We start from the raw sequence: 144,179 nt of genomic DNA, 5'->3' as shown, positions 1-144,179 counted from the left end.
CCACATGACACACTGAAGACAGTCATCAACAAGTGAAGTGGAAAAAGAATGGCAAAACAATGACATTATCAAGAACTGGACGTTCTTCCAAACCCCCCCCCCCCCCCCCCCCCAAAATAAATAAATAAAAAACAAGAAGAAAACTGATCCGGGAGGCTGCCAAGAGTCCTACAGCAACATTAAAGGAGCTTCAAGAACTTTTGGAAAGTCCTGGTACTAGATTAGACAAAAATCTCCTGTATTTTTCAAATGGGATGTAGAGTAGGGTGGCAGGAGAGAAGCCCTTTCCTCCTAAGAAAAAGATCCAAGCCCGAGGTACATTTTACAAAATTCTACATCAAGTCTGCCAAAAGCATGTGGGAAAATATGTTATTGCCTGAAGAGTCCAAGATTAAACTTTTGCAATCAATTCTAAAAAGTATGGTTAGCACAAAACCAACACCGAACATCACCAACAAAATCACTATACCCACAGTAAAGCATGTTAAGGCTTTTTTATTTTTATTTTTTCCCCCTTCAAATATTTCAGCCTGTTTTTAATTGTATTGCATTGTATTCTGCAAATCAGAAGTGATTTATCTTGCTCTAATTTTTTTACTTCTCAAAAACCTAACATTTTAATGTGGTGTGTAGACTTTTTCTTGGAAAAGATTATAGAGGTTTATATTAGAAGAGCAAAGAGAAACAGCCCTAAATCTACTTCCTTTAATGGAGAAGTACAGCCAAAGCTTATTTGGTTGTGCTTCTATGGATCACAGGAGTGCAGCTCACGCCCTTTCTACAGTCCAGCGTGGGGGGGGGGGGGGCGGGGGTGTCAGACTAGAGAGCCATTGACATTCACTAGCTTTCTGCTCAGGGAGCTCTGAGAACCGAATGATCAGCAGTGTTTGATTGCTCGGTTCTCAGCCTTACAGCTGTCAGGGGACAGCTGCAGCATCGAACTGATGCTGCATCCACCTAGGTAAGTATATTTTAAAAAAAAATAAAAATCCCATACTTGTCTTTAAAGTGGCTTATCCCCATCCAAAAAACGAACTGGGATTTTTATTTTAAAGAGAGTGTACCTTATTTCTCTCTTTCGTGGTGCAAAAAAAAAAAAAAATCCCGTTGTCCAAACTGTAAATGAGAGTCAGAAGATCTCATTCATATGGGATGGCACTGTTTTTTGTTTATTTTACAAGATTGGAGGGAGATAATTAACAGTACCTTTACAGTATCGCAGGTAGATATTCCCTTTGATCCCAAAATCTGATCACTAGGCTCACCCTGGATGAAGAGCAATATCCACCTGAAATGCTAATACCTGCAGTTAGATTGCTGCTTTTAGCATGTAAGGGATCCAGCATTAATTTTCCCTATACCCACTAAGTGCCCATTCACACTACCGCGACTTTTCAGGTGACTGGTCAGCCTGACAAGTCGCGGTCCATTGTGTGCTACGGGAACCGTTCTAATAGGAGCGACTCAAGTTGCTCAGACTTAGAAAGTTGTTCCTGTACTACTTCGGGGCGACATTGGAGCGACTTGCATTGACATTCATTATATAAAGTCCGTGCAAGTCGCTCCGAAGTCGCGGTGCACGCGACTTCACAGGTCGCCCCCGAAGTCGTGCCTCGGTAGTGTGAACCGGCACTAACACTTCTCATAGAAAAAGCATGGTAACATTATATTACACAAGACATCCAGCGCTCCTCTGTAATGGATAAACACACTGATAATCTGTGGTAAAACAGCAATTATAGCTGGGGGGGGGGGGATTAAGAAGGGATAGAAGGATGATGGATGAATGAAGGGTGGATAGATGAACAGTTGGATGGATGGAATGTGGTTCACCTCTGCAACTTCCATAAGATCTGGGCAGGATCACCTCATAAAACAGGAAATAGCAAAAAGCAGGGCACTGAGGTTAATACCAAGAAAAAAACACCTTAATTCAAGGCAGCACACTTACATGTCAACAATCACCAATCCACCAGTGGATAGTAACACAGCAGGTTGAAACATCAGAGCCAATCAGCTGAAGGCAATGGGTGACCGCCAGGCATGAAGCTGCAGGGGCTCCAAAGCACAAACAGGTATTATGGAGAGAAAGGGGCAGCTGTGTCTCCAGCCACACTGAAAAGATGACAGCTATCAGAATCTTTTGGTGATTTCGGGAGGTGCGAGCATAATGCGTTTCAAGGGACTTTGCCCTCTTTTTCAAATGCATAGAGAAAGTCTGAAGCTAATGGTTTAAATAGCAAGTGAGGCGGGCAAGGAGGAGGGGAAGGTACAAAAACCGAGCTGCAGCATGGCTGGCGGCCATCCAGCTGATTGGCTCTGGTGTCTTAACCTGCTGTGTTACTATCCACTGGCAGATTGGTGATTTTTTAAATATAAGTGTGCTGCTTTTATTAAAGGTGTTTTTTGCTTGGTATTAACCTCAGTGCCCTGCTTTTTGCTATTTCCTGTAAACTTTACATTGCCTAGAGAGAAGCTTGTTTATTAACATAGAGGATGTCCTTTTTGAAGTCATGGAGAAACTAGCAGAACCTACTCTAGCCCCACCGCCATTGTTATTAACCACTTCTGGACCGGAAGATTTTCCCCCTTAATGACCAGGCCATATTTTGCAATTTGGCACTGCGTTACTCTAACGGACAATTGTGCGGCCGTGCGACCCTGTATCCAAATAAAATTGATGTCCTTTTTTTTTCCACAAATTGAGCTTTCTTTTGGTGGTATTTGATCACCTGTGCGATTTTTATTTTTTGCACTATAAACACAAAAACTGAAAAAAGTATACACCAGAGTATTAAAAAGAATCAATTTTTATATTTACACAAAAGGAAAAATTAGTTATACAATAAATGCATATTCCAAACAGGAAATGACTGGATATACATCAAAATTTTAAAATTGCATGCAAAAACAGACCATCCTCAGCGCAGAAGACTCCTAGGTACAGCTGGTGGAGAGAACCGGACAGGACCCTACGCGTTTCGGGTATAATACCCTTCTTCAGTGTAAAACCAGAGTTCAAAATACTTAGTGTACCAGGGGGAGTGTTCGTATGGAGAGAAATGGACTATTAATTAAAACGGTAAATATACCGAAAAGAGGAATACAGAGTCTCCCATAAGCATAGTTCACTGGGTAAGAGGGTGAAAAGAGAGAAGCTGGCATGCGCCTAGAGTTCTCATGGGCACCACAGTGATCCACTTGGTCCAAAGAGATCCCTACATATATGTATGGGTACCTGTTATAGATAAATGTTTGGCGTGGCTAGAGGTCAACAGAGTAAGGTAGGGGTGTCCATCCACTATATAGGAGTATTTCAAAGATGGAGGTATGTAGCCTCCTATGGGAGCTGGCAGCCTCTGCTAAGGTGGCACGCACTCGCCCCCTAGCTCCCTGCTTGCAACTGACGTAGTCCTATGTCGGTTTGCGCAGGAGAGCCACCCTGCCAAAGTAAATAGTCGGCGGCCAGTCGGGAACCAGTTAAACTGCGTGGTATGACAAACTCTCACTGTATGACCAAACATTCTGCAAGCTCCATAGACATTTAAGACATCTGTTTATTTCTGACTCAGAAGTACAATCATGGAAATGTTAATGGCATAACTATAACTTCTGGAGCATGTATCAGTACTTACCTTGCTTCATGATAACAGTATAATACTGTCATTTTGTGCTATGTTCCTTTTATGTATCTTTGTATGTGATACACACATTTAGCCAGCTGCACACACAGATGATGATGACACCTCACCACATGACACATCTTCTCCAGAGTTACAGTAACAGTCTCTGTCCATGCCAGGTGGTACCTTTAGTCCAGTCCAGTCCAAACAGCACTCACTGTCCCGCTCCCGGTATGCCTTGCCCCCATCCTACAGACCGACACACGAGGCTCCTTGCACCATAACATCACACGACATGTTCAGGCACCGCCTCTGCCAGACCCACCCACATTGCACCAGGCACTTGGATGGTCTCTGCCAGATCCAGACCAGAACTGCGCATTTGAAGTTCTGAACCAATGGGCACAGCCATATTTTTTACTAGTAACATTTTCCTGTCACTGGCATTTACTGGCAGGAGATTAGTGCTAATTTTGTACTGGCTGCCAGAAAAAATACTGATGGTTGGCATCACAATGATGCCAACCATGTTTAACTGTAGCCTAAATTTTTTTATTGGGTATAGGGGGAGGGTGTTTTTGCAGGGGTTATGTTAGTATTGTAAAGCTTTGTAAAATTTTCAATATTACTCGATGAAAAAAAATTGGGTGACTCGCAGCAATCAAAAACATGATAGAATGATTGTTAGAATTCTACAGACAGAAAATGAATAATACCAAGTAAAGTAAAGAGTTTATTATACAATGAGGGCTTGGAAGGAGATGTAATTTAAGACTCTACAATTATCGAGGAACATTACTGAAGATAATGAAGTACAGCCAGAAGTACCAGTTAGAAAAGCAGCAGCGTATCATGATTATTTTGTGCTAGGTAACACATTACAATCAAATACAGAACCTACTATGCAGAAACACAGAGCCTATAAAAAAAAATTAGGAAAATGAAAAAATGAAAATTGTATGGAGTGTCTATACTCCCAAACCGGAAAATGGAGAGTTCATATCTTATATTCATTAGTTTTAAACTCATTCACTGATGGAGGTTAGATATCACATGTTACTTGGAGCAATCTGTATGCAAATGCAGCCCGTCTAAGAATGCCCACTACTCCAGACATCCTACCATAAAGACATTTTTGATACGTGCATAACTCCTCCCAAAAGCCAGTCTAATGTTTGCATCAAAGAAGTACTGTTGCCCCCCCCCCCCCCCGTTTTGCATGCATGGCATGTCATTATGATAGAATAGCTTAAAATAAGCTGTTGTAAAGCTTCTTTTTTACTGAAAGTATTAAACATATTGTACTTACCTGCTCTGTGCAAGGCTTTTGCACAGAGCAGCCCCAAACCTGCTCTTCAAGCAACTTTGGCTTGTTTCCTTCTCCAAGTGCCTCCTTAGCAAACCATTCATGCGGGCTCAATCCCAAGCCGGGCTGCATATGTTTATCAGAGTTGTATAAAGTACTCGAAACCCATACTTGAGTAAAAGTACAAGTGCTTGATCAAAAAGTGACTTGAGTAGAAGTACTAAAGTATTCAACATTTTTTGTACTTAAGTATTGCAAGTAGTTTTTTTTTAATTTTGCTACTCAAGTACTGAAAGTAAAAGTACCAATAGTTTTGAAAAAAAAATTGCTACTCAAGTACTGAAAGTAAAAGTACAAGTACTGTATTATGTAGTTATTAAAGAAAGAAGTCAAAAGTTTGAACATCATATTGTTTTTTATTATTTCAAATGCAGCTTTTATTTATACATACAGTAGCATTTATTTTCGTATGCGCTGATAATACACATGTTTTGAGCTTCATGAAACCTGCCATCTACTGTTCTGGCAGTGGTAATTTTTATAATTGTAACGAGTAACTATGCAGCACAAAAAAAAATATCGGAGTAGAAGTATTGAAATCATTGAAAAAATGTAGTGAAGTAAAAGTGGAAGAAGGAGAAAAAAATTCTACTTTAGGAAAGTACAGATACCGCCTTTCGGTACTTAAGTACAGTAGTGAAGTAGTTCTACTTAGTACTATACATCTCTGATGTTTATAGACAAATACATTGTGGGTAAAAGTTTCCAGTATTAAAAAGATTAAGGTGAAGAGCTCAAGGTGGAAGTAAACCATCCTATTCATTTTCAGCCAAGGAAGTTGCCATCTTGGCCTCTGTTTAATCTTCAACTGCCATGATACTGCACATGTGGTCAGTATGACAATAGCCATTGGATGGTTTGACAGTTTGGTTGAGTACATATAGTATGCTAATGTGAGATCACTCCAAAGTGTGCCACATCCCGTAATCAGAAACTTTAGGAAAAGAGTTCCCCTTGGGGTGGGACTTTTAAGGCACAGGTAATAATTTATAACTTCAAAAAAGCATTATACAAAATTTTTTACATTTATTGAAAGAATACAAATACAAAAAATTATTAAAAACATATGGCAAGCTGTGTACAATTCATGAGGTCATGTGGCAAAAGAGATACCGCTGTAATGAAGGTAAGTGCCCGACGCGTTTCAGAGACACAAGTCAGAATTCCTTCTTCAGGGGTAACCTTTAGGTAGCGGTCTGCAAGTGATCAATCACATGGTAATTAATCATTGATGTATGTAAAAGAGTGAATACACATATAGAAAATATAAAGTACTCTTTGTAACAATTATATTACAAAAACAATTTAAACAAAGTGTATATCTATCATAATGTAATGAAACACTTACAGAATCTGCCGAATGACACTTTAAAGTGTATGCTTGCCAGTAATATTAAAAGCAAGTGGCTGGATTGCTCTCATCACTGCATTGGGGTGCCTTGTTGGGGAAAGCGAATGACTTAGAAATAAAGACGCATCATATAAGCACGTTCCAATTTGTGTGTGCCCGTCAGCCGATAGCTGAATGGGGACAGCTGAAACCCAAAGAAGCTGGGAGATCTGCCAGGTAGGAGAGAGAAATGATTACCAAAAGAGTTGTGTTTGTAATTGTTCTAATAGCAATGGAGAGGGGGTAATGAACATTGTGCTGCTTTGGTGTAGTCCATGTCTGCCAAGAGTGCTGCATAGGTTGATGGGAGTTTGTATACAGAGTTTAGCCATTTATTAAATCAAGGATGTATAGAATGTAAATGAAAATAAATAAAATGAATAGTTTCAATCCCAGTTGCCTCATTTAGGCAATTTAGGATAGAGGAATTGGCAAGTGTATTGTCAATGAGACATTGGTTTTACCATCTGGATTCAATAGACAATCACAAGGCTAGTTGAGAGTTCAAACAGTGTGTGAAAGTTAGAAATGGTCAAACAAGTGCGGCACTGGTAGCAGACAGACAACATCAAATGCAGTCACAATGTGGTGATAAATTGTAAAATAAGTTACCTTAGCAGTAGCATAGGCTATTTTGGAACCGTGCATAAAACATCCACCTTCAGGCAAGTAAGCAATACAAATCACTGCTCGAAGGGGAGCTGTTTATAATGGGTGGTTGATTGGCCCAATTGGAGTTAGCTGGGTATACTTACTCTCAATTTACCTAATCGGTAGTCTCCCTGTGGGTTCCCTGGTGCGCAGCCGCCGGACACGCTCCCGACCGTGCATGCGCAAGGCATAGCGAGGCGGAAGCCCGTGCGGCCGATGCGCTCCACCGGCACGGTCACATCCGCCGGCGTGGCACGCAAGCGGAATTGAGTGAGCGAAGCCAGAGGATCTCGGAAAGAGCCAGTGGTACTCGCTCAAAAGGCGGACATCCCGTAGAGTGTCCGCCTACCGTGCCGGGCATGTCACCAAAGGCACAATACACATTTGGGAAGTAGATGGTTGCTTCGATAATAATGTGAAAGACATCATAACAATTTTACCCAAAAAAAATGAAAATTGTCATTTGAAGTTAATTTAATAAAGGCTGTTAGATTGTAGTCAAAATTCCGTTATAAAGGCAATAATCCCCAATTAACACGAACACTTTACTGTATATTCGGGTAAAAATCCGTGTTCGGTCGTTTTATTTCCGGGTTTTGCATGCTTTGGCGCGCTTTTCATGGCGGGCTTTCAACAGCCAATCAACAAGCGTTTAACTGGTGTGCCTAAGCCATCCCAGCCATGCCTGCAAATGTATCAGTAGCTGTGATTGGCCGTCTGAAGCATGTGACCAAGTCTTTATAAGTTCGAGGCGGCGCCGCTGCGGCGTCATTCTGCTGTTTAGATCAGGGAGAGAGCACACATCAACGTGCTGGCTGCTGATTAGGGACAGACAGGAAAAAAAAAACATTTGTGTCCGGATAGAATTGAGGGACAGGTCGGAGTGTGTTAGGCAGGGCGAGTTGTAGGCATTTTAGGGAGAGAGTCTGGCGATTTTAGGGACAGTGCGTTCTACAAACTACAATCGACATTGCTGTGTGGGGTGGGGTTTGCAGTCACCCGATCTACGATTTTATCAATCCTGTTAGGGATAGAGTCTGCTGATTTTTAGGGAAAGTGTGTTCTACAAACTACAATCGATATTGCTGTGTGGGGTGTGTTTTGCAGTCCCGATCTACGATCTTATCAATCCTGTTAGGGATAGAGTCTGCTGATTTTTAGGGAAAGTGTGTTCTACAAACTACAATCGATATTGCTGTCTGGTGTGGGATAGGAGATAGGCAGGTGTCAGTGATCCACATCCATTTTGCTGTGTGTGGGCTGCAGTGAACACAATCTTTTTGGGGTGCAGTGAACACAATCTTTTTGGGGTGCAGTGAACGCAATCTTTTTGGGGTACAGTGAACACAATCTTTTTGGGGTGCAGTGAACACAATATTTTTGGGGTGCAGTGAACACAATCTTTTTGGGGTACAGTGAACACAATCTTTTTGGGGTGCAGTGCACACAATCTTTTTTGCCCACTGAGGAGGAGGGAGAAAAGTATTTTTCTATCAGGCACTGTGTGCAGCCTTTTTCCTTCAGCTGTGCTGTGCTGAGTGACTGATCATACAGTGCTGTGTTCAGTTCACATGTGCTAATATTGAGTAGTTTCAAAAATCATACACTTTTTTTCTATTCCACTATTCAATATACAGCCTTGGGTTAAAAAAAAATAAGTTGTGGCCTGCAGCAGAGCTGAATGATATTTGGGGTTTTTGGGGTTCATCTCATACTTCTGAAGATTTGAGGGTGCTGCCTGTTCCATACTCCCCCTAATCCTCATCCAGCCTTTTAGGGGTACAAACAATAGTAATTGGGGCCTAGTGTGGTTGTGTACGTGTGATATACATACACTTTTTTGGATCATATTTTCTATTCCGCTATTTAATCAAAAACCTTTGGGGATCAGTTAAATTGGGGGATAGTCTGTGTTGGTACGTGTGAGATCCACCTTTCCAAGTTTTTGGGGTTCATCTCATACTTCTGAACATTTGAGGGTGCTGCCTGTTCCATACTCCTCCTACTCCTCATCCATCCTTTTAGGGGTACAAACAATAGTAATTGGGGCCTAGTGTGCTTCTGTACTTGTGAGATACATACACTTTTTTTTGATCATATTTCCTATTCCGCTATTCAATAAAAACCTTTGGGGATCAATTAAATTGCGGCATAGTCTGTGTTGGTACGTGTGAGATCCACCTTTCCAAGTTTTTGGGGTTCATCTCATACTTCTGAAGATTTGAGGGTGCTGCCTGTTCCATACTCCTCCTACTCCTCATCCATCCTTTTAGGGGTACAAACAATAGTAATTGGGGCCTAGTGTGGTTGTGTACGTGTGAGATACATACACTCTTTTTGATCATATTTTCTATTCCGCTATTTAATCAAAAACCTTTGGGGATCAGTTAAATTGGGGGATAGTCTGTGTTGGTACGTGTGAGATCCGCCTTTCCAAGTTTTTGGGGTTCATCTCATACTTCTGAAGATTTGAGGGTGCTGCCTGTTCCATACTCCTCCTACTCCTCATCCATCCTTTTAGGGGTACAAACAATAGTAATTGGGGCCTAGTGTGGTTGTGTACGTGTGAGATACATACACTCTTTTTGATCATATTTTCTATTCCGCTATTTAATCAAAAACCTTTGGGGATCAGTTAAATTGGGGGATAGTCTGTGTTGGTACGTGTGAGATCCACCTTTCCAAGTTTTTGGGGTTCATCTCATACTTCTGAACATTTGAGGGTGCTGCCTGTTCCATACTCCTCATCCATCCTTTTAGGGGTACAAACAATAGTAATTGGGGCCTAGTGTGCTTCTGTACGTGTGAGATACATACACTTTTTTTGATCATATTTCCTATTCCGCTTTTCAATAAAAACCTTTGGGGATCAATTAAATTGCGGGATAGTCTGTGTTGGTACGTGTGAGATCCATCTTTCCAAGTTTTTGGGGTTCATCTCATACTTCTGAAGATTTGAGGGTGCTGCCTGTTCCATACTCCTCCTACTCCTCATCCATCCTTTTAGGGGTACAAACAATAGTAATTGGGGCCTAGTGTGGTTGTGTACGTGTGAGATACATACACTCTTTTTGATCATATTTTCTATTCCGCTATTTAATCAAAAACCTTTGGGGATCAGTTAAATTGGGGGATAGTCTGTGTTGGTACGTGTGAGATCCGCCTTTCCAAGTTTTTGGGGTTCATCTCATACTTCTGAAGATTTGAGGGCGCTGCCTGTTCCATACTCCTCCTACTCCTCATCCATCCTTTTAGGGGTACAAACTATAGTAATTGGGGCCTAGTGTGGTTGTGTACGTGTGAGATACATACACTCTTTTTGATCATATTTTCTATTCCGCTATTTAATCAAAAACCTTTGGGGATCAGTTAAATTGGGGGATAGTCTGTGTTGGTACGTGTGAGATCCACCTTTCCAAGTTTTTAGGGTTCATCTCATACTTCTGAACATTTGAGGGTGCTGCCTGTTCCATACTCCTCATCCATCCTTTTAGGGGTACAAACAATAGTAATTGGGGCCTAGTGTGCTTCTGTACGTGTGAGATACATACACTTTTTTTGATCATATTTCCTATTCCGCTTTTCAATAAAAACCTTTGGGGATCAATTAAATTGCGGGATAGTCTGTGTTGGTACGTGTGAGATCCACCTTTCCAAGTTTTTGGGGTTCATCTCATACTTCTGAAGATTTGAGGGTGCTGCCTGTTCCATACTCCTCCTACTCCTCATCCATCCTTTTAGGGGTACAAACAATAGTAATTGGGGCCTAGTGTGGTTGTGTACGTGTGAGATACATACACTTTTTTTGATCATATTTTCTATTCCGCTATTTAATAAAAACCTTTGGGAATCAGTTAAATTGGGGGATAGTCTGTGTTGGTACGTGTGAGATCCACCTTTCCAAGTTTTTGGGGTTCATCTCATACTTCTGAAGATTTGAGGGTGCTGCCTGTTCCATACTCCTCCTACTCCTCATCCATCCTTTTAGGGGTACAAACAATAGTAATTGGGGCCTAGTGTGGTTGTGTACGTGTGAGATACATACACTTTTTTTGATCATATTTCCTATTCCGCTATTCAATAAAAACCTTTGGGGATCAATTAAATTGCGGCATAGTCTGTGTTGGTACGTGTGAGATCCACCTTTCCAAGTTTTTGGGGTTCATCTCATACTTCTGAAGATTTGAGGGTGCTGCCTGTTCCATACTCCTCCTACTCCTCATCCATCCTTTTAGGGGTACAAACAATAGTAATTGGGGCCTAGTGTGGTTGTGTACGTGTGAGATACATACACTCTTTTTGATCATATTTTCTATTCCGCTATTTAATCAAAAACCTTTGGGGATCAGTTAAATTGGGGGATAGTCTGTGTTGGTACGTGTGAGATCCGCCTTTCCAAGTTTTTGGGGTTCATCTCATACTTCTGAAGATTTGAGGGTGCTGCCTGTTCCATACTCCTCCTACTCCTCATCCATCCTTTTAGGGGTACAAACAATAGTAATTGGGGCCTAGTGTGGTTGTGTACGTGTGATATACATACACTTTTTTTTGATCATATTTTCTATTCCGCTATTTAATCAAATCCTTTGGGTATAAACAATTAAATTGCGTGATAGTCTGTGTCAGTACGTGTGAGATACACCTTTCCAATTTTTGGGGCGCATCTCATACTGCCGAGGATTTGAGGGTGCTTCAGTCTGCCTCCTGCCTGCTCCTCCTACTCCTCTTCCTCATCCTGCCTTTAGGGTACAAAAAACTGTAATCGGGGCCTAGTTTGTGTTTGTACGTGTGAGATACACCGTTTTGTAAAATTTGTCCTATTCCGCTATTCAATATACACCCTCTTTGAGTGTAAAAAATTAAATTGCGGGATAGTCTGTATCGGTACATGTGAGATACACCTTTTTAAATGTGTTTGGCGCATTTCCTTCCCCCGCCAAGGATTGCAGGGCGCTTCAGTTTGCCTCCTGTTCCCAACTCCTCCTACTCCTCTTCCTCATCCTGCCTTTAGGATACAAAAAATTGTAATCGGGGCCTAGTCTGTGTTTGTACGTGTGAGATACACCGTATTATAACATTTTTCCTATTCCGCTATTCAATATACACCCTTTTGGAGTGTAAAAAATTAAATTACGGCATAGTCTGTATCGGTAGGTGTGAGATACACCTTTTAAATTTGCTTGGCGCATCTCCTTCCCCCGCCAAGGATTGCAGGGCGCTTCAGTTTGCCTCCTGTTCCCAACTCCTCCTACTCCTCTTCCTCATCATCCCTTTAGGGTACAAAAAAATTTAATCGGGCCTAGTCTGTGTTTGTACGTGTGAGATACACCGTTTTTTATCCTATTCCGCTATTCAATATACACCCTTTTGGGGTAAAAAACATTAAATTGCGACATAGTTTGCATATTTGACTGTGAGATACACCCGTGCGATACTGTGGTTGTTTTGTTCCACTATTCAATAAACACCTTTCTAGGGCAAGATCTTAAATTACAGAAATATGAGGAGACCGTCAAATAGAGGCCGTGGCCTGGGTCGTGGTGCTGCTGGTAGAGCTCCTGTTGCAAGGAGAGGACGTGGTCGATCTGTGCCAGCTACACGCACAAGTGAAACACCTTCCTCAAGTGTGAGTAGGCGACAGAACCTGCATCAGTATTTGGTAGGGCATCATACGCCTCTAGAAGTGATGAGGCCAGAACACGTAGAGGCGATAGTAGATTGGTTTGCTGCTGACAGTGCCTCCAGTTCCTTCACATTGTCTCCCACCCAGTCTACTGCAGAAAGGTCAGAGTTGGCACCTGCAGCCGATGTCCAACCGTCTTTCACCTCACCCCCTTGCAAATCAGGCAAGCAGTCTGAGCCCCAAGCCATACAGCAGTCTCTTGTTCTTTTTGAGGACTCTGTCATAGGGTTTCCCAGGGCCATCCACCTAGCCCTGCCCCAGAAGTGGAAGAGATTGAGTGCAGCGATGCCCAACCACTCATTTCTCAAGATGAGTACATGCAAGGACCATCGCAGCACGTCTCCGATGATGACGAAACGCAGGTGCCAACTGCTGCGGCGTTCAGCATTGTGGAGACCGACAAGGAGGGCAGGGGTGAAGACTGGGTGGAAGATGATGTGGAGGACGATGAGGTCCTCGACCCCACATGGAATGAACGTCATGCAGGTGACCTGAGTAGTTTGGAGGAAGAGGAGGTGGTCGCACAGAGCCACCAGCACAGCAGAAGAGGGAGCAGGGTGCAGAAGCGGAGCGCCCGTGCCCTAGACACTACGCCTGCTACTGCCCAACGCAGCAAGGGAACGAGCGCACCAAAGTCAGCTCAAAGGAGTTCTCTAGCGTGGAAGTTCTTTAGAAAATGTGCTGATGACAGGACACGAGTGGTTTGCACCCTGTGCAATCAGAGCCTGAAGCGAGGCATAAACCTTCTCAACCTGAGCACAACCTGCATGATCAGGCATCTAAGTGCAAAGCACGAGCTGCAGTGGAGTAGACACCTTCAAAACCAAGAAACGTCTCTGGCTCATCCTGCTTCCTCTTCTGCTGCAGTCCAGCCACATCTGTAGTGATACCGGCACCTGCCACCCCGCAAACAGAGGATCTGTCAGAAACACCACCACCTGGGTCACCAACCATCTCCACAATGTCCCGTGGAAGCGTTCAGCTTTCCATCTCCCAAACACTTGAGAGGAAGAGGAAGTACCCCCCTACCCACCCGCGATCCCTGGCCCTGAATGCCAGCATTTCAAAATTATTGGCCTTTGAAATGCTGTCATTCCGTCTGGTGGAGACGCACAGTTTTAAAAACCTTATGTCGGTGGCTGTCCCACAGTACATCGTGCTCAGCCGCCACTACTTTTCCAGGCAAGCCATCCCTTCCCTGCACAACCAAGTGGGGGAAAAAATCAGGTGTGCACTGCGCAACGCCATCTGTGCCAAGGTCCACCTAACTACCGATACGTGGACCAGTAAGCACGGTCAGGGGCGTTATATCTCCCTAACGGCACACTGGGTAAATGCAGTGGCGGATGGGCCTGAGGCGGATAGCAATTTGGCGCATGTCCTTCCACCACCGAGGATTGCAGGGCGCTTCAGTTTGCCTCCTGTTCCTAACTCCTCCTACTCCGCTTCCTCATCCTCTACCGCCTCCTCATCCGGACAGCGTAACACCTTCACCACCAACTTCAGCACGGCCAGGGGTAAACGACAGCAGGCAGTTTTAAAACTTGCCTGTTTGGGGGACAAACCACACACCGCGCAGGAGTTGTGGACGAGCATGGAACAGCAGACAAATGAGTGGTTGCTGCCAGCGAGCCTCAAGCCTGGCCTGGTGGTGTGCGATAACGGGCGAAATCTCATAGCAGCTCTGGGCCTAGCCGGTTTGACGCACATCCCTTGCCTGGCGCATGTGCTGAATTTGGTGGTTCAGAGGTTCCTTAAAAACTACCCCGATATGTCAGAGCTGCTGCAGAAAGTGCGGCCGTCTGTGCGCACTTTCGGCGTTCTCACCCTGCTGCTGCTCGCCTGTCAGCGCTGCAGCGTAACTTCGGCCTTCCCGCTCACCGCCTCATATGTGACGTGCCCACAAGGTGGAACTCCACCTTGCACATGCTGCAAAGGACGTGCGAGCAGCAGCAGGCCATAGTGGAGTTTTAGCTGCAGCACGCACGCGTGAGTCGCTCTGCGGAACAGCACCACTTCACCACCAATAACTGGGCCTCCATGCAAGACCTGTGTGCCTTGCTGCGCTGTTTTGAGTACTCCACCAACATGGCCAGTGGCGATGATGCCGTTCTCAGCTTAACTATCCCACTTCTATGCCTCCTTGAAAAAACAATTCGGGCGATGATGGAAGAGGATGTGGCACAGGATGAGGAGGAGGAGGAGGATGAAGAATTAACATTTCCAAGGCTTTCAGGGCAGTCATTCGCAAGGGGCTCCGAGGGTGGGTTCCTGCACACACAAACGCCAGGGACACAATTGTCCAGCAGGGGCACAGTTCTGGAGGATGAGGAGGATGAGGAGGAGGAGGAGCTGGAGGAGGAGATGAAACCATGTTCACAGCAGGGTGGCACCCAGGCCATCTCATGGCCATCACTGGTGCGTGGCTGGGGGGATACAGAGGACACGGACGATACACCTCCCACAGAGGACAGCCTTTCGTTGCCTCTGGGCAGCCTGGCACACATGAGCGATTACATGCTGCAGTGTCTCCACAACGACCGCCGAGTTGCCCACATTCTAACTTGTGCTGATTACTGGGTGGCCACGCTGCTGGATCCCCGTTACAAGGACAACGTACCGTTCTTAATTCACTCACTGGAGCGCGATCGCAAGATGCGCGAGTACAAACGCACGCTGGTAGACGCGATGCTGCTGGCATTCCCATCTGACAGCGGGGGCCACAGTGGAAGCACAAGGCAGAGGAGGAGGAGGAGGAGGAGGAAGAGGTCGCCAATGCAACCAGGGCACCGCCAGCACCTCAGAAGGCAGGGTTAGCATGGCCGAAATGTGGAAAAGCTTTGTCAGTACGCCACAACAAACAGCAGCACTAGCAGCTCAGATGGAACGTCTTAGCAGGAGGCAGCATTTTACCAACATGGTGGAGCAGTATGTGTGCACACGCCTACATGTAGTGAATGACGGGTCTGCCCCCTTCAACTTCTGGGTCTCCAAATTGGGCACATGGCCTGAGCTTGCCCTTTACGCCTTGGAGGTGCTGGCGTGCCCTGCTGCCAGTGTATTATCTGAACGGGTATTTAGCACGGCTGGGGGCGTTATAACAGACAAGCGCAGCCGCCTGTCCAGAGACAATGTGGACAAGCTCACGTTCATTAAAATGAACCAGGCATGGATCCCACGGGACTTTTCCGTACCTTGTGCAGAATAGCGATGGATACCGACCTTACCCACCCATTGTTCCATTTTTGCTCTTTCTCACTCTTTTGGGGTGTACCCTCATTTAAAATTTGTGAAAAGAAGCAGTGTTGGCTACCTCGTCCTCCTCCTCAGGACCAGATTAACGTAGGGGCTATTGGAGCTGCAGCTCCAGGCCCCTACCTTTTATATAGGCCCCGGGTTGGCCATATTCACTGTTACCGCTCTTCTGTCACTTGTAAACACAGAAGTCTGGCTTCTATGCTCGCTTCCCCAGGCAGCTCCCTCATAACCTCCCCACACAGCACGAAGGACGGACAAGGAGGGACAGTTGCCGATGCATGGATGTGTTTATGGGCTTCAGAGACAGCATCCCATGTTGAATTAGGCATGCATGGCTGCACCCTTCCTCCTCTGGGTGCATGCCAAGGCACGGCCCTTAAGGCCCTTCAAAATCCTCAGCACCAAGCCCATGATGCTCTTAATCCAGCCCTGGTCCTCCTCCACCGCCACTTCCACCTACACCGCCCATAGGTGTGCGCAGCCTATTGCATTAGGGTGTGCACCCCAAAGTTTAAATACACATGCATGTGTTTGCCTGCATGTACATGGCCCCGATACATTACTCTCCCTGCTGGCAAAGTGAAATAGAGCAGAGCAGGTCCGAGGGAGATCTTTCCCATCTCCTCACTGGCAAACAGAGCGATAATGCTATGTGCCCTAGGTGATTAGGGTGTGCCCAGGCACATCCGGCACACCCTGTGCGCACGCCTATGAGACCGCCACATCCACCACCACCTCAACCTCCCTCCTACTCCATATGGGCCTCGTCCTTCAGAGATGAAGAACATTGTTTTATTTTTCTGTTTTTTTTTGTTGTTTTAAGTTATTTCCCTATCCACATTTGTTTGCAGAGCACTTGCCATGCTCTTAAATACGGTTTGCTGCCATTTGCAGCACTCTAGCCCTTTCCTTTGGTGTTTTACAGCCATTTTAGTGCCTGAAAGTTCGGGTCCCCATTGACTTCAATGGGGTTCGGTGTCCGGGAAAAGTTCGGCAAAAGTCCGGGACACGGACCCGGACTTTTTTTTAAAGTTCGGCCGAACCCGCCGAACACGGACATCCAGGTGTCCGCTCAACTCTAATTGCTATCCATAATGACAACATTGCCGCCTTTGTCAGCCTGCTTAATTGTAATTGAGTAATTGTCTGCTAGTTTTTTAATAGCTTGTCTTTGTTGAAATGTAATATTCGGTTTGGAAGATGATCGTGTGTGAAATTTGTCCACTTCTTTAGAAACAAGCTTGACAAAGGCGTTAGGATAAATGTGTTAGGATATTTGTCTGACTTTTTCTTCAATAATGATGTCTGAACATTAGGTGTGGGCCCATTAGAATCTGCCTCTGCTAGTAATGCTGGTAAATCTACTCTATCTATCAGGTCCTCGTTTTCCTTAAAAGTCCCAGCCCAAGGGGAACTCTTTTCCTAAAGTGACAGTTTGGTTGAGAGCATAACCAATGTAACTGTTTTTCGAGACACTTTAAGCTGGATGGGGCTTATGGTAAGGAGAGATGAATGTAGAACACCAAAAAAAAGTATTTCTGCAAGAGCCCAGTGGCAAAGAAGACAAGGAATGTTTAAATGGATACATGATATGAAAAGCAGCAAAATAAAAAAGATGGAGGAAAAAAGAAAACAATAGATACAAGTAAAGCAGTGCTGGGGGGGGGGGGGGGGGGGCAAAGCCTTATTTTGCAAGGTACACTATATTTACAGCCTATACGGCATGAAGGTATTTTCCAAAAAATGAAAAAAGAAGTGTGCTCAAACAATTCACTGACCTCTATCCTATCATTGTTACTAAACCTGACCCTTAGGTGTTGATTTGCCAAAGGCAAATAGACTGTGCACTTTGCAAATAGTACCCAATCATATACAAGGAAAATAAAAAAAAACAGCATTTTTGCTTGCACATGATTGGATGATGGTAGTCAGCAGAGCTTCTGCTCATTTATTAAGCTCTGGAGCAACTGCTCTTGCAGAGTGCATCTGCCTATTTAGCCTAACCCTGACCCTTAGAGTGGAGTTAGTAAAAAAAAGTCCTACTAGATGAATTCAGGCTGGCCCCTTTTGCAGATATAGCTATGTTAAACATTAAAAATAACTGTCTATACAGTTTAAAATCCAGTAATACACTGCCTCACCCTTCTCTGCACATAATCAGTTGCTTTAAGATTTACTGCTGCTCAGGGGCTCTGGGCTTCAGCAAAATGGCAGGCTTCAGCAAGAAGAAACAGGAACATTGCTGGAGGCAATTAACAGTACACACTTTTCACAGTTTCAGTTTCAAATGCTACCAATAGCTTTACCTCAGACATATCTTAAAACATTAAAGTGGAGTTCCACCCTATTTTTATACTTACCTCCATCTTCTCGCTCCGGGTCACCTGAAAAAGAAATGGATAATCGCATATTTTTTTTTTTTTTACTTACCTCGTAGCGAAGAAAAAATACTTACCTTACTTCCTTCTTCCTCCTTCCTCGGCCGCGGCCCGTCGTCACTTCCTGGCTCTGTAAAGATTCCTGGGAGCTGAACATCATAGCTCCCAGGAATCATTGCGCCTGCACCGGCCCCGTCGTCAGTTCCGGGTCGCGCGCGTCATCCCCTTCTAAACAGCTTCTGGGCATGCCCAGAAGCTGTAGAGGGATGACGCGCGCGACCCGGAAGTGACGTCGGGGCCGGCGCAGAGCATCGTGGGACCAAAGAAGGCGGAAGAAGATGCCGAAGGGGATCTCGCTGGCTTCAAGCTGCCCACATCTGAGCAAGGTAAGTATTTGTCCTAACAGGTAAGTGCAACCCGGGACAGATCAGAGGCTAGCCATTGTGGAATGTACTAGCCCTGACTGTCCCGGGGGTATTAAAAAAAAAAAAAATCCAGGGTGGAACTCCGCTTTAAAGACAATGATTATAATGTTTATATGATGGAACAAGAGGCCAACAATACAGTTCTTTAGTACTGAGCAAAGATAAAGCACAGGGGGGTCTAGCTGCACCAGATATCAAAAGGTATTACAATGTGGTAGAATTAGCAGGAAGGATAGAATGGACTAGCATAAAAAGTGATAAAAGATGGGTGAAAATTGAAAACGCATTGAGTAGAGTACAATTAAATAAGAATATTTGGACTCCACAAAAATACAGAAAGTTTTATGAAAACACACACTGATTGATTAGAAATGTTTTTAAGGTATGGGATATAATTAACAGGCAAGCAAAATGGGAATACAACTCACCACTAATTTCACTCGGGGGGATATTTTTTTTTACCTGGTAATGGAGCTCATTTCAGAGAATGAATTAAGAACACACATATGGGGTTGTGGCTGGGATGTGAGCCTGAGAGGACACACGGCAGCTGAGCTCCGATCCTGACTGGTATCCTACATTCATCCTGGGACCCTTCTCCCTTCTTAGCAGCATCGATCCTCACTCTGGGCTCCAAGAAGTACTCAAATACGCCGCCGGCTCCACTCCTCTCGTAAAGTGAGTACTGCTCCAGAGCCCGGGGACATGGCCGGACCCACTTCAGCTGATATCCTAGAGGCTTTTAAAGCCTACAAAGATACTTTGGCCACCAAGATTAATTACCTGGCGACTGACATTAGTCTGATTCGCCATGACATGGACAAGTTTAGATCAAGGGTCTCAGAGGCTGAAGAGAGTATATCCCAGCTAGTGGATTCAACTAGATCAGATTCTCAGAAGCTTCATGCCTTGAAACTACAAGTGAGGGCGATGCAAGAAAAGTGGTGGATACAGAAAACCGAATTAGATGCAATAACATTTGGATTCTGGGCCTGCCAGAAAAGGCAGAAAGGCCCAGATCTGTGGAGTTTGCAGAGATGTTCCTCGCCAAGCTGTTAGATCTTCCCGCCCTGCTGCCCACTTTTGGTGTGGAAAGGTCCCATAGGATACCCCTGGCACCTCATACCTGGGACACCAGCAAAATCCTTCCTGCTTAGGCTGCTTAGGCTACCTAATTATTGAGACAGGGATCGAATCCTGGCGGCATCCTGTGCAAAACAAGATCTGCACTTTGAGAACCTGAAGATCCTTCTCTTCCCTGACTACTCATCTGAAATTCAACAGAGACGCTGCTCCTTTACTGAGGTTTGCAAGCAATTCCGGGAACAAGGCCTCAAATACAGTCTCCTGTATCCCAGCAGGCTCCGTGTGATCGACGGAGATATAGCCAGATTCTTTGAATCCCCTACTGTTGCGGTATCCTGATTGGATGGACGTTGAATCATGGGTCCTGCATGGTTTTCTACTAGTTTGATTTCTATGCCATGAGCCACAGCAAGTATTATGGCCCTAGGGCCTTTCTGGTTCTTCCCATGTGCTTTATTGTTTTGTTTGTTGATCTACTCCTGTTTCTTTGGGCCCTATTCTCCTGATCTAGTCTGCATGGTCTGTTGGCCCTTATCCCTACTAAGACCTGTAGAGAGCCCTCTACACTCTATATTGCACCTACATGTGACCTGGCTCTCCTCCTAGCTTTAAAATGGAGTCCACTATCCAGAGTAAAGCTACCACACAGATTTGTTTTCCCCCTTGTCTGTACTCATACTTTCCCTCTGGTGATATTATGTGGATCAGTGTTGGCTGCCTTTGGTGGCTCCACATGCTGATCCCCTCCCTCACCCCCCTCCCACTGTTGACCCCCTATCAGTGGTTATGTAAACTGACCTATTACAATTTCAACCTTTGTAATCCCTCTAAATCTTTTGCTGCCGATCTGGCAAAGGCTTGGAGCAGGAAACACCCCCATACTAGGTCATACTCATGTTTCTCTACCTCTTACAAGACCTCCCCCAGAATTGATCTAGCAATTGCTAATCCTACCATGTTAGATGATATTGTGTCAGCAGATTATCTACCCAGCGGGCTGTCGGACCATAGTCATAGTCCTTTAGCCCTGATACTTAGATCCCATTCAGTGCATAGTGGTTCCATGTGGCTACTGGGTGTTTACTGGATTTCTCATCCTGACATTTCTGACCAAACCCCACCTGCCCTGAAATAATATTGGGGCCTAAATCATTCTCTCCAGAGTTAGTCTGGGATTCCTTTAAGGCTTTCACTAGAGGTCATTATATCTCAGCTATCAAGGCGGTTAAGCTGAGCAATCAGTCCTCTACAACTAATTTACAATCTGAGGTCTAGAATATGTCTGACCAATATGCCTCAGACCCCTCCACCGTTAATTTCGATCTATTGCAAGCTACTGTGAGGACATTACATCTACAGAGGTAAGACGCTTAGACTTATATAATTCAAAACAACGGTTCTTTGAACAAGGAGACAAAAGTGGTAAACTTTTGGCTATTAAACAGTATATCCTATGAGCAACCAGATGATGATATAATTGCTGCAAGCAATCCACTTTCTCACACAGAGTAAATAATATAAATAAATAAAAATTGCTGCACAAAAATATCATATAACCGTCATGTGATCAATATCCAATGAGTCTATAAATAGATCTAGATAAAAAATGATAAGCAATAAATAGTGATGATAAATAGTGTAAATAAATGTATATATATATATATATATATATATATATATATATAGTGCCTAAAGAATAAAAATCACATATACATAAATGAAATATTAACCAAATGGTGGCAAAAATAAACTGAATAAGTGCCAGTATACAGTAACCTCTTATGAAGTGCCAATAGTGCTGAATAAACCACTACTGATAAATAAATGCAAAGTTCATAATGTGCAGACAAACAGTTCTTGTTGGATCAGTGCAAATAGATAGATCCGAATCCTCCAAAAGTGACAATAATGCGAAACCGTGCAAATAACAAGGTCACATAAAGTGACCTGTGCTTCCAAAGTGCCAAGATAGTGAAGTGTCATAGCAAACCGTGCACCCACTTGTGAGTGGGCGCTCACCTTAAGACATGCGACTATGCGATTAAGCAATAGTCAAGTAACGCTTAATGGATCTTCTTATTGCTCCCAGATAAGGATCCTTTACACACACGGGCTCCTTCCACAAGCTTTTGGATGTAGGTCATATGCAAGGAAAATAGTCTCCTTCCTTAGTGCTTCTGGGTGAGGATCCTCCACAAACCTCAGTTCTCCCTCAAGCCATCAGGTATGTGATTAAGGTTCCGTACATAGAGTTGGTGGTATTGATAGAGCACCATTAGTTTTATGCAGTGTCTTACATACTGTACATTCACATCAGTCGGTGTCTGCAAGGAGCTTACAGTCTAAGGTCCCTTTTTCATTACGAATTAAAATTCAGACAAAGATTTCATTATTCTGACACTCGAGTTTATCCGAGTGTGAAAATTACAATAGTAACGGATTTCAACGAATCTGCATTGACATAAAGCATGACCTTCACCAAGATAGACAGGATAGCCAATCATGTATCATGTATTGCCCCTTATTAAGGGCCTGAGGTTTGCGTGGTTGTTTGAGAGGGTAGCCCTGTATGTGGACAACCTCCTATTATTTCTTAATGATGCTAACCCCTCACTTCAGGGCATGCTGCAGGTTTTAGACTCAGTCAGCGGTGACGGGTCTCAAAGTCCCTACTATTTGCTATTGATCATGGGGCTAGAGGCAGCATGGTTTCTGACCTGTGATTGCAATGGGTGGATGTCTTCACATACCAGGGGGTGTAGATCTCCAGAGATGTCAATAATTACATATCATTGAACCTGTCTCTGGTTTTTAAGCAGGTTAGGGCTAAACTTAAAGCATGGGAGAACCTCCCTCTGTCCCTCCTAGGGTGAGTTAATCTCATAAAAATTTTAATTTTCCCCAAATCAACTACTTGTTTCGTAATTCTCCACAGTGGATTCCTAAGCCCTTCTTTTCACAACTAATAGTGTTTTCTCCTCTTTACTATGGGGACCCCATCCTCCTCGTTTTAAGTTATCCACATTGATGCGTCCCATCTCTCAAGGTGTATTGGCGCTTTCGGATTGCCACAAATATTACATAACGGCCTAATTAGTTACTGCTTCCTGGTCGCTAAAACATGATTTGTTCAACCACTTCAGGCTGCAGTGGTAGGTTCAATGGAAGCCCTTAAATGCCTGCCATTATGATTTAACACCCTCCATGTTGACTACCCTTATGGCCTGGAACGCAGGTCTTATCTGTGAACGCTACATAAAAACCACAGTCTCTCCGAAGGCCCCATTATGGAAGAACCCTACACTTCCTCATCTTTTTAGACTTGCCAAAACCATAGTCTGTACCAAATTGAATAATAAACTAGTACAGGATGTCACATCTCTCTATTCGCCCCTTTGACTACTTTGTTTCTAACCACAACATCCCTCCCTCATACCTTTTTCATTGCTTACAATTGTCTCATGCTTTCAGGAGCCATTTACCCCCTTGGCTGAGATGGTGTCTTCAGACTTAGAAAGAATCTTAGATAACGAAAATCTGGAGAAGCCTACTTCCCCCTTATATGCACAACTACTCAGGGTATCATTACCAGAGTTATCTGTGTTATGCCAACGCCGGTACATTGACGCTCCTGATTTGGATCCCGAGAACTGGGAAGATATATGGGATTTGCCTTCAAAATGTTAGTTTCCCCTAAGGGACCGTCTTATACAGTTTAAGGTGGTTCATAGAGCCTATTATACCTCTTATCCTTTACATAAAATGGGGCCTATCCACTTCCCAGCATGCTTGCGATGTAACCACCCCCAGGACATCTTACATATATTTTGGTCCTGGCCAGCAATTAGCTTATATTGGTCGCAAGTGCTATCTGTGATTCACTTAGTGACCAACATTTCCATCTCTACCTCCCCGAAAGTGTGCCTATTGGGTTTAGTGGAAGATTCGGCCCCTAGAGTGGCGGAGAGGACCCCTATTGGTCTCCTATTGTTTTATGCCAGGAAAGCAATTATGATCTACTGGAAAAACAGACCCCTCCTTGCTTACCCTTTTGGAAGCAGTTGGTGAATAGTGCTCTCCCCTTCTATAAAGATACATATCTCCATCTGGGTTGCCCTAAGAAGTACGATAGAGTCTGGGCCAAACGGCTGGCAGAGCCTTCCACGGCTATGGATAACTAACGCCAGCTTATACCAGATAAGATACATTTATTCTACTCTATGTAATAGATTACCCTGACCTCTCCTTCTGACATGGATGCAGCCTGGGCGGCTAAATGTACACAGGTCTGTTCATTTGTCTATGCTATAATTACTAAAGTTCCCAGGAACTACCTTGCCTCATTTTGGTTATAATGGTATACCCCTGCATGGGCTTAATAATTGTACCTGATACTCTTGTTTAAGGTGTATGTATGCTGTTTTTTGTTGGAAAATCAATAGAAAGATTTCTAAAAAAAGAACACACAGTTAAAAGATATAACAAAAAAAGGAACGATATGTTCATATCAGAAATTAAAACACAAAGGAGAATTGAGGTTATTGAATGAATGGAGGTATCTGTAGCTAAAGCACTTTGTGACAACACTACCGCAACCACTTAGATCTGAAGAGAATTGTAATCCATTTAAACAATTATGTAACTCACAGATGAACTTGAAACACTGTATATCCTAGATCTATAAAATACTCACAAAGTCAGCAAGGCTGAGAATACCTTAATTCATTGAAAAATAGGAAAAGGAACTAGGATTACGTTTAAAAGAGCAGCAAGTAAGCAAAGTACTCAGAGCTTTACATGATTTTGTGGTCGATATAAACACGATAGAAATTAATTATAAATGTCTGGCAAAATGGAACATAACATCCGTTAAAGCACAAAATGACAACCAGAGAAATCTCCTGTCAGGGTGCCAGGAAACCAGACCACACAAAGATGCAAGTAAAATTAAGCAGTTTATTAGAGCAAACAACAATAAACACACCTCAAGAGTGAGGAGTGAAATCAGGAATAGCCGGAGTAAAGTCCAGAAACGAGTAGTCATCCAAGCCAGGATCGAGTCCAGAAGCGGGTAGTCCTCCAAGCCGGGATCGAGTCCAGAAGCGGGTAGTCTGCCCGATGTGGGTTTTTTGCCGATGCGGGGTCAAGAGCCAGGAAAGTCGTCAGCCAAGCCAGGTCATGCACGGTGGAAAACAGAGAACAGAAGACTGCTAGCAGTGATGCACCTTATAGCACAAACACAAGGGCAAGGACTGAAACCCAACAGGTGATATATATAGTCAGGTGCAACATTATCACTGAGTGAAGCCCAGGCAGCAGGCAATTGATGATGCAAACAAACTTTATAAGAGACAGCAGTCTGCACATGTCCAATATGGCTGCCAACAGAAAGGCAAGGTAAGACCTTGACATCCCCATTGTGTCGGAGAGGTTGTAATCAAAAGGGCACTATGGCCCATCTATGCTGGGAATGGCCGAAGATTGGGGAATATTGTCGGAATGTGCAGCAATACATAAGGGACATTATGGGCATGGATATTCCTGAGGTGGGTCTTTCTATTCCATAATACAAACAATACAAAAAACAACACAAGAGTACAGTACTGCCATACTTAATAAACGCAGCCAAGGGAGCAATACCAAAAAAATAGTTAGATCAAAAAGACCCACAATACGAGAATGGTTCAAAAGAGTTAAATATATACAAAATGGAGCACCTGAGTAGTAGAAAAGATGATTATATAGAAAGATTCTCTAGTATTTAGGAAAGATAAATAGAATTTAGGACAACTAGGAAATGCGTGGAGATATGGGCAAAGGGTAAAGGGGGATGGGAGAGGGTGGAGGAGGGGAAAGGGGAGGGGAAAGGGGAACAAGGGTTGAATATATGTTTGATATAGGTGATTTTTTACTTATTAATTTTGTATATGGAAAACCAAATAAAGTTTATATCAATTCTTAACCTTAAAGCTTAACCCCCTATCCCCTGACCCTATTTTTAACATTATTCCAACCTTAACGCCTAAGTAGGCAAACATTTGTAATAGTTTTATACTCAGTGAGGAAAGATTTGAAGTAATCTGTTTGTCTGGTGTCTGGAGCATCATTAGAGAAATTTACCCTCACTTACTGTAACAGTGACAACAGTGTCACCAGGCAGGAGGTGAGCCAACATCTACAGCTACAACAGATTAAAATAAAAATGTGTTTTTTTTTTTTGGGTAGGGAAAGGTTATAACTCCTTTTAGTTTATTTTCTGTCTGTTTCCTTTTGTGGATTTTCCTTTATTCTTATCCAGTGAATTTGTTGTTAGGGTTGCAGTAAGTGAAGAGTGATCTATTTATGGAGCCCCAGATAACAACTAAAAACCCAATATTACTTTTACACTCTAGCCAAACCTACACAAACTACTCTTCAATTTTGGGTGCTAAAAGTATCCATGCTAAATGTCCAGCTCCATGTGTGAAAACCAACAGATCTAAGGTGAAAAACACTTTTTTATTTTCCTGATATCCTTCCCAGTAATGCAGTTGAATTACACTGTCGGTAGTCATTGTTTGTAGCCTTAGTCGAGCATACAGTAGTGCAAAGTAGGGGTTTCCAAACTTTCTAAACAAAGGGCCAGTTTACTGTGCTTCAGACTCTAGGTGGGCCAGTCTGTGGGCAGTGGGGGTAGAAAATGTCCCAGATTCAGTGGGAATAAACGATTCTTCAGGCTTGGTGGCCTGTGCGAGTAAATAAAATACATATCATCTTGGGTCAGTAGAAGGAGGACTAGTGCTCCATCACTGGTATCAGTTAGAGAAATAGTGCCCCATCATAGGAATCAGGTTAAGGAATAGTGTCCCATTATTTCTAACAGTGAGAGGAATAGTGCCTCACCATTGACGTCAGTGGAAGGAATAGTACCTAAGCAATGGTATCAATGGGAGAAATTGTGCCCCATCATTGGTATCGGTGGGAGAAATAGTGCCCCATTGTTGTTGTACGTGGGAGGAATACTACCCAATAAATTGTGTCAGTGGCAGGAATTATGTCCCACTATTGGTGCCTGTTGGAGACACAGTGCCTTGTATCAGTAAGAGGAAAAGTGCCCAAAGAGCCAGATAAAGGCAAGTGAAGGGCCACATATGGACTGCATGCCACAGTTAGGAGACCACTGGTATAGAGCATAAGACTGCATATACTCATACAGAGCTCAGCTATCAACCAAGTTGCTTCATAATACATTACAGTAGAAGTATGTTGTCGCCAGCTGGATGCAATGGGATTTATTCACTAAAGGCCAACAGGCTGTTTACTGTACAAGGGAATTTTCCCTTGGCTAGTTAAGGAGTTGAAGTTCTGCTTACTTTCATAATCATGTGCAAGCAAAAAATACTGTTGTTTTTTTTGTTAGTTTTTATTTTATTTACCTTGCTCATGATTGCGAATTCTTTGAAAAGTGAATTTTCACCACATTCACTAACTAAAGGAAATTTTCTTGCAAGTGAACAGCCTATTTGCCGTTAGTAAATTAACCCCAATACTTTTACATACACATTGGTAACTATACTAGTGCTTATTTTACCATGTACAGTAACTTTACATTTACAGTTCATTTAAGTTCTTTTGCAGTTTAACTTTCTGTTATTTCATATCCCTTGTCTGCCTTTTATTGCCTGCGGGCATAATATAATATGTTTCTAAGCACTGGCTTAATCCAATGGTATTTCCATGCTGTGCACTTTATTCGATAAAATCACGTGCAAGTGATGCTAAGTGATGCTAAGCTATGACTGTAAATGTGGATTTTACAAAGCCACTCTCTCCATCTACACCTGCTCTGCAATTAAACTGACGACACACAGAATAAAGTGCACACCAGTACATTTTTTAACAGCAGCTTGCATCAGTTTTATGGTTATATACAAGCTGGCAGTAAAATCAGAGCAAACTGCTCATTCACTGTCACTATGGTAAATCAGCCTCACACAACAAACACTATTCATAAAACAAATTATTTACTGGCATTATCTCAAAGAAATGATCAGTTCACTGTTACTGCCTTAAAGGAAAAGATAGCAGAAAAAAAACAAAGCGGTAGTAAACAGCAAATTAAAAAATAAATAAATAAAAAAGAAATCACCCTGCAAATAAATGTCATAATGTGCTAGTATGCATCGCTTACTAGCACATTATGAAAGTCTTCCTTCTGGGTTCGGGGGCAGCCACCGTTTGACTGGGTGAGGCGCGATGGCATCACAGCAGCGGCCCGGCTCTCTCTATGGACGGGACATCATCCAATGACAGCATAGTGTGAATGCACTGGTGACATCACCGGCGCTGCTAAAGTAACTATCCCCCAAACTGTGCACGTGTAGGAGATATTTAATGTACCTACAGGTTAGCCTTATTATAGGCTTACCTCTAGGTATAAAAAAAACAAATAAAAAAGCAGACTTTACTATCACTTTGAGAAGAACCATAAGCAACATCAATTTAATCACAGAGATGGGCAGATGTAAAAGAGATATTTTTAGTACCATGGCTTTCAATCCGAACTACATGCTTTTCCAGCAGGTATGAGTGCATGTTTTTTGAACCTGTCCTATCTGATGAATAAGTGCTTTTCAAACCCATGTAAAAAAGCTACAGTGGTCTACTGAGATGCAGTACAAAACAAATTACAAATGCTCCAAGATGCAACATTTGGAGTTTTTTTTTCTTTAACTTTTATACTGCACATGCTGTTGCCCTTTAAATAATAACTTTAGATATCTTCCTGAATTCCCCAGATGCCAAAAATCCCAAAGAATTTTTAACATGCACTTTTTTCTTATTCACGCTTCCTTAAAGTGTCCATCTGGTCTACCTCCTTCTGCAGCTTCCTATTGGCTCACCACTATTATGGGTAGCGACTTCAATGGAAAGTTGCAGGAGATGCACGATGAGGGCTAATTTTGAACACTATCAGGAAGTGTTAAAGTTTGAAAGTAGAAAATGTGAAGGATCTTCCATGATTAAGCCCCATGGGTGGGGTGAAATGCATTGGGGCGTGGCTTTGGATGAAGCTGGCTGAGGCTGCTTTCAGCTGATTACTAATGGCTTTGCTATTTGTGCAGTGTTTGGGACTTTCTCTATGCATATCCACAGTATGTGGACAGATTGCTGCCCAGCCAGCACCCATTGCAAGAAACACTGGATGAATTTACAAGAGCTTGAGCGGAGACCTTAAGTTTTATGTGATTATTGAAAGTGTGAAGTTCAGAACCCCAGGGGTGCTAAAGAAGAAACCAGAAGTTTCTGGCAATACTGTTAGCTGCTTGTAATGTAGAGCTGCAGCCTGATGAGTACCTTTGCTTTATTTTTAGGTTCACTTTAAAATAAAGATTTAAAATTATTTAAAATTGTGATTAAAATTTTGAATTTAAAATGAAAGATCCTTGCAAAAAAAAAAAAAAAAAAAAACAAGTTATACAAAAAGTGAGGTGCTAATCCCTTCTAACAATTTATTAAGATCTCAGATTTGAGATTAGAGTTTGGTGGACTATGTCTTGCACCTTGTGGAAGGATGTACCCAAGCTAATCATTCATTTTACCTTTGCTGACCATATGATGCTGGCAACAAATGGCAACTCAACCTATTATCAGGATGCTGAACACTGGACCAAGAAAGGTCAGGTCCATGATCAGAGCATTCCTTCACCTGTCCCAGTTTCGCTAGTAATAAGAAAAGCATGCCTAGACTTTAGAATGTGTCAAGTGCATGCATGTCACCTGTTTTCTTTCTTTTTTTTTTTTTTTTTAGCAGGACCTCCCAAGCAAAGTATTATCAGATGTACAAAAAGACTTGCTTACTTTACTCCCAAGTAAAGCACTGCATGATCTGTGTTTTAGTCAAAGTGTCCTATTGAACAATGATTTAGTATTTACAGAGCTGTTGTTAAACTACTTACACTTTGCACAAATTTACAAACTAAGTAAGCATACAATTTGCATGTCTAACTGTATACAGTTTGCCTAGTTGCTCTATGCACATAATTACAATTTTGAAATTTGCTGCATGGGAAAATGAAGTTCAACAGTTTGTGCTCCCAATTCCCATAAGTAATTTAATGTGGCAGTTGGCGAGGCACTGGCACCATTTCAAACATATGTGCAAATTGCTGTGAATCAAAGGTAAGTTGAAAGATCTTCCTACTAGAAAGGGAAACCTAGAGTGTATATTCACAGCTTATCCAAGATCCTTTACAACCACAAATGTCTGTGGATCTGGGCAATGTTCCAGGTGACAGTGGTAGAAAGGCAGTAGCTAAAATTGGGCTATAAAGATGAAAAGCAACCCAGCAAAATCAGATATGGGAAAAGTTACATTTTGGTGGCACGTGCTGTCTTCTGTGTCTTCACATGGAATAGCATTAAATTACAGATCAGTAAAGTCTGCTCTACATCGTGACATACATTTCTGAAACTCTAATAATTGATCATGATCCCTTATGATACTGTTGTTTAATAAAGGAGAACTGCACACACAATTCTATAACAGGAGGTGGCTTTCTTGCAATGCTTTACATTTTTTTAACACACTACTTGATGGAAAAAAATGCTGTAGGGTTGATTTACTAAACTGAAATAGACTGTTTACTTTTCAAAGGAGGATGCTCTTTGTGTGGGTTTTTTCCTAAGAGCTTAGTGAATGAAGTGAAGCACAGCTGACTTCTACCATCCAACCATATTCAAGCAAAAATGCATTTTTTTAAATTTCCCTTGCAGATGATTAGGTATGCTTTGCATAATGAACTTTTACCACATTTACTAAGCTCTGGGGATGATTTCCATGCACAGGGCAGTTTCCCTTGCAAAGTGAACAGCCTATTTGTTTTTAGTAACTCAAGCCCAATGTTTGGGTCCTATACAGAGAAACAAAGCCTACCTGTGTCCTATGTGGTGGTCATGATCCCACCTGTAAGTAGTAAAGTAAATCAAAAACAAGATATACTGTATAATAAATGACAAACCAAAAATTCAAACTTTTGTTTTGTTTTGGATAGAGTAGGGAACTGTCAAGGTTGAACTACAAAGGCTATGGAACAAAATAGAAAAAGGAAAGCGCTTTCTAAGTGTAGTAATATGAAATTTCATTTATTGCAAATAAAGTGGCGCCGGAGTGCTGTCACAACTTCCTACTGCATACACAGGGTTGGAGAAACTGAAGGGAATCCTGGAGCCGTGGCACTTGCAAGATGGGTTCATCTGGGGGTCTTTTAATTATTTGACAAGTGAGCCTTATTCTTTATCATGTGAGTTGCCACTTTTTGTGCAATACATGGAATGTCCTATTACTACACTTAGATGACGCTTCCCCTTTTCTCTTTTGTTTATCACTACAGAGCTGGCTTCTAATTCTTGGGATTAAGCATCGACAAGTGTGCTTTGGGCTTTTTTATCCATCTTGGACTTTTTATTTATGGAACTTTACTACAGTTCTAAGCCCACTTTCATGCACCAATCCTACCTTTGTTTTCTATATCTTCAATAGACTTAGTTCCTTGGTGCACCACAAAAAATGCTATGGAACCCCGTTGTGCATCAAATGCCTTTTACAAACACAGATATGACCTTTTGAAAGAGTAGCAGTGACATTGTTACTGTGCTGTATATAGCCTGTGCAGAGACAAGGACCCAGCAGAACCTACCACTATACGCTGCCCCTCAAAAAACTACAGGGGGGAGTGGACACAAGATCCATCACTTTACAAATAGGAAAGTAAGGACCAGCAACTGGTCTTTATTACAGAAAGCTTCTGCACGGGATCGAAGTGCAGGGGTTGATTTATACTGCTTTACAGATCTAGAAGGGTTGCACAAAGAACAAAAAGATTCAAGTGAGAATATGCTTTTGCATTTAGATAATGTTTGCTATGGCAGGAAATTGTCTTTCAAGGCTTTAAAAACCTCCCTACCTGCACCGTGTGTAACCTGCATGAGATATGCATTGGTTATGTATTTTCATGGTGTCATTTGTTACTCTGTGCTGGGCCCTGTGCCCAGCCTATTATAGAGTAAATCCTCACATTCCTGTGTCAGAAGTTTCTCTTTGTGTTCAAATATGAGGCATGCGGTATGGCACTGCACAGGTTGAGGCATGACCTCTGTCTGTAGTCTGAGAACTAACATTTCTCATGAAGAAACTACATATACCACAACATAGGTGTGCCCAGCCTATTGCATAAGGGTGTGCACCCCAAAGCTCAAATACACTTGTGTGTGTGTGTGTGTAAATATATTGTCAGGATCTGTGTCATTACTTGGGTCACATGCTGGTGGCACTGTTGATCCTGGATTCGAAGGATGTAATTCCAGCGGCCAACAGCAGGTGTCTTCCAGCAGCTGAACTGTAGACTTAGGCCCCTTTCACACGGGCGCTCCGTATGTCCGTATATCACCCTATCCGTTTGCGGGTGATATACGGATATAATGCATGTCAATGGGATTGCGGATGTCAGCGGATGACCATCCGCTGACATCCGATTTGCGTCCTTTCAGTTCTGCTCCGTTTTTTGGAACGGAACAGAATACTATTTTTCTTCCATTTAAAGAACGGAAAGGATGCAAAATCGGATGTCAGCGGTGTCATCCGGTCATCCGCTGATATCCGCAATCCCCATAGACATACATTATGTCTGTATATCATCCGCAAACGGATGGGATGATATGCGGACATACGGAGCGGATGACACAAGTGTCATCCGTGTCCGTGAAAAAAAAAAAAAGTGCCTGAGCGGATCGCAATACGGTCCGCTCCGTGTGAAAGAAGCCTAAATTAGGCTGCACCTGATGTGGACTGCTGGTGGAATATAAGCCCAACCTTCACTGAGGTTCAGGGCTTCAGTATTTTACCTGCAAGCCGTGTCCCTGTTTGAGCCTGAACCTGATCCTGTAACCTGTATCATGATCCTGATCCTGAGTCTTGTTCCCTGTACCCTGCTTCCTGTACCTGACTTCCTGTTCCCATTGTCTCCTGTCCCTGTTCTGTCTTGCTTACGTGTGCTCCCTCCATTTTGCATATAGTAAGTTAAGTTATTATTTGGGTTTTGCTCTGTCACATTTATTTTCACTTACTTTGCTTACGGTTTACTGGTGTTGGTTTTGTGTGGAGTGTTTTATTTGGCTTATTAAACTTATTTTAACCTTACTCAGTCTGGGTCCTAATTCCTTAGTGCAGCCAACTGATCTGATCACCCTTGCTGGATGTCTGCCTGTGGAATCCCTAACATAATACTGAAGCCACTAACGATCAGATCGGCTGCACCTGGGAATTAGGAATTTCTGGTCTCAGCATTAAGCTATTGCTTTTAGTGTGTCTCAGTTGGAATCTCTTGTGTGGCTATTGGAAGATGATAAACTCTATTTCCTTGAACATTATTCAGTATATTCATCAGAGGCTCTGCTGGATTGCAGTACACTATCTAGTCAGACAAGGGAATTGTAAATTGAGTTCTGTTCAGCCCTTACTCCAAACCTGGTCAGATATTTCTTATTCTGCATCAGCTAACATTCACCAATCCCCTTCTGCCTCTAGACAACAGTTTGATCTCCGTTACCCATAGCAATCACAGCTGCAGTTCAGTATACTTTGCTTCCAACTGTATGCCAGTATCATTCCTCCACTAACTGCACTTTTCCTGCATTTAATCAAGTGAAAATCTCCTCTACTATTCTGTTGCCCCTAGCAACCCCTCAGAAATCCTCCTCTGTAACTGTCTCTCCTTTTCTACTATCTCTCAGTACTGCCATTACGCCTCCATATACTTTGCATTTTTTTCATAGCCCTGCAATCACTTGCAAGATTCCAGTGTCTAAACCTAAAAAGAAAAGGAGATTCTTCCCAACACACACAATTATGCCTGCTGAGCAGCCTGATGTGCCTCTGCCTGCTGTCCAGCCTGATGTGCCTCTGCCCACTGCCCAACATCTGTCTTCTGCCCAGCCTGATGTGCCTTTGCCTGCTGCCCACCCTGATGTGCCTCTGCCCACTGCCCAGCCTGTCTATCCAGTGCCTGCTGCCCAGCCTGATGATCTGGTGCCTGCTGCCCAACCTGCTGATCCGGTGCCTGAAGCCCAGCCTGCTTATCTGGTGTCTGCTGCCGAGTCTGGTGATCCAGTGCCTGCTGCCCAGTTTGATGATCTGGTGCCTGCTGCCTGGTCTGCTGATCTGGTGCCTGCTGCCCAGAATAATCCAGTGCCTGTTGATCTGGTGCCTGCTGCCCAGCCTGATAATCTGATACCTGCTGATCCAGTGCCTGCTGCCCAGCCTGCTGATCCAGTCCCTTCTGCCAAGTCTGACAATACGGTGCCTGCTGATTCAGTGCCTTCTGCCCAGGCTGATGATCCAGTGCCTGCTGCCCAGCCTGATGGTCCAGTGCCTTCTGCCCAGCCTGATGGTCCAGTGCCTGCTGCTTAGACTAACGGTCCAGTGCCTGCTGCCCAACCTGATGGTCCTATGCCTAATGAGTCCCTGCCTAATGCCCAGTTTGTCGCTGATGCTTCCCTGCCTGATGCCCAGCTTGCCGCTGATGCTTCCCTGCCTGATGCCCAGCTTGCCACTGACGCTTCCCTGCCTGATGCCTGGCTTGCCAATGATGCTTCCCTGCCTAATGCCCGGCTTGCCATTGGTGCTTCCCTGCCTGATGCCCAGCTAGTCTTCGGTCCCAGCGTTGTGACATGTGCTGAATTAAGGACATGTATATTTCCAAAGCTACGCCTCTTCAGGTTTCCAGCCTGTGGGGTACCAAGAAAGCTTCCAGACCCTGGTGGTGCGGCGCATGATTAATTACCGGAGCCTGGTGGCATGCCTTCCAGCAGTTCAAAAGATGCTGGCCTGAAGAGTGCAAGAAATTCCACAGACACAGAGGAGAAACATTTTTAGACTTTCTGGTTAAAGGCAGAATGGAGCATCCAGAGATCACTCTTCAAGGGGGAAGGGAGAACTGTTAGGATCGTTGTCATTATTTGGGTCACCTGCTGGTAGAACTGTTGTTGCTGGAATCGAAGGATGTACTTCTGGTGGCCACCAGTGGGTGTCTCCCAGCAGCTGGTTTGTACACTTAGTTAGGCTGCACCTGATGTGGACTGCTGGGGGAATATAAGCCCACCTTTGTCTGAGGTTCAGGGCTTCAGTGTTTTACCTGCAAGCCATGTCCCTGTTTGAGCCTAAACCTGATCCTGTAACCTGTATCCTGGTCCTGAGTCTTGTTCCCTGTACCCTGCTTTCTGTACCTGGTTTCCTGTTCCCCCTTATCTCTTGTCCCTGTCCTATCTTGCTTATGTGTGCTCGCTCCATTTTGTATATGGTAAGTTAGGTTATTATTTGGGTTTTGCTCTGGTACATTTATTTTCACTTACTTTGTTTATGGTTTAGAACTTTAGACCCCATTCACACTGTCGCTACCAGAAAGTCGCCTCATAAGGGGCGACTTGTTAGCGCGACTTTCAGCGCGACTTCAGCGTGACTTTGCGCAAATTCAGCTCAACTTGTATGATAGACGACTTTGTATTTGGCCAATCAGAATATAATGGTTCTGGGTCATGCTCAATCACACAAAAAAAGTTCTTAAAAATTGTCATTTTTAAAAGAGAGCCAATTATTGAAAAAATTATTGAAAAAAAAAGAGATTTCTTTGGATTTAGTGTCTGGGGGTTCTAAAATGCCCGATAAATGCCTGCAACAAAAACGCCCAGGTGGAGCGGAGCCCCATCCCTGTGCTATTAAGAATTTTAAGACAAATGATTCTTTTTTCTGGTTCTGGACATGCTACAGAGCTGAAACTTCACAGGTACACTTTTTAGACCCCCCAGACACTAAATCCAAAAAAAGTCATGCCTGCCTCCAAAGACACCCAAAAAATAGCCGATAAACGCCTGCAACAAAAACTCCCAGGTTGAGCGGAGCCCCATCCCTGTGCTACTAAAAATTCTAAGAAAAATTATCTTTTTTTCTGGTTCTGGACATGCTACAGAGCTGAAACTTTACAGGTACACTTTTTTGACCCCCCAGACACTAAATCCAAAAAAAGTCATGCCTGCCTCGAAATACGCACAAAAAATGCCCGATAAACGCCTGCAACAAAAACGCCCAGGTGGAGCGGAGCCCCATCCCTGCGCTACTAAAAATTCTAAGAAAAATTATCTTTTTTTCTGGTTCAGGACCATTTTAATGGAAAGTCGGATCACAAGTCGCTTCAAATAAGATAAGGAGGCGACTCCCATTGAAGTCTATGGGACAAGTCGGATACAAGTCGCCTCAAAGTAGTACAAGACCCTTTTCTGAAGTCGGAGCGACTTCAGTAGTGCCAATTAAGACGGCACTCATTGATTAACTTTGCTTTTGTTATGTCAAGCGACTTGGGGCGACTTGAGGGCACACAAGTCCCCTCACAAGTCGCGGCAGAGTGAATGGACTCTCACTGGTGTTGGTATTGGAGTGTGTTCGGCTTATTAAACGTATTTCAACCTTGTTCAGTCTGAGTCCTGATTACGTAAGGCCCTGTTCACACCTGAGCATGTGGCTTCAACAGCTTTGACTCCAAAAAGTGCCATATACAGAGCTCAAAATAAGGGGATACAGAAGCCCTAAATTTGTGCACAAACTTCATAAAAAAGTAACAAAAATTTTATCCAGTGTACACATTACCAAGCATTAGACGAAACTGAAAAACTTCGCACTCAGTGCATTTGAGAAGGAATTTTCGGCTATGATTAAAAATCAACAACCATTCAAAATAGTAATTACAAACTTGTTTTATTGCAGCCCTTTATCTTTCAAATGACAAAACCAAATTCTTATTTAGCCGTATGGAAGCACACCTCTGTGTATTGCACGGTAACCTTTTTTACAATTTATTAATCAATGCTGTTTATGACTGTTTTTACATTTTTATGAAGTCAGGTGATTTTACCATAAATTATACTGTAAGGAATATATTGGCCTCCTTTGCTTTCCAAATATGCAGGTAATTTTCAACCTCTGACAGTTATAGAATGGGATTGTGTTTTAGGAGCAGCTGCAAACGTATCTTTGCAATAGTAAAAAGAAAGGCGACATTAGATTTTTATGGCCAGTAGATCAGATAGTTACTTTAAATGCTTGTTACTGCCTTCCCTGCAACATCTCAGCTAAGTGCAAGCGATAGAAATGTTGCATGAAGCCATAAACAGTAACACAGAGGTGACTTTCCCATGCACAACACAAAATTATTTTGTAGAAATAGGATAAAATTAAACATATAGTTCTTTTAGTAAAGAGAGCATTGGAAGCAACTATGTCTTACTATTCCAAAGCTGTAATCTTCAGGGAGTGCTGTATTTTGGTTCCTGGATTTTTTCTTCGTCTGTCTTACTATAGCCTTGTAAGCCTCAGCTCTGATCATAGATAACATGAGAAAGAGCCAAGCACAATCCCCAGGTTTCCCTGATTCCGACGAGGTACCTTATTAACCACCTGCCGGGCGTAATACGTACATTATATTACCAAAGGTATTGGGATGCCTGCCTTCACACACATGAACTTTAATGGTATCCCAGTCCTAGTCTGGTGTTCTATCGCGTTAAAGTCAGGATTCTCTGCAGGCCAGTTAAGTTCCTCCACCCCAAACTCACTTATTCATGTCTTTATGGACCTTGCTTTGTGCACTGGTGGGGTTGTTTTTCAGGGGTTAGGCATTTCCTCTTAGTTTCAGTGAAGGGAATTCTTAAGGCGTCAGCATACCAAGATATTTTGGACAATTTCATGCTCCCCACTTTGTGGGAACAGTTTGGGGTGGCCCCTTCCTGTTCCAACATGGCTGCGCCCCAGTGCACAAAGCAAGGTCCATATAAACATGGATGAGCGAGTTTGGACTGGCCTGCACAGAGTCCTGACCTCAACCTGATAGAACATCTTTGGGATGAATTAGAGCGGAGACTGCGAGCCAGGCCTTCTCATCCAACATCAATGCCTGACCTCACAAATGCGCTTCTAGTAGAATGGTCAAACATTCCCATAGACACACTCCTAAACATTGCGGACAGCTTTCTCAGAAGAGTTGAAACTGTTATAGCTGCAAAGAGTGGGCCAACTCAATACTGAACCCTACGGACTGGGATGCCATTAAAGTCCATGTGTGTGTGTAAAGGCAGGTGTTCCAATACTTTTGGAATATATAATGTAGGTGAACTCACCAAACACTTGGCATTCACATCCACAATAAAAAAAATATATATATAGTAAGTAATAAATAAAAAAATATATAAAAAAACAGGTAATTTAATGGTTTCCTCTCTGTGTGTCGACACTGCAAATTATTATTCAAATTGACCACATCCGGTAATGAATTTTGCATTATATATTATATTTATGTGTTATTTTGCAATAATAATTGGGACACTGATAGAATTAACAAAAACATCTTACTTTACCTAATTATTTGACTGCTATATTACCACTTTTTTTGTGAATGGCAGTCCTTTAATTAAAATGTTAACTAAATCATTGAATGTAAATGTAATTAATAAAGTAAAAATTGGAATGTGTGAATCGCCACACTAATATATATATATATATATATATATACTGTATATATATATATATATATATATATATTTTTTTTTTTCAAAACATAATTACTACAAGGAAAAAAATCACACTTAATGACAGGCTCTGCTTATCAAGAGCAGTCATTTTTTCCATAATGGGATCTTGGGTAAAATAGCAGGCTGTGCAAAATGGAGCAGAAATTAAGCTGTGTCTTAAATATTCAGTTTATTTAATGAGATGTGTTAAAGGCAAATGGTGTCACACAGTCATTCTTTACACCATATAATTGATAGCTGCATGAAGTAACTTCATTGTTGACAAACATTTGCAGCAAAGAGTGACAAAATTTTAGAGGTAAATGTATTGGCTGACTTTGCAGGAACCCAATGAATTGTCACTAAGAAACTGTGATCGTTCAAGAAAAGATTGCCGTGGAAACGTATTGTAATGTTCTCCTTAGAAATGCAAAGTAGCACTGATGATAATATTTTCAATAGAGGACAGTCATTTAGTTGCATTTTGCTGTTTAAGCAGCAACTAACTCATTTTAAAACAATCTGAGCAATATAGAATGCAAATTAAAAATAGCCATAAAAAGAAAAGATAAAAAAGGCAATTATTAAATTAAACTCAACATCCAATACAACTGTACCCATTAAAGTATAAATATTTTTATTTTAATTAACTACAGTTGCATTTTATTTTTCAATTTTTATTAATTGTATTTGCTGAAAAAATAAATATGTTATATAATATTTTTAAAGTCTAACTCTCTTAAGGGGGAACTTCTTTTTTTGGTCAATTTTGTTTTTGTTATATTTAAAAATGTATAAACTGATTTTACCTTTTAAGATCTTTATCTACTGCTACTAAGTGGAAAAGTATTTTTAAAACTTTTAGTTTTCCTCATAAGCAGAATTGTTCGGGAGAAAACTAAACATGGTCAATAAAGCTGGGTATCCACCTCACCCTGCTTGTAAGGATTTTCAGCGAAGCCAACTTAGTGTAGATTTCCCTACCTTACCAGACAGACTTGCTAACTTCACCTAACCATGAAGCCACATACTGTCCATCAAACACATTTCTAGACAGCATAAACAATTGTAATCTACCATTTTACATATCTCCCCCCTCTGTTCAAAGTTGTGTGGTCAAGCACTTTGGCAACCAGACTGCAAACCCTGTACAGAGCATCAGTAGTATCATGCCAACTTCCTAGTTTATGTTCCCCATGAACTTAAAATTCTGTAATGTCAGCAATCACTGTATGACCCTAGCATGTCTCTCGTTATATTGGGCCATTCACATGAGAAGGAAAAGGTCTGTAATGAGCCTGAACCAGTGGCATACCATCCATGGGTGCAGGATGTTCACAGCACACGGGGCCCCAAGGAGGGGGGGGCACTGTGCTCTGACACACTATACAATTTGATGCTTTAGGGTGTCAAGATAGGGTAGCGGTGCAGTAACCTATGTGGAGGGATCCCCTACATACCCGACCAAGGGCACAGTGAGCAGGGGGATGCCAGTCCCAGAGAGAAGATAGGAGCGGAGTGCTCCATCACTAAAGTGCTTCTCATTTGAGCAGCCGGGAGCCCAGCCCTCAGGTGGATAGCTGGATGATCAATGCAGACTGCCCTCCCTGCTGCCTGGATGGGGCAAGGGTCAGACAGGTGGCAGTGGGGAGGGGGGAGCTGGGCATCGAAGGTAAGAAGAGGGCACAGAGTGCATTCTTTGAAGTGGCAGGATGTGGTTTAGCTCTCTCGCTGAGAGAAATTCCGGCTCGAAAAAGATCGGCAGAAGGAGCCCTGAAGTTGTCAGAACTGGACACCTGCCTGAACCCTCCACCTCCTGACCACCACCATCCCCGTGGTGACCTTGCACCCCCAGCTTTTGAGCACCACTTTGCCCTCCATGCTCACTCTTCTAACTGGGACTGCATGAGCCCCACCACCCACCACTTCCTGATGACCTGATGCTGGAGATGTTCTCTTCACCCCTGTCCTGCCCCCCTCCTGTCTCTCTGCCCCCTCCTGTCTCATTGTTCCCCTTATGCCCCCCTGCCTCAATTTTGTGACACTGCCCCCCCCCCCCCGTGACACTGCCCCCTCCTGTCCTGCTGCCCTCCCTTGTCCTATCCCCCCTCCTGTCCTATTGCCACCCCTCCTGTGACACTGCCCACCTTCCTGTGATGCTGCCTCTCCTTTCCTATTGCCCATCTACTATGATGCTGCCCCCCTCCTGTAACGCTGCCTACACCCATCCCTCTGCCCGCTTCCTGTTACACCTCCCCTTTCCTTTCCCACTGTCCCCTCCTGTTCTGCTTCTCCCCTTCTGTCCTGCTGCCCCCCTCCTGTCCCACTGCTCCCCCCTGTCTTGCTGCCCCCCTTCTGTTCCTCTGCCCACCTCCTGTAACTGATGCCCCCCCTGATTTCCCCTCTGCCTCCGCCTGTCTCTCTGCTCACCTACTGTGATGCTGCCCACCTCCTATGATGCTGTCCCACTCTTGTCCCTCTGCCCACCTCGTGTGATTTTGCCCCCCACCTGTCCTTCTGCCTCCTGGTTGGTCCAGAGCCCAATGAGCCGTGGGCTGCTGGGTTGACTGGCAGGGGCAGCCCCACCCACCACGTGTCTTGTGTTTTTACCCCAGCAGTATAGATGCTGCTCAAGGTGCTGGTGGTGACATCTGTACAAGGAGCTTAGAGATGGGGGTGGATCCGTCTGCATGGGAAGTCCAGGGGTCCGGTGAGTCCGATGATGGGACGATCTGTCTGTCTGCACACATTACAATCTGCACAGGATCACATGACCGCTCTGTCTATCACTCAGCCACATACAACTCATTTTCCATGTGCCAGGACTGGCTCCTTGAGCCCGCACACACCTGGACACATCACACCTTTATGGGGGATCACAAAAACATACACACACTCATACACACACATTCACACAAACATGTACACATGCATATATACATACATACATACACATGCACACACATGCCCATACATACATACACACATACATATGTGCACATATGTACAGGGTCAGTGGCAGCATAAGGCCGCATAGGCAGGATTAGGACAATGCTCTCCCTGCACACACCACCCACTGCCATATACTCCATACTCCTAACCTGCACATACCACCCACCGCCATACACTCCACACTCCTCTCCTGCAAATACTACCTACCGCCATACACTCCGTACTCCTATCCTGCACATACCACCCACCACTATACACTCCACACTCCTCTCCTGCAAATACTACCCACCGCCATACACTCCATAACCCTCTCCTGCACATACTATTCACCATCATACACTTTGCAATCCTCTTCTGCACATACTACCCACCACCATACACTCCACACTCCTGTCCCTACACGTACTACCTACCTCTAAACACTCTGAACCTATCTCCTGCACATACCACCCACTGCCATGCACTCTGTACCCCTCCCCTGCACATACTAACCACAGTCAAACACTCCTTACTTCTCTCCCTACACATACAGTACTACCCACCACTATACAAGCCACACTCCTCTCCCTGCACATACTACCCACTGCCGTATACTCCGCACTATACATACCCTATTTACCATGATAACATTCTGCACTATGTAAGTCACCTCAGACTCTATCTTGATTTGAAAAGAGGATTAGGAGCACCCCTCATGTGCCCCCAACCAAGGGATAAATGGCCTATCTTGGTACCCAAGTATTACAGTAGCATTTATAAAATATAAAGTTTTATTTATTCATGGTTAAAAACAAGGACATATGTTCAAAGAAGTAAAATGCATCAATTACAAAGACATTTCAAGGATGCCAGCATTTCAAGCTGGTATTCACTGATGAAATGTAGTTGCTCTTTGGATGTATGCTAAAGCCTTTACATGTTTTGCGATGAAAACTGCTTCTTCAGGAGGAGTTAAACATAATTCATCTACAACTATACAATTTTCAATCACCACAATGCAAATAATGTATACCAAAGCATGATAAGTGAGGAAAGGGGGTATCATGGTTGCTTACCAGAAAGAACAGGCACATAGGGACAGCGAAGATAAGGGGTACCCAAGTGCACTCCCCCACAGCGAATACAGGGGGCAGCAAGTGAACACATGTAATCAGGTTCTAAAAATAAATATAATAAAGTAAGAAGTGTAAGTGTATTATTTATTACCAGAACAAATTAGGATATTAACCCCACTACACCAGGGAAAAAGAAGGAAGGGAGGGAAAACGGGGGAGGGGGGAGGGAAAGAGGGGAGGGGGGAAATAAAGAGAGAAGAGAGGAGAGGGGGGAGGGAAAAGAGTGAGGGGAGAGGAAAATGGGGAGGGGGAATACTGAGGGAGGGAAGGGAAAGGGCTGAAGTGGGTGGGGGAAAAGAAGGAGAAATGGTAAGGGGTGGGAGGGGATGGGGGGAGTCTGGGGTTTAAAGGGAGTAGGAGTAGGGTGTGATGTAGCACCGTCCTAGATAGGTGCTAGGTAGGTAAAGCCTAGTAGCTTCTTCTGCTTATCAGGGGAGCCTGATCGTTAAGGCCTGCTCATGTGTTCCATGTGTGGGCTGAGGGAGTGTCCCCACTGTATCCAATGGAGAGGTACATTGGAAAGTGGAGGAAACCTGGTCAATGACGCACAGGCTTTTGTACCTGTCCCAGTGGGTTGGCACAGTGAGAGGTGCATCATGGGATAGGGTATAAAAGCCAAGAGCACATGAGGCAGGGGGTCTTTGGGTGGGAAGCCAGGTCCCAGAAAGAGAATGACAGTTGTCTCTCCTTCTGCTGCTGTGGATGGTGGTCACAGGCTGTCGGCCTTGTGAGCCAGGAGTGTGGGGCAGAAACCGGAGGTCCATGAAAGCTGACTGGTGGAGTTGGAGGCATAGTGACTCTGGGAAAAACAATGTCCGTGAGTACCGGGAAGCTTGCCGGGGTTCTGCCTAGGAAGGGGACCACTCCAGTGGAGAGTCAGTGGACGGGAGTCAGCACACACAGTAGGAGAGAAAGAGGGTGCCAAGTTAGAACCCTGAAGAAAAATTCAAGCAGGAACACTTAATCTAGCTTCACTTCAGTGGCAGGGTGAAGCAGCGGCCTTGCCGCATTCTAAAGTCAGTTGTCCTCACTATTCTGAATAGTTGTTAGTTTAAGTATCCCACTCATCCCTTCTCTTATCCAAGTTCTACAAAAAAATACAAAACAACATCCCCTGGACTGTTCATTGTCTGAGCCAAGTATTTAAAGTGATAAGTTTCCATAGACTGTTGCTATGGGTAACCCAGAGGAATCCAGAAGATACTATATGCAGCAGCCCTCTAGGGGGCAGTGCTACATAAAAAAACATAATCTTAAACAATTATTAAACTGACCTTAAACAAATCTTGATAGAGAAAAACTTCACCCTGGGAGGAATAAGGGAGGGGGGAGGGGGGTTGTTGTATTCAGCCCACCTCACTTGACAGCCACTCAATGATAAACAGTGAGGGGAAATAACTTGTTAAGATAATGGTGCAGACATTAGCACAGTATAGTTGAAACAAACTATCAAGGCAGTAGTGGCTGAAGAGATTTCCTAAAGAAGTATAAAAAAGGAAAAATACATTGTCAAATTCAATCACAATGCCGGCTGCCACCGCTGTACCCAAAAAAGTAAAAAAAAAGTAAAAAAAGAGATTGACGATATTTTCGTGATGTCATTCTGCCTTCTTAGGCTGCCTCCCTCGCCTTGGACAGCCTCCTCTAGAGTCGGGACTAGTCTCGCAGGAGTGTATCACAGCCATACACCCACCCCCAGCAGCCCGGTGCCAGCCAGCCACCCACACCCACAGGCCCTGTACCAGCCAGCCAACCAGCCACAGGCACTGTACCAGCCAGCCAGCCACTCACAGGCCCTGTACCAGCCAACCACCCACAGCCCCTGTGCCAGCCACCCACCCACCACAGGGTGCCAGCCAGCCAGCCACCCACCACAGCATGCCAGCCAGCCAGCCACCCACCACAGAGTGCCAGCAAGCCAGTCACCCACCACAGGGTGCCAGACAGCCAGCCACCCACCACAGGGTGCCAGCAAGCCTGCCATCCACCACAGGGTGCCAGCAAGCTAGCTACCCACCACAGGGTGTCAGCCAGCCACCCACCCACCACAGGGTGCCAGCCAGCCACCCACCCATCACAGGGTGCCAGCAAGCCAGCCATTAAACAAAAATTAACATGTTCAGTACCAGATTTGTTTAAAAAACTGTCTTTATTTTTTAAAACTTTAAATGTACAAAATATCGGCCCATATCGGCCGATACCGATATGTGATGGCCAAAATATCGGTATTGGCAAGGAAAAACCGTTATCGGTCGATCCCTAGTACTATGTACCTCATACTCATTCACACAGGGGGGTCTGGTTAAAGGGGCCTTCCAGATTCTGATAAGCCCTCTGCCAACCGGCCCCCACAACCACAGCCAAGGGTCATCATGAAGAGGCCCTTGTCCCCTTCAACATGGGGACAAGGTGCTTTGGGGGGAACCCCCCCATGTTGAGGGCATGTGGCTTGGTAATGTTGGGGGGGGCACTCGTTCATCCACACCCTTTACTGATCTGCCAGGGGGAATCCTTAAAATCCATACCAGACCCAAAGGGCCTGGTATTGATTTTTTTTTTTTTGGGGGGGGGGGCATCCATGCTGTTTTTTTAAACATTTTTGTATTTTCATCAATGGTATTGTATTGCCAGTAATGTAAATGTCATTTTTTTGCTTTATATATTTCAGGTTTGCTGCAGGTTCTATACATGGTACAGCATTGCCACTTTACAGGCAGACTAAGGGGACCCCCCAGACACTACATGTAAAGTACTTTTTCATTTTTGTTGTTTCACTTTAAGCATCATTAAAATCACTGCTCCTGTAAAAAAATGATCTTTTTTTTAAAAAAATGTTTGTAAAATGTAAAATGTTTGCATTGATGTCCTTCAAGGCAGTACCTGGGCTTCCATACCCTTTTTATGGCCAATAACTTGCACATCAACCTTCAAAATGGGGACTTGATTTTTCAAGTTCGAGTCCCATAGACTTTGATAGAGTTTGCGGCACTGGTCCAAATTTTTTTACATGTTTGGGACTCAGAAGTTCTGGTGCAAACTGAACCTGGGGGCGTTTGACCCAACTCTAATCTCTGGTATAGAAAAACAATAGTAGTCTGTCCTCACTAAATATATACGGTGGTGACAAGCTGCTGCTCAACCTCCCTGTGGTAAATGCATATATAAAAATATCCAGAATAAATTATCTATATCTATCTATAAATATACAGTATAACCCATATTATAAACACATGAAAATCTTCAAGCTGTTAGCTGTGCAAAGCTTCACCTAAAGGGAAATTAATAAATAAAAAATGTATACAAACAAAAATGTGCAACCTATTTCCCTCACTCAGGTATTAGAACTAGTGTACTAATTATGCTAATAATATATAATTGAATAAACAGACAAATAAATCTACCCTCACTATTGTGTTAACCACTTCAGCCCCGGAAGATTTTACCCCCTTCCTGACTAGGGCCTATTTTGCGATTCGGCACTGAGTGACTTTAACGAACAATTGCACGGTCGTGTGACGCTGTACCCAAATTAAATTGATGTGCTTTTTTCCCCACAAACAGAGCTTTCTTTTGGTGGTATTTGATCACCTGTGCGATTTTTACTTTTTGCGCTAAAAACAAAAAAAGAGCGACAATTTTGAAAAAATAACAATATTTTTCACATTTTTTTATATGAAATTCCCCAAAAAAATCTAAAAATCTAAATTTTTTAACATTTTAGGCCAATTTGTTTTCTGCTACATATGTTTGGTAAAAAAAAACGCAATAAGCGTATTTTGATTGGTTTGTGCAAAAGTTATTGCGTTTACTAACTAAGGGAAAGATTTTTGCAATTTTTATTGTTTTTTTTTTTTAACGAGTAATGGCGGCGATCTGCGATTGTTTTTGTGGGACTGCGACATTGCGGCAGGCAGATCGGACCTTTGACTGAAATTTTTGACACTTTTGGGGGTACCAGTGACATTAATACAGTAATCAGTGCTATGCACATGCACTGTTACTGTAAAAATGACACTGGCAGGGAAGGGGTTAACTTTATTAGTGATCAAGGGGTTAAGTGTGTCCCTAGGGGCGTGCTTCTTACTGTAAAGGGGTGTGGCTAGTGATGTAACCACAGAGACATACGATCCTACATAGCAGGATTGTATGATCTCTGCAGTTAGATCAGGGAGAATGACAGGCGGCTTTGTTTATCATCTGCCTTTCTCCCTCTCCACCGGGAGATCGTGAGTGACCGGCGGACATCGGGTCCGCCGGTCACACGCGCGGACATGTTAGGGAACGAGCGGGGGCGGGAGCGCGCCTCCGGCGACGCGTGCTCACCCCCTAGAGGCTCAGAGGCGAGCGACGTAGTACTACGTCACTTTGCCTGTACATGGCTGACTGCCGCAGTAAATGTACTTGCGACGGTCGGCAAGTGGTTAACATATGTCTATTAACCACTTGCTGACTGCCTAATGATGATTTACTTCGGCAGTCAGCCCCTCACAGGCAAAGTGACGTAGGTCTACGTCGCTAGCCTGTGAGGCTCTAGGAAGCGAGCGCGCGCCGCTGGAGGCGTGCTCCCGCTCGCTCACAGACCCCCCCCCCCCCCGCGCGCGAGTGACCGGCGGACCCGATGTCACTCGCAATCGTCGGTTACACCGGGAGAAAGGCAGGCGGCTAATGTAAACAAAGCCACCTGTCATTCTCCCCTGTGTAACAGCACAGATTATACGGTTCTGCTATGTAGGACTGTTGATCTCTGCTGTTACATCACAAGCCACATCCAATCACAGTTAGAAGCACGCCCCTAGAGACACACTTAACCCATCCTTCTCAAATAAAGTTAACCCCTTCCTTGCCGGTGTCATTTTTACAGTAACAGTGCATATGTATAGCACTGATTACTGTAGTAATGTCACTGTTAACCCCAAAAGTGTCAAAAATGTCAGTCAAGGGTCCAATATGTCCGCCGCAATGTCGCAGTCCCGAAAAAAAATCGCAGATCGCCACCATTACTCGTTAAAGAAAAAAACAATAAAAATGACAAAAATCTTTCCCTTAGTTAGTAAACGCAATAACTTTTGCGCAAACCAATCAAAATACGCTTTTTGCGATTTTTTTTACCAAACATATGTAGCAGAAAACAAATTGGCCTAAAATGTTAAAAAATGTAGATTTTTAAATTTTTTGGGGGGGGGGGGGGGATTTCATATAAAAAATGTGAAAAATATTGTTATTTTTGCAAAATTGTCGCTCTTTTTTTGTTTATAGCACATGATCAAAATATCGCACAGGTGATCAAATACCACCAAAAGAAAGCTCTGTTTGTGGGAAAAAAAGAACGTCAATTTCATTTGGGTACAGCGTCGCACGACCGCGCAATTGTCCGTTAAAGTCATGCAGTGCCGAATCGCAAAATAGGCCCTGGTAAGGAAGGGGGTAAAATCTTCCGGGGCTTAAGTGGTTAAAACATCCCATCACCACCCCCCAAAAAAGTACTTGTGAACTAAAGACTAAAGCAATCCAAAAACACAGTTTTACAGATGCAGACAAAATCAGCAATGATTCAAAGTACACTGTCTATAGTGTGATCATTTTTTTCCACATTTTTAAAGTACAGATAAGGGCAGCAATGATTCACAGCTTGAAATTCGTTAATTAGTTTGTGAAGTGTTTGTTCTTTGAAAACCAGAAAGCGTCTTCTCTTCGACTTCCACACTCTTTTCTCCAGTAGAAATAGATTCACCGATCTAAAATGAACACTTAAACTAATAAGTAGGTCAAAGAGCATTGTAGACCATATAACCATTATTCATTCTTGTCATCAATCTCATCCCAGGGTTAACAGGAGAGGCTCCAATATATTAGATAAAGCAAACAAAAAAGAAACCATCAATGCACAAAACTATTTTATTCAAATTTTCGAAATCCAGCATAAATGCTTTGAGGATAAGAGCTTAAAGGTTAAGTTCCCCTTTTTCTTTTTTTTTTAATCCAGCTCCCCTATATACCAATATACCATTGATATACCTTGGTTGCAGAAAAATAAAAGCTTTCTTTGATTTTGCCCTTTCTGTATTTCTTAGAAAGCTTCATCTCTTGCTGGTTTGTAGATTTGGGATTGAGAAACCAGTAAGACACAGTAAAGGAGTTTACCAGCTGACCTCATTAGCACACACCCTTCACCCATCAACTAAGTTTGCACAGCATCCTCGGCATCCTTCCACGCATGCATTTGCCTGGCTTCCCCAGATTCTCTCTAGACAGGCTCAGGCCGCATGCTAAACTTGGGGATGCATGCGCGCTTTTAATGTCATTAATTGTTAACAACACACCAAACACTAAAGCAAACAAGCAAACACAAATTTTGCCACATGATAAAATTGGTGACAAATGGCGCAAATAGCTCAGTAAAAAATGTGCAACTCGTACCACCCCAAAACGTCCCATTAGCTACTTTTCCAAGTGTAGCACAGCCCATTGCAAATCAACACACTGTCCTATATGTGTCACTGGAAAAACAAGGCAAAACTATGCGCTCGCACTTCTCTAAGTGTGAATGGGGCCTGAAAGTGAAATCGGTGCATTTACATGAGAACAATGAGGCTCTATTCACATCTGTGTGTTTCCAAATGCATGGCAAACTGCTCAGAAAATGTGCGCTTTGCCATGCATTTAAGAAACGCTGCAAATGTGCATCATGTTTGCGTTGTCATAAAGGCTCTACATGGACCATTTGGGGATCTCTTTCTGTTTTCCTACATCTTCATCTCCAATGGGGAGTTCCATGGGAACCATGAATCTTCTTGTTTACCCTGGTTTAAAAGTTTGTTAGGACTATTATATACACGTTGTAAGTTTTGGTCTTCCCTCTCCCTTTTTTGCCTGTTTCCTCCCTCCCCCCTTTTCTTTTCTTTTCTTGTCTTGTCTTTTCTTTTCTTTTCTTTTCTTTTCTTTTCTTTTCTTTTCTTTTCTTTTCTTTTCTTTTCTTATCCTCTCTTTCTGCTTTGAGGCCTAACAACTGTCTCTAATTTCAGACATTTATATATGTATCTCCTGAGGAAGCGAGCACAGTCTCGTGAAACGAGTAGAGAAATTTTAACATGTATACATTTACACCTTGGATTGTCAGTCATATTTTGATTTATGTAACTATGATAAACCATGCAAATATCTATGTACCTATGTTTATTAGAATTATTTCAATTGTATGTACTAAAGTGTTTGAAATTTGATACATTTTGTACATTTTTATACCTTGTGGTTTGTGTCTTACAAAGTCCCTTGGGCATTCTTCTTTTTTGTATTCATACATATCGGGACTAAGACACTTTCATGCCCCTCATATGCCCTCATTATTATCTCTTTTATTTAGCTGTTCATTTACTTCCGCATATGATGTTCCGGAAGTGATGTCACATTTTACTCCAGATTGAGGCCTGGAGGGCATGCCGTGCCCATCTTGGCAGGTCTTGCCACACAGAGCAGCTTTTACACAGGTGGGATCAGTTATTTTATTTACATTACCCTATATATAAATGCAAATACTCGTCTGTTTAATAGCAATATCCTTTGAGAAAGTTATCTCTAACGAAACGTGTCAGCACAATGCCAAGGACAGCCTGATTTGCTTGCTTATTATATGCTTGTACCTCTGGATGTCTGTAAGTGTACTTCCCCTTTTTTAATAAATTCGTTTTGCGGATTTACACTGTATGTCTGTTCCCTCTGGTCTTATTCCTCATGTCATCTGTGGGTTGAGACTTCTTCTCCTCTGAATCCATCCTTTGACCACTGGTTGGAAAATCCGGGGGTACTGCGGGCATTTGGAGATACTAAGAATCCCATGATACCAGCCTATTTGACCCTTTTGCCATATGGTAGTTTGGGTCCAAAGTCTCCGGTGAGCGCATTATCATTTCTCCTTTGATGGTGTTGGGGTCTGGCTGCCACTGTGACCACATTTACCACTTTTTGATCATTTTCTGCACCATTCACATGGGACTTTATTTATGTATTCACCATTTTGGTGAATCCTTATGCACACGGACTAGTGTGTTTAGTCATTATTTTTTAGTGCTGCACTTTAGTTACTTTATTAATAATATATGCATTGACTACTTGTTTTACAGATTAATCATTGTTGTTTTGGGATAATGATTTTTACCTTTATTTTTTATTTATAAATTGTATAGAGTTTATTAATGTATTTTTTTATAGTGCTGTATATTGGTATTATTGATTTTTAATTATTTTGTGATATTTGTACAGCCGCTTGGTTGGGGTTTTACAACTTTTAATGATTTTTAGGAGCAGAGAATATGTATTTGATTTTCTTTAAACATGGAAGTGCAGGGAAGAAGAAGAAGAAAATGATGCAACCAATGCAATGATACATAGGTTGCATGTATACTATGAAATCTGTCAACAGTATACTGTATACATTTAGCTGCAATTTAAAAAATAAAGCATTGCAAAATTTTGAGGGTAATGTATACACTGTATTGTCAAAAGTATTGGGACACCTGCCTTTTCACGCTCATGAATTTTAATGGCATCTCAGTCTAAGTCAATATTTAGTTGGCCCACCCTTTGAAGCTATAACAGCTTTAGCTCTTCTGGGAAGGCTGTCCACAAGGTTTAGGAGTGTGTGTATGGGAATGGTTGACCATTCTTCCAGAAACGCATTTGTGAGGTCAGGCACTGATGTGGACTTGCTCATCCATGTCTTTATGAACCTTGCTTTGTGCACTGGTCCTAATCATTTAGTGGAGGGTGGATTATGGTGTGGGGTTGTTTATCAAGGGTTGGGCTTGGCCCCCTAGTTCCAGTGAAGGGGACTCTTAAGGCATCAGCACACCAAGACTTTTTGGACAATATTCTGCTCTCAACTTTGTGAGAACAGTTTGGGGGTGGCCCCTTCCTGTTCCAACATGACTGAACACCAGTGCACAAAGCAAGGTCCATAAAGACATGAATGAGTGAGTTTGTGGTGGAGGCACTTAACTGGGCTGACCTCAACCCAATAGAACACCATTGGGATGAATTAGAGCGCAGACTGCGATCCAGGCCTTTTCTCCAAAATCAGTGCCTGATCTCACAAATGTGCTTCTGGAAAAATGGTCAAACATTCCCATAGACACACTACTAAACCTTGTGGACAGCCTTCCAAGAAAAATGGAAACTGTTATAGTAGCAAAGGGTGAACCAAATCCATATTGAACCCTACTGACTAAGACTGGGGTGCCATTAAAGTTCATGTGCGTGTAATGGCAGGTGTCCCAATACTTTTGACAATATCGTGTGTATGTGTCACAAATCACAAGCCATAATAAAGGTGTTTTTTGCAGACGCTATACATGCTGTATGAAGGATTTGGTAATTTTAGTGTTTAGCTGGACTGTAATGTCTACAATAAAGTAGAACTCGCTTCAGCAAACTGTGACAAATACTAACCTATAGCAGGCATTCAGAGTTGATCTTTCAGTAATCTGTAGACAGTAAACTGAAACTTTTTGCTAAACAAGGAAATGACAGCTCTTCGTGACCTTGGATGCTAATGACTAGTCATCTACATATAAACTTATATGAGAAAATATGTACAAGGCACGTAATATATAATATACTTCAGCTGAGTTTCTTACATCTTTTTCTTATTTACATCTAAAAAGGATCAGCAACAGCAGGAAGACCAGTTAGGATTCTGGATCAAAGAATTTCACCCCAAAGGCATTTTGTATATCGGAAAGGTAAAGCAGCAGGATATCACACTGTGTGTGGTACATTACCTAGGTAGCACAGAACAAAGAAAATAACACTCCTTACTTTACTATGACGTGACAATGCATCCAGAGAAGGGAACATGAAAAGAATATGTACCCTCAGCTCACAAGGAAAGTTGCATGATACAGAAAAGTTTGTCTAGATGTCCCAGTTTCAGGATTCAGTACAAGCCATCCATTCTTGGGATATTCACACCCCTGATACTTCTTGGTTTTGCATTACTGCTTCCTGGATCAACTCCTTATAGAAATGGTGATAGAGGTGATAATGCTGATATACTGTCCAGTAAGGAAGCGGGAAGCAGAGAGCAGATATAGGAAGCTGAACATTTTTTTTTTTTTAATCAGGAACCATGCGCCACCTTTCTGGCTGAACAACATCAACATGGTGTAAATTCCAAGATTGGGTGCTCAGAATTACAGATCCATTAGCAGTTACAACAGTAATTCTATGCATTCAACTGTTAGCTTAGAGCTCCATTTTAAGGTCTGTGGCAGTGCTGTGCCATGTCATGGTGTCACCCTGAGATTCTCACCCAGACAGGTTGAGGAGCTTTAGGGTGCTTGTGTCTTACAGAGGAATTTGGATTTCCAGGTTTTTTTTTTTGAGAATGGTAAAACCCAGCTTGCAGGATTTGAGGCAATTAGGAGGGAGAGAGCCAAGAGAGCCTCTGCTCTCGTACACATCCCTGGATTGAGATCAGGCTAAGGTACGTTTTCTTTGGGGGGGGGGGGGGGGGGAGTACTGTGGGAGAAACTGCATGCAGAAGGTTTTTTTTTTTTTTACCTTACTGCATAGAATGCAATAAGCTAGAATCATTCTGCCTTTAAAACCCCTCTAAACAATGTTTAGAATAAAAAAGAAGACACTCTATATTATAGTACAAAAACTTTCAGATTCTGTCTGGTTGGAGATATAAGATACATTTACATTTTTTTGTAGTATGTATGAAAAATAAACAAGCAAAAAGTTGGGGGAGCAAACCCTGAACATGTATTTCTAAAGCTGGTGCAGCTATGAACCAGGCGACATGCATATTAAAAAAGAATAGCGCACACATGCAAAAGAAATGACTATCAAATATGAAGACAATCCATAAATAAAAATGGGGATTTGGTCCCACCATATGGCCATATCGTGCTCAAGCCCACCACTACGTCAAAGTACCCCATTGTCAGTGGGTCCTACACTATCCATAAAAAAGGATGAATCCAGCCTCTCTAACCCTTAGAGACAACAGGGTTAGAGAGGCTGGATTCATCCTTCTTTTTATGGATAGTGTAGGACCCACTGACAATGGGGTACTTTGACGTAGTGGTGGGCTTGAGCACGATATGGCCATATGGTGGGACCAAATCCCCATTTTTATTTATGGATTGTCTTCATATTTGATAGTCATTTATTTTGCATGTGCGCTATTCTTTTTTAATATGCATGTATGAAAAATAGCTTTTTAAAAAAGTAATATCATTAATGATGTTCAATATTTGGACAGATAAATATGAAGTTATCTGTACTGCTTGGGAAAAACTGCCAAAGCAAATCAAATGTGGCACTAATTAAAAAAAATAATAAAATCAGTGTATCATTTCTGAACTTGGCTTGTAGGGTGATAGAGGAATCCTTTCATCCCTTAATGTGTCCATCTGCAGGTCCTGGTGTGTGGGTGGAACTGAAAGAGAACCCAAGGGAACACTAGGAAGCAACACTAACACTTACGCTATATAGTTACATACATAGATACATAGATAGTCTGGCTGCACAAAGACACAAAGTCCATCTAGTTCAGTGATGTCAAACCTTGGCACCCCAGATCTTTTGGAACTACATTTCCCATGATGCTCAACTACACTGCAGAGTGCATGAGCATCATGGGAAATGTAGTTCAAAGACATCTGGGGTGCCAAGGTTCGCCATCACTGAATTCTAGTTCAACCAATAAAAAGGGGGAAACAAAACATATTTTTTACAATCCCATATACACAATCCCATACCCACAGTTGATCCAGAGGAAGGGAAAAAACCCCAGCAAAGAATGATCCAATTTTCTCCGGCAGGGGAAAAAAAAATCCTTCCTGATCCCCAAAGAGGCAATCAGATGATCCCTGGATCAACTTCTATAAATCTATCTATAAATGTTAGTATCCAGTTATTTTATGGCCTTTTTTAAAGCAATCTACTGAGCAGGACAAAATCAGCTCTTGAAGGAGTCTATTCCACATTTTCACCAGCTCTTACTGTGAAGAATCCTTTCCGCATTTGGGAATTAAATCTCATTTCCTGCAGAAGTAAAGAGCGCCTCCTTGTTTTCTGTGATGACCTTAAAGTGAATAGCTTAACACCATGTTCACTATATCGCCCCCTTATGTATTTATACATGTTGATCAAATCCCTCCTTTATCTCCTCTTCTCAAGAGAGAATAAATTCATTTTCTCTATTCTTCCCTTCCATGCCTCTTATCAGTTTGGTTGCTCTTCTCAGCACTTTCTCCAGTTCCCCGATATCCATTTTAAGAACTGCCCAAAACGGAACTGCATATTTCAGATGAGGTCTTACTAATGATTTGTACAGGGGCAAAATGATATCTCTCTCTCTGGAGTCCATACCTCTCTTAATAATAGATAAAAAATTCAGCGCAACTGTATAAAATAATATAATAGAAAGCTGCTATGCACTAAAGGATCAATAACAAATATATAACAAAAAGTGCAGCGCTATCAAATATGGATTATGAAGATGATATCAAGGAGAGCAGTCCACAGGTGAAAATTATGGTGAAGCATGCACAAGATATAAACATTCAGTGATCTTCAATGTGCTGGTAATCCTCCACCCAGTCTCATTAGCCTCTCACCTCACACTTAGCCCCTGTGTCACCAGACGGGCTAGTAAGACAAACTTTCTCCAAGGATATCACCAATATAGATCAGATCAGTATTCCTCTTCATCAGAAGATAAGGCTCACAGGTAACAGATCACAGGTCCATAAAGCGGGTCACAGGTCCATAGGAAAACAAAGGTCCGGACATAATGCATTACCGCAATAAATTACTTTATTGAACATAGCATAAAATCATAAAAATTATCTTGTAAAGCACTATACAAGTGCATGTGATGAGCAGATTGTATTACACACAGCGGTCTCGACCGCAATGGATGGCGGGTGACGTCACCGCCCCCTCCCCCTTCGCACGAGTTACGTCCCACATCACACAGGGGTTCACTTCCTGTGTGAGGGGTTCACTTCCTGTGTGAGGTGTTCACTTCCTGTGTGAGGTATTCTCTTGGTTGCACTTCCGGGTCTGATGGCTATGAGTGACTATAAGTAGCCCTGTCCTTCTCCCTTACCAATAGCTGAGGAAGTCCCACGCAGTGGGACGTAACGCGTGCGAAGGGGGAGGGGGCGGTGAGCCTTATCTTCTGATGAAGAGGAATACTGATCTGATCTATATTGGTGATATCCTTGGAGAAAGTTTGTCTTACTAGCCCGTCTGGTGACACAGGGGCTAAGTGTGAGGTGAGAGGCTAATGAGACTGGGTGGAGGATTACCAGCACATTGAAGAGCACTGAATGTTCATATCTTGTGCATGCTTCACCATAATTTTCACCTGTGGACTGCTCTCCTCGATATCATCTTCATAATCCATATTTGATAGCGCTGCACTTTTTGTTACATACCTCTCTTAAGTCAAAAAAGGATTTTGCTTGCTTTGGAAACTGCAGCTTGGCATTGCATGCTATTTTTACTATTACTATTAATATTACTATTATGATCTACCCCGAACACCCAGATCCTTCTCCCCCATTGATTCCCCCAGTTGTACTCCCCCTAGTATGTTTGATGCATGCATATTCTTAGCCCCCAAGTGCATAACTTTATATTTATCAACGTTAAACCTCATTCGCCCCACAGTTGCCCAATGAAACAGTGTATTGAGTTCGGATTGTAAATTGGAGACATCCTGTAAGGACGTTATTCCAATGCATAGCTTGGTGTCATCTGCAAAGACTGAAATGGTACTTTTAATCTCAGACCCAATATCATTTATAAAGATATTAAAACGTAAGGGTCCCAACACTGAACCTTGGGGTACACCACTGATATCCTTAGACCATTCATAGTATGTGAGAAGAGAGTCTTTATTAAAATGCTAAATATTCCACTAGAAATTCTTCAGCTTTCTCAGCATTTTCATATAGTCATCTTATTCTTTTCTCTTTATACCAGACAGCTTTCATGTAATTCAAAGTGTTGGAAATATTAAGATTTACAGTCATGGGTAGGCACCATAGAAGTGATGGGGGAAGAATGACTGAAAAACAGTATATCTGCCAAAATCTGAAAATAAGAAAGATGGGATTTAGCACAAAGTATGAAGGAAGGACAAACCCCCATCACATCCATAGTTACACTGATTATGAAGAATAAACATACCAAAATTGGCCCCATATATCCTTTAGTAAAAGAGTTACATTTGCCAACTAAATTGTTTGGAACTGCAGAAAAAGGAAATTACTTTTAGTTTACAACTGTTCTCACGCTAAGCTGTGACTCACTTTACTGGGGGAGTTAAACATCTATGGGCAATAACTTTAAGGCGCCAGTCGTTTGCTGAATTTACTGGTATGTATTTGATATTAACCCTAATCAGAAAGGAAGTAGAAAACACTTAGGTCATTGCTGTACACAAGCAGTGGTTAAAGTAGGCCTTTATTGAGATTGTTATTGCTGACCTTCTTCTGAAAGTACTATCCACACAGATGTCTCTGACTTCAACATTTCCTAAGTCCCTGACAATCATGCAGTCAGCGAAGTCACAACTTCTGATCTACATAATATTTCTAAGTCAGTGACTCAGAATGTAATGAAACCATTGTTTAAGCAATGTGCCCAAGCAGATGGCTTTTTTTTAAAGCAGAGGTCAGCAACAGCAGCCTGTACATTTTCCCAGCAGAGGTTTCATTCACTGAATTGTATTTTAGCTCATATTATCCAGCTACAGCCTGCAGTGAAAACAATTCATGGATTGAATACAACTATGCCTCTATATGTGAAAATTACAGAGGAATAGACAAACTTAAAGGAATATATAGCTACTAAACTTAGCAACAAGTAATAATTCTGCTTTCATATTACACCTGTACTAGAGAAATATAGATAGCCAGTCATTAATTGGTATGGGCAACATCTGTACTCTTTTCGGAACCCAAGCAGTCAAAAATGATGTTCCTTTTGAGTTTGTTTTGATGAGATTTACACAGTAGATTCCCCTGTCTGCAACTGAAATGGTGAAATATTTTATGCCCTGTGAATGAGTTAGGTGGGCTACAAGACCCTCTGCATATATGGGTGTCTCACTTCTACGCATCCCTTCTGGTGTTTTAGTGCACCAAGGGGGAATTATATGCATCCCAGGGTCAGTGTACACATGTGTTTGAGATTAGGCCTGATACACCTGCATTTGAGATGCATTTATCAAGCTTATTTATACTTTTTCCATGCATTCTTACTCACCTGTTTGGAAGAATTAAAGCAAAGCAAAAACTGATCCCAAACTGGCCTTAACTAATTCCATTTAAATTCGCAATGCCCATGTATAGCAGTTTTTGTTACCCCAACATTTCATATTGATGATATGTGCCTGCTGTACCATGTACTTGTATGGGAAAGTATCCTGTTCTCTTTGTATTGCTTCCTTTCTGTGAAATCCCTGGTGTCCCTACCAGTCCCTCCACTTTCCCAATAAACAAATGACCACACAGCGAGGTCAGTTCTCTAGCTATGCTCTGAACTCAGTTTGTTCTCTTCCAATGACCAGACGTGTCCTGACAAGCCTTCCCTGCACAGCCACTCACTGGGAAGACCAGTGTGCTGCTGCTACTCCTCCCCCTAGTTCTTATGCAGCTGAGAAAAGAAGGGATGTGATCACTTATAAAAAAGGGAAAAGAGGTATTTATAATGTATTTTTATATCTATACAAAAATGTTTTGCCTTTCATTTCTCATCCACATCAGTGCCTGACCTCACAAATGTGCTTTTGGAAGAATGGTCAAACATTCCTATTGACACACTCCTAAACCTTGTGTACAGCCTTCCCAGAAGAGTTGAAGCTGTTATACTTGCAAAGGGTGGACCAATTCAATTCTGAACCCTACGGACTAAGACTGGGATGCCATTAAAGTTTCACGTGGGTGTTAAGGCGGGCGTCCCAATACTTTTGGTAATATAGTGTGCGTTCAACAACAGTTTGTGATTTTCTTTTTTCTCTTTCATGTGATTTAGGCCCAATGACAGTAGTCACCAATTCTACCTACCCCCAATTTTGCTATTCATGCCATGCAACCACTGCCTAATAGCATTCGAACAGCTGGAGTGCCCTGGTTTACCTATGCTATTTATTGAGTATTGCTATGCATGCCATGCAATCAATGGCTGTCTTTTCCCTAAGTATTATTTAATGAAGACTGTAAAAACAGTTCTCAGATAGTACACAACCTCATTACATGCATTTCAGAATCATTGCCTTTAATGTGAAATTATTTGCAGCCTAACAACAAAGTGAGTATGGCTATTTTCCTGCCTGTACTCAAACAGTTTGTCACTCTTATGATGCTCAAGACATCAAACCCAATTTCAGTCCTCATTTCAATTAAACTTGAAGTGACCCTTTTTTCTCGGCAGGCTCAAAACCTATTTTCACTTTCCTTTTAAACTGTGTAATTTATGATGGAGGCAGCTGAGACTAGGCACTGAGCATCTCTTCCTTGCTGTTATTTACAACATTCACGATTGTCGTTATTGTTTTTCTTCAATTTTAGAAAAATGTTGGGCTGTCTTTATACAGGTAACGGGTATAAAAAAATATTACAACATAAATAAATAAACTGAGATGACATGAAACTAGCTTTAGTGATAAATGGACTCCGTATATGTACTACAGGTCGGCAGACTAAGCTGAATACCTAAAAACTAGAGCTAGAAGGCTCAGAAGGAGAAACATTCAAAGTATTTAACCACTTGCCGACCGCCGCCCGACTATATACGGCGGCGGTCAGCCCCTCACAGGCAAAGTGACGTAGCGGTACGTCACTAGCCAGTGAGCCAATAGGGGGCGAGCGCGCGCCGCCACAGGCGCGCTCCCACCCCCCCTCGTTCCCTAAGCAGCCGCTTGTGTGACCAGTGGACCCGATGTCCGCCGGTCACTCGCGATCGTTGGATATATAGCGGGAGAAAGGCAGGCGGCTAATGTAAACAAAGCCACCTGTCTTTCTCCCCTGTGTAACAGCACAGATCAAAAGGTCCTGCTATGTAGGACCGTTGATCTCTGCTGTTACACACACAGCCACATCCAACCACAGTTATACGCACGCCCCAAGGGACACACTTAACCCCTCCCTCTCCAATAAAGTTAGCCCCTTCCCCCCCAGTGTCATTTTTACAGTAACAGTGCATATGTATAGCACTGATTACTGTAGTAATGTCACTGGTACCCCCAAAAGTGTCAAAAATGTCAGTCAAGAGTCCGATCTGTCCGCCGCAATGTCACAGTCCCGCAAAAAAAAAATCGCAGATCGCCGCCATTACTCGTTAAAAAAAAAAAACAATAAAAATGACAAAAATCTTTCCCTTAGTTAGTAAACGCAATAACTTTTGCGCAAACCTATCAAAATACGCTTTTTGCGATTTTTTTTACCAAACACATGTAGCAGAAAACAAATTGGCCTAAAATGTTAAAAAATGTTGATTCTTACATTTTTTGGGGGGGGGGGGGGAATTTCATATAAAATTTTTTGAAAAATATTGTTATTTTTACAAAATTGTCGCTCTTTTTTTGTTTATAGTGCATGATCAAAAAATCACACAGGTGATCAAATACCACCAAAAGAAAGCTCTATTTGTGGGAAAAAATGGACATCAATTTAATTTGGGTACAGCGTCGCACGACCGCGCAATTGTCCGTTAAAGTCACGCAGTGCCGAATCGCAAAATAGGCCCTGGTCAGGAAGGGGGTAAAATCTTCCGGGCTTAAGTGGTTAAAACCCGCAATACACCCTATACCTCATCTTTATATTTTTCTAATTCTAACATATCTACAAAACAGCCCTAGTTAGTTCATCTAAAACAGGTGATGAGTGGGGTCTCAGGTCTTCTATCTTCTGTTTTAAAGTGTGAAAGGGTCATGTTGCTTCCTGGTGGTGCAGGTGCTGCCTGTGGGCTAAAAAGGTGCCCATCAATGCACCATCACAGCATCCTAAAATGTTCTAGCATGACATTATGGCAAGAGAGGGAACAGAGGAACTGCTGGAAGAGGCATCACAGGGGATCATTGTATATGTACAAATGAACAAATAAAGAATTTCAGCCATGGTATATTTATACACAGGTACATTGGTAGGCAGTGTCCTGGCTGGGAGGATAAGACTTAATGCCTTTCCCAGTTCTTTGTTATTTTTGCGGGTTCTTCTCTGGGTCTGGCCTACTGATCCTGTGTTATAAATGAAGGACAAGTGTGCACACCCTCTTATAACTGGGGATGTAGCTGTGTTCAGAATTAAGTAATCAGACTCCAACTCATGTTAAATAGGAGTCAGTACACACCTGCAATCATTTAAAGTGCCTCTGATTAACCCTAAATAAAGTTCAGCTGTTCTACTAGGTCTTTCCTGACATGTTCTTAGTCGCATCCTACAGCAAAAGCCATGGTCTGCAGAGAGCTTCCAAACATCAGAGGGATCTCATTTATAAAAGGTATCAGTCAGGAGAAGAGTACAAAATTTCCAAGGCATTAGATATACCAGGGAACACAGTAAAGACAGTCATCATCAAGTAGAGAAAATAAGGCACAACAGTGACATTACCAAGAACTGGACATCCCTCCAAAATTGATGAAAAGACGTGAAGAAAACTGGTCAGGGTGGCTGCCAAGAGGCCTACATTGACATTAAAGGAGCTGTAAGAATATCTGGTAAGTACTGGCTGTGTGGTACATGTGTGGTACATGTGACAACAATTTCTCGTATTCTTCATATGTCTGGGCTATGGGGTAGAGTGGCAAGATGGAAACTTTTCTTACGAAGAAAAACATCTAAGCCGGGCTAAATTTTGCAAAAACACATCTGAAGTCTTCCAAAAGCATGTGAGAAAATGTGTTATGGTCTGATGAAACCAAGGTTGAACTTTTTTGGCCATAATTACAAAAGATATATTTGGTGCGAAAACAACACTGCACATCACCAAAAGAACACCATACCCACAGTGAAGCATGGTGGTGGCAGCATCATGGTTTGGGGCTGTCTTTCTTTAGCTGGAACAGGGGCCTTAGTCAAGCTAGAGGGAATTATGAACAGTTCCAAATACCAGTCAATATTGGCACAAAACCTTCAGGCTTCTGCTAGAAAGCTGAACATGAAGAGGAACTTCATCTTTCCGCATGACAAGGACCCAAAGCATACATCCAAATCCACAAAGGAATGGCTTCACCAGAAGAAAATTACAGTTTTGTAATAGCCTATTCAGAGCCCAGACCTGAACCTGATTGAAAATCTGTGAAGTGATCTGAAGAGGGCTGTGCACAGGAGATGCCCTCGCAATCTGACAGATTTGGAGTGTTTTTGCAAAGAAGAGTGGGCAAATATTACCAAGTCACATAGTTACATAGTTAGTCAGGCCGAAAAAAGTCCATCTGGTTCAACCCAAAAAAAAAAAAATTTAAAAAACAGTATTGAAAAACCCAACCATACAATCCCATAAACACAATCCTATACCCGCAGTTGATCCAGAGGAAGGCGAAAAAACACCAGCAAAGCATGATCCAATTTGCTACAGCAGGGGAAAAAAAATTCCTTCCTGATCCCCCAAGAGGCAATCGGATATTCCCTGGATCAACTTTACCTAAAAATTTTTTAGCACCCACTTATATTAAGTACACCCAGGAAAAAATCCAGGCCTTTTTTAAAGCAATCTAGTGAGCTAGCCAGAACCACCTCTGAGTCTATTCCACATTTTCACAGCTCTTACGATGAAGAAACCTTTCCATATTTGGAGACGAAACCTGTTTTCGTCTAGGCGTAAAGAGTGCCCCCTTGTCCACTGTACTGACCTTAAAGTGAACAACTCAACACTAAATTCACTATATGGACCCCTTGAGTATTTATACATGTTGATCTTCCCCCCCCCCCCCCCCTTAATCTCCTCTTCTCAAGAGAAAATAAATTCAGCTCCTCTAATCTTTTCTGATAGCTGAGCTCCTCTATGCCTCTTATTAGTTTGGTTGCCCTTCTCTGAACTTTCTCCAGTTCCCTGATATCTTTTTCAAGAACTGGTGCCCAAAACTGAACTGCATATTCCAGATGAGATCTTACTAATGATTTGTACATGGGTAAAATGATATCTCTCTCTCTGGAGTCCATCCCTTTCCTAATACAAGAAAATACTTTGCTTGCTTTGGAACCCGCAGCTTGGCATTGCATGCTATTATTAAGCTATGATCTACCAGAACACCCAGATCCTTCTCCGCTATGGATTCCCCCAGTTCTACTCCACCTAGATTGTATGACGCATGCATATTATTAGCCCCCAAGTGCATAACTTTAAACGTATCAACATTAAACCTCATTTGCCTCATAGTTCCTTACTGAAACAGTGCATTGAAGTCAGCTTGTAAATTGGAGACATCCTGTAAAGAAGTTATTCTACTGCAAAGCTTGGTGTCATCTGCAAAGACTGAAATGCTACTTTTAATCCCAGACCCTATATCATTTATGCTCATCCGAGTATAAAGCAAGCAAAAAAGGGTGCCTCCGTCTGAGTGTAAACCATAAAAATAAGTGAAAGCAAGGAATAACATACACTATATTATCAAAAGTATTGGGACGCCTGCCTTTTCATGCACATGAACTTTAATGGCATCCCAGTCTTAGTCCGTAGGGTTCAATGTTGAGTTGGCCTACCCTTTGCAGCTATAAAAGCTTCAACTCTTCTGGGAAGCCTGTCCACAAGGTTTAGGAGTGTGTCTATCGGAATGTTTGACCATTCTTCCAGAAGCGCATTTGTGAGGTCAGGCACTGATGTTGGAGAGAAGGCCTGGCTCACAGTCTCTGCTTTAAAGAGTTTGTAAACCCCCCAAAAAATAAAATAATTAAAAAAATAAAAATCTGAAAGACAAAGGCATAATGAACTAGTATGCATTGCATACTAGTTTATTATGAAATACTTACCTTAGATTAAAGCCCCAGCAGCGCAGCCCGCTCACCGCTGACATGGCCAACATGTTACCCCATCTTCCCTCTTGGTTTGCGTTCTCCGGCCATCTGATTGGCAAAGCCGCAATGACGTCACTCCCATGCATGCGCGCAGGAGCCACCGTTTACGGCACAGGGCTCTGAAGGAACAGCATGGGTGGCTGTTCCTTCAGAGCGCATGCGCCAGTGATGTCACTGGCTGCATGTAAAGTAAAGATCTAAACGGTGCATTTTTAGGAGATATTTTCACTACCTATAGTTGAGCCTTATCATAGGCTTACCAATAGGTACAAGTTACAGAAGAAACTTTACTTCCTCTTTAATTCATCCCAAAGGTGTTCTGTCAGTTGAGGTCAGGACTCTGTGCAGACCTGTCAAGTTCCTCCACCCCAAACTCGCCTGCCCATGTGCACTTGTCCAAATCATTTGATGGAGGGGGGAATACGGTGTGGGGGTGTTTTTCAACAGTTGTGCTTGGTCTCTTAGTTCCAGTGATGGGAACTCTTAAGGTGTCAGCATACAAAGACATTTTGGACAATTTCATGCTCCCAACTTTGTGGGAACAGTTTAGGGATGGCCCTTCCTGTTCCAACTTGACTGCGCACCAGTGCACAAAGTAAGGTCCATAAAGACATGGATGAGCGAGTTTGGGGTGGAGGAACTTGACTGGCCTGCAAAGGGTCCTGACTTCAACCAGAAAGAACACCTTTGGGATGAATTAGAGCAGAGACTGCAAGCCAGGCCTTCTCACCACATCAGTGCCTGACCTAACAAATGCGCTTCTGGAAGAATGGTAAAACATTCCCATAGACACACTCCTAAACCTTGTGGACAGCCTTCCCAGAAGAGTTGAAGCTGTTATAGCTGCAAAGGGTGAGCCAACTCAATATTGAACCCTACGGGCTAAGACTGGGATGCCATTAAAGTTCATGTGTTTATAAAGGCAGGTGTCCCATTGCTTTTGGTAATATGGTCTATATTGCAATCGCTAGATGTAAGTTGATTTTGAGCATGTCATCTTAGGAAGTGTGGTTACCTGAGGGATCACAGAGATTGTGAGCAAGCAGCTGGTGGAGATTGTGCTGGAATGCAGCTGGATGATCAAGCGTGATGATCACTGTGTAGCTGGGAGCTGGAGCGTAAGCCATTAGAATTGGTAGCAGCTGTCACTAGGTCCACTCGGCAGGAATCGGCTGCAATCGGTTCTCCACGAGGGTGACAACACTACATGCAGGGGGCATGGTTATGCATTTCAGAGCATCACTCCTTTTGTCAAACCAATGGAAGGAAGGTCTCCCTCCATCTGAGTGGCCAGTACCCCAAAGCCCCTAAGGTGCTCTAGCCAACAGCCACAAAGTTGTAACCTGCAACAATGCAGGGTCCATAGTCTTACGCTGTACATAAGGACAGATACCCAAAGTGCTAGAGAAAAAAGGAGAGCATCTGGAACTTGCCAGAGTCTTGTATTCCCAACTCAAGTACCCTCTAGTTTTTTCAGCCTCCTCCAAATCTCTAAATTCCTTTTTTTGTTGATGTCATTTCACTTCCTGTTCATTCTCAGTGGTCCCAATGTATGTAGGAACATAGCCACCTTCTCTTCCCGGCTCCCAAGATGAATTAGGGACTATGGACTAATGGATTTGTAGTGTGCGTAGAGCACACAACCTCAACTAATGTGCACTGCTGGTTACAAACACAAGTAAGAGGTACAGAAGCTCATAAAGGATGTTACAAGGAGGCAGAAAAGCACAAAAAGAAATGATTTAATTAAAAATAGATTACAGGACCATTAGGTTGTAGATGTACCGTATTTTCTGGCATATAAAACGACTGGGCGTATAAGACGACCCCCCTAATTTTCAAGTTAAAACATAGGTTTTGGGCTATACTAGCCGTATAAGACTACCCCCCCTTCCGAAGCAAGGCAACACCATTGAAAAACATCAGATTTCTCATAGCTCTCCAAGGTACTCCAAGTACTGTAATACATGTAATCTCTCATAATATCTCCAAGGTACCCTAAGTATAAGTATTACCAGTAGATGTAATCTCAAGACGCTGGCTGTGTGGGAATCCTGTACAGGTATACCGTATGTACCGTAGCTTCGGCTACATACAGTATACCGCGCTGAGCCAATCACAGTGAGCGATGTATTCTATTATTGAATGCAAAGCCTGCTCAGATTGGCAGAGTCAGAGAGGCGGGCTGATGTTACTCCGCCAATCCGAGCAGGCTTTGCATTCAATAATAGAATACATCACTCTCCCTGATTGGCTCAGCGCGGTAAACTGTATGTAGCCGAAGCTACGGTACATACGGTATACCGGTACAGGATTCCCACACAGCCAGTTTCTTGAGAGATTACATCTACTGGTAATAGGTTACCTTGGAGATATTATACTCAGCGTATAAGACGACCCCCCATTTTTGGGGGATTTTTTTGAGGTTCAAAAGTAGTCTTATACGCCAGAAAATACAGAATATGGATTATTTTTGGAGAATAAGGATATCGTTTAGTGTCACTTTAAGTTTTAGCACCTTTAAAAACCTCAAAATGACATGTACAATTGTCTTTCCTAATAGCAAGTGAAAAAAAAAAAAATAGAAAAGCAATCAACATTTTTTTTTTGTGTTAATAAAATGGCAGATAACTGGCACACATCCACCAAAAAAGATCTATTTGTGTTACATGTGGCCCAGAAGCAGATGGTGAGGATACAAATGTAGCATTATTATAATTCAGAATGTCAAAATAGTTTCATGCAGATTCCAATGACTAACAGTAGTAATATACAAGGTTAGCACATTACGTGGAAGAACAGAATAATGACAGTTGCAGCTTAAAGCAGACCATTCATGAAGATGCAAAGTCCACTTGGCTTGCAGCTCCCAAATGAACAAACACTAAAATAAAACTTCAGAAGTAACAAAATTCTTCTGCCGGGCCCCGCTGACCATTGATGATTTTACTGGACCTTCCCAAATGATCCTAATAAAACCGAGGTTTCCAAATTCTCAATTGAACCAAACTGTGCTGTGCTAAACAAAATTGAGGTGTATGAATATATAACTAAAAAAAAACAAAAACAAAATAAAACTTGTGAGAAAAAAACAGAATTGTCCTTCTGTAATAAAAAGTCCTATAATGAACTTGCTTCTCAACCGTGAAACATCAAAAATCAGTGTATCCACCACCATTAAGGTAAACCATCACAGGAAATAGATCTATGGAGGCCTATTACATATCCATGACCAACCTAACAGAAAGATCATATCAAACATGTTAGAGGACTCCTTGGCACTTGGTAAGACACATCACTTCATAGCAGATCTCTTACAAGCACACCCACAGATGTCTGATAAAACTTCCAATGGTGACGGAGGGGACCCCTAAGGCTGCTCTCCTTGGATTCCAAACCTCCAGGTTATTGTTGCTCAAAAGAAAGCAGAAAGGAGACCCAGGCTCCACAAAGTGTAAACCAGGTTATACAATTTAACAAAGTAAATAAAAAAAAATAAAAATTGCACTTACAACAAAGGTAAAACACAGCACTGTTAAATATCAATCAAAAACCAGCTCCAAACTGTGATGGGGGTCATGTGTGTGGCCCCGCCCTAATATGTTTCATCAGAAATGACGTTCTCAAAGGACTGGAGCTGCCCGCAAAGTCATTGCTTATATAATAAATTGTCAAGGTGCTGAAAATAAATTATGCCACATAATTTTAGTTTCACTTGAGTTTCATAAATAGATGGAGCGTTACTATTTCTAATACCTGGTTGTGTAATAGCATAGCGCGATCTACAATATGTTCAATTTTGCAAGTTTTAGCTGTACTGTCCACACACAAGCTGCTTATGTTCCTGGTGTTGACCTTTAGATTTGAATTCTGATCCTGGTTTACTGCTTGTTTTGGGACAGATACAGCTACTGATAAACTTAAATTAAGAAGTTACCCACCACCAACATGATGTAACATCAGCTATGGTGATTGATAAGGGAAATCACAAAAAGCTTAAAGTGATTGTAAACAATGTTTTTTTTTGTTGTTTTTTTAATAACAAGCATATCAAACTTACCCACTCTGTGCAATGGTTTTGCACAGAGCACACCTAATCCTCCTCTTCTCAGGTCTCAGGTCTCCTGCCAGCGCTCCTAGCTCATCCCCCCACTGAGTGCCCATCATGGTAAGCCTCTGGCTTTGGAGGCACTCATGTGGGCTCGCTCTTGAGACGGGTTTGTGTGTTTATTGACACACAGTGTGTGGCTCAGCCCCACCCCCACCCCCACCCCCACTCCTTCCTCATATGCCTGTGATTGTCTCTGAGCCTATAAGGAGTGAAAGAGCAAAGATAGCCACTGCTGTTATGCCCATCACTGAATCAAGAGTGGGCTCAGGTAAGTATAGGGGGGGGGGGGCGCTGCACCCAGAAGGTTTTTAATCTTAATACAAAGAATGTATTAAAGTGAACAACATTCACCCTTTACAATCACTTTACCCACTTCCCACAAGCCTGTACATTGGCTTGAAGAAGTGGTTGTACCGGGGTAATGCCTGCAGCTAGAGGCATCACCCCAGTGCTATTTTTAAGGGCTGGAGGTCAGCTTTCTAAGGATAACAACCCATTGCGGCCCAGCAGCCACTCGGCTGTTATCACAGGGAGCGGGAAGGGACGTCCCCCCCCTCTCGCCGCCTTCTGCCACTCTCGAAAGGAGTCATATTCGGCTTTGATCGGGTATTTGATGAAGTAACCAGGAAGCGACATCACAATGTCACTTCCGGTTTACTCTGCGCTGATTTTAAAAAAAAGTGACAGTATTCAATCATGCAGATTTTGTCGTTTTGAATACTTTTAAGTGTAAAGGAGGGATTTGGGGTCTTTTAGACTCCAGATCCCTCCATAAAGAGTACCTGTCACTGCCTATTACTGTCACAAGGGATGTTTACATTCCGTGTGACAGCAATAAAAGTGATCAGATTTTTTTTTTTAAAAGGAACAGTAAAAAGATAAAAAATAGAAATAAATTAAATAGGAAAAAAATTAAAAATTTCAAGAGCCCCCGTCCCCGTGTGCTTGCACACCAAAGAAAAACTCACATGTAAGTCGCGCCCACAAATGTAAATGGTGTTTAAATCAAATATGTGAGGTATCGCAGCAATAATCAGAGCAAGAGAAATAATTTTAAACTGTAACTCTAAACTGGTAACTGTTAAACATTTTTCAAGCGTCGCCTGTAAAGATTTTGAAGTACCAAAATTTGTTGCTATTCCACGAGTGTGCATAATTTTAAACTGTAACGTGTTAAGTATCTATTTACTCGGCGTGACATCATCTTTCACATTATACAAAAAAATTAGGCTAACTTTACTGTTTAGTTTTTTTTAGTTCAGTAAAGTGTATTTTTCCCCCCAAAAAAATAGCTTTTGCAAGACTGCTGCGCAAATACCATGTGTAATAAAATATTGTAAACAACGCCATTTTATTCTCCAGTGTCTTTGCTAAATCTATATAATGCTTGGGGGTTCTAAATAATTTCTAGCAAAAAATACTAATTTTAACTTGTAAGCAACATGTGTCAGAAAAAGGTTTGGTCCTTAAGTGGTTAATCCTGTTAGGCAAAACCCCTTAACAATCTATTATTAACATCTAACTGGATAAATACTATAAAATAGGAAATCAAAAAAAAAATACAAAAATGTTAAGAGATGTTCCAGTTTGAGGTTATATAGGAAATCAATCTAACTACTGTATAAGGCCTCATGCACACAGGGCATTTTTACAGCTGCTTTTAGGAGCGTCAGGCGTTTTTTTTTTTTTACAGCTTCAAAACACGCCTCCAGGTAATTCTATGGCCTCATGCACACACAGGCTTTTAGGAGCTGTAAGTGGCATAGGCGTTTTTAAGCTGTAAAAAAAACCCCAGGGCCAGCACGTTCTGGAGCAGCAGCGTTAAGCTGTAAAAACGCCTGACGCTGCTAAAGACTGCTTAACACCGCATACAGCGTTAGGCCACGTCAGATGTTTTTAAGCTGTAGTAGTTGGATTTGAGTTTGGAAAACAGAAGAGGGCAGAGAAAGGCTGCTAAACACTAACGCTGCTAAACGTGGCTAAAACGTGCATTACCGCCAATACAAAATGCTTCTAAAAGCATGTTTTTACTTTTTTGCTGGCGTCAGAACTGGCTTTGCATGTGAAGTGTTGTTCACGTTTAAAAAGTATTTCTTCAATTTAAAAAAAAAATAAAAATCTCATGGAAAACTTTATATTTTCCTCTTGTAAAATGTCAAACATTTTTTACTTTAACTTTGAACTAGAAAATTTCAGTAGCTTCCTAATCTCAAAATTGCTTTTTCTGTCACTCAGCGACAAAACATAAATAATTGTATATTTATTTATACCTGCTGTGAGATCTCCAACCAGAACAATTTAACTGTACGTCAAAAAGTGCAAGTTGTATCCACTAGCTGCAACAGGATGACCTATAACATGGGAGAAAAACAACATTCTTTAAAAAATGAATCGTGATGTCTTGTGACATCATGTTTATTCTACTAAATAATGCCCCATACTGAAGTGTTATTATTCATGTACTTGTTTCTTTGACTAATAAAGACATTGCAAGAAAAAACAAACCAAAATGCTGTCACAGTAAAGACCAGGAAAACCAGCAGACTGGCTATTATAACTTTTCTTGGAGCTGTGTTGGTGAGACTTTAAAGCATTTGTTACCCTAAAAAAAAAAATATAGATATGATCCTGTTCCTTGGAAGCATGTTATACAACACACTGATTGTGCTGTAAGATTTGGCCTCTTCTATCACCTAAAAAACCTGGCTGATCCTGCCTGGCTCTGCCCTCCCCTCTGTAAACTGACCATGGTATATCATGGCTACTAAGCCCTGACACCGTGGTCAGTTTACATGCCTCCATCATCCGCAGCCCTGCACTGTCCTTCTTCCACCTTCCCTCCTTGAAAACATGTTATACATCACACTACTTGTGCTTTAAGATTTTGCCTCTTCTATCACATAAAAAACCTGGCTGATCCTGCCTGGCTCTGCCCTCCCCTCTGTAAATTGACCATGTTATATCGTGGCTGCTAAGCCCTGACACCATAGACATTTGACATGCCTTTGTAATCCGCAGCCCTGCACTGTTCTTCTTCCCCCCTCCATCCTTGAAAGCATGTTATACAGCACACTGCTTGTGCTGTAAGATTTGGCTCCTTCTATCACCTAAAAAACCTGGCTGATCCTGCCTGGCTCTGCCCTCCCCTCTGTAAATTGACCATGTTATATTATGGCTGCTAAGCCCTGACACCGTGGTCAGTATACGTGCCTCAGTCATCCGCAGCCTTGCACTGTCCTCCCCCCTCCCGTCCTTGCCTGTCAGCTCCTGTATGTGAGCCGTGTCCTCCCCGCCTCTCCCCTGGTGCTGCCATACTATGTACAATACCTTTCTCTACTATCTAGAATCCCATCTGTTATATCAGGTTATATCGATCAGTGCCTTTGAGTTATAAAAATTATGCGGCACAATACATTATTGAAGACCGCCACTGAGCGGCCACGTGAATGCCTGAGGCTCTCTTTCTCTCAGCTCAACCTCAGCTCCTCCCTCTGCAGTCCTCTGAGCGGGGCAGGAGAGCGCCGGGATATTAGCTGACAGCGGGAATGCAAAATGAGGTATTGCCCCGCATCAAAAACAAAGGCACTGAGCGATATAACGTGATATAACAGAGGGGATTCTAGTTAGTAGAGAAAGTGATTTTACAACCACTTTAACAATATTTGTCTGCTTAGCTCCTCATTTATAGATAGGAATATTGTTTTCCAATTCACATAGTAAATTACATTTTATACAATCATTGTATTGTTCTAAGGCTTCATGTACACGGGACGTTTGAAAACCTCTCCTGAAAGCTGGAACTTGACAGCTAGTAACCGATGGTTAAAACGTCCGTTTTGCCGCGTTTATGCGGGTTTAGCGGCATTTGCATTCAGAAGCGTTTTTACATTGTAAAATGGTCAGAAATGTATCCCCATTGAAAACACCTATAAACGAAACACTTATAAAACACGAGTGTTTGCACGCTGTTACAAGCATTTTGGCATTTCAAATACCAATAAACTTCCATCTGAACGCATTTTTTTTGCTTTAAAAAAAATGCCACTAAACTCAATTGCCTCTAAAAGGCTATAAACATCTCAGTGTATATGGCTAGATTAGATAGCATAGAGGAGAACTCAGGGGCTGCTGAAAAAAATGCCCAACTGCTCCTAAGGCTCCATGTACACGGGACGCTGGAAATGGCCGTTTAGGAGCAGTTGGGCGTTTTTTTCAGAAGCCCCTGAACCCATCTACATTTTATCTTATCTGTCCATGTACACCAGGTCGTTTACAGTCATTTGCAGGCAGTTGCGTTCAGGGACTGTTTTTAGAAAGCAATTATTTGCGTTCGAACGTGTGTTTCCCGGCGTTTCAAACGCACAAACGCGTCCGAACGCGTCTGAACGTGTCTGAACACGTCTGAACGCGATGACCCGCGTTTAGCGTTTTTCCATTTTAAAGGGGAATAATTTTTTTGACCTCTAGGAACGCTTCTAAACACAAACGCCCGCAAACGCTGCTAAACGCCCGCTAAACGCGGGTACAAACGCTACCGAACGGACGTTTCAAACGTCCTAAAAATTCCAGCATTCAAAGGGACTTTTAACAACGTCCCGTGTACATGGAGCCTAAACGTCTGTTTATCAGCAGCAGTGGACATGAGGCCTAAAGCTAATGTGGCTTCTTACAGATCACTGGAACAGAGCCAATGTCTTTCTGTACAATAGATAAAGTCTAATGTCCCCTAGAAGGTCAAAGGAAGAGAGTAGGATCATAACTATTAAAGGTCATGGTAATAAATGTGTCTTAGGTGGTATGCCTAGTTACATAGTTACATACTTAGTCTGGCTAAAAAAAGACCATCTAGTTCAACCAATAGAATGAAAAAAAAATAAATAAAATTAAGTACACACACATATATATATATATATACTGTATATACAGATATACTGTATACACTATACTGTATATATATATATATATATATATATATATATATATATATTGTGAGGGATTAGCTCGGTAGCGGGTGTGGGGGACCCCTTTGGGGGGGTTCGTTACACAGGGAGATAGCCGAGGAGTGGTTGAAAACAACAGTTTATGGTTTATTCTTCTAATTTCTTCAAACAAGTGCATGCAGCAAAAACATCAAAAAATCAAAATAAAACACAAAATAAATCCTGGCCGCTGTGGGCGTCTACCTTCTCACACACAGGAACCTACCTAAGGAGTCTTCCCAACCTACTGTTGGGCAGACACTGCTGATCCTACAGCAGACACTCAAATGTCCATTTGTGTTTTCTTTACACAGAAAAAGTTCAACACTTTACCTTTAGAAATCTCTCACCTGACTGCTCTCCCAAGCTCACACAGCCTCAGGAGGCAGCAATCAATAGACTTCCTTTGGACAAATTATAGAGGCCTTAATTGCCTCATTCTGAACAGCTGAAATTTTTTTCAACTTCCGTACACCTTCCTGCCTACCTCTGTAGCCGACACCTGATAGTAAATGGTGAATTGTCTAAACCAAGCAGAAATGTATCTCCCGTCTGTGACAACACCCATAGATTTACCTGACTTCCTGTCACTATATATATATATATATATATATATATATATATATATATATATATAAAGTATATGTATATACATATATACTGTATACATTATATACTGTATATGTATATATATATATATATATATATATATATATATATATATATATATATATATATATATATACACACAACACATGTATATATATATATATATATATATATATATATATATATATATATATATATATATACAGTCAGGTCCATAAATATTGGGTCATCAACACAATTCTAATCTTTTTGGCTCTATACACCACCACAATTGAATGGATTTGAAATGGAACAAACAAGATGTGCTTAAACTGCAAACTTTCAGCTATAATTTGAGGGTATTTACATCCAAATCAAGTGAACAGTGTAGGAATTACAACAGTTTGTATATGTGCCTCCCACTTAAGGGACCAAAAGTAATGGGACAGATTAACAATCATAAATCAAACTTTTACTTTTTAATACTTGGTTGCAAATCCTTTGCAGTCAATTACAGCCTGAAGTCTGGAACGCATAGACATCACCAGATGCTGGGTTTCATCCCTGGTGATGCTCTGCCTGGCCTCTATTGCAACTGTCTTCAGTTCCTGCTTGTTCTTGGGGCATTTTCCCTTCAGTTTTGTCTTCAGCAAGTGAAATGCATGCTCAATCGGATTCAGGTCAGGTGATTGTCTTGGCAATTGCATAACATTCCACTTCTTTCCCTTAAAAAACTCTTTGGTTGCTTTCACAGTATACTTCGGGTCATTGTCCATCTGCAATGTGAAGCGCTGTCAAATGAGTTCTGAAGCATTTGACTAAATATGAGCAGATAATATTGCCCGAAACACTTCAGAATTCATCCTGCTGCTTTTGTCAGCTGTCACATCATCAATAAATACAAGAGAACAACTTCCATTGGCAGCCATACATGCCCACGCCATGACACTACCACCACCATGCTTCACTGATGAGGTGGTATGCTTTGGATCATGAGCAGTTCATTTATTTCTCCATACTCTTCTCTTCCCATCACTCTGGTACAAGTTGATCTTGGTCTCATCTGTCCATAGGATGTTGTTCCAGAACTGTGAAGGCTTTTTTAGATGTTGTTTGGCAAACTCTAATCTGGCCTTCCTGTTTTTGAGGCTCACCAATGGTTTACATCTTGTGGTGAACCCTCTGTATTCACTATGGTGAAGTCTTCTCTTGATTGTTGATTTTGACACACATACACCTACCTCCTGGAGAGTGTTCTTGATCTGGCCAACTGTTGTGAAGGGTGTTTTCTTCACCAGGGAAAGAATTCTTCAGTCATCCACCACAGTTGTTTTCTGTGGTCTTCCAGGTCTTTTGGTGTTGCTGAGCTCACTGGTGTATTCTTTCTTTTTAAGGATGTTCCAAACAGTTGATTTGCCAATACCTAATGTTTTTGCTATCTCTCTAATGGGTTTGTTTTGTTTTTTCAGCCTTATGATGGCTTGCTTCACTGATAGTGACAGCTCTTTGGATATTGAGAGTTGACAGCAACAGATTCCAAATGCAAATAGTACACTTGAAATTAACTCTGGACCTTTTATCTGCTCTTTGTAAATGGGATAATGAGGGATTAACAAACACCTGGCCATGGAACACCTGAGCAGCCAATTGTCCCATTACTTTTGGTCCCTTAAAAAGTGGGAGGCACATATACAAACTGTTGTAATTCCTACACCTTTCACCTGATTTGGATGTAAATACCCTCAAATTAAAGCTGAACGTCTGCAGTTAAAGCATGTCTTGTTTGTTTCATTTCAAATCCATTGTGGTGGTGTATAGAGCCAAAAAAGATTGGAATTGTGTAGATGTCCCAATATTTATGGACCTGACTATATATAGACACAGACATACATACACAATCCTTTATGTACAATTCTATTCCCACAGTTAATCCAGAGGAAGGCAAAAGAAATCCCAATAAAGCATGATTCAATTTGCTCCAGCAGGGGAAAATACATTCTTCCTGATCTCCCAAGAAGCAATTGGATATTCCCTGGATCAACTTTACGTATGATTATTAATATCCACTTATATTATGTGTATCTAGGAAATAATCCAGACCTTTACTAAATCAATCTACTGAGCTGGCCAGAACCACCTCTGGAGGGAGTCTATTCCACATTTTCACAGTTCTTACGGTGACGAAGCCTTCATTTGGAGATGAAATCTCTTTTCCTCCAGACGTAAAGAGTGTCCCCTTGTCCTCTGTGATGACCTTAAAGTGAATAACTCAACACCAAGCTCACTATATGGACCACTTATATATTTATACATGTTGATTTATATCCCCCTTTAAATCTCTCTTCTCACGAGAGAATAAATTCAGTTCAGCTAATCTATCCTTATAGTTGAGCTCCTCTATGCCTCTTATCAGTTTGGTTTCCCTTCTCTGCACTTGCTACAGTTCCCCGATATCCTTTTATGAACTGGTGACCAAAACCTAACTGCATATTCCAGATGAGGTCTAGGTGGTCAGCATAAGGCCTATAACATTTTAATGATCTATTGCCCCTCAAGCAATTTAATCACTGACAAGCTGCAACTAACAGCAGGATCGCGAATGTGTGATAGGCCTCAGATGAGTTTCTTATCTTACCCCATAGCTCACTAACCTATATTTAGTTATATACAGTATGTGGTATGTAGCTTCTGCAATACATAATACCTTAGTGGGCATGATCCAGAGACAAAAGGTGATTATAACCTATGGACAAGGCTTAAAGCTCAGCATCACCCAAAACGAAAAACTGGGAAAGGGTTAGAACGTTTGGTAATGGGTTTTTATATACTGTTTGTGTTTTCATGAAGGAGATTTCTCTTTTCTTCCTGTCCTCTTTGAAATCTGTCACCTGGACAGAAAATGACTGAAAACCTCTCTGATCTCTAATTTGAACAAATGTAGAGAAGAGAGGGCTACAGATAAGCAGTTACAACTTACCGTATATAGGAGGATTTTTTTTTCATCTCTGTGTATTACACTTCACTGGGTATATGTAAGGACTTACAACCACTTTAAGTGAAGGAAAAGGAAAAAGGGGCAAGTAAAAGGAAGAGAAAAAGAAGGGAAGGGAAAAAAGATTGAAGGAAATAAAGAGGCAAAAAGGAAGAATAGAAAACGTGGAGGCATTTTCCATCACAATATGTTAAAACATATATGATAGTTAAATAAAAAGTCATGTCTACATTTTCATTTTCTTTTTTATATAGTAAGATTTTTGTTAGTATATTTCTTTTTTAGTGCAAGTTATTACTTATTTTATTGTTTAAATTGTTCATAATGTGTCAATTTATTTTAATGATTCCAGTTAAAACAATTTGTTGTTCTTAATATAATATATTACAAACAAAGATAAAAAATGAGAGAACAGGTGCCTCGGCTTGGCATTCAGTAGCTGGAAGATTATCTCTGTGTGTATTGCCCTCATTATATTTTGCATATTAATTTTTCTCCTCGGCTGTGTTGTAATTTTTCCATGCGCAGGTTCACATTTGTATTCACTTGCTCTAATATTTTAGACAGTGGTAATTGCAAGGACTTACTGCCAATACCGGTGTATTTAACTAGTCAATAGATTATAGGAGGAAACAATGATTACAATATGGTAATGGATGTGTTATTCAGAGTGCTATACATGGAAGATTCTCATACATGGACATGACCAGCATTTTATAAAAGCGACTCAAATCCAAAATAAAAATCATATTGCTATCTGACCGTGTATGTGGGTGCAAAGTTCCAAACAGAGCATGTTAACTGGACAAATATTTTAATTGACAAGCTCAAATTTACCTTTAGTTTATTCTTGGATTAAAGCTGTGTATGCAGTCTACCAGGAAGATCTGATCATACAATGAAATATGTACATTTATGAATATTGAGCAAAGACGTTGGAAGAGATTGTTCTTTAAAGATAAATTCCTGGCAGCTATAAACTCCCCGTCACCCCTGCCACAATTCTTTACTTAAAAACTTCTTGAGTTTCCACTTGTGTATACAGTGGGTACGGAAAGTATTCAGACCCCCTTAAATTTTTCACTCTTTGTTATATTGCAGTCATTTGCTAAAATCATTTAGGTTCATTCTTCTTCCTCATGAATGTACACATAGCACCCCATACTGACAGAAAAACACAGAATTGTTGACATTGTTGCAGATTTATTAAAAAAGAAAAACTGAAATATCACATGGTCCTAAGTATTCAGACCCTTTGCTCAGTATTTAGTAGAAGCCCCCTTTTGATCTAATACAGCCAGGAGTCTTTTTGGGAAAGATGCAACAAGTCTTTCACACCTGGATTTGGGGATCCTCTGCCATTCCTCCTTGCAGATCCTCTCCAGTTCTGTCAGGTTGGATGGTAAACGTTGGTGGACAGCCATTTTTAGGTCTCTCCAGAGATGCTCAATTGGGTTTAAGTCAGGGCTCTGGCTGGGCCATTCAAGAACAGTCACGGAGTTGTTGTGAAGCCACTCCTTCGTTATTTTAGCTGTTTGCTTAGGGTCATTGTCTTGTTGGAAGGTAAACCTTCGGCCCAGTCTGAGGTCCAGAGCACTCCGGAGAAGGTTTTTGTCCAGGATATCCCTGTACTTTGTCGCATTCATCTTTCCCTTGAGTGCAACCAGTCGTCCTGTCCCTGCAGCTGAAAAACACCCCACAGCATGATGCTGCCACCACCATGCTTCACTGTTGGGACTGTATTGGACAGGTGATGAGCAGTGCCTGGTTTTCTCCACACATACCGCTTAGAATTAAGGCCAAAAAGTTCTATTTTGGTCTCATCAGACCAGAGAATCTTATTTCTCACCATCTTGGAGTCCTTCAGGTGTTTTTTAGCAAACTCCATGCGGGCTTTCATGTGTCTTACACTGAGGAGAGGCTTCCGTCGGGCCACTCTGCCATAAAGCCCCGACTGATGGAGGGCTGCAGTGATGGTTGACTTTCTACAACTTTCTCCCATCTCCTGACTGCATCTCTGGAGCTCAGCCACAGTGATCTTTGGGTTCTTCTTTACCTCTCTCACCAAGGCTCTTTTCCCCCGATAGCTCAGTTTGGCCGGACGGCCAGCTCTAGGAAGGGTTCTGGTCGTCTCAAAAGTCTTCCATTTGAGGATTATGGAGGCCACTGTGTTCTTAGGAACCTTAAGTGCAGCAGAAATATTTTTGTAACCTTGGCCAGATCTGTGCCTTGCCACAATTCTGTCTCTGAGCTCTTCAGGCAGTTCCTTTGACCTCATGATTCTCATTTGCTCTGACATGCATTGTGATCTGGAAGGTCTTATATAGACAGGTGTGTGGCTTTCCTAATCAAGTCCAATCAGTATAATCAAACACAGCTGGACTCAAATGAAGGTGTAGAACCATCTCAAGGATGATCAGAAGAAATGGAAAGCACCTGAGTTAAATATATGAGTGTCACAGCAAAGGGTCTGAATACTTAGGACCATGTGATATTTCAGTTTTTCTTTTTTAATAAATCTGCAACAATGTCAACAATTCTGTGTTTTTCTGTCAGTATGGGGTGCTATGTGTACATTCATGAGGAAGAAGAATGAACCTAAATGATTTTAGCAAATGGCTGCAATATAACAAAGAGTGAAAAATTGAAGGGGGTCTGAATACTTTCCGTACCCACTGTATATTCAGATATTGCAATATGCTTTTTCCCTTGCCGAATAATGGACAGTCAATGAAAAAAGCGAAGTTAACTGACCTCAACTCTACTGAACACCTTCAGAATAAATTAGGGAGCTGTTTGTGAGCCAAGTCTTATATTCCAACATCAGCACCTGACCTCATTACATTTTTATTTATTTTTTGACCAAAGGGGCACAAAATTTGTCAGACACACTCCAATTTATCACTTTTTATCTTTAACCAGTGGCGGCCGGCCCATAGGGGGCGCAGGGGCGCCGCCCCCCCCCCCCCCCAAAAAAGAAAAAGAAAAAAAAAAGATTTAAAAAATCTCATTGGTGCCTATGGGGGTGGGGTTTTCCACCCGCAGAGGCGCCGATAGACGGCCTTCTGGGGCGTAACTGTAGCGCAGAGCTCTGCGCTCCACCACCCCTCTTTCGGCGTCCGCCGCATTGGTGCCGATGGGGGGTGGGGTTTTCCACCAGCAGAGGCGCCAATTGGCGGCCTTCTGGGGCGTAACTGTAGCGCAGAGCAATGCGCTACACCACCCCCTTTTGTGATGTCTTGGATCATGATTGGTCCAGACTCCAGCCTGGACCAATCATGATTCAGGACATCCATGGTGACCTCGTTGGGGGCGGTGCCGGTGCGTGCATCAGTCACTCACCGTCACCGCCCGGTCACTTTCCCGCCGCAGCCCGCGAAGAAGAGGAGTCGCGAGGAGGGGAGAAGCTGCCGCCAGGAGCCGAGCAGAAGAGGACGGACATCAGAGTCGCGAGGAGGGGAGAAGCCGCCGCCGGGAGCCGAGCCGTCGCCAGGTAAGTGCCTATTCCACCACCTGCGCCATGCCTGTGCCATGCCTATTCCACCACCTGCGCCATGCCTGTGCCATGCCTATTCCACCACCTGCGCCATGCCTGTGCCATCTGTGCCATGCCTATTCCACCACCTGTGCCATGACCTTACCACCACCTGTGCCATGACCTTACCACCACCTGTGCCATGACCTTACCATCACCTGTGCCATGACCTTACCATCACCTGTGCCATGCCTGTACCATCTGTGCCATGCCTATTCCACCACCTGTGCCATGCCTGTACCATCTGTGCCATGCCTATTCCACCACCTGCGCCATGCCTGTGCCATGCCCATTCCACCACCAGCGCCATGCCTGTGCCATGCCTATTCCACCACCTGCGCCATGCCTGTGCCATGCCTATTCCACCACCTGCGCCATGCCTGTACCATCTGTGCCATGCCTATTCCACCACCTGTACCATGACCTTACCATCACCTGTGCCATGACCTTACCATCACCTGTGCCATGCCTGTACCATCTGTGCCATGCCTATTCCACCACCTGCGCCATGCCTGTGCCATGCCTATTCCACCACCTGCGCCATGCCTGTGCCATGCCTATTCCACCACCTGCGCCATGCCTGTACCATCTGTGCCATGCCTATTCCACCACCTGTGCCATGACCTTACCACCACCTGTGCCATGACCTTACCATCACCTGTGCCATGACCTTACCATCACCTGTGCCATGCCTGTACCATCTGTGCCATGCCTATTTCACCACCTGCGCCATGCCTGTACCATCTGTGCCATGCCTATTCCACCACCTGCGCCATGCCTGTGCCATGCCCATTCCACCACCAGCGCCATGCCTGTGCCATGCCTATTCCACCACCTGCGCCATGCCTGTGCCATGCCTATTCCACCACCTGCGCCATGCCTGTACCATCTGTGCCATGCCTATTCCACCACCTGTGCCATGACCTTACCATCACCTGTGCCATGACCTTACCATCACCTGTGCCATGCCTGTACCATCTGTGCCATGCCTATTCCACCACCTGCGCCATGCCTGTGCCATGCCTATTCCACCACCTGCGCCATGCCTGTGCCATGCCTATTCCACCACCTGCGCCATGCCTGTGCCATGCCTATTCCACCACCTGCGCCATGCCTGCCTGTACCATCTGTGCCATGCCTATTCCACCACCTGTGCCATGACCTTACCATCACCTGTGCCATGACCTTACCATCACCTGTGCCATGCCTGTACCATCTGTGCCATGCCTATTCCACCACCTGTGCCATGCCTGTACCATCTGTGCCATGCCTATTCCACCACCTGCGCCATGCCTGTGCCATGCCCATTCCACCACCAGCGCCATGCCTGTGCCATGCCTATTCCACCACCTGTGCCATGACCTTACCACCACCTGTGCCATGACCTTACCATCACCTGTGCCATGCCTGTACCATCTGTGCCATGCCTATTTCACCACCTGTGCCATGCCTGTACCATCTGTGCCATGCCTATTCCACCACCTGCGCCATGCCTGTGCCATGCCCATTCCACCACCAGCGCCATGCCTGTTCCATGCCTATTCCACCACCTGTGCCATGCCTGTGCCATGCCTATTCCACCACCTGCGCCATGCCTGTACCATCTGTGCCATGCCTATTCCACCACCTGCGCCATGACCTTACCATCACCTGTGCCATGCCTGTACCATCTGTGCCATGCCTATTCCACCACCTGCGCCATGCCTGTGCCATGCCTATTCCACCACCTGCGCCATGCCTGTGCCATGCCTATTCCACCACCTGCGCCATGCCTGCCTGTACCATCTGTGCCATGCCTATTCCACCACCTGTGCCATGACCTTACCATCACCTGTGCCATGACCTTACCATCACCTGTGCCATGCCTGTACCATCTGTGCCATGCCTATTCCACCACCTGTGCCATGCCTGTACCATCTGTGCCATGCCTATTCCACCACCTGCGCCATGCCTGTGCCATGCCCATTCCACCACCAGCGCCATGCCTGTGCCATGCCTATTCCACCACCTGCGCCATGCCTGTGCCATGCCTATTCCACCACCTGCGCCATGCCTGTACCATCTGTGCCATGCCTATTCCACCACCTGTGCCATGACCTTACCATCACCTGTGCCATGCCTGTACCATCTGTGCCATGCCTATTCCACCACCTGCGCCATGCCTGTGCCATGCCTATTCCACCACCTGCGCCATGCCTGTGCCATGCCTATTCCACCACCTGCGCCATGCCTGTACCATCTGTGCCATGCCTATTCCACCACCTGTGCCATGACCTTACCACCACCTGTGCCATGACCTTACCATCACCTGTGCCATGACCTTACCATCACCTGTGCCATGCCTGTACCATCTGTGCCATGCCTATTTCACCACCTGCGCCATGCCTGTACCATCTGTGCCATGCCTATTCCACCACCTGCGCCATGCCTGTGCCATGCCCATTCCACCACCAGCGCCATGCCTGTGCCATGCCTATTCCACCACCTGCGCCATGCCTGTGCCATGCCTATTCCACCACCTGCGCCATGCCTGTACCATCTGTGCCATGCCTATTCCCCCACCTGTGCCATGACCTTACCATCACCTGTGCCATGACCTTACCATCACCTGTGCCATGCCTGTACCATCTGTGCCATGCCTATTCCACCACCTGTGCCATGCCTGTGCCATGCCTATTCCACCACCTGCGCCATGCCTGTGCCATGCCTATTCCACCACCTGCGCCATGCCTGTGCCATGCCTATTCCACCACCTGCGCCATGCCTGCCTGTACCATCTGTGCCATGCCTATTCCACCACCTGTGCCATGACCTTACCATCACCTGTGCCATGACCTTACCATCACCTGTGCCATGCCTGTACCATCTGTGCCATGCCTATTCCACCACCTGTGCCATGCCTGTACCATCTGTGCCATGCCTATTCCACCACCTGCGCCATGCCTGTGCCATGCCCATTCCACCACCAGCGCCATGCCTGTGCCATGCCTATTCCACCACCTGTGCCATGACCTTACCACCACCTGTGCCATGACCTTACCATCACCTGTGCCATGCCTGTACCATCTGTGCCATGCCTATTTCACCACCTGTGCCATGCCTGTACCATCTGTGCCATGCCTATTCCACCACCTGCGCCATGCCTGTGCCATGCCCATTCCACCACCAGCGCCATGCCTGTTCCATGCCTATTCCACCACCTGCGCCATGCCTGTGCCATGCCTATTCCACCACCTGCGCCATGCCTGTACCATCTGTGCCATGCCTATTCCACCACCTGTGCCATGACCTTACCATCACCTGTGCCGTGACCTTACCATCACCTGTGCCATGCCTGTACCATCTGTGCCATGCCTATTCCACCACCTGCGCCATGCCTGTGCCATGCCTATTCCACCACCTGCGCCATGCCTGTGCCATGCCTATTCCACCACCTGCGCCATGCCTGCCTGTACCATCTGTGCCATGCCTATTCCACCACCTGTGCCATGACCTTACCATCACCTGTGCCATGACCTTACCATCACCTGTGCCATGCCTGTACCATCTGTGCCATGCCTATTCCACCACCTGTGCCATGCCTGTACCATCTGTGCCATGCCTATTCCACCACCTGCGCCATGCCTGTGCCATGCCCATTCCACCACCAGCGCCATGCCTGTGCCATGCCTATTCCACCACCTGCGCCATGCCTGTGCCATGCCTATTCCACCACCTGCGCCATGCCTGTACCATCTGTGCCATGCCTATTCCACCACCTGTGCCATGACCTTACCATCACCTGTGCCATGACCTTACCATCACCTGTGCCATGCCTGTACCATCTGTGCCATGCCTATTCCACCACCTGCGCCATGCCTGTGCCATGCCTATTCCACCACCTGCGCCATGCCTGTGCCATGCCTATTCCACCACCTGCGCCATGCCTGTGCCATGCCTATTCCACCACCTGCGCCATGCCTGTACCATCTGTGCCATGCCTATTCCACCACCTGTGCCATGACCTTACCACCACCTGTGCCATGACCTTACCATCACCTGTGCCAAGACCTTACCATCACCTGTGCCATGCCTGTACCATCTGTGCCATGCCTATTTCACCACCTGCGCCATGCCTGTACCATCTGTGCCATGCCTATTCCACCACCTGCGCCATGCCTGTGCCATGCCCATTCCACCACCAGCGCCATGCCTGTGCCATGCCTATTCCACCACCTGCGCCATGCCTGTGCCATGCCTATTCCACCACCTGCGCCATGCCTGTACCATCTGTGCCATGCCTATTCCACCACCTGCGCCATGACCTTACCATCACCTGTGCCATGACCTTACCATCACCTGTGCCATGCCTGTACCATCTGTGCCATGCCTATTCCACCACCTGCGCCATGCCTGTGCCATGCCTATTCCACCACCTGCGCCATGCCTGTGCCATGCCTATTCCACCACCTGCGCCATGCCTGTGCCATGCCTATTCCACCACCTGCGCCATGCCTGCCTGTACCATCTGTGCCATGCCTATTCCACCACCTGTGCCATAACCTTACCATCACCTGTGCCATGACCTTACCATCACCTGTGCCATGCCTGTACCATCTGTGCCATGCCTATTCCACCACCTGTGCCATGCCTGTACCATCTGTGCCATGCCTATTCCACCACCTGCGCCATGCCTGTGCCATGCCCATTCCACCACCAGCGCCATGCCTGTGCCATGCCTATTCCACCACCTGTGCCATGACCTTACCACCACCTGTGCCATGACCTTACCATCACCTGTGCCATGCCTGTACCATCTGTGCCATGCCTATTTCACCACCTGTGCCATGCCTGTACCATCTGTGCCATGCCTATTCCACCACCTGCGCCATGCCTGTGCCATGCCCATTCCACCACCAGCGCCATGCCTGTTCCATGCCTATTCCACCACCTGCGCCATGCCTGTGCCATGCCTATTCCACCACCTGCGCCATGCCTGTACCATCTGTGCCATGCCTATTCCACCACCTGTGCCATGACCTTACCACCACCTGTGCCATGACCTTACCATCACCTGTGCCATGACCTTACCATCACCTGTGCCATGCCTGTACCATCTGTGCCATGCCTATTTCACCACCTGCGCCATGCCTGTACCATCTGTGCCATGCCTATTCCACCACCTGCGCCATGCCTGTGCCATGCCCATTCCACCACCAGCGCCATGCCTGTGCCATGCCTATTCCACCACCTGCGCCATGCCTGTGCCATGCCTATTCCACCACCTGCGCCATGCCTGTACCATCTGTGCCATGCCTATTCCACCACCTGTGCCATGACCTTACCATCACCTGTGCCATGACCTTACCATCACCTGTGCCATGCCTGTACCATCTGTGCCATGCCTATTCCACCACCTGCGCCATGCCTGTGCCATGCCTATTCCACCACCTGCGCCATGCCTGTGCCATGCCTATTCCACCACCTGCGCCATGCCTGTGCCATGCCTATTCCACCACCTGCGCCATGCCTGCCTGTACCATCTGTGCCATGCCTATTCCACCACCTGTGCCATGACCTTACCATCACCTGTGCCATGACCTTACCATCACCTGTGCCATGCCTGTACCATCTGTGCCATGCCTATTCCACCACCTGTGCCATGCCTGTACCATCTGTGCCATGCCTATTCCACCACCTGCGCCATGCCTGTGCCATGCCCATTCCACCACCAGCGCCATGCCTGTGCCATGCCTATTCCACCACCTGTGCCATGACCTTACCACCACCTGTGCCATGACCTTACCATCACCTGTGCCATGCCTGTACCATCTGTGCCATGCCTATTTCACCACCTGTGCCATGCCTGTACCATCTGTGCCATGCCTATTCCACCACCTGCGCCATGCCTGTGCCATGCCCATTCCACCACCAGCGCCATGCCTGTTCCATGCCTATTCCACCACCTGCGCCATGCCTGTGCCATGCCTATTCCACCACCTGCGCCATGCCTGTACCATCTGTGCCATGCCTATTCCACCACCTGTGCCATGACCTTACCATCACCTGTGCCGTGACCTTACCATCACCTGTGCCATGCCTGTACCATCTGTGCCATGCCTATTCCACCACCTGCGCCATGCCTGTGCCATGCCTATTCCACCACCTGCGCCATGCCTGTGCCATGCCTATTCCACCACCTGCGCCATGCCTGCCTGTACCATCTGTGCCATGCCTATTCCACCACCTGTGCCATGACCTTACCATCACCTGTGCCATGACCTTACCATCACCTGTGCCATGCCTGTACCATCTGTGCCATGCCTATTCCACCACCTGTGCCATGCCTGTACCATCTGTGCCATGCCTATTCCACCACCTGCGCCATGCCTGTGCCATGCCCATTCCACCACCAGCGCCATGCCTGTGCCATGCCTATTCCACCACCTGCGCCATGCCTGTGCCATGCCTATTCCACCACCTGCGCCATGCCTGTACCATCTGTGCCATGCCTATTCCACCACCTGTGCCATGACCTTACCATCACCTGTGCCATGACCTTACCATCACCTGTGCCATGCCTGTACCATCTGTGCCATGCCTATTCCACCACCTGCGCCATGCCTGTGCCATGCCTATTCCACCACCTGCGCCATGCCTGTGCCATGCCTATTCCACCACCTGCGCCATGCCTGTGCCATGCCTATTCCACCACCTGCGCCATGCCTGTACCATCTGTGCCATGCCTATTCCACCACCTGTGCCATGACCTTACCACCACCTGTGCCATGACCTTACCATCACCTGTGCCAAGACCTTACCATCACCTGTGCCATGCCTGTACCATCTGTGCCATGCCTATTTCACCACCTGCGCCATGCCTGTACCATCTGTGCCATGCCTATTCCACCACCTGCGCCATGCCTGTGCCATGCCCATTCCACCACCAGCGCCATGCCTGTGCCATGCCTATTCCACCACCTGCGCCATGCCTGTGCCATGCCTATTCCACCACCTGCGCCATGCCTGTACCATCTGTGCCATGCCTATTCCACCACCTGTGCCATGACCTTACCATCACCTGTGCCATGACCTTACCATCACCTGTGCATTGCCTGTACCATCTGTGCCATGCCTATTCCACCACCTGCGCCATGCCTGTGCCATGCCTATTCCACCACCTGCGCCATGCCTGTGCCATGCCTATTCCACCACCTGCGCCATGCCTGTGCCATGCCTATTCCACCACCTGCGCCATGCCTGCCTGTACCATCTGTGCCATGCCTATTCCACCACCTGTGCCATAACCTTACCATCACCTGTGCCATGACCTTACCATCACCTGTGCCATGCCTGTACCATCTGTGCCATGCCTATTCCACCACCTGTGCCATGCCTGTACCATCTGTGCCATGCCTATTCCACCACCTGCGCCATGCCTGTGCCATTCCCATTCCACCACCAGCGCCATGCCTGTGCCATGCCTATTCCACCACCTGTGCCATGACCTTACCACCACCTGTGCCATGACCTTACCATCACCTGTGCCATGCCTGTACCATCTGTGCCATGCCTATTTCACCACCTGTGCCATGCCTGTACCATCTGTGCCATGCCTATTCCACCACCTGCGCCATGCCTGTGCCATGCCCATTCCACCACCAGCGCCATGCCTGTTCCATGCCTATTCCACCACCTGCGCCATGCCTGTGCCATGCCTATTCCACCACCTGCGCCATGCCTGTACCATCTGTGCCATGCCTATTCCACCACCTGTGCCATGACCTTACCACCACCTGTGCCATGACCTTACCATCACCTGTGCCATGACCTTACCATCACCTGTGCCATGCCTGTACCATCTGTGCCATGCCTATTTCACCACCTGCGCCATGCCTGTACCATCTGTGCCATGCCTATTCCACCACCTGCGCCATGCCTGTGCCATGCCCATTCCACCACCAGCGCCATGCCTGTGCCATGCCTATTCCACCACCTGCGCCATGCCTGTGCCATGCCTATTCCACCACCTGCGCCATGCCTGTACCATCTGTGCCATGCCTATTCCACCACCTGTGCCATGACCTTACCATCACCTGTGCCATGACCTTACCATCACCTGTGCCATGCCTGTACCATCTGTGCCATGCCTATTCCACCACCTGCGCCATGCCTGTGCCATGCCTATTCCACCACCTGCGCCATGCCTGTGCCATGCCTATTCCACCACCTGCGCCATGCCTGTGCCATGCCTATTCCACCACCTGCGCCATGCCTGCCTGTACCATCTGTGCCATGCCTATTCCACCACCTGTGCCATGACCTTACCATCACCTGTGCCATGACCTTACCATCACCTGTGCCATGCCTGTACCATCTGTGCCATGCCTATTCCACCACCTGTGCCATGCCTGTACCATCTGTGCCATGCCTATTCCACCACCTGCGCCATGCCTGTGCCATGCCCATTCCACCACCAGCGCCATGCCTGTGCCATGCCTATTCCACCACCTGTGCCATGACCTTACCACCACCTGTGCCATGACCTTACCATCACCTGTGCCATGCCTGTACCATCTGTGCCATGCCTATTTCACCACCTGTGCCATGCCTGTACCATCTGTGCCATGCCTATTCCACCACCTGCGCCATGCCTGTGCCATGCCCATTCCACCACCAGCGCCATGCCTGTTCCATGCCTATTCCACCACCTGTGCCATGCCTGTGCCATGCCTATTCCACCACCTGCGCCATGCCTGTACCATCTGTGCCATGCCTATTCCACCACCTGCGCCATGACCTTACCATCACCTGTGCCATGCCTGTACCATCTGTGCCATGCCTATTCCACCACCTGCGCCATGCCTGTGCCATGCCTATTCCACCACCTGCGCCATGCCTGTGCCATGCCTATTCCACCACCTGCGCCATGCCTGCCTGTACCATCTGTGCCATGCCTATTCCACCACCTGTGCCATGACCTTACCATCACCTGTGCCATGACCTTACCATCACCTGTGCCATGCCTGTACCATCTGTGCCATGCCTATTCCACCACCTGTGCCATGCCTGTACCATCTGTGCCATGCCTATTCCACCACCTGCGCCATGCCTGTGCCATGCCCATTCCACCACCAGCGCCATGCCTGTGCCATGCCTATTCCACCACCTGCGCCATGCCTATTCCACCACCTGCGCCATGCCTGTACCATCTGTGCCATGCCTATTCCACCACCTGTGCCATGACCTTACCACCACCTGTGCCATGACCTTACCATCACCTGTGCCATGACCTTACCATCACCTGTGCCATGCCTGTACCATCTGTGCCATGCCTATTCCACCACCTGTGCCATGCCTGTACCATCTGTGCCATGCCTATTCCACCACCTGCGCCATGCCTGTGCCATGCCCATTCCACCACCTGCGCCATGCCTGTGCCATGCCTATTCCACCACCTGCGCCATGCCTGTACCATCTGTGCCATGCCTATTCCACCACCTGTGCCATGACCTTACCATCACCTGTGCCATGCCTATTCCATCACCTGTGCCATGCCTGTACCATCTGTGCCATGCCTATTCCATCACCTGCGCCATGCCTGTACCATCTGCGCCATGCCTATTCCACCACCTGTGCCATGCCTGTACCATCTGTGCCATGCCTATTCCACCACCTGCGCCATGCCTGTGCCATGCCTATTCCACCACCTGCGCCATGCCTGTACCATCTGTGCCATGCCTATTCCATCACCTGTGCCAAGCCTGTGCCATGCCTATTCCACCACCTGTGCCATGCCTGTACCATCTGTGCCATGCCTATTCCACCACCTGCGCCATGCCTGTGCCATGCCTATTCCACCACCTGCGCCATGCCTGTACCATCTGTGCCATGCCTATTACATCACCTGTGCCATGCCTGTGCCATGCCTATTCCACCACCTGCGCCATGCCTGTACCATCTGTGCCATGCCTATTCCACCACCTGTGCCATGACCTTACCATCACCTGTGCCATGACCTTACCATCACCTGTGCCATGCCTGTACCATCTGTGCCATGCCTATTCCATCACCTGCGCCATGCCTGTACCATCTGCGGCATGCCTATTCCATCACCTGTGCCATGCCTATTCCATCACCTGTGCCATGCCTATTCAATCACCTGCGCCATGCCTGTACCATCTGTGCCATGCCTATTCCACCACCTGTGCCATGACCTTACCATCACCTGTGCCATGCCTATTCCATCACCTGTGCCATGCCTGTAACATCTGTGCCATGCCTATTCCATCACCTGCGCCATGCCTGTACCATCTGCGGCATGCCTATTCCACCACCTGTGCCATGCCTGTACCATCTGTGCCATGCCTATTCCACCACCTGCGCCATGCCTGTGCCATGCCTATTCCACCACCTGCGCCATGCCTGTACCATCTGTGCCATGCCTATTCCATCACCTGTGCCATGCCTATTCCACCACCTGCGCCATGCCTGTACCATCTTTGCCATGCCTATTCCATCACCTGTGCCATGCCTATTCCACCACCTGCGCCATGCCTGTACCATCTGTGCCATGCCTATTCCACCACCTGTGCCATGACCTTACCATCACCTGTGCCATGCCTGTACCATCTGTGCCATGCCTATTCCACCACCTGCGCCATGCCTATTCCACCACCTGTGCCATGACCTTACCATCACCTGTGCCATGCCTATTCCATCACCTGCGCCATGCCTGTACCATCTGTGCCATGCCTATTCCACCACCTGTGCCATGACCTTACCATCACCTGTGCCATGCCTATTCCATCACCTGTGCCATGCCTATTCCACCACCTGTGCCATGACCTTACCATCACCTGTGCCATGCCTATTCCATCACCTGTGCCATGCCTATTCCATCACCTGCGCCATGCCTGTACCATCTGTGCCATGCCTATTCCACCACCTGTGCCATGACCTTACCATCACCTGTGCCATGCCTATTCCATCACCTGTGCCATGCCTGTACCATCTGTTCCATGCCTATTCCATCACCTGCGCCATGCCTGTACCATCTGTGCCATGCCTATTCCACCACCTGTGCCATGACCTTACCATCACCTGTGCCATGCCTATTCCATCACCTGTGCCATGCCTGTACCATCTGTTCCATGCCTATTCCATCACCTGCGCCATGCCTGTACCATCTGTGCCATGCCTATTCCACCACCTGTGCCATGCCTGTACCATCTGTGCCATGCCTATTCCATCACCTGTGCCATGCCTATACCATCTGTGCCATGCCTATTCCACCACCTGCGCCATGCCTGTGCCATGCCTATTCCACCACCTGCGCCATGCCTGTACCATCTGTGCCATGCCTATTCCACCACCTGTGCCATGCCTGTACCATCTGTGCCATGCCTATTCCATCACCTGTGCCATGCCTATACCATCTGTGCCATGCCTATTCCATCACCTGTGCCATGCCTGTACCATCTGTGCCCTGCCTGTACCATCACCTGTGCCATGCCTGTACCATCACCTGTGCCATGCCTGTACCATCTGTGCCATGCCTATTCCATCACCTGTGCCATGCCTATACCATCTGTGCCATGCCTATTCCATCACCTGTGCCATGCCTGTACCATCACCTGTGCAATGCCTGTACCATCACCTGTGCAATGCCTATTTCATCACCTGTGCCATGCCTGTACCATCACCTGTGCCATGCCTGTACCATCTGTGCCATGCCTATTCCATCACCTGTGCCATGCCTGTACCATCACCTGTGCAATGCCTATTCCATCACCTGCGCCATGCCTATACCATCACCTGTGCCATGCCTATACCATCACCTGTGCCATGCCTATACCATCACCTGTGCCATGCCTATTCTACCACCTGTTCCATGCCTATACCATCTGTGCCATGCCTATTCCATCACCTGTGCCATGCCTGTACCATCTGTGCCATGCCTATACCATCACATGTGCCATGCCTGTACCATGACCTCAAAGTCATGCAATTTTTTTACCTCGTTTTTTGCCGCGAAGCAATACCTATTACATTTTTGTTTTTGCGCCCCCCCAAAAATTTTGAGCACCAGCCGCCACTGTCTTTAACACTCCAATTTATCGTCCATTGTTTTTGAATGTGATGTTTAAAGTGCTCAATCCCTTTTTCATATGTAATGCTGCCCTTGATATACTAATATCTGCCAACTATACCTAAACTAATGATGGCATTCCCTCCAAGGATGCTCTACAACAGCAAAAACACATGAACCATGCCTCGGCAAAGGTTATGTAAAAAGAGACAAACAGCAGAAATATTATTGACATTTAAAGTAACAGGTAACCCTTTATCCTTGATGGTGTTAGCCATTATAAGCTTGGATTTTCTTTTTAACTGTGGGTCTGCTCTAACATTGTGTTAACAAGATGATATTTCTGCCCACACAGCTCAGTACATTGCATGCCCTATTGTACACTAGTTTTATTTGCCATAAGCTATAGCTACATGTATCAAAACACATAGAAAGTACTTGTCAGCAGCAGATCACACAAAGGTTATTAATACCAGCTAGCTCATCTCTTATTAAATAAAGTGAAAATGTTGAGCTCATTACTTTACAGATAATAGACTAAAGCTAAGATACTAATGTTATCATTCCCTCCCTGACCATGCTACCGATGTGCAATTACCACCAGGAATAGCTTACAGGAAATTGCATGTACTCCTTAAAAATGTGGTTTACTTTCTTGAGAGCAATTCCCTATAATCGTGCGGCGCATGTACTCAAATAATTTAATAATCTACGGGAACCAAATGTGAAAAAGGAATTCTGATTGACTGAAAAGCATGCTAATAGTCAACAGAACTTAATTCAATTATTAGCCTAAAATGAGGAAATCATTGCGACCAATTCACGGTTTTGCAAAATTAGCTTGCAATGGGAGAACAGCTAATATGCAATCAAGGGCCTCACACTTATACAAATTTGACATCCGTGCCCTTAATAGAGATGAGCGAGCTTCTGAAAAATAAAGTCTGAGCCACTTTCTTTAGAGATTCTGCCAGGGGCACTAACTAGAAGGGTGGCATGGACAATCAAACTAAGAGAGCTCAGGCAATAGTGGAAGAAATAGGGCAGATACAGCATTTGAAGCAGTTTTTGGTCCCTTTCTTCAGAAGCTTAATGGCATTTCAAACCACCAAAAAAATCCATGAACTTTTGTGATCAACTCAAGTCCTTTTCAGTAGATCACTAGATCATATTGGCTGACAGAACGTTGCAGTTGAATTGCATTATAAGGTTAGAAATGCTTAACGGAGGCCCAATGTGAAAAAGGAAATGGCCACACACTAGAACACCAATCCAGATTTTTCACATGCTTCCTGACAGTTGAAGGCATAAAGATACCAAAATAAGCAAACTGTTTTCTCAAAAATGGCTGTTGGTAAAAATTTTATTGAAGGCATGATATATCATAATTTGATAAAATGTTTTAAGTAGATATCTTTATTACAATTAAAAATTACTCCTCTATTGAATGAGGCCTGTAAAGGGAGTGGTGTAATAAAGGCACCCACAAAAATGGTTTTCCAGAAGACAAAGAATATGGAAGCCTAAGGGTGAAAAAAATAATTTTTATTAATACCCAATGGTAGATTTTTCACCCTTTCTATGCAGTATGTATCAAAACTAGCAACTTCCATGGGAAAGGTGGGCCAACAGTAGACTACCATTAGCAGAGCAGTAAAATGACATAAAGTACATTCTACAGGGCCACCAACAGTAGACATTTTTTATTTATCTATATGTATACCCTTTGAAAACGTCACCGGATGTGACGAAACACGTCAGAACGTGGACCGCACAACGTGACATTCATTTGGAGCGCAAGCCGGATTTACCTCCACTCGCCACTCTGCATGGTTGTATCAGTTTGTCACGAACATTTCCGCATTACGATCCTTGCCGGATCTTGCTGAATAGTGCTATTTTGTACTTTTATGGGAATAAACCCCTTTTTAAACAATATTATACCATCTGGAGCCTTTATCTTTTTTCTTCCAAAAACAATATTACAAGCTGCCTTATGGAACGTTGAGGAGGAAATCACCATCAGCACAGCCAGGAGGATCTTAAAAGGGACCTACCAATAAGCGAGATTGGTCTCAATATTGTAAGGTATATGAGACCCACTACATTTGGTAAGTCACCCATTTCATAAATTGCTTCACGGGAAGAAGGCATTCAGCACCTGCACTTTACCAGTCATCATTGGATTGTTATTATTGAGCACTTGCACAGTTTCTGAAACAAGGAATAATCACGGAATATTGGATTTTGTTATATTTTATTTATTAATAATATAAGATGAACTTTAAGCAATCATTAATCAATTTATGATTTTGTATATTTATGAAATATTCATTGATTGGCACATAATTTTTGCACATTTGCACAATTTTTCTCATATTGCACCTTTGCACAATTTTATGTTTTAGATATAATATATTTTAAGCAAGCGCTATTATTACCTTTGGTAGTTATCAATATGTTCAATGTTAAGAGTTGTTTCACTAACACTTTAAAGTGTGCTGCTCTTTACTACTCAGCTCTTTTCTATCTAAATGTTTAATATTTCTTTTTCATTTTGTATAGAGTAGGGAATATTTAAAATCTCATCCAGTTTTTTTTCCAATTCCATTGGGAAGATTTCCCTTTAGTTCTTGCCCTGTACACACAATGGGTAAGCAGGAGGAAATCTCTCTAAAGTAAGAGAAATCCCCTCCTAGACTGCTGTCACCTGAACAAGTGTCCTCATCAGAAGATTTCCTTCTCTTTTCCTGTTCTGCTGTCAAACTTGGATTTTCTCTCACTTTCAGCCAGCAACAGTGATCACCAGGACAAATAGTACATTTTCCCAATAAGGACCACACAGACCACAATAAAAGCCTGACAAGGGCTCTGACTCTTTCGCAGCGATATCTAGCGAAAAAAAAAAAAAAGATTCACTTAAATGACTCAGTGGAATTATTTTATATTGAATACAGACTTGATATAACAATATTCATGTAAAAAAAGGCCTAGGTTTTAAGGACAGACCTGTGTGGTAGGATGCCATGGGAAACTGATTATATACATTGCTAGTAAACACAATTTGTTTTCTGAAGACTGCAGCCTGCCAACTTTAAGTTGCTTCCATTGTGAAGCCTCCAAATTTTTACAAGTAGTTCCTAGGCTTTCACTGAATGCAATGTTATGTGGCTATCCCAGAAAAAAGTTGAGAGGTGCCCACTTTGCACAGTGGGATATGATTGGGGCATGCCACTGCTCTACCATATGAAAAGTTCTAATATGCATAGGACTTTCTGGAGTTGTAGTGGAGGTGAAGGATAGTAGTGTGCTGAAAAAAAACTGGAAGATGCCTACTCACCACACATTAGGGCTATTTGGAAAAAATTGCAGAAATTAGGAAAAAGTAGCCTTGGCCATTCCTACTGCATTCTCCCAGAATATAAAAGATGGAAAATGGTTGGGGAATAGGAAATCTGCTTTTATTCTTATATTCTTTTCTTTATTTTTTTATTACCTGCCCTCATATAGCTGATGATTTATCATTGTTTATACTTAGTATAATTTAAAGTGAACCTTTAGTCGTAGAATGCAATTTCTCTCCTCTCCTTCAACCTACCTTCCTCTACCACATATTTTATCCTTAGTAAAGACTCTTTCTTCCTCTATGTAGCCCCCCCCCCCCCCCAAATCCTGATTCCTCATCTAGGCAAGGATGGAGTAATGGAGTAAACTGCATGTCTATGCCATCCAAGGAGGCAATGGGACAAAGTATCACACAATTTCAACGCCAAGCAGAAGCAGGTACAGCACAAGTCTAAGTCCTGGTGGAGACATATGGTGTGTTGGCACATGTGCAGCTTTCCCCATGATGTGTAGACAGGTCTCTAGTAGGTCCTTCGAACCTGTGGAAACGTGTGTGTCTGTGCATGCACAAGGAATCCTAAAGATCTGGTAGAGACTAGTGGCATGTCTGTGCATGCATGGAATAAAATCCAGGAAGACTTTCAAGATGGTGGACCAGAAGGAGATAAGTGCCAGGAGAATTACAGCTGCAAGGAAAACAATGCTATACTCTGTGTACCAGTAAGTTTTTTTTTTTTTTTTATATTGCACATAGGAACAAGGATCAGAGAGATGAAAACTGATTTTAATCAGGTTGGGCAAAGTTCCTTTTTAAGACCCAAACTTTAATTGGAGGAAATTTCCCTTGACCTCCCTTGAAATACTGGAATTGTTGTCTACCTCAAGAGGCATTGTACCAAACCATATACTGTAAGTTTTATCTTCTTCCATAAGTGTCCTGGAAGACTAACGTATAGGATGCCAATGTGCTCAAGGGGTAAGTGTAGGTCTTGGTGTTCCTATTAGCAGGAGGAAGGAGCACAAAACATGAGCCATGATATACATTATTTATTTTGGCTATTGACATATGTTTCTAGTATTGTTGTGCTGTTGCAGACTCATTTCTTTTCAGTATTTATGAGTCATAAATAAGGAACTATGGCATGTAACACCTTCTCCATATTTTTGTATGAACTATAGCCCTACTTTCTCTAAGCAGTGATATATTACATTACAAACCGGCACCAATTAGTACAAAAGTCTAAGCAAGTTTATTTTCTTATTAAGTGTCCATTATTGATGTAATACGATATTTACAGTCTGACTAATTATTGTTTTTTTACATTGCAATAGTTTTAACGAGAATAACCTCATTTAATTAGTTGTTTATTTTAAAAAGGTTACCTTGTGATGCTCCAACATTTATCAGTCTGTTTGCTAGATAATAAAGATAATTGAGTGTTCTAGAATGCTAAAGATGGGATTACAATTAGTGTACAGATCAACAGAAACCACACTGCCTATTAAGAGATTTACCGCGGTGTAAATAAATCTTGGAGAGACCTGTTCTCACAGTGCAGGGACTAAATTAGTCAATGCCTACTCCTTTTTTTTTTTTTTTTTTTTTTGTATACAAAAGACTTCCAGCTTTGTGTTAGTCTACAGTACCACTGGTTGGATTTTTCGTGGTAGACCAGAGAAAGCACATTTAGCTTAAAGAGACCATGTCACCTGAACATTCATGTTAACAATCTTCCTAAGCACATTAAATTGCATGTATATATAATATATTTAAATTTGAATTCCAGGTTTTGTTTTTTCATTTTGCATAGTTACATTGGTTCAGTTTGGACTGATGTAAGTATGTGGAGATTTGCTCATGACCAGTATTCTTATATATAGTGCCACATCCCTTTACAATATAAAGGATTTGGGGGGTTCCCCTGAATTGGTATTTTTGTAGGCACAAAACTCTAGAAAAATGGATATTCAAATTTTATTTATTTATGCAATGGTATACAAAAAATAGGATATGATAAAACCAGCAAGCAACAATCAATAGCAAGGTTTACAACCTGTAATGTATGTTCCAGAACCCGAAACCCAACATGTTTCGAAGATTAAATTCTTCTTCTTCAAGGGTGGTTCTTAACAATGCTCTGTCAACATAAAACATGTAATCATAGAATCATGCAAAATGGTGATATGTATATATGACATTTATACAGTAGGTAATAGTGTGTATACATTGGAAACCTCCTACAGATAGATATTTGACTGAAGTATGATTAATAGAGCACTTACAGGGTTGACCATGTATAGATTTTGTGATGCTTGCAACAAACTTTAAAATCAGCAAGTTGCCCGTGATTAACTTGGCAGTGTCACTCTTCTTGTGGATATCAGAGAAAAATCCCTTGATGTACTAAATGGGATAGCGGATAAAGCCAGACAGGTGGAGAAATACTGAAAGAAGTGCAAAGAAAAAAGGGGGAGTAGGAGTGTGTAAGGCAAAATGCTTTTTCGGCTGCATTCAAAGCAATGAATTGCATTCTTTATGCTAAATGAATTAAATTCAACATGTTATTTCCTAATTAGGGAGAGCAGTTTTAAATAGAGGGTTTATGAGGACCAAATGGTCTTCTAGAAAATTCCTAGACATATTTGAGCTTATTAGCCTACTAAGGGGTTGTCCTCTTGGCCAATAGTATGCAGCCGATTAAAAAGAGCAATCTTACCTTCAAAGTGCAGAGTTTCAGTAACCGTGTGCTGAGGAACGCCATGGGTCGGTTTAAATACTACCTTAGATTGAAGAAAGCACTGTCAGCTGGCGGGCACCACGGGTATGTAAGTATGTGTGTGTCATACTCAACCTATGGCCTGTGGAAGAGGAGAATTCTTAAAGTAGCCACTACTTCTACAGTGATAGACACTGTCTTTCAGGTTCTATGCCAAGCAGGTGCCCTACTACATAGTAACCACAGGGGGTCATTTATTTGGCATGCTACCATTTAGAGAACGCTTTGTGTTGTCTCAAAGGATTCAAAACGTTCTCTTAGTGGACAAGGTAGAGAGTTGGGGTGGTGATGTCATAATCTCTACCCCATACCATTAAAAAAATGCCTTGTAAAAAAAGAAAAGAATACTCTGAATGACACCGGTGCAGAGTGGGCAATCCCCTGTCGACTACTATGCAGCTGGGCAGCCGCTCGTCTAAACGTAATGACAGTGAAAATCTCTTTAGTAGTGGCAACTACTACAATAATTCCCCTCTTCCACAGGGATCGTCCAGATATGGACTATGCATACTTGCAATGGCCCAAACACTCTTGCGGTGGTGTTGAATTAATGTGCCAATCTCATATAAAATGCAATGGACAGTTTATTGAGTGCTTATCTCATCACTGACACAATCATTGTGATAGAGACTGCTCCTTGTTTAGCAGCCCATCAGTCATCTGTTGCACACAAGGGACAACTACATATGCCCCACTTTACAGAAGGGCCCTATTGACACTTAGGTGCCAGGTACTTTTCAAACACCTGCAGGGTCACCCCTTTGTTAGAAGCGCATACACCCACCCATCATCAGGGCTATGTGTGCACATGAGGACCTTTTTTTTTTTAGTTAGTTAATGCCAAAACTCTTAATCCTGTTTGCAACAGTTATAATTTGGTTTGACATCACTACAGTTCAGTTGATTGTCATCCTATGGTTCAGTGTTAACATTATCAAGTGCAACATCTTAAAACCTGTTTAATTGTCTGTTTATCGATTCATTTATTGTTGAACTGCCTTGTCATATTACACATAATTAATCCACCAGCAGCCTAACTTGCGGTGGCCCTGTCAGGTAGATATTTTTTGCAGTAGTGGTTTCTAGAATTTTGTGGACTCAGATATATATATATATATGGAATATAGTTTTTTTTTAACCATTTAGGGTGTAGACTTTGAGGTCCTTTCACAATAATGTTTGTTGTTCAGTCCTTATCTCCATCTTCTCTCTTTAGGCTAGTAGAGATAAACCTTAGCCAGACCCTCCATGAAGGGGAGAGCATGAACTCCCTTGTCAGCTCCTCTCCCCTCGCTAGCTCCTGACTAAGACCCTTACACTAAGCTTCCTCCATCTTATATAGGGACACCCACATGACACTCCACCAGTATGGGGTCCTACTGGTGCCTACAAGCCTGCTGCATGATATTATTGGAAACCCCATCCTGAAGGACACATGAACACATTGAGACATTCTCTTTTTTATGTGCATAAGGTTGAGATGGTCTGGGCAGTGCTGAGTGGGATGAGGCAGGGAAAGGGATGAGTCACTAACTTGGGTTGAAACTATGCTGAAATCCTCTGAAACGCTTATAACTGAGCAAATAGGAATCATCATAACAGGAATCCCCAGCGGAAGATGATTATATCACCATATAGGTAGTGACTGAACAGACATTATCGGGGATCGTCCTATAGGGGATCATTACCTATATGGTGATATAATCATCTTCCGCTGGGGTTTCCTGTTATGATGATTCCTATTTGCTCAGTTATAAGCGTTTAAAGGTTTTGGCTGATAAGAAAGGTCCCACTTAAAGGTTTCCACTTAAGAAAAGAGTGCGCATGCCCGTTGTGAGCTTGGTGCATGCCCTGAAACACGTTGTGTCATTTCCCCGATCCCGGTGATGTCACGCGGCACACGCTGCGTTCCAGCATGATACACGGAAACTAGCCGAACCCGGAAGACTCATAGCCCATAGCCGGCCTCTCTGTCTCCCGGCTCCATCCTCACCAGCTACAGCTACCATCACATCTCCAGACGCTGGATCCCACAGCCATCCCCGCGGACCAACGGCATCAGCCTGAGCCTATGATCTTTTACCCCATGTGAGTTTGTACATTATCGTGTGCTTCCTTGGAATAAATCAGTACTGCACTTAGAGGCGCTCTGCTTGTTTTTTCATCTACAGAGGAGGAGGCAGCCGCTGCCTCCCTCCGGGACTCAACTCTCCAATGAAAGACCCCGAGCACATGTGCTCCTGGCTTTTAAATAGTATCCCAGCATGCACCAAGGCGACCTGCCCTCTGTCAATCTTTAGGATTGTATCAAAAGCCTATGCACCCATTTGTCAGGTTTCCTCCCACTGTCCAACATGTCTCCCTATTGGACCAGCGTAAAACACTCTCTAGACTGCATGAATTGCATACTGAGCACAATGAGCAGACCTCACTAACAGATCCTGCTCTCTGGTAGGCAAAGAGCAATATAGATTTACCTGCAGCCCCTCTGGTATGCAGGGCCATACTGGCCTACTGGGATACCGGGAAATTTCCCAGTAGGCCGGCAAGTTCCCCCTGCTCTGGGGCTGCTAATACCTGTAAAAAAAATGGCCATGGCCAGCTCAACATGGCTATTCCCGGGCAAGTGGTGCATGCATGACATGTTGGCGCTGGGCAGCGCCATTTTTAAATGTAAGGCGCCTCACCAAAATGTGGAGTGGAGTAAGTGAGACTCCTCCACAGCCCCTGCATCTCCTCAGGAGATGCAGTGCTGTGAGCATGGTACAGGAGATTCTCCTGTACCATGCCCGCAGCATTGCATATTCTGCACTATGCCCACAGCCCTGCATCTCCTGTACCATGCCTGCAGCCCCTGTACCATGCCTACAACCCCTGCATCTCCTGCACCATGCCGGCAACCTTGCATCCCCTGTACTATGCCCACTGCCCTGCATCTCCTGTACCATGTCTGCAGCCCCTGCACCATGCCCACAGCCCCTGCATCTCCTGCACTGTGCCCTCAGCCCCTGCATCTCCTGTACCATGTCCACAGCCCCTGCACCATGCCCACAGCCCCTGCATCTTCTGTACCATGCCTGCAGCCCCTGCATCTCTTTCCCCATGCCTGCAACCCCTGCATCTCCTGCACCATGGCCGCAGCCCCTGCATCTCCTGCGCCATGCCTGCAACCCCTGCATCTCCTGTACCATGTCCACAGTCCCTGCACCATGCCCGCAGCCCATGAATCTCCTGCACCACCGGAAACCCCTGCATCTCCTGCACCATGCCTGCAGCTCCTGCACCATGTCCACAGCCCCTGCATCTCCTGCACCATGCCCAGAGCCCCTGCATCTCCTGCATCATGCCTGAAGCCCCTGCATCTCCTGTACCATGTCTGCAGCCCCTGCACCATGCCCGCAGCCCCTGCATCTCCTGCACCTTATCCACAACCCCTATATTTCCTGCACCATGCCCGCAGCCCCTGCATCTCCTGCGCCATGTCCACAGCCCCTGCATCTCCTGCACCCTAACCAGAGCCCCTGCATCTCTTTCACCGTACCCACAGCCCTTACATCTCCTGTACCATGTCCACAGCCCCTGCACCATGCCCGCAGCCCCTGCATCTCCTGCACCATGTCCACAGCCCCTGCATCTCTAGTTCCATGCCTGCTGCCCCTGCATCTCCTGTACCATGCCCGAAGCCCCTGCATCAGCTGTACCATGCCCACATAGTCTATGACCACCTCCTGTACCATGTCTGCACAGCCCATGGCCACCTCTTGTACCATGTCTGCACTTTTAGCCGGAATTTGCTTATATATATATATATATATATATATATATATATATATATATATATATATATATATATATAAAGCCCTATGTGCTTTCATATCTGTCTTATCTATGTATATAATACACTCTTCAAGTGTGCTTTAAAATGCATGGTTTTCCCTTTTACGAACAAGAAAATAATGGCGTTATGCTGTTGGGCTGGTATAATAATGCTATGGAGCTGGTATGAAATTATTTCCAGGGCTGAATTTTATTCCTAGTCCGGCCCAGACAGAGCTCAAAACTAATACTCCCTCACTAGCACCTCCCTAGGAAGATAGATAGATAGATAGATAGATAGATAGATAGATAGATAGATAGATAGATAGATAGATAGATAGATAGATAGATAGATAGATAGATAGATAGATAGATAGATAGATAGATCTTTTCTTTAAGTGGGGGCGAATTTCTACAAGTGGGATACACTTCTGAATCTGCACTTATCATCTGTTGTCATCTGAAAACTTCTTATCTCTCCACAGGTGCGTTTCCACTGATGTTACTTCATTCAAACCTGCGTTTCTGAACACTGCTTGTCTTTATGCGTCTGTCTTTATCTATGGTGCATTTCCACTGATGTTACTTCATTCTTAATCTATCCACACTCCACCTATAGCTTAATCTCTGAAACCTGCTTTTCCATGTTCTGTTAAATATGTTGTGTTTATTTTGTTTAAGCATCTGTAGATTGTTGTTTGCTATGTTTTCTCTTACCTTTAATTTATAACCCTTTATATGGCCTCTAGCCTTTGGAGCCATCTCCATTTGGTGTCCTATATAAATCAGTCTGTGAAGTGAAATCCCTGCCCAGTGTAGCCAGCTTTCTCTTATCAACTCTTGATTAGTTAATTGTAAAGAACCCTCCCCATCTCTAACAGTATATATGAAGCCACCTCTTGGGGAAGGCACATGAGCAAGGGGGCTCTTTTCTCTAAGTGGGGGTGAATTTCTACAAGTGGGATACACTTCTGAATATGCACTTCAGGGAATGCACAAAGTGAATGAACACAGGAAAGGCTGAGATATACACCACATAGACTGCAGGTGATCTTTTTATCCCTTCAGCTCTCTCCTTGTAAAATGCACTCTCTACCACTCCTTCTGACAGCAGTGTCCTCTATCCTTAAACTCTCTCTGCTTCACCCCTCTTCTCCACCCCACGGCTTATATATATCACCCTCACTTCTGTCCTCACCTTATTACTGCACTCACCATCTCCTGCTATTTCTAAATCCACATGCACATAAATCCTCCAGAACACTGAGGCATGTCCCTTCATATAAATCACACTCTCATATTACCACCCTCACCTTTCTGCTTCTCCTAGCCTCTGGAGATATATCCCCAAACCCTGGGCCTCCATCATTTACCCGTACTCAACACACCACTTACCCTGCACCCTCTGGCTGCAAGCACAATCTAGTTCCCATCTCTCTTCTTCCCAAGACCAGACTCCCTTTCTCTTGCACCCTTTGGAACGCCCGCTCTGTCTGTAACAAACTCACCTCTCTCCATGACCTTTTCATCGCTAATTCATTTAATCTACTTGCCATCACCGAAACCTGGCTTCACAAATCCGACACTGCGTCTTCTGCTGCCCTTTCCCAAGGTGGTCTTCTACGGACTCAGGATCCTTCTAGCCCCACATAGCACCTTTCAGGTACTTCACCCACCTCCCTCTCTGTCACTATCCTCATTTGAGGTACACTGCATTCGTCTTTTCTCCCCGGTTTCTCTAAGGATAGCTGCGATCTACCGCCCCCCTGGACCAGTATCGACCTTTTTTGACAACTTCTCTGCCTGGCTACCCTACTTTCTCTCTTCCGAAATCCCCACAATCATTCTCGGCGACTTCAACATCCCTATTAATACTAACACTCCTACCACTTCCAAACTTCTCAGTCTAACCTCCTCCTTTGACCTGAAGCAATGGATACATGCCTCTACTCACTCTGAAGGCAATCTCCTTGACCTTGTCTTCTCCCACCTATGCACTCCGCACAACCTTTCAAACATTCCTTTCCCTCTCTCTGATCACTACCTTCTTAGTTTCACTCTCTCCCTCTCCTCCGCCTCCTCTCCCTCCAGCTACCGTACAGTTACCCGCAGAAACCTATGCCATCTCAACCCTTCTCTTCTCTACTCTGTTACCGACCACCTCTATGAAAAAATCGCACCCCTGTCCTGCGCCAACCTAGCCACTTCTGTCTACAACGCTTCACTCTTCGCCTCCCTGGACACACTGGCCCCCCTCACCACACAACGAATCAGGCACCGACCCTTTCAACCTTGGCAAACCGAAAACACTAGAAGTCTGAAAAAGCATAGCTGTGCTCTTGAGCGCCTATGGCGTAAGACTAAGTCTCAGAAGGATTTCAACCAATATGAATCTGCCCTCCAAAAATACAATTCCAGTCTCCACACTGCCAAACAGGCCTATTTTATCACTCTCATTTACAGCCTGTCATCACGCCCCCGGCAACTCTTCGCTACCTTTAACTCTCTACTCTGTCCTCCACTACCCCCTCCCACCGACTCACTCACTGCCCAGGAGATTGCCTACCACTTCAAACAGAAGATTGATACAATTCGTAAGGAGATCGTTGCTGTTCAGATACCTTCCATGCCTTATGCTTCATTCCCACAGGTGCGATCACTACTTCCCTCATTCAACCCCGCCACTACAGATGGGATTGCTAACCTACTTGCTAACGTCACCTTAACCACCTGCCCTCTGGATCCTGTTCCCTCGCAAATGCTACGTTCACCTTCTGGCCCTATTCTACGCTCTCTAACCCACATCTTCAATCTCTCCCTCTCTTCTGGCATCTTCCCCAACTCTCTAAAACATGCACTAGTCAGCCCCATACCCAAAAAGCCCTCACTGGACCCAACCGATCTGAACAACCTACGCCCTATTTCCTTGCTCCCCTTTTCATCCAAACTCCTCGAACGTCTAGTCTACAACCGCGACCACCTTGCCGTGCGACCACCTTGCCAAGAATTGCCTCCTTGATCCCCTTCAGTCCTGATTTCGGCCTCAACACTCCACTGAAACTGCTCTCCTAAAACTGACAAATGATCTACTAATGGCCAAAGCCAATGGACACTATTCTGTACTCTTACTTCTGGACCTTTCTGCTGCCTTTGATACGGTTGACCATCCCCTCCTCCTCAAAAACTCCACGCCTTTGGTCTCCGTGACTGTACTCTTTACTGGTTATCTTCCTACTTATCCAACCACACCTTTAGCGTTATGTACAATTCTACTTTCTCCTCTCCTCTTCCCTTCTCTGTTGGGGTCCCCCAAGGCTCTGTTCTTGGACCCCTCCTATTTTCAATCTACACCTCCTCTCTGGGTCAGCTGATAGCTCTCCCTCTCTTCTGGCATCTTCCCCAACTCTCTAAAACATGCACTAGTCAGCCCCATACCCAAAAAGCCCTCACTGGACCCAACCGATCTGAACAACCTACGCCCTATTTCCTTGCTCCCCTTTTCATCCAAACTCCTCGAACGTCTAGTCTACAACCGCGACCACCTTGCAGTGCGACCACCTTGCCAAGAATTGCCTCCTTGATCCCCTTCAGTCCTGATTTCGGCCTCAACACTCCACTGAAACTGCTCTCCTAAAACTGACAAATGATCTACTAATGGCCAAAGCCAATGGACACTATTCTGTACTCTTACTTCTGGACCTTTCTGCTGCCTTTGATACGGTTGACCATCCCCTCCTCCTCAAAAACTCCACGCCTTTGGTCTCCGTGACTGAATCTACTGTATATAAAAGTCAGAAATAAACATAAGTAAAGGAAAGGGGGAATATATAAACCTCCCATATGTCTGTACTATCATAATAATTTAGGACAGAATATTCACATTCTTGCATAGGACCCATAATGACTGGTTCCCACAGAGTGTATTTTCCAGGGGAGCAAAGTAGAAAATATGAAGAAGAAGTAGCACAATTCATGCAGTCAATCCAAGTTATTTATTTTTTTTAGTCTCTGGGGATGTTTCACAAGCCATAGTCGGGAAACAAAATGTGAATCTGATTCCTAAAATTGTACTTTTACTTTATTCTTTCAATGGTAGAGATGAGTGAACTTTTAGAAATGTGCCACAGACTGCCAAGGTACCAGGATCAATAAAGGTGCTATGTGTCTGCTTGTTAACAGCAGTCCGGGTTTTTCAGCCACCACAATCATGTTTTGAATCACACTATCTGCCATTCACCATTTAGAAAAGCACAATGAAAAACTGGGGGTTTAGTTAGAGTAGGTGATAATATATATAAAAAAAATATATAGATTTAATTTTCACTTTGTTCAAAAAGACTGGATGAATCCATAATGAAACTAAAAATCTCTCCAGGTCCAAAAAAATATATTATTTCCAAAAAAATTAGGGTGATTTCCCCTACTACTTGGTCAGGCAGTGATGACACAGTCTCTCCTATGAGGACACAGAGACAAATATGGGAAGGTTTAAACTACTGAATGTCTTTCCGTTTCAATACATGCAATAGACAAGGCAATAACATCAAGCCAGTATTTTGTTTTATGTCACAGCAATAGTGTTACGGTTCGGTTTGCATCAAAACTCCTAAACATAGAAAAAGTTTGGACCTAAACTGCGAACCTTATTAAAGTCTTTGGGACACGAACTTTAAAAATCAAAAGTCCCCATTTTAACCACTTAAGCCCCGGAAGATTTTACCCCTTTCCTGACCAGGCCCTATTTTGCGATTCGGCACTGCGTGATTTTAACAGACAATTGCGTGGTCGTGCGACGCTGTACCTAAACAAATTTGACGTCCTTTTTTCCCACAAACAGAGCTTTCTTTTGGTGGTATTTGATCACCTGTTCGATTTTTTGATCATGCACTATAAACAAAAAAAGAGCATCAATTTTGCAAAAATAACAATATTTTTCTAATTTTTTTATATGAAATTCCCCCCCAAAAAATGTAAAAATCCAAATTTTTTAACTTTTTTGGCCAATTTGTTTTCTGCTACATATGGTTGGTAAAAAAAATCACAATAAGCGTATTTTTATTGGTTTGCGCAAAAGTTATTGCGTTTACTAACTAAGGGAAAGATTTGTGTCGTTTTTGTTGTTTTTTTTATACGGCGATCTGCGATTTTTTTTGCAGGACTGCGACATTGCGGCGGACAGATCGGACCCTTGACTGACATTTTTGACACTTTTGGAGTTACCAGTGACATTACTACAGTAATCAGTGCTATACATATGCACTGTTACTGGAAAAATGACACAGGCAGGGGAGGGGTTAACTTTATTGGGGAAGGAGGGGTTAGGTGTGTCCCTAGGGGCGTGTTTCTAACTGTGCAGGGATGTGGCTTTACATGTAACAGCACAGATCAACGGTCCTACATAGCAGGACCTTATGATCTGTGCTGTTACACAGGGAAGAATGACAGGCGGCTTTGTTTACATTAGCCGCCTGCCTTTCTCCCTTCACAGCGGACGATCGCGTGTGACCGGCGGACATCGGGTCTGCCGGTCACACACACGGAGGTGTCCGTGAACGAGCTGGGGCAGGAGCGCGCCTCTGGAGGTGCGCGCTCGCCCCCTATTGGCTTACAGGCTAGTGACGTACCCATACGTCACTTTGCCTGGCCGGGGCTGACCGCCGCAGTATATGTACTTGCGGCGGTCGGCAACCGGTTAAAGGCTTATATGCACAGTATTGGCCAAAATAGGGTGTGGGGGCCCGGGTACTGCCCTCAAGGACATGTTTTAATGAAAACTTTTTTTTTTTTTATAAAAGATCATTTTTAACCACTTGCCGCCTGCCTACCATAAAATGACGGCGGAGCGGGGCGGCTCTCGTTCTGGGATGGCATCATATGACGGCGCCCCAGAACAGCTGCTGTTCCTAGGACATGGCGCGACCCTGATCTTGGTAAAGAGCCAATGACATGGCTCTTTAACCATGTGATCGGCTGTGTCCAATCACACCTGGCCACATGTAAATGCGGAAGTGCCGTTTATCCGCGCTCCTTGCTTCAAACTGTCAGAGTGTGTGGCAAGGAGAGCTGATCAGAGGCTCCTCCTTGGAGGGGAGTCCAGGAAAAGTAATCAGGGTACTGATCATCAGTGTCCTGATTACAGTAAAGCCAGAGCAGTGCCCATCAATGACATTAAACAGTGCACATTAATGATGCCAGTCAGTGCCCCTCAGTGTCTGCTTATCTGTGCGGCCCATGAGTGCCGCCCCCGAGAGTGCCACCCATCAGTGCCACCCACCAATGCCGCCTATCAGTGCCCATCAGTGCCATCTATCAGTGCCCATCAGTGCCACCTATCAGTGCTCATCAGTGCCACCTATCAGTATCACCTATCAGTGCCATCTATCAGTGCCCATCAGTGGGGCATATTAGTACCTCCTCATCAGTGCCACCTCATCAGTGCCCTTAAGTGCCACCTCGACAGTGCCCATCAGTGCAGCCCATCAGCGCACATCAGTGAAGGAGAAAAAATACTTATTTACAAAATGTATTATTATATACTTATTGACTGAAAATTTTGAAAAAAAAAAAGGTTTTCTTATTTTCTGTCTTTTTTTTTTTTTTTTTTTCAGCAAAGAATAAAAAACCCAGTGGTGATTAAATACCACCAAAAGAAAGCTCCATTTGTGTATAAAAAATGATAACAATTTCATTTGGGTACAGCATTGCATGACCACACAATTGTCATTTAAAGTGTGACAGCGCTGAAAGCTGAAAAGTGGCTTAGGCAGAAAGGGGTGAAAGTGCCCTGTATTGAAGTGGTTAAACGAGCAGTGATTTTAATGATGCTTAACCACTTGCCTACCGCCGCACGACTATCTACGTCGGCGGTCAGCCCCTCACAGGCAAAGTGACGTAGGGCTACGTCACTAGCTTGTGAGGGTCTAGGGAGCAAGCGCGCGCCCCCGGAGGCGCGCTCCCGCTCCCGCGTGGTCACGGACCCCCCCGCGCGCGTGACCGGGGGACCCGATGTCCACCGGTCACTCTGCGATCGGCGGGGGAGAGGGAGAAAGTCAGGCGGCTTGTGTAAACAAGCTGCCTGTCATTCTCCCCTGTGTATGAAGGATGATCATACGGTTCTACTATGTAGAACCGTTGATCACTCTTCATACATCTGAAGCCACAGCCAATCACAGTAGAAAGCACGCTCCTAGGGACACACATAGCCCCTCCCTTTCAAAAAAAAAATTAACCCCTTCACTGCCAGTGTATTTTTACAGTAACAGTGCATATGTATAGCACTGATTACTGTAGAAATGTCACCGGTAACCCCAAAAGTGGCAAAAATGTCAGTCAAGGGTCCGATCTGTCTGCCGCAATGTCGCAGTACCGCAAAAAAAAAATCGCAGATCGCCGCCATTACGCGTTAAAAAAAAAACAACAAAAATGACAAAAATCTTTCCCTTTGTTAGTAAACGCGATAACTTTTGCGCAAACCAATCAAAATATGCTTTTTGCGATTTTTTTTACCAAACATAGGTAGCATAAAACAAATTGGCCGAAAATGTTAAAAAATTTTGATTTTTGCATTTTTTTGGGGGGAATTTCATACAAAAAAAATGTGAAAAATATTGCTATTTTTGCAAAATTTACGCTGTTTTTTTTTTAATAGCGCGTGATCAAAAAGTCGCACAGGTGATCAAATACCACCAAAAGAAAGCTCTGTTTGTGGGAAAAAAAGGACACCAAATTCGTTTAGATACAGCATCGCACGACCGCGCAATTGTCCGTTAAAGTCACGCAGTGCCGAATCGCAAAATACCCCCTGGTCAGGAAGGGGGTAAAATCTTCCGGGGCTTAAGTGGTTAAAGTGAAACAATAAAAAAGAAAAATTAATTTAATGAAAGTGCCTGGGGGGTACCCTTAGTCTGCCTGTAAAGTGGCACATTTCTACTGTGTATAGAAATTGCTGCAGCAAAACTGACAAATATAAAGAAATAAAATGACATTAAGGCCCATTTCACACATGCTGTCCGTTTGTCCGTTTTTCATCCATCCGTTGACGGATGAAAAACGGACATCAATGTATCTCTATGTAAAAACGGATGACAACGGATGATCATCAGTTAACATCCGTTTTCATCCGCATCCGTCAATGTCCATTATTTGAACGGATGAATGCCCTATTTTTCATCCTTTAAAAAAACGGATTGGACGAAAAACGGATGACAACGGATGAAAAACGGATGACAACGGATGAAAATGGATGTAAACGGATGACAACGGATGAAAAACGGATGACAACGGATGAAAAAGGGATGACGACTGACGAAAAACGGATGAAAAACGGATGAAAAATGGATAGAAAACTGAAACATTTTGACGTGACTGAACTGATGAACTGAACGGACTGTATGTGTGAAAGGGGCCTTAAATAGATTTTAAAAAGATTTTCCTGGCTGCAAGTTTTTTGAAAAAAAAAAACTATTGCCAGCAATATAAAATTGTGAAAACAAAAATGCTCCCCCCCGCCCCCCCCTACAAATTAATGTACAATGAATTACCGTGTGCAGTACATGTATGACAGAGTCCTGAGAGTGATTAGAAAAAACACATAGCTTTAGAATGACATGTAAGCCCTTGTTTAATATGTAAAGAGAATTGAAAGGTGCTAAGTCTGTCCACAATAGGTTGGAAAGGTATAAACCAAATATCAGTGGGTTGTAACATGTGAAGGACTAAGTTTTCAAGACATAAGGTCTATATGAGAGACTGCATATGGCTATATCAAAGGCTTCTCCCCATTTTGTGAATCAGTACTGCTTGGATCTTGAAGAAGGAGACAACACCCCGAAAGCTTGTCCTGAAAAATTGTATGTTAGTGCAAATAAAAAAATTATCACGGACAGTACTCAATTGGCTCTGTAGCAAGGGCACTAATACGGCTACAATGACCCTTTTCTGGGAAAAGACTTAGAAGAACCCCTATTTTGGGATGATAGCTGCATAGCTGCAGGCCAAGAGGGATTGGGACTTTAAGGGCAAGTGCATAGATATAGAAACAAGTATATGAATATATGATAGATAATGTTCCATTTAAAATAAACAAAATTTTATTTACAACAAATGTAAATCCATATATTGTAGAAAAGAAGACATATATAGGTGAACAAGGTGCTTGGGGGTAGAGACCCCGGTGTGAAGGAAGTAATAAAGAGGTTGATTCAGAGATGAATCAGTGACAGTGGTGAAAAAAGTGACTTTTGGATAGGATTTCCACAGGTATTGAGTGGGACATTGGTCCCTTAGGAGAATCCTATTGCTGATGCGTTTCGGCTCACTTGGAGCCTTTCTCAAAGCGTTGAGTCACTCTGTACTTTAGTCTATGAAGATAATATATAATATATATAGTTTAGATCTTTATTCATGTCAAGTGTAATTTCTAACATTATTTGAGAGCAATTTTACCTACATGGATATGGCTGACGGTTACTGCGCATGGCTCCCTTCATCCTGTTGCAAACGCAGCGGGATCAGGCTATGCATATTGCCTGGGATGGTAAGATAGTGTTAATAGGTAGTAGGACACATAGTATCTTTATGTCTTGTGGAATGGGTAAAACCACTTACATTTTGCATGAACTGAAGGAGTTAAAGTACTTCCTCCACGGGAAATAATTTTCCCTCTCTTGTTTTCAGGTTGCTTGATCTAGGTTAGAGAAATGGTCTATGTTACCTCAAATTGCATATGGTGTAACATAAAAAGTGACTTTTTCCCAATGGAGGTGTATAGCCTCCTTGTGTTTGTACAATAAAAGGTGACTTTTTGGTGCCCATTGTTGTTGGACAGTGAAGCGGTCCAAGGAGCTTACATTTTGAAGAAAAAGACTGGTGGGGGTGGTCCTTCCGGCTAACGCAGGTTCCGTCCGTCCTCTTCCCTCGGTTGGAGAGAAGTGAGGACTTGACGTTGATCCCCGGCCTTTTAAAGCCCTCCGCGCATGGGCAGTAACTGCTGCACGTCGGAGGGTTCGTTCGAGCGTGACGTGGCACCTTGTACTGCGCCTGCGCCAAGTGGATGCGCGCGCAGGCGCTAGAGTAGAGGGACGCGCATTGGCCGCCAGCACGGGAGGAGGGGCCCTCCTTTCCCCGTGGGTGATAGGGTGGGTCCTGGACAGCCCCTACGACGATACGTAGGGGCTACCCGTGCTGGGTGCGATTGTCAGGGATGAAGGGGAGGGGGCCGATCTGCATCGCTGACAGCTTATAAACCATGCAGGCAAAATATAATCATTCGGTAGTATATTTAAAAAAAAGGGGGTATATTCAACTTTATAGTATGTCAAGACCTTGGGTCTTGGAGAATAAACATATACAAAGCAAGGTACAATACAATATTGCATGAGTATTTAAACAGCAGAATAACAGTAATAAAGACTTTTCCTCAGTGAATCTGATGGATCGGGGGAGAAAATCTCGATGGGGCGGTCATCCAGAATGGTCTCTGGATCATGTTTAAGCAGGATTAGATGTATGGGGTATATATGACTAATTAACGAGACTCGTTAGGTTGTTACTAGAGACAATTTTAATATCTCATTCCTATTTGGGAGGTATATGGTTGAGAGAGATGAAAGATGAAAAAAATGAAAAATAAAAAATAAATGTGAGGGAAAGAAAAACGCAAAAGGGGAGAAGTATGGGTGGATCTTTATGGATTGGATAGCCATAAGCCATATTAACTCAGTTGGAGGGGGGCAGATACCTAACTGGATAGAGAAAAGGTATCTAAAGGCAGTGATTATGCCAATGGGTCCCTACTGTTGTTAAAAAGTAATGCGTTTTGTTTGGTTAGTCTGTCTTTCCTGATGCAAACCCTTCGAGAAAGGGGCGAAAACTCTCGTTTTCGTTTAAACCAGGTGATTTTGTGGCTTGGAGACGTCTTATCAATCTCATTTCCATTTGTAGCAGGTGTTTATTCCAGTCGCCCCCTCTACACGGTATGTGAATCCTTTCCAATGCTGAAAATGTGACATTAGGCATTTTGTTTTTGTGGAAATGTGCCACATGCCTACCAAGTGGTACGTAAAAATTACACATCTCCATACTGTTGATGTGTTGGTTTACACGTTTTCCAAATTCTTGTTTTGTTTTTCCAACATAAAAGGATTCGCATTGGCATCTCATCAGATAGACCACCCCTCTCGTTCGGCAGTTAACAAAATGTCGGGGTGTAAAAAGCTCTCCATTAGGAAGTGTGGTGGTTGTGCATTTTTTAATCACATCACATTGCCCGCAGTTTCCGCATGGGAATGTGCCCTTCTGTTTACAGGGGTCTTTTCTCGTTTGTTTGTATTCACTGTGGGTGAGCGATTGCTTCATAGATCCCGCTTTCCTGTATGTGATCTGTGGGTGTTCCGATATGAAAGGTTTTATCGCCGGGTCCTCCTGTAGGATCTGCCAGTGTTTGGCAATGATATTTTTTATTTTGGGGTGGTCGTTCGTAAATCTCATGATCACTCTCGTTTGATTTTCTTGCTTGTCTGATAGTTGTTTCTTTCTGAATAGGATCTCATGCCTTTCTTGTTGTTTTACCCTGTTAAAGGCTTTTCTTAGGGTCGTTTTTGTGTAACCCCTCTTTATTAATCTGGCAGTCAGGGAGTCAGCTTCTTTCTGAAAGTCTTGTTCAGTAGTACAAATCCGTTTTAGCCTGAGAAATTGGCTGTATGGGATTGCATTTTTCAGGGAGGGGGGATGGAAGCTGGATGCATGTAGAATAGAATTACCTGCCGTTTCTTTTCGATATAGGGTTGTTTTCAGGAGTCCATTTTTTTCTTTCATGATCCAAGTGTCCAAAAAAGGGATTTTTTCCTTATCATAGTTGATTGTAAAAAACATATTGTATGTGTTATTATTCATGGCGCGGAGGCATTCGTGTATCATGCTTTCCGAACCAGTCCAGATTATGAAAATGTCATCTATAAATCTCTGCCAGACGATAATATTGTCGGCGAAAATACCGTTTTTTTCCTCGGCTAAGAATTCTTGTTCCCATGCTCCAAGATATGTGTTCGCATAGGACGGGGCACAACTAGTGCCCATTGCGACGCCACACGTCTGTAGGTAATATGTGCCATTGAAAACAAAAAAATTGTTGTTAAGGATAAAATCCAACATCATGATTATGAAGGTGTTAAATTTGATGTCTTTTCCACTTTGTTCTTCTAATGTTTTTTTGATGACTTCCATTCCTTTTTTGTGTGGAATGTTATTGGAAAATACTAGTAAAGTCATAGATGCCTATCTAAGGCCTCATGTAACAAAACTCCCCTCATATACCAGAGACACAGGACACCTCCTACAGATCATTGAGGGTATCACCATACCAGATGATGCATTTCTCATCACCATTGACGTTGAGGCTCTTTACAATAACATTCCACACAAAAAAGGAATGGAAGTCATCAAAAAAACATTAGAAGAACAAAGTGGAAAAGACATCAAATTTAACACCTTCATAATCATGATGTTGGATTTTATCCTTAACAACAATTTTTTTGTTTTCAATGGCACATATTACCTACAGACGTGTGGCGTCGCAATGGGCACTAGTTGTGCCCCGTCCTATGCGAACACATATCTTGGAGCATGGGAACAAGAATTCTTAGCCGAGGAAAAAAACGGTATTTTCGCCGACAATATTATCGTCTGGCAGAGATTTATAGATGACATTTTCATAATCTGGACTGGTTCGGAAAGCATGATACACGAATGCCTCCGCGCCATGAATAATAACACATACAATATGTTTTTTACAATCAACTATGATAAGGAAAAAATCCCTTTTTTGGACACTTGGATCATGAAAGAAAAAAATGGACTCCTGAAAACAACCCTATATCGAAAAGAAACGGCAGGTAATTCTATTCTACATGCATCCAGCTTCCATCCCCCCTCCCTGAAAAATGCAATCCCATACAGCTAATTTCTCAGGCTAAAACGGATTTGTACTACTGAACAAGACTTTCAGAAAGAAGCTGACTCCCTGACTGCCAGATTAATAAAGAGGGGTTACACAAAAACGACCCTAAGAAAAGCCTTTAACAGGGTAAAACAACAAGAAAGGCATGAGATCCTATTCAGAAAGAAACAACTATCAGACAAGCAAGAAAATCAAACGAGAGTGATCATGAGATTTACGAACGACCACCCCAAAATAAGAAATATCATTGCCAAACACTGGCAGATCCTACAGGAGGACCCGGCGATAAAACCTTTCATATCGGAACACCCACAGATCACATACAGGAAAGCGGGATCTATGAAGCAATCGCTCACCCACAGTGAATACAAACAAACGAGAAAAGACCCCTGTAAACAGAAGGGCACATTCCCATGCGGAAACTGCGGGCAATGTGATGTGATTAAAAAATGCACAACCACCACACTTCCTAATGGAGAGCTTTTTACACCCCGACATTTTGTTAACTGCCGAACGAGAGGGGTGGTCTATCTGATGAGATGCCAATGCGAATCCTTTTATGTTGGAAAAACAAAACAAGAATTTGGAAAACGTGTAAACCAACACATCAACAGTATGGAGATGTGTAATTTTTACGTACCACTTGGTAGGCATGTGGCACATTTCCACAAAAACAAAATGCCTAATGTCACATTTTCAGCATTGGAAAGGATTCACATACCGTGTAGAGGGGGCGACTGGAATAAACACCTGCTACAAATGGAAATGAGATGGATAAGACGTCTCCAAGCCACAAAATCACCTGGTTTAAACGAAAACGAGAGTTTTCGCCCCTTTCTCGAAGGGTTTGCATCAGGAAAGACAGACTAACCAAACAAAACGCATTACTTTTTAACAACAGTAGGGACCCATTGGCATAATCACTGCCTTTAGATACCTTTTCTCTATCCAGTTAGGTATCTGCCCCCCTCCAACTGAGTTGATATGGCTTATGGCTATCCAATCCATAAAGATCCACCCATACTTCTCCCCTTTTGCGTTTTTCTTTCCCTCACATTTATTTTTTATTTTTCATTTTTTTCATCTTTCATCTCTCTCAACCATATACCTCCCAAATAGGAATGAGATATTAAAATTGTCTCTAGTAACAACCTAACGAGTCTCGTTAATTAGTCATATATACCCCATACATCTAATCCTGCTTAAACATGATCCAGAGACCATTCTGGATGACCGCCCCATCGAGATTTTCTCCCCCGATCCATCAGATTCACTGAGGAAAAGTCTTTATTACTGTTATTCTGCTGTTTAAATACTCATGCAATATTGTATTGTACCTTGCTTTGTATATGTTTATTCTCCAAGACCCAAGGTCTTGACATACTATAAAGTTGAATATACCCCCTTTTTTTTAAATATACTACCGAATGATTATATTTTGCCTGCATGGTTTATAAGCTGTCAGCGCTGCAGATCGGCCCCCTCCCCTTCATCCCTGACAATCGCACCCAGCATGGGTAGCCCCTACGTATCGTCGTAGGGGCTGTCCGGGACCCACCCTAACACCCACGGGGAAAGGAGGGCCCCTCCTCCCGTGCTGGCGGCCAATGAGCGTCCCTCTACTCTAGCGCCTGCGCGCGCATCCACTTGGCGCAGGCGCAGTACAAGGTGCCACGTCACGCTCGAACGAACCCTACGACGTGCAGCAGTTACTGCGCATGCGCGGAGGGCTTTAAAAGGCCGGGGATCAACGTCAAGTCCTCACTTCTCTCCAACCGAGGGAAGAGGACGGACGGAACCTGCGTTAGCCGGAAGGACCACCCCCACCAGTCTTTTTCTTCAAAATGTAAGCTCCTTGGACCGCTTCACTGTCCAACAACAATGGGCACCAAAAAGTCACCTTTTATTGTACAAACACAAGGAGGCTATACACCTCCATTGGGAAAAAGTCACTTTTTATGTTACACCATATGCAATTTGAGGTAACATAGACCATTTCTCTAACCTAGATCAAGCAACCTGAAAACAAGAGAGGGAAAATTATTTCCCGTGGAGGAAGTACTTTAACTCCTTCAGTTCATGCAAAATTTAAGTGGTTTTACCCATTCCACAAGACATAAAGATACTATGTGTCCTACTACCTATTAACACTATCTTACCATCCCAGGCAATATGCATAGCCTGATCCCGCTGCGTTTGCAACAGGATGAAGGGAGCCATGCGCAGTAACCGTCAGCCATATCCATGTAGGTAAAATTGCTCTCAAATAATGTTAGAAATTACACTTGACATGAATAAAGATCTAAACTATATATATTATATATTATCTTCATAGACTAAAGTACAGAGTGACTCAACGCTTTGAGAAAGGCTCCAAGTGAGCCGAAACGCGTCAGCAATAGGATTCTCCTAAGGGACCAATGTCCCACTCAATACCTGTGGAAATCCTATCCAAAAGTCACTTTTTTCACCACTGTCACTGATTCATCTCTGAATCAACCTCTTTATTACTTCCTTCACACCGGGGTCTCTACCCCCAAGCACCTTGTTCACCTATATATGTCTTCTTTTCTACAATATATGGATTTACATTTGTTGTAAATAAAATTTTGTTTATTTTAAATGGAACATTATCTATCATATATTCATATACTTGTTTCTATATCTATGCACTTGCCCTTAAAGTCCCAATCCCTCTTGGCCTGAGGCACCAAAAAACCCCCTAATAGCACATACAGGGATGGAGGCAACACCTACTTACTTATTATTATTTTTTAAGCAGCCTAAAGAAAAATACCCCCCTCAGCTGCATAGCTGCATAGCTGCAGGCTTGATGCCAAATGAACACAAAAAGTAAAGACTAGGTAAACAGAAAGAGGAAAAAGAGAGCAGAAGAACAAAAATGGGTTAGAGTTGGGATGGAACTGATCCTGTCAGCAAGATGAGTCCCCCAGTGGCACAGTAAAGCAGGTTAAAGAACCATGTTGGATTGTTAATATTTTCCCCTAGGTAATTTGAAATCCAGAGGTTCCAAATTTTCCTAAATTTTTGGTATTACCACATAAGGTGGTATCCAATTTCTCATTAATTAAATACCACAGCATCTTTTGTGTGACTTGTGCTACAATCGCGACCCATGACTTCCATACTCTAGCCAAAGTTTGTTTAGCTGCTGTGAAAATAAAAGATATCACTTTAAATTGATTAGAAGTGCATGAAGGAGGTTTTAAATCGGGCAAGGCCTCGTACTGGTTCCTTGGCAATGCTATCTCCTATAACTGTATACATCAGCTGATATACCCATGACCACAATCGCACCACACATGCACCAGAGTGCCAGCCATACCGCAACCCTGAAAGCAATAATATGGGGCACCCTGCACAAATAATAAGTTTAAGAATTGGATATGCATTATGCTTGTAAGCATTAAGGGCAACCAATTAAATTGTATCTATTGTTATAGGAACAATAAAAGATGCTCCAATGCTTACCCACAGAGTAGTGTTGGTGGTCAAATGTACACCTGCCAAGGGAGTGATTTTTGCTGCCTGAAACTCATGTTGAATTTGGGATATAGGGGGTCCCTCCAGAATGGTGGATGAAGCCAGCTCATTTTTCTTCAGTCTCGAATTGTGCCATATAAACCTAATACAAGGTCATTGAAGAGATCAAAGAACATGGTGAGGAACGTTTATTGGAAAATTCCTGAAGGGATATAAGATTTTTGGAAGGAGTGACCTTTTTAAAAATGCTATTCTCCCTAACCTCAATATTTTTAATGCCTCCAAAACTACAGCCATTTTATGTAGAATGTATGCTAAACATTTGCCTCATAGAGTGTTTCATAAGAGAGTGTAAGGTTTTATCTCCAGGTAGGGGAGACAATCAGAGGTCCATTCATAATTTCGCCCGCGTTACTGATAACGCCCATTAAGGCGGGCGAAACGCGTCGACGCACTTCCGAGCAGCAGAGCATTACGACGTCATTTCCTGTTAACCACCGTGGAACGCACGCCGGCAGCGTACACGGAAGTGGAATGACATGCTGAATTTTGCTATACCAATGCTGAATATTACGCTACGCTTGTGAGTACTATTTTTTAATTTGATTACAATAAAATACCTACGGGCTTCACTATGTTTGGCTTCTTCCCTTTCAATTGTTGGGGAGAGAGAGGAGAGGAACCATTAAAGGAGCCATTTCTTAGAGGTTGCATTTAATCCATCCATCCGGCCAAGGGATATTCTATTTGCCTAAGAGGTTGCATTTAATCCATCCATCCGGCCAAGGGATATCATGTCTGCTTAAGGCTCATTTATATCCAGAATTTGGTGAGTGCATCCCCATAGGGGGTTTCTTTTCCTGAAGAGCACTTGGGCACTTATATGGATCTGAGCACCTTTCCAGCACTTTAGTTTCTTTGGAGGAAACCTTTTTTGGACTTCACCTTATTATATATTTTGCACCTTACATATGGTTGCACCAGGGACACATGATGTTATACCATATATACTCAAGTATAAGCCGACCCGAGTATAAGCAGAGGCCCCTACTTTTACCACAAAAAAGATGGGAAAAATGATTGACTCGAGTATAAGCCTAGGGTGAGAATGCAGGGCGACGGGCATGGTACAGGAGAATGCAGGGTGACTGGCATGGTACAGGAGAATGCAGGGTACTGGCATGGTACAGGAGAATGCAGGGTGACTGGCATGGTACAGGAGAATGCAGGGTACTGGCATGGTGCAGGAGAATGCAGGGTGACTGGCATGGTGCAGGAGAATGCAGGGTACTGGCATGGTACAGGAGAATGCAGGGTACTGGCATGGTGCAGGAGAATGTAGGGTACTGGCATGGTACAGGAGAATGTAGGGTACTGGCATGGTACAGGAGAATGCAGGGTACTGGCATGGTGCAAGAGAATGCAGGGTACTGGCATGGTACAGGAGAATGCAGGGTACTGGCATGGTACAGGAGAATGCAGGGTACTGGCATGGTACAGGAGAATGCAGGGTACTGGTATGGTACAGGAAAATGCAGGGTACTGGTATGGTACAGGAGAATGCAGGGTACTGGCATGGTGCAGGAGAATGCAGGGTACTGGCATGGTACAGGAGAATGCAGGGGGACTGGCATGGTACAAGAGGATCCGGGGTTGTGGGCATACTACAGGAGATGCAGTGCTGTGGGCATGGTACAGGTGGACCATGCCCGCAGCACTGCATCCCTTGTAGTATGCCCGCAGCCCTGCATAATGGCAGGTAGTGCAGCTGTTTCACTTACCTGTTCCAGAGGCGCCTTCATTTTAAAATGGCGCCGCCCGGCGCCGACACGTCATTGCGCACGCGCCGCCGCCACTCGTATACTTTCGGCTATTCCCGGCCTCTCCCGAGCGGCGGCGGCGCATGCGCGGTGACATGTATGCGCCGGGCGGCGCCATTTTAAAGCTTAAGCACGTCGGAGCGGCCAGGGACTTTTTTTTGACTCGAGTATAAGCCGAGGGGGACGTTTTCAGCACAAAAAAATGTGCTGAAAAACTTGGCTTATACTCAAGTATATACAGTATATATTTTTTGCACTTTAATATGTATTGATTTTTTGTACTTGATGATCACGAATGCACTTTATCTTATATGAAGTTTAGTAGTTTAATATTTTGATCACAGTCACATGGATTCATTTTTATATATACACTTTTAGCACTATATATGTGTTTTTTTTACCTGTTAGCGCTGCCTTATATGAATTTTAGCTTTTCTGGTGTTTTACCTAGTGAGCAGCAGCTTCAGGTTTTAACATATAATTTTTATTTTATTTTCACTTGTTTATGCATCACAGCGTGGGTATTAATTTATTGTTTTTATAGGTCCAGAGAAAGGGTAATGTTTTTCAGAGCCTTGGATTTAGAGTCATTGATGTTGAAGGCAGAGAACTCCTTGAGGATCATGAAGAAGAAGGAGAGGTTGGCAGCACTTCCAGGAATAAAAACACTTCTTTATTTAAACTTCATAAAAGCAGCAACATGACACACACAATGTACACTGGTCAGCAAACACGTTTCACACTCCTGTGCTTAATCATTGCTGATTGCCCCCAGTATGCTCATTCTCTATAAGCACAGGCTGACAGGTGTGATTAGTCGATGAGATGGTATACCCAAACACCAGCGATCTCAACCCTGACAGCCCAAGTCCATTTGGAATGGCAATATTTGTTTATAACAGGGGTGGGGAACCTTCGGCCCGTGCGATCGTTCTTCCCCCCCCCCCCCCCGTGCCGCTGTGTCAGAAGGAGCCGATGGCACTGTGAATCTCCGAAAAGGGTGGACCCGAGGCGCAGAGCCCGCCAATTTGTGTGACAATAGCGAATGAAAATTCGCTACTGTCTCACAGATCCTCCTCCTCCTCCTTGGCCAATGCCATTGCCTGAGGAGGAGGCACGACGCGGGAGGACTCAAAGAGACGCGGGGACTGAAGAGAGGAAGCCGCCGCTACAACAGCTAAGTCAAGTGCACTGGGGCTTGGCACACTGTTTACTCTGCATTGTGGTCAATCACTCCGCATTGAAATTGGGCACGCTGTGGTCACTCCGCATTGAAAGGGGGCACGCTGTGGTCACTCCGCATTGAAAGGGGGCACGCTGTGGTCACTCTGCATTGAAAGGGGGCACCCTGTGGTCAGTCTGCATTGAAAGGGGGCACACTATACCTTGATTACTGAAGGCCCCTTTCACACTTTTGTGACCTCAAAGTCACGCAATTTTTTACAGCGTTTTTTGCCGCAAAGCAATGCCTATTACATTTATGCATACATTTTGTACGGCCCCCGAATGATGTTACAAAAATCCAAATGGCCCTTGGCAGAAAAAAGGTTCCCCACCCCTGGTTTATAAGAACACTCTTAACATAAACAAAAAATAATATATATAATGTACAAACATATAAACCTGGTAAAGGAAGAATATTTAGTAAAGCAAAAAAAAAAAAATGGAAAAAGAAACACACCAGAAGAAATACCTATAAATAAACACCATAAATAAACCCTGTAAGTGTCCTTACCAACCAAAAGAATAAATGAAGGAAAAATTAAAAATGAAGAATGCGGAATTTATAATAAAATAAAAGGAGTATGTATAAGAAAATATATATAAACCCATCAATATAATAGTAATAATATTGTAAAATTGATTACTAGTCACACAGATCCGCAACACTAAAGGTAAACTTCTGAATAGAGAACCAAAAAAAAAAAAGAATAAAACCAAATAAATCTAATCAGAATAGCGCAGAGGATCAAAAAAAAAAAAAAAGATATTGTAATATTGTTACCTAAATGATGTATATACTGTACATTAATACCGACATCTCCACAGATATCCAAAACATGTCCAAGAGATCGCAAAGGGCAAAAAAACATACATAATGATATACAAAATACACATTTAGTGCTAGAGATAGCCCGTCTAAATCTATGATCTGGGCAGCCACAAAATACCACATGTCCCAATATAGAGAACATATATCTATAAACAAATTCCGTGAGGATGCCCATCCGGTTCGAAAGAAAAATCAAGAGTTAGGGAAAGATAACAAGATGTCGTCCACAAAAAGACATACTTTATGCTGGTATCCAGCCACCTCCACCCCTATACATCTGAACTAGTTCTAGCAATTAGAGCTAGTGGCTCCAGCATCTAAACAAACATGAGTAGAGAAAGTGGACACCCTTGTCTCCTGCTTTTTTTTAAAGGGGAATAGGGACTACCAAAACCCAACATACTGGATAAAGGCTCTAGGTTATCACATAGTGCTGCAATCCAGGACAAAAATGGGGGCCGAAACCAACCCAAGGTTTTTGGAATTTGGCTGTCAAAAGCCTTCTGGATATACAGGGAAATGAGGAAGGCCAATTCATCCTTCGGTTTAAAAAGCTAAATCAAGTAAATCCCATGTCTAAAGCTGTCAGATGCTTGGTGTTTAGGCATTAAGCCAGCTTGATCCTTTCCAATCAATCCCAAAATCTCGTCATTATTGGTCACCAATATTTTGGCAAACAGTTTTACATCCAAATTCAATAAGGCAAAATGCTAAATTTAACCCAGAATGAGTGAAAGGAGTTCAGCTTTGGAAAGGTTACCTGCAGTAAGGGTGTCCCCACCCAACTTACCATCCTCCAACAAGAAACTGAAATGTTGAGGTATTAGGGTATCACTCAATTTTTTGTAGTATGTCACTGGCCCTGGTAGATTATTGATTCTATTTTTTTTATCACCACTTGGATTTTAGTGCCCTGAATTGGGGCTGTAAAAGAATCAATGGGAGATGGAGGGAGTGGGGGAAGGTGTATATTGGGAGTGGGGGAAGGCATATATTAGACAAAAACCTGTCTATTCTTGCCTGGCTAAATGTGGCTGTAGTAAAACAGTGATTGCAAGTATTTATGAAACTCATCTACTATCTTACTGGATTGCTAATGGGTCCCTGATTGCTATCGTTAAGGTGAAGAGGTTTAAACAAGGTCTCAAAGGTCCATAAAGGTTTAGCTAACATGAAGTCTGGTTTGTTACCTTTAAGATAGAATGTATTCTTAGACCATAAGATCTGCTTCTCAGCCTTGTCCATCAGGAGCCGAGTGAGTTTTTGTTGCACTTATTCCAATTGTTATTTAAAATGTCTGAATGTGTTTTTTACTCTCTGAGCTTTTCTTTCAGATGATTACTGTTTCCCCCCATTTTTTTGTGGGGTGTCATTGGGACAGGAGCGGAGAAACTCTCTCTCTATAGTAGGGTCACAGACTGAAGCCAAAAACTAACAGGAATTGTAATTCCTTCTCATTGTATTCACAACTAAAACTGAATTAGGGGTTTAAACATACTGTAAACTCTAGCTTCACCTTTCCCTGAAGCCACCCCCCCCCCCTTCAAGTTAGTCCAGTTATACCACATTCCCGTTTCTTCTTTCATGCCAACTGCAGTTCTTCCACCTCTCCTTGACCGTACAGTACTCACCGAATGATGTCTGAGCGCCACTCAGTCCAGGAGTAGTGTGAGATTGGGGTGCCTAATGAGGCACCCCTCAGGGGCGTTTCTTTGACAGCCTTAACTCACAGGAAGTGGGTTGAATGACACTAGCTATCGTTCAACAGAAAAACTGGAAAATCTAGTGTAAATTTGCTGTCCCCTCAAAATAACTAAACACACAGCCAATAATGTCTAAACCACTGGCAACAAAAGTGAGTACACCCCAAGTGAAAATAAAAAAATTGGGCCCAAAGTGTGAATATTTTGAGTGGCCACCATTATTTTCCAGCACTGCTTAACCCTCTTGGGCATTGAGTTCACCAGAACTTCACAGGTTGTTACTGGAGTCCTCTTCCACTCCTCCATGATGACATCACGGAGCTGGTGGATGTTAAAGACCTTGTACTCCTTCACCTTTCGTTTGGGGATGCCTCACAGATTCTCTATAGGGTTTAGGTCTGGAGATATGCTTGGCCAGTCCATCACCTTTACCCTCAACTTCCTTAGCAAGGGAGTGGTTGTCTTGGAGGTGTGTTTGGGGTCGTTATCATGTTGGAATATTGCCCTGCAGCCCAGTCTTCGAAGGGAGGGGGTCATGCTCTGCTTCAGTATGTTACAGTACATGTTGGCGTTTATGGTTCCCTCAAAGAACTGTAGCTCCCCAGTGCCGGCAACACTCATGCCGCCCCAGACCATGACACTTCCACCACCATGCTTGACTGTAGGAAAGACACACTTGTCTTAGTACTCCTCACCTGGTTGCCACCACACACGCTTAACACCATCTGAATTAAATAGGTTTATCTTGGTCTCATCAGACCACAGGACATGGTTCCAGTAATCCATGTCCTTAGTCTGCTTGTCTTCAGCAAACTGTTTGCAGGCTTTCTTGTGCATCATCTTTAGAAGAGGCTTTCTTCTGGGATGACAGCCATGTAGACCAATTTGATGCAGTGTGCGGCATATGGTCTGAGCACCGACAGGCTGACCCCCCCCACCCCTTCATACGTCTATTTCCCAAAGACAACCTCTGGATATGGCGCTGAGCACATGCACTTAACTTCTTTGGTCGACCATGGTGAGGCCTGCTCTGGGTGGAACCTGTCCTGTTAAACCGCTGTATGGTCTTGGCCACCGTCCTGCAGCTCAGTTTCAGGATCTTGGCAAACTTTCTATAGCCTAGGCCATCTTTATGTAGAGCAACAATTCCTTTTTTTTTTTAGATCCTCAGAGATTAGACATTTTCACTTATTGGTGTACTCACTTTTGTTGCCAGTGGTTGAGACATTAATGTCTGTGTGTTGAGTTATTTTGAGGGGACAGCAAATTTACACTGTTATACAAGCTGTACACTCACTTTACATTGTAGCAAAGTGTCATTTCTTCAGTGTTGTTACATGAAAAAATATAATAAAATATTTACAAAAATGTGAGGGGTGTACTCACTTTTGTGAGATACTGTACGTATGTTATTTCTTTGCTTGACTGACTGTGTTTTATAGTTCAGCCATGTCAAATGTTATAATACACAGAACTCCTGATTACTTAAGCTTGCCAGATCAGCAGATGGGGTCTGGACTACATAAGGCTGCCAAATCTGGTAAGAAACCATAACTATAGTGTCTCTTAATACATTAACCTGACTAATCCACACATGCACATGGTGCACAGAGACTTAAAACTCACATATTTCTCCTTCATGTGCGCTCAAGGATTTTGGAGAATTTAAAATCACTGTACTTATAATTACCTCTATAAAAAAGTCCATAAAAAATTAACACTCCCTAAGACAAATCCTCTCTTCCTCAGGACCCATAAAACTAGTGTGTGAACTTTGTGCTAATAAATTGTATTCAATGGCATTAAAGAGAATTTATCATGAAAACACACACTTTTCTCCTCTAAAACTGATAATTACATTCTTGTTTTAAAACTGGAGTACCGCTCTGCCATTTTAATACCCTGTATAATAAAAGAAGCTTATTTTTCAAAAACTCAGATTATTAGAGTTTAGTGCTGTCCTCTGAAGGACTGGTTCGTAACCTTTTTCAACCGTAGTTGCAAGTGGCAAGTTATATTCATGGCAATGGGCCAGTAGTAGATTTAAACTGCAAAGAACAATCTTTAGCAGGACTTATCACAGTTAACCCATAAATGCAAATATCTTTGCTCTTTTGCCACGCTCTTCCAGGTTACTGGATTTTAATGCGGGGCATCCAAGCTATGCCTGGATTTTCTGCACAATTCGACTCTCCCAATTAAATCTATAGATCTTGAAGTTGCAACTGCACTCAGAAACTCATCACACCTGATACTTGCATCTCAATCACATGAGACTTATACACAAGAAATGTTCTATGTATTACCACTGGGGTATACTGAAGCATACCTTTAAAACTTCTTGTAAGTGTCTTGTTTTCATCATGTGCTTATTTCCTCCATCTATGAGATGTAAAGGATATCTCTGGGGGTTGCTTGTAGTCCATGGAATGCACGCTAACCCCTTTGGCCTGCAACACGATGTCTGGCTCAGAAAGCTGAAAGCGTGTCGTGCCCAATGCGCGGTATATCAGGGGGGCAGAGCAAATGGTCAAAGCCTCACCTCTGGCTCCTAGGGACGCAACTCGCCATCCCTCCCAGTGGGTTGTCACACACAGTAGAAGCCCCACCACTGACTCCCAGAAACACCTTTCAGCCGCCCCTCCCCATCAGGGATTAAACAGGGGAGATGTCAATCACAGCTGTCCAAGCAGATGCAATATGAGATGTAAAATGCCTAATGTGAGGTATATAAGCGGGGACACATAGCGAAGGTGACTTTGTATTAAATGTTGGTGGACAGCTCATTCTATTTACCTGATTACTGTCTAATCTTTACATAGCCATCGACATGTTACTGGAAGAGGAGGGATACAAGCCTATACAGTGTCAAAGAACATACTGTTATATAGCCTGCTCTGAAGCCAACATATTGAACAAAAAGCATACAGTAGTATGAAAATTAAAGTTATACATAATCATAGTAATTTGATGATCCAAATTAATACCAGAACATTGTCATAAATTTATATATTGTAATTCTTGCTCATGGGTGCCAGATTGTACCGTATTGAGTGTTGATAATACTAATGGCACTATTACCCTTACCCATAGGCACACATAGAGTGGTGGCCATCTGTAACATAATTTTTTTAAATAAATATTTTAAATTACTGCACCATGAGCCCCCTTCTTGTTGTTACATCTATGTGAGGGAGAGTGACGAGGGGATCCTGTCTGGACTGATCTACACTATGGACGATCGAACTTTTGAAAAGTTTGGTTCGACCAGAACACCCGAATTTCCCGAAAGTTCGGTTCGGATTCCAGAACCCCATTGAAATCAATGGGACCCGAACTTCGGGAATCAAAAACACAATTTTGAAGCCCTAAAACCTAATAATTGCCCCTAAAAAGTGCCTAGGGTTCTGGGTCATGCCCCAGGGACTATGAATCATGCAAAAATAAGGTCTTAAAAATTGTCGTTTTTGATAGAGAGACAATTATTGAAAAAATTATTGAAAAAAAAAAAGATTTCTTTGTATTTAGTGTCTGGGGGGTCTAAAAAGTGTACCTGTGAAGTTTCAGCTCTGTAGCATGTCCAGAACCAGAAAAAAAACAGATTATTTTTCTTAGAATTTCAGTAGCGCAGGGATGGTGTTACCCTCCTTTCATAAAGTGCAAATAAATGCACTACATAAACAAAGACTTTTGAAGGACTCTGTTCTTGCTTAGTTGGATGTTTTGGATTATTTATGCAATTTATGCACTTTATTTATTTGCACGTTATGAAAGGAGGGTAACACCATCCCTGCGCTACTGAAATTCTAAGAAATATAATCTGTTTTTTTTTGTGATGAATTTTAATTTATGTATAGTTGTCACTGAGGCTTTATCAGAGTCAGGTCACCCTAAACTACTGTCAACATGACATGGCAGATTGGGGTCACCCTGGCATGGCAGAGTCAGGTCACCCTAAACTACAGTCACCCTGACATGACAGAGTGGGGTCACCCTGGCATGGCAGAGTCAGGTCCCCCTAAACTACGGTCACCCTGACATGGCAGAGTGGGGTCACCCTGGCATGGCAGAGTCAGGTCACCCTAAACTACGGTCACCCTGACATGGCAGAGTGGGGTCACCCTGGCATGGCAGAGTCAGGTCACCCTAAACTACGGTCACCCTGACATGGCAGAGTGGGGTCACCCTGGCATGGCAGAGCCAGGTCACCCTAAACTCCTGTCACCCTGACATGACAGAGTGGGGTCACCCTGGCATGGCAGAGTCAGGTCACCCTAAACTCCGGTCACCCTGACATGGCAGAGTGGGGTCACCATGTGCATCCTGTAAGGGGGTGTGGTATTTTGCACAAGCTGACTAGCAAGCACATATACCTGCTGTAGATATATCAGCAGTGCAACGTGCTCTCTAGACGGAACCCTGACACCAAAAAGTATCCCTACAAAAACTAGATTATTGAATCTAACTATAGTGGTATATAGTACCCTAACTACACTGCATATCCCTTTCCTCACACTAAAAGAACAGCTCCATACAGCAGAAGATAATTGCAAAATGACACTGGAGCTTTACAAGCAGCAGGAGAAACACAAATGCTTCCACTCTCTTCAAAAGCCTCTGTATTACAGTGCTAGAGGTTAGGTGGGGCTATGTTATATGCTGGGGGGCGTATTCACTCCTGATTGGCCTCTGGACCCCCTAGTCACTCCAATCACGTTCCTAGCAGACTCCTGCCCCCTCATTGGCTTTTACTGACGTTTCTGGGCCAATCACGGGCTTTTAAAGCCCAGTTCCTGTCCCATTGCATTTTGGGCGGTTCTGGTGACCGAATTTCGAACTTTTACCACAAAAAGTTCGGAATTTGGCTGAATTTCGACCACCCAATGTTCGGGTCAAACCGATGGTCGACCCGAACCGTTCGATCATCCCTAATCTACACCATTCATTTCCCTTGGACTACCCGATTGAGGCCCCTTAGGAGACATAGTCTCCATACTACACATTTTTTATTTATTTCAGGTACTTATATAGCGTTGTCAATTTACGCAGCGCTTTACAAATACATTACACATTCACATCAGTCCCTGCCCTCAAGGAACGTACAATCTTAGGTCCCTAACTCACATTCATACATACATAGTAGGGCCAATTTTTTTTTTTTTATATATAGGATCCAATTAACCTACCAGCATGTCTTCATACCATTCACTTTAAGGTGAGCGGCCATTTACAGTGTTTGGATTCACTGTGGATATAGGTCACATTGGTGATATTTTTGGAATTGAGTGCACATCACTCACATCACTATCACAAGCTGCTGTTTTTTTGCATCGTTTTGCACAAAAAGTTTTGAAGATGGACTTTTTATTACAGGGCCGGACTGGAGATAAAAACCAGCCCTGGAAATAATTTCATACCAGCCCCACAGCATAACGTCACCTCACCCTGTTTTCAGGTGATCATAGATTGTATTACATCCCCATCTATAAAAGAGATATGGAGCACATACCGCTCGTCACCAAGATTCCCAATATACCCTCTGTATCCCCTTCCAGTAAACGTCCATACTAGTGATCGACCGATATCGGTTTTTCGTTGCCGATACCGATCTTTTAGCCAATGCATATCGGTATCAGACGATATTTTTGTACAATTAAAATTTTTTTTTTTTTTTAAAGTGCTTTTGTGGAGGGATCTGGAAGAGGAGGAACCCCTCCTCTGCACTTAAAAGCATTCAAAACGCCAAGTTTGGCTGTTTTGAATGCTGTAATTTTTTTTAATCTGGCACCAGACAGTACCCGGAAATTATATTACTCATGACATCTCTTCCGGGTTTTTGCATGGAGACCCAATCAGAGCCGAATGCAGCTTTCATCAGGTATTCGGCGGCCGTGCAGGCTGGTTGCCCAGGTCTCCCGGTGGGACGGGAGACCCGGACGAGCCGCGGAAGGCTCCCCTCCAGCTCCTTGTAACGACAGCCGAGTGGCTTCTCAGCATCGGTTGTCATTATAAACAGCTGACCATCGGCTCTGGACGACGGTACCGGGGTGATGCCTCTAGCTGCAGGCATCACTCCGGTACATGCACTTTCCCGAAATATCGGCAATATTGGCCACCTTGGTGGTATATCGGGGAAAGTGCATATCCCTCTAAAATGGTTGTCCCTGTATCCTGTGTCTGGGCTGCAGCATAGGCACAGTGGCCCATTCACTTTAAATGCTCCCACAACGCCAATAGGAGCCACTGCTGGATCCGCAATGGGGCCACAGTGGTGATGCCAGACCGTCGTATGCATGCTGCTGCTGCGCATAGGTGCACGGTGGTTGCAATGGAAAAGATCTGGCATCACAAACCCGCCCCATCCACCCATTAGGGAGGAGAGACCGGGCTGACGCCGCACAGTCATCCAATCAGGGGCCACCTCCCGCAAGGGGAGGGGGAGATGAAAAGTGCCCAGCCTGAAGAACATATCTCCGTCAACCAGACGGGCAGAGTGCGGCATGCCCACAAGACCAGCATACACATTCCCTCCATAGCTATCAACACAAAAGCGTTCAACATGTCAACTCTATAGGGCATTTACATTACACCCAAATATGGGCCATATAAAAAAATACCACAAAGGTGTCTAACGTAGCACTGAATCTCTAAAGCAGGGGTAGGCAACCTATAAAAGATGGAGATCTACCCGAACAACATTGAAGAGATCACCGGGGTGCAGAGCTACCTTTTTTTAGCATCCCCTTTTATCTTTTTTTTTTTTTCAAATTAACTAGCAAATCCATAATAAAAATTAAAGATGGCATAAAGAAAACCCTGAAAAAAACTACTAAAACTAATGTCACTGTAAAAATATAAACTTGGCCTACCTTAAAAGTTAGCTTCAGTGAGAATCTCGTCATTCACTTTCATTCACATTTTTTTGTCTTGTCTGGGGGGTAATTGGTTGCCCCCACAAGTCAGATGCCGGAGTTCATCATGAAGGCAGAACATCTGGTACTGCAAGCTGATTTTCTTGATTAGTTTCAAGCCTGGCTATCTGCTCTGATTTCTGGCCAGTGTCAGTAGTATGTAGGGCAGTGCACAGGGGTCAGTAGTATGTAGAGCAGTGTACAGGGGTCAGTAGTATGTAGAGCAGTGTACAGGGGTCAGTAGTATGTAGAGCAGTGTACAGGGGTCAGTAGTATGTAGGGCAGTGTACAGAGGTCAGTAGTATGTAGGGCAGTGTACAGGGGTCAGTAGTATGTAGAGCAGTGTACAGGGGTCAGTAGTATGTAGAGCAGTGTACAGAGGTCAGTAGCATGTAGAGCAGTGTACAGGGGTCAGTAGTATGTAGGGCAGTGTACAGGGGTCAGTAGCATGTAGAGCAGTGTACAGGGGTCAGTAGCATGTAGAGCAGTGTACAGGGGTCAGTAGCATGTAGAGCAGTGTACAGGGGTCAGTAGCATGTAGAGCAGTGTACAGGGGTCAGTAGCATGTAGAGCAGTGTACAGGGATCAGTAGTATGTAGAGCAGTGTACATGGGTCAGTAGTATGTAGAGCAGTGTACAGGGGTCAGTAGTATGTAGAGCAGTGTATATGGGTCAGTGGTATGTAGAGCAGTGTACAGGGGTCAGTAGCATGTAGAGTAGTGTACAGGGGTCAGTAGCATGTAGAGCAGTGTACAGGGGTCAGTAGTATGTAGGGCAGTGTACAGGGGCAATCAGTATGTAGGGCTGGGGTCAGGAGGGCAAGGTATAGGGGGTAAGGGGGCACACTACTAGGGGATCAGAAGGGCACAGTGCAGCAGGGGTCAGGAGGGCAGGGTATTGGGGGGGTCAGGATGGCTGGAGTGTCAAGAGGGCATGGCACCGGGGGACAGGAGGATATGGTATTGGGGGGGATCAGGAGGGCTGGGGTGTCAGGAAAACTGGGGTGTCAAAAGGGCATGGTGCTATGGTGTCAGAAGGCCATGGGGCTGGGGTTCAGGAGGGCATGGTGCTGGGTGTTCAGGAGGGCATGGCGTTGGGGGGGATCAGGAGGGCATGGCATTGGGGGGGTCAGGAGGGCATGTCACTGAGGGTAAGGAGAGCATGGCACTTGGGGTCAGGAGAGCATGGCGCTGGGGGTTCAGGAGGGCATGGCACTGGGGTTCAGAAGGGCATGGCGCTGGGGTTCAGCAGGGCATGGCGCTGGGGTTCAGCAGGGCATGAGGCTGGGGGTTCAGGAAGGCATGGCACTGGGAGTCAGAAGGGCATGGCAGGGGGAGTTCAGAAGAGCATGGCCCTGGGGTTCAGGAGTGCAAGGTGCTGGGGGTCAGGAGGGCAGGTCACTGGGGGTCAGGAGGGCAAGACGCTGGGGGTCAGGAGGGCAAGACGCTGGGGGTCAGGAGGGCAAGACGCTGGGGGTCAGGAGGGCATGTTGCTGGGGGTCAGGAGGGCATGTCGCTGGGGGTCAGGAGGGCATGTCGTTGGGAGTCAGGAGGGCAGGTCGCTGGGAGTCAGGAGGGCATGTTGCTGGGGGTCAGGAGGGCATGTCGCTGGGGGTAAGGAGAGCATAGCACTTGGGGTCAGGAGAGCATGGCGCTGGGGGTTCAGGAGGGCATGGCACTGGGGTTCAGCAGGGCATGGCGCTGGGGTTCAGCAGGGCATGGCGCTGGGGTTCAGGAGGGCATGAGGCTGGGGGTTCAGGAAGGCATGGCACTGGGGGTCAGAAGGGCATGGCAGGGGGAGTTCAGAAGAGCATGGCCCTGGGGTTCAGGAGTGCAAGACGCTGGGGGTCAGAAGGGCAGGTCGCTGGGGGTCAGGAGGGCAAGACGCTGGGGGTCAGGAGGGCATGTCGTTAGGAGTCAGGAGGGCAGGTCGCTGGGGGTCAGGAGGGAAAGACGCTGGGGGTCAGGAGGGCAGATCGCTGGGAGTCAGGAGGGCAGGTCGCTGGGAGTCAGGAGGGCAAGAAGCTGGGGGTCAGGAGGGCATGTCGCTGGGGGTCAGGAGGGCATGTCTTTGGGAGTCAGGAGGGCAGGTCGCTGGGGGTCAGGAGGGCATGGTGCTGGGGGTCAGGAATGCATGGTGCTGGGGGTCAGGAGGGCAAGACGCTGGGGGTCAGGAGGGCAAGACGCTGGGGGTCAGGAGGGCAAGACGCTGGGGGGCAGGAGGGCAAGACACTGCGGGGTCAGGAGGGCAAGACGCTGCGGGGTCAGGAGGGCAAGACGCTGCGGGGTCAGGAGGGCAAGACGCTGCGGGGTCAGGAGGGCAAGACGCTGGGGGTCAGGAGGGCAAGACGCTGCGGGGTCAGGAGGGCAAGACACTGCGGGGTCAGGAGGGCAAGACGCTGGGGGTAAGGAGGGCATGGCGCCGGGGGTCTGGCACTGGGTATTCAGTAGGGCTGGGGTGGGCTAAAGAAGGTGCACATGTCTTTGCTCTGATTCCTGTGTTGCATTCCCACCTGGCAATGCTGGCATCACCCAAAAACTCCTTGGATCGGGGAGGAGGGACTGTGGGGATGAGGGAGGGATCATCATCGGCGCGCCCGTGACAGTCACCAGTCGCAGACTCGCAGCCTGGCAGCCTCACTTGCATGACCAGCTTACCTCTCTCCACTCAGCCAGTCAGTTTCTCAATTTCCCCGCCGCGCCAGCCGCCCCGCCCCCGTTGGCGTCGTGACTTCATGCCGCTCACAGTAACTATCGGACTGACAGACCGTCACTCACCGCCCCAATGCTTAAAGCGGCGCTGCGGCTGGGTCGGCCCTTAAAGCGGTGCTGCGGCTGGGCCGGCCCTTAAAGCGACGCTGCGGCTGGGCCGGCCCTTAAAGCAGCGCTGCGGCTGCGCCGGCCCTCAAAGTGGCCCCAGGGCCGGCGGCCCACCGGGAGATTTCCCGGTATCCCGCTAGGCCAGTCCGGCCCTGTTTTATTATAGCATCACTATTTATCTGTTGTCCTTTTAAGACTTTTTGCACTTTAATCGGAATACAAATTATTATATCTTTTTAGATTAATTTATGAGCACATTATTGTATTTATTGCATTTTGCTCATTATTTATTCATCCTTTTGCACTTTTGCACATATGGTTATATAGAATCTTTTTGCTGTTTAACATTATTTGCACATTTATTGGTACACAGATCTTTTTATTACATTCACCAGCACCTTTATATATAAATATTTGATGTTGTTATTTCATGTGATTTTATATGTCATTTATTATTTTCACATTTGATTGACATGATTTGATATATACATTTATTTGTGGCATTTATATGGAATTTAGCACTGATTTATTCATTTATATGCATATCCATCTTTGTACGTGGTGACACTACTATAATTGGCAGCTTTACTCCTTACCCCCCATTTTTTCCGGCGTATAAGACGACTGGGCGTATTAGACGACCCCCCTAATTTTCATCTACTGGTAATACTTATACTTAGGTTACCTTGGAGATATTCTACTCGGCGTATAAGACGACCCCCAATTTTTGGGGGATTTTTTTGAGGTTCAAAAGTAGTCTTATACGTCAGAAAATACAGTACCTATGTGGCTACTTTTACCTCCTTGATTTATCTCCTATCATTACTCCAGTGGCAGCTCATTAGGCCCCCTTCTTTTTCATACTTAGTACAATGCCACCAAAAATAAATCAATAATATACATGCATTTAGTAGCTTTTATGTTTAGAATGGCTCTCCCCCTTGCCTCCAGGTAACTGTGGATGGTAAATCAGTAATGGGATATCTTTTTTTGAAATGTTTGTTTGCACAAGATAGTCTAGTACCAGGATGCCTATAATGTAAAAACTACGACTGATCATTTTATACTTTGAAGTTCTATGTTTACGATTCAACTTCAATAAGAATGAAGTTGCAACATATTCTGGGATCATATTTTATTTTATTTTCTTTCATATTCCAACAATAAACAAATAGCCTTCATTAATTTAGCTTTTATGTTTTCAAATTGGTTAATTATCTAGTGTCTTCATATTTGGCGATGGATCTGTACATGTTTATATTTAGAAGGATGTCAGTGTTTTAACTTGCAAGTAAGTTTGAGAAAAATCTTTAGTTTTCTTTGTTAATTAGCTAAAATAACTGAAGCTTTCAGCTTTCACAGTTATGAGAAAATATAATACAGAGCTTATATTATTTTACTGGAATTAATATGTAGAATTCAAGCTAATTATGTACAATTAAGGCCGCCTTCACATACCCTGACATTTGCAAGCAATATATTCTATTATATATTCCCTTTTGCAATATATTCTATTTGAGCAATCAGAAATGGCAGAAATGCTTGTTATCCCATATACAGTATCTCACAAAAGTGAGTACACCCCTCACATTTTTGTAAATCTTTTATTATATCTTTTCATGTAACAACACTGAAGAAATTACACTTTGCCACAATGTAAAGTAGTGAGTGTACAGCTTGTATAACAGTGTAAATTTGCTTTCTCCTCAAAATACCTCAACACACAGCCATTAATATCTAAATCATTGGCAACAAAAGTGAGTACACCCCTAAGTGAAAATGTCCAAACTGAGGCCCAATTAGCCATTTTCCCTCCCTGGTGTCATGTGACTCGTTAGTGTTACAAAGTCTCGGGTGTGAATGGGGAGCAGGTGTGTTTAATTTGGTGTTATCGCTCTCACTCTCTCATACTGGTCACTGGAAGTTCAACATTGCACCTCTTGGCAATGAACTCTCTGAGGATCTGAAAAAAAGAATTACTGCTCTACATAAAGATGGCCTAGGCTATAGGAAGATTGCCAAGACCCTGAAACTGAACTGCAGGGCGGTGGCCAAGACCATACAGCAGTTAACAGGACAGGTTCAACAAAGAGCAGGCCTCCCCATGGTCGACCAAAGAAGTTAAGTGCATGTGCTCAGTGTCATATCCAGAGGTTGTCTTTGGGAAATAGACGTATGAGTACTGCCAGCATTGCTGCAGAGGTTGAAGGGGTGGGAGGTCAGCCTGTCAGTGCTCAGACCCTATGCCGCACACTGCATCAAATTGGTCTGCATGGCTGTCGTCCCAGAAGGAAGCCTCTTCTGAAGATGATGCACAAGAAAGCCGACAAACAGTTTGCTGAAGACAAGCAGACTAAGGACATGAATTGCTGGAACCATGTCTTGTGGTCTGATGAGATCAAAATAAACCTATTTGATTCGGATGGTGTTAAGCGTGTGTGGTGGCAACCAGGTGAGGAGTACTAAGACAAGTGTGTCTTTCCTACAGTCAAGCATGGTGGTGGAAGTGTCATGGTCTGGGGTGGCATGAGTGCTGCCGGCACTGGGGAGCTTCAGTTCTTTGAGGGAACCATAAACGTCAACATGTACTGTGACATACTGAAGCAGAGCATGATCCCCTCCCTTCGGAGACTGGGCTTCAGGGCAACATTCCAACATGATAGCGACCCCAAACACACCTCCAAGACAACCACTGCCTTGCTAAAGAAGTTGAGGGTAAAGGTGATGGACTGGCCAAGCATGTCTCCAGACCTAAACCCTATTGAGCATTTGTGGGGCATCCCCAAAAGAAAGGTGGGGGAGTGCAAGGTCTCTAACATCCACCAGCTCCGTGATGTCATCATGGAGGAGTAGAAGAGGACTCCAGTGGCAACCTGTGAAGCTCTGGTGAACTCCATGCCCAAGAGGGTTAAGCAGTGCTGGAAAATAATGGTGGCCACAAAAAATATTAACACTTTGGGCCCAATTTTTTAATTTTCACTTGGGATGTACTCACTTTGTTGCGAGTGGTTTAGACATTAATGGCTCTGTGTTGAGTTATTTTGAGGGGACAGCAAATTTACACTGTTATTCAAGCTGTACAGTCACTACTTTACATTGCAGGAAAATGTCATTTCTTCAGTGTTATCACATAAAAGATATAATAAAATATTCATAAAAATGTCAGGGGTGTACTTACTTTTGTGAGATACTGTATAAACATTTTAACAGATGTAAAATTTAGGTGGAAATCAAATAACCTCCCAGTAGAGTTTTCACAACACAAGAACATACAAACTCCATGCATATTGGGTCCTTTGTAGGAAATGAACACTTGGGTTAAACAAGGCACCCAAATCTTGTAAAAAAACTCAATATAATAAAATCTTTACTCTGCTGGCAGCTCTTTTTACTCCAGCGCAGTGTTTTTGTTTTTGAAAGTAAAAAAAACTACATATGGCTGTGAATGAACTTGGCTAAAAAAGGCTTTTCTGAACTTGCTTTACTTGTAGTGGAACCCTGGCCTGGAAAAAAATAAATATGGCCATACAGCCCACGGCATATGAAAGGTAAAATGTTCAGTTTGTCCAGGGGATTATTTAAAGCGGAGTTCCACCCAAAAGTGGAACTTCCGCTTTAGGTATTCTAACCCCCTGACATGCCACATTTGGCATGTCATTTTTTTTGGGGGGGGGGGGAGAGTGGGTACCTAGTTTTGACAAGTACCCGCTCCCACTTCCGCTCGGAGCGCCGCAGCACCCTGAACGGAAGTTCTCCTCTCCCCCTCCCTCCCTGCAATCTTCTGGGACATGTCAGAGGTCCCAGAAGATTGCCGGCCAATCGAGACGCGCAGTGCAACTCGCGCATGCGCAGTGGGTACCCGGCTGTGAAGCTGCAAACTGTCACAGCCGGGTGCCCACAGCAGTGATGCCGGCGCCGCCGAGACCAGAGGGAAGAGGATCGAGGCTTCGGGCGGCCGCATCGCTGGACCGTTGGACAGGTGAGTGAAAAGGCTGAACTCCGCTTTAACCCAGAATAATGCTTAGCTTAACTTGTGGTTTTACAACAGCTGAAGGTCTAATCCTCTTCTTTCCTGTACTTCAATGTATACAATGCAGAACCAATAATTGCTGGAGGTCATCACAGCCAGGACTAAGGACTGTAGTATTAGGCTAAGTAATACTCTTTGTTAAGCCATCCACTGAAGAAGGAGCATTTTATTCTGCCTCTGCTGGAGGGGGATGGTTTTCTCCTACGTCAGACAAAAGTAAAATCTAAAAAAAAAAAAAAAGATTGCATCACATTCCACTATGCATATCTGGAATATTGTCTGTTTTACATGCTAATGTTGGAGCTTTTGTAATTTTCCTTTGAAATATTGAATGCAAATTATTGTAAAAGAAAAAACAGAATGGAGAAGAGTTAAACAATGAGTTTTGACAATGCTTTTATTGCTGTTTGTGGCTTCCTTTCCGGCAGCCCCTATTTCTTGCACAGAGCTTACAGGGACAGGAAGTGATGAAAATCTACACAATTGGGTCACATCCCAAAAAAAAAAAAATCTGGCAGAAATTTTAATTCTTGCCCACTGTTCCCAAAATTATATAAATAAACATGTCTGAAATTAGTCTTTAAAAGGTATACCTTTGACATTACGCATGTGTTTCCAAATGGGCCTCACAAGTCATTGCTTATTCTGCCGCACTTGTTGGTCTTGATTTGAAAATTTCAAACTAAGTTAGTCTATCTGTTTGTCCATCTGTCCATCTGTTCATCCGTCCGTCCATCCATCTATCTGTGTTGCTTAAAGACATTGGTTGGCCTATGACCCTTTTTGTTATAACCAGGATCTAATAAAGGACAAAAAAATTGACTTTCCACTTCATCATTAAATTTATTTTTAAATGCAAGATCAGGTATAAACCTCTTGCAATCTCCTATACAGCAGAGTTTAGACTGGGATAGGTGGATGCAGCACAGGCAGCCAGTTCCACTGCTGTCCTCATTTGTTAACTATGGAAAAGCTGGGGGGCGTGGCCTGGAGCGACATGCAGTAGGACGCGAGTGAGAGGAGATCCGCCGGCCGTTTATCCTGTACACTAAAATCCTGCACCTTACCATCCTGCACTGCCTCCCCTGTGCCTCCGGACAGTCCTTGGACACCCCGCAGCATGTCGCCGCCCAAGAAATCGGCGGATACGACTGCCAAATTGGATAAATTCCGCCGCCTGGAGAAGGAGCCTCAGGCCCAAGATGGCGCAGCGGCGGGAGCGAAGGTAAGCTCCGCGGGAGCCGAGACAGCACGGGTCCTTGAGGCCATTTCACAGTGCCAGGCTACCCTTACCACCAAGATAGAGGAGGTGAAGATTGATATATCCTTGGTCCGCCAGGACCTCCAGAAGCTGAGGGAGAGGGTCACAGTGGCAGAGCAGAGGATTAGTGGTGTTGAAGACTCCCTGCCCCCCCTTACAGCATATATCAGACAATCTCCAGCTACAAGTTACGCACCTCCAATTGAAGCAAGATAATATGGAGAATAGGCTGAGGAGATGCAATATCAGACTGATAGGCCTGCCTGAGGGAGCTGAGGGGTCCCATCCATCAGATTTTCTGGAACAACTGCTAATTGACACATATGGCCGTGAGGCTTTCTCCCCCACTTTTGTGGTGGAGAGGGCACACCACCTTTCTGGCAGACCACCGCCTCAAGGAGCACCCCCCGCACTTTTATTGCCAAGCTCCTTAACTTCAGGGACAGGTACACCATCCTCAGGCTCACCAGAGAAAAAGGCAAAATCCCCTTTGGCAATGGGAGACTTGCAATCTTCCCTGATTTCTCAGCAGAAGTCCAGAAGAAGCGCAAAACCTTCCTTGAGGCTAAACGCAGACTCTGTGTTAAGCATATTAAGTATGCCATGCTGTATCCTGCCCGCCTTCGTGTGGAAGGTGAACATAGAGTGCACTTTTTTGATGACCCTGAAACTGCCATTACCTGGCTGGAACACCTTGAGGCACGGGCTGAGCGTGCCTCATGCCTCCTCCCTGGAAACTACCTACTTGCATCCTGAAGGATCTGACCTCTACCTCTCTAGAATATTGCACCCGAGTGAATACTCTAACTTTGCCTTTCCGCTCATGATGACATTCCTTCCCTATGGATTGCCTCTTCAGACATCCATCATGCTGGTTGCTGTTCATGGTTGCTGTCCTGGCTCCCCCCGCAGGGAGGCCTGCTTCCCCTAATGTCCACCTTGCCCCCTCAAGTCGATCCCCGCCTGGCAGGGGAACCATCCTCCTCACAAGCCAACGGAGCGCCCACTTTACTTTGTCCCTTTTTTCACTTGGTTTACTTCCCCCCTTACCCCTTTGTTCCCTTCCCTTTCTCCCCTTTTTATTCATGCTGTCTCCTACTCGCATGCCATGCTACCCAGCGAAGTTTCGCTCTCCAAGACTGCCTATGTTAGGCGCACCTGCCAACCACCCTTCTGCCACCCCGTCAGGTGGTAGGACCTGTTTTTTTCTAATGCCCCTGAACTCTCCTGTATTTTCCTGCTGTACTGGACCTTTTTTCTTTTTTTTTTCCCCCTCAGGGGGATTTCTCATCCCTCCTGGATTAGTGGTTGGGTTGGGAATTTTCGAGCCCGCACAAGTTGGGGTGTGTACAGGGCGGGGTGGGTGGGTGAGCTGTCTTTATTGTTGCAATACATATGTTATATTTTTTCTTGCCTTGGATATGTGTTATGTCTAAATGCATCTGTGGTGCTTGTACTTTTCTTTACTGCTAGCAATGCTGCCGTTATTTATGTTTATATTTGCTGTGCTGCCAAAGATTTGAGTGGTGATACTGTGGGTCGAACGGAACCCCTGGAGCTCCTGCATATTATACTACCTGCCTTACTCAATGTCGTGCCTTAAATTCTTAACGTGGAATGTCCGTGGCCTTAGGGACAAGGTCAATCGCTCAGCAGTGTTTGATGTGCTTAAATGCCACAGGGCGGATATTATCGTCTTGTTGGAAACCCATCTGGAGGGCTCTCTACAGCAGGCGCTGCTGCGCCCGTGGATAGGCTTGACGTTTCACTCCATGTTTACCTCTCATTCACGAGGTGTGGCGATATTGATTTAAAAATCTGTGCACTTTCGAGCTCCAGGGGTACCTAGTAGACCCGATGGGCAGGTTTGTGTTTTTGGAGGTACTGATATGTGGAGAACCCTACCTGCTTATGGCATTCTATGTCCCTACCCCCTTTTCTTCAGCTATCCTTCTTGAGGGGCTGGACTTCATGATGTTGCATCCCCACACCCCTGTGATTTGGCTGGGTGACTTTAATAATACCCTGGACCCCAGTATGGATAGATTGCACGTTTCCGGGACTGGCCAGACTCCACCCACAACCACTAGGTTCTCCCGCTTGCGGACGGAATTTAACTTACTAGACTCTTGGAGAGTGAAGTATCCCACTCTTCAGGCCTACTCCTGCTATTCCTCTTCCCACTGTACTATGTCCCGTATTGACCTTATCCTTATCTCCCCCTCCCTGCTCCCTAGACTACTGGCCGGCTTTCACGCTCGCGGCCTCTCTTACCACAGGCCCTACTGGATAACTATCAATCTCCAGTCCGATCGGGCTTGACCCGCCTGGCGACTGAATCCTTTTTGGCTTTCTCTAATTCCCGAAGAGAGGAATATTGCTGACGACTGGCATTAATTTTTTGCTGACAATGCCGATTCGGCCTCCCCCCTGGTGGTTTGGGAGACTTCCAAATTGCATGCTAGGGCGACCCTGACCTCCACCATTAACACCATCAAGTCTGACTCAGCGCGGGCGTATGTACAGGCCACGCAGACCCTGGCAGCGGCGGAGGAGGCTTTTTTGGCTGACTTGTCGCCTCCAGGGGTGGACCAACTTAAACTTCTTACCAGGGTGGGGGAACAACTAGATTATGAAAAGGCACGTAGAGCCCTCTTCTTCCAGAAACAAAAATTGTACGAACACGGTGAACGAGCAGGTTGGCTCCTGGCCTACTTAGTACACAGCAATGACAGGCCCCCGGTGGTAATCACCCTACACCCTGCAGGCGGTACCCCTATTTCGGACCCTGGTCGGGTGGCTGAGTGTTTTCGAGACTTCTTTGAGGACTTGTATACCTCCACGGCACCAGGTGACGACTCTCCGATCCTTCCCTACTTGTCCCCAGACGTACTCCCACAGTTGACTGAGGACCAATTGATCCAGTTGGAGGCCCCCTTGACTCAGGAGGAAATTGTAGAGGCTATAGCTAAGATCCCTAGGTCAAAATCCCCAGAGTTGGACGGTTTGCCCATTGAATTTTATTCCACATACTGGGAGGTTCTAGCACCCCTCCTTCTAACCATGTTTGAGACTGCATTTGAAACCTCCTCTTTACCTCCCTCTATGAGAGAGGCCCTATAGTACTCATACCCAAACCTGACAAGGACCCCCACCTCCCGGCCTCCTACCATCCCATCTCCCTTTTACAGGTGGATGTTAAGATCCTTGCCAAGATCCTCTCGATCCGCCTCAACAAAGTCATCCTATCCTTGATTTATCCGGATCAGTCGGGCTTCATGCCTGGCAGAAACACCTCATTTAATCTGAGACGCTTATTCATGAACTTACAGGCAAGCCACGATAATACTGGTTCTAGAGTTGTAGTGTCCTTAGACACGGCTAAGGCATTTGACGCGGTTGAGTGGGGATTCTTATGGCGCTGCCTTGAGGGCTACGGTTTTGGTCCAAATTTTATTAAGTGGGTTTGCATCCTTTACCAGGCCCAGGTAGCCAGGGTTCTGGCCAATGGCTGCATGTCACCGGGGTTTCCTCTTACACGGGGGACCCGACAGGGCTGTCTTCTCTCCCCCCTCCTTTATGCCCTAGTTGCAGAGCCCCTAGCGATAGCTATTAGGGGACACCCTGATATCCGTGGTCTCCGGGCTGGCTCCATTGAGGAAAAAATAGGCATGTATGCGGATGATACCCTGCTGTACCTGGCTGATCCAGATGAATCCCTACGTACTGCCCTGACCCTTATCGAACACTTCGGCCGTTATTCCGGCCTAACGATCAATTGGGATAAATCTCAAATTTTGCCCATAGATGATGTCTCCCCCTGCCCTGTGGACCCACGATTCCCACTACAGTCGGTGGAGCGTATTAAGTATCTGGGGATACAGGTTACTAACTCCCCCAAAAACTACCTACCGGACAATCTGCAACCCCTTTTTGCCTTACTCAAATCCGAAACGCAGACGTGGGCACGCCTCCCATTGGGAGTAAGGGGTAGAGTCAACTTGGTCAAAATGGTTTTACTGCCCAAACTACTATACATTCTATGGCATTCCCCGGTTTATATACCTCTCAAATATTTCCTGCAATGACTCCATTCTTAAACCTTTCATTTGGGGTTTCAGCCAGCATAAACTTGCCTGGCGGAAACTTAAAAATCCCACAGACCTGGGCGGGTTGGCGCTCCCAGACTTTAACATGTACTACCTGGCATCACAACTATTCCATTTCTTCCACCTTCACAACTCAGATAGAGAGAGATTCCTGGCCCTTTTGACTCCATCCTTGGCCCATGCGTCTGCGGATCCCTTATCACTGATTCTAACTGGTGTACGGGGGCTAAGCCTCGGGGAGATAGGACGTCTATGCTATTTCAATACAGGCGCATATGGGATGTTGTGTCCGCCAAACTGGACCTTCCCTCACTTCATGAGCACACACCGCTGTGGCGTAATGCTTGCCTCCCTGAGCTGGCCTCTATCCCTGACGCACACGCCTGGACCCAGTACGGAGTTCATTTCCTTGCCCAGGTGATAACGGGATAATGGGCGGCGCACTTAAAACGTTTGATGCCCTAAAGCAACAGTTTAACCTTCCCAATCATATGTTTTTCAAGTTCCTACAGGTCCGCCACGCCTTCTCCTCTCAATTTCCCCAGCCTTTGCCAGACATAGCCCCAATATCTATAATCGAGGTGGTTAGGGGGTCTGAATCTAAGCAACTCATTTTGCACCTTTGCAATTCGCTCCTTCTGCCCTCCTCCACGGTACTAGCTTATGCCATCAAAACTAAGTGGGAAGGGGATGTGGGACCTGTGGAGGATGAGGAGTGGGAAGACGCCTTCGATAAATGCAAATTGGTGTCCCCAAAGTTGTCTGATCGCTTGACCTAGTTGTTTATGCTTCACAGGGCCTATATGCCATATCATGATGGCTAAATACCATTAGGACACCTCAGGTACATGCCCTGTGTGTGGGAGGGAGCCGGGCACATTCTATCACTTCCTCTGGAGCTGCCCAGTGCTGCAGGGCTTCTGGAAACAAGGTTCTTGCATGACACCATGGGCTCTCCTTTAACGCTGGCCCCAAAACCCTGCTTACTCAGAATTTTTCCGGATGTAAGTATGAATAAATTTACCGCCCAATTTCTGCATAAAAAATGCAGAAATTGGGCGCTCCATAAAAAATGCAGTGCGTTGCGCCACAATGGATGCCCCCCCCCCCGTCTTTCCATTATTGGCTCATGGAAGTTAATAATACCTTGCCTTATAAGAAGCTGATATATGCTCACCGTGGTTGTCCATCCAAATATAACAAAATCTGGGATAGATAAGTCCAGGCCCCGGAGACGTGTATCTAGACCTG

Source organism: Pelophylax lessonae (assembly GCF_965119305.1).
Source record: "Pelophylax lessonae genome assembly, chromosome: 9".
NCBI lineage: Eukaryota > Metazoa > Chordata > Amphibia > Anura > Ranidae > Pelophylax > Pelophylax lessonae.
This window is presented reverse-complemented; position numbering follows the sequence as displayed.